This window comes from Medicago sativa, chromosome 4 (genome assembly GCF_051527215.1).
Source record: "Medicago sativa cultivar Bolivia chromosome 4, Bolivia_mono, whole genome shotgun sequence".
In the NCBI taxonomy this organism is placed as follows: Eukaryota; Viridiplantae; Streptophyta; class Magnoliopsida; order Fabales; family Fabaceae; genus Medicago; species Medicago sativa.
This window is the reverse complement of record NC_140752.1, coordinates 83,481,047-83,624,239: the sequence shown is the minus strand read 5'-3', so window position 1 is coordinate 83,624,239 and position 143,193 is coordinate 83,481,047. Positions and strand designations below refer to the sequence as shown.

At 33.4% G+C, this 143,193-nt stretch overlaps 13 protein-coding genes, 2 long non-coding RNA genes, 2 other non-coding genes and 3 pseudogenes across 20 annotated transcripts in view; 10 read left to right on the top strand and 10 right to left on the bottom strand.

The window, feature by feature from the left end:
- The window catches only part of MCM3 (Minichromosome maintenance (MCM2/3/5) family protein), a 6,305-nt gene extending 2,189 nt beyond the window's left edge, over window positions 1-4,116 (bottom strand). Inside the window, exons 1-12 of the mRNA XM_085708019.1 lie at window positions 3,984-4,116; window positions 3,777-3,886; window positions 3,486-3,694; window positions 2,185-2,315; window positions 1,868-2,106; window positions 1,551-1,787; window positions 1,256-1,410; window positions 967-1,175; window positions 683-848; window positions 405-607; window positions 139-198; window positions 1-52 (exon numbers count right to left, since the gene is read on the bottom strand). The exon at window positions 1-52 is cut by the window's left edge and continues 38 nt beyond it. Of these exons, the coding sequence (XP_085564145.1) occupies window positions 1-52; window positions 139-198; window positions 405-607; window positions 683-848; window positions 967-1,175; window positions 1,256-1,410; window positions 1,551-1,787; window positions 1,868-2,106; window positions 2,185-2,315; window positions 3,486-3,694; window positions 3,777-3,886; window positions 3,984-4,049 (1,837 nt within the window). The 5' untranslated portion in view covers window positions 4,050-4,116. The remainder of the gene's footprint in view (window positions 53-138; window positions 199-404; window positions 608-682; window positions 849-966; window positions 1,176-1,255; window positions 1,411-1,550; window positions 1,788-1,867; window positions 2,107-2,184; window positions 2,316-3,485; window positions 3,695-3,776; window positions 3,887-3,983) is intronic.
- Window positions 4,117-5,997: 1,881 nt separating this feature from the next.
- On the top strand, window positions 5,998-8,560 carry LOC146932846 (uncharacterized). The gene is made up of 2 exons (XR_015008069.1): window positions 5,998-6,340; window positions 8,300-8,560. It is a non-coding gene; the product is annotated as an uncharacterized LOC146932846 (long non-coding RNA).
- A 1,574-nt stretch (window positions 8,561-10,134) lies between these two features.
- On the bottom strand, window positions 10,135-14,487 carry LOC146932845 (3-oxoacyl-[acyl-carrier-protein] synthase I, chloroplastic-like). Its single transcript, XM_085708018.1, has 7 exons — window positions 13,957-14,487; window positions 13,431-13,862; window positions 12,924-13,097; window positions 11,688-11,801; window positions 11,464-11,565; window positions 10,742-10,808; window positions 10,135-10,639 (listed from the first exon to the last, which is right to left on the bottom strand). Exons 1-7 carry the CDS (start codon window positions 14,413-14,415, stop codon window positions 10,572-10,574), a joined length of 1,416 nt encoding a protein of 471 aa, XP_085564144.1. The 5' UTR covers window positions 14,416-14,487; the 3' UTR covers window positions 10,135-10,571.
- A 7,518-nt stretch (window positions 14,488-22,005) lies between these two features.
- On the top strand, window positions 22,006-25,133 carry LOC146932844 (basic helix-loop-helix (bHLH) DNA-binding superfamily protein). The gene is made up of 4 exons (XM_085708017.1): window positions 22,006-22,124; window positions 22,650-22,785; window positions 23,093-23,237; window positions 23,703-25,133. The coding sequence occupies exon 4, from the start codon at window positions 24,010-24,012 to the stop codon at window positions 24,796-24,798; it is 789 nt and encodes a 262-aa protein (XP_085564143.1). The 5' UTR covers window positions 22,006-22,124; window positions 22,650-22,785; window positions 23,093-23,237; window positions 23,703-24,009; the 3' UTR covers window positions 24,799-25,133.
- A 1,457-nt stretch (window positions 25,134-26,590) lies between these two features.
- LOC146932843 (tobamovirus multiplication protein 1-like) lies at window positions 26,591-36,358 on the bottom strand. 2 transcript variants are annotated; one of them, XR_015008068.1, is made up of 14 exons: window positions 36,188-36,358; window positions 35,526-35,576; window positions 34,737-34,770; window positions 32,048-32,134; window positions 31,908-31,959; window positions 30,419-30,593; window positions 30,189-30,284; window positions 29,208-29,268; window positions 28,212-28,276; window positions 27,885-27,959; window positions 27,714-27,789; window positions 27,335-27,501; window positions 27,145-27,242; window positions 26,591-26,841 (listed from the first exon to the last, which is right to left on the bottom strand). XR_015008068.1 is itself a non-coding variant. In XM_085708016.1 (13 exons), exons 1-13 carry the CDS (start codon window positions 36,290-36,292, stop codon window positions 26,818-26,820), a joined length of 1,068 nt encoding a protein of 355 aa, XP_085564142.1. In that variant the 5' UTR covers window positions 36,293-36,358; the 3' UTR covers window positions 26,591-26,817. The 2 variants fall into 2 exon arrangements, 1 of the variants encoding a protein (XP_085564142.1); XM_085708016.1 differs by lacking the exon at window positions 27,145-27,242.
- A 5,300-nt stretch (window positions 36,359-41,658) lies between these two features.
- LOC146932842 (uncharacterized) lies at window positions 41,659-43,320 on the top strand. The gene has a single exon (XM_085707787.1). It carries the CDS (start codon window positions 41,659-41,661, stop codon window positions 43,318-43,320), a length of 1,662 nt encoding a protein of 553 aa, XP_085563913.1.
- Window positions 43,321-52,580: 9,260 nt separating this feature from the next.
- LOC146932841 (agamous-like MADS-box protein AGL29 pseudogene) lies at window positions 52,581-53,150 on the bottom strand (annotated as a pseudogene).
- A 10,861-nt stretch (window positions 53,151-64,011) lies between these two features.
- Window positions 64,012-64,464, top strand: LOC146932840 (uncharacterized). Its single transcript, XM_085708015.1, has one exon. It carries the CDS (start codon window positions 64,059-64,061, stop codon window positions 64,338-64,340), a length of 282 nt encoding a protein of 93 aa, XP_085564141.1. The 5' UTR covers window positions 64,012-64,058; the 3' UTR covers window positions 64,341-64,464.
- A 4,727-nt stretch (window positions 64,465-69,191) lies between these two features.
- Window positions 69,192-69,710, bottom strand: LOC146932839 (agamous-like MADS-box protein AGL29 pseudogene; annotated as a pseudogene).
- Window positions 69,711-74,887: 5,177 nt separating this feature from the next.
- Window positions 74,888-74,974, top strand: LOC146932838 (small nucleolar RNA snoR113). The gene has a single exon (XR_015009271.1). It is a non-coding gene; the product is annotated as a small nucleolar RNA snoR113 (small nucleolar RNA).
- Window positions 74,894-76,659, bottom strand: LOC146932837 (uncharacterized). Its single transcript, XM_085708014.1, has 4 exons — window positions 76,528-76,659; window positions 76,328-76,442; window positions 75,885-75,945; window positions 74,894-75,578 (listed from the first exon to the last, which is right to left on the bottom strand). Exons 1-4 carry the CDS (start codon window positions 76,559-76,561, stop codon window positions 75,066-75,068), a joined length of 723 nt encoding a protein of 240 aa, XP_085564140.1. The 5' UTR covers window positions 76,562-76,659; the 3' UTR covers window positions 74,894-75,065.
- Window positions 76,660-79,251: 2,592 nt separating this feature from the next.
- On the bottom strand, window positions 79,252-80,538 carry LOC146932836 (uncharacterized). Its single transcript, XR_015008067.1, has 2 exons — window positions 80,260-80,538; window positions 79,252-79,640 (listed from the first exon to the last, which is right to left on the bottom strand). It is a non-coding gene; the product is annotated as an uncharacterized LOC146932836 (long non-coding RNA).
- A 9,001-nt stretch (window positions 80,539-89,539) lies between these two features.
- LOC146932835 (uncharacterized protein ycf23-like) lies at window positions 89,540-92,753 on the top strand. The gene is made up of 9 exons (XM_085708012.1): window positions 89,540-89,798; window positions 89,909-89,974; window positions 90,435-90,509; window positions 90,739-90,801; window positions 90,934-90,993; window positions 91,338-91,427; window positions 91,528-91,635; window positions 92,145-92,267; window positions 92,392-92,753. Exons 1-9 carry the CDS (start codon window positions 89,592-89,594, stop codon window positions 92,521-92,523), a joined length of 924 nt encoding a protein of 307 aa, XP_085564138.1. The 5' UTR covers window positions 89,540-89,591; the 3' UTR covers window positions 92,524-92,753.
- Window positions 92,754-93,394: 641 nt separating this feature from the next.
- Window positions 93,395-96,843, bottom strand: LOC146932834 (HMG-box (high mobility group) DNA-binding family protein). The gene is made up of 6 exons (XM_085708011.1): window positions 96,601-96,843; window positions 95,897-96,052; window positions 95,196-95,253; window positions 94,885-94,929; window positions 93,821-93,901; window positions 93,395-93,732 (listed from the first exon to the last, which is right to left on the bottom strand). Exons 1-6 carry the CDS (start codon window positions 96,663-96,665, stop codon window positions 93,682-93,684), a joined length of 456 nt encoding a protein of 151 aa, XP_085564137.1. The 5' UTR covers window positions 96,666-96,843; the 3' UTR covers window positions 93,395-93,681.
- A 1,895-nt stretch (window positions 96,844-98,738) lies between these two features.
- LOC146932833 (uncharacterized) lies at window positions 98,739-107,134 on the bottom strand (annotated as a pseudogene).
- Window positions 107,135-108,511: 1,377 nt separating this feature from the next.
- Window positions 108,512-110,267, top strand: LOC146932832 (uncharacterized). The gene is made up of 5 exons (XM_085708010.1): window positions 108,512-109,133; window positions 109,220-109,340; window positions 109,426-109,605; window positions 109,714-109,765; window positions 109,882-110,267. Exons 1-5 carry the CDS (start codon window positions 109,054-109,056, stop codon window positions 109,890-109,892), a joined length of 444 nt encoding a protein of 147 aa, XP_085564136.1. The 5' UTR covers window positions 108,512-109,053; the 3' UTR covers window positions 109,893-110,267.
- A 2,954-nt stretch (window positions 110,268-113,221) lies between these two features.
- Window positions 113,222-113,821, top strand: LOC146932831 (uncharacterized). The gene has a single exon (XM_085707786.1). It carries the CDS (start codon window positions 113,222-113,224, stop codon window positions 113,819-113,821), a length of 600 nt encoding a protein of 199 aa, XP_085563912.1.
- Window positions 113,822-115,406: 1,585 nt separating this feature from the next.
- Window positions 115,407-115,478, top strand: TRNAP-AGG (transfer RNA proline (anticodon AGG)). The gene has a single exon. It is a non-coding gene; the product is annotated as a tRNA-Pro (tRNA).
- A 15,610-nt stretch (window positions 115,479-131,088) lies between these two features.
- On the top strand, window positions 131,089-136,569 carry LOC146932829 (serine/threonine-protein kinase rio2-like). Its single transcript, XM_085708009.1, has 10 exons — window positions 131,089-131,535; window positions 131,668-131,843; window positions 131,926-132,014; window positions 132,649-132,766; window positions 132,893-132,966; window positions 133,392-133,439; window positions 134,589-134,757; window positions 134,843-134,959; window positions 135,752-135,835; window positions 136,116-136,569. The coding sequence occupies exons 1-10, from the start codon at window positions 131,220-131,222 to the stop codon at window positions 136,287-136,289; spliced, it is 1,365 nt and encodes a 454-aa protein (XP_085564135.1). The 5' UTR covers window positions 131,089-131,219; the 3' UTR covers window positions 136,290-136,569.
- A 2,349-nt stretch (window positions 136,570-138,918) lies between these two features.
- LOC146932828 (uncharacterized) lies at window positions 138,919-141,939 on the bottom strand. 3 transcript variants are annotated; one of them, XM_085708006.1, is made up of 6 exons: window positions 141,616-141,939; window positions 141,432-141,491; window positions 140,004-140,078; window positions 139,817-139,915; window positions 139,678-139,737; window positions 138,919-139,223 (listed from the first exon to the last, which is right to left on the bottom strand). In XM_085708006.1, exons 1-6 carry the CDS (start codon window positions 141,646-141,648, stop codon window positions 139,176-139,178), a joined length of 375 nt encoding a protein of 124 aa, XP_085564132.1. In that variant the 5' UTR covers window positions 141,649-141,939; the 3' UTR covers window positions 138,919-139,175. The 3 variants fall into 3 exon arrangements, with proteins under 3 accessions (XP_085564132.1, XP_085564133.1, XP_085564134.1); XM_085708007.1 differs by having other exon boundaries at window positions 140,037-140,078; window positions 141,616-141,782; XM_085708008.1 differs by lacking the exon at window positions 139,678-139,737.
- Between the last annotated feature and the right edge of the window lie 1,254 nt (window positions 141,940-143,193).

The following is a 143,193-nucleotide window of genomic DNA, read 5'->3' as shown; positions in this document are numbered from 1 at the left end:
GACGTATTATAGTTTCTAAAGTTCTGGCAGTTATTGGAAGTGTTCCTCCAGTCTGCACAAAGCCAGCAGGATATCAATACAAAACCAATATGTAGAACTATTGATTTGTTTCGGGCTAATTGCATTCATGATGCTAACCTTCGCATTTGACTTTGCATTCCTGAGCTCAGCGTATGCTGCGGCAATCTGCTCAGATGCCTGTGGAAAAATTTAATTGATATAAGGAATTGGAACAAGAGCATAAAAATCATCGGAAAAAGTCAGACTTCACAATAGCCATTCAGGTGTGGCAATAGCAAAAGGACAGCAGACCCAAAAGTTCCTTACAACAGATAAATTGTAATATATAAGAGGGAATTCACTATTAATCAAGAAAAGAATGATAATGCTATTAGTAATATCACCTCGTCGGTCAGGTCAGGTTGAATCCTATGCTTAGCATAATGGATATACTTTTTCAGGAACTTAATCGTAAGTGTATCGCGTTTGCGACCTCTGTCAGTTTTCTTTCCATGTAGCATTCTGTTATATTTGACAAAGACAGATGATTCAGTATCAGCTTCCTCTTCTCTTCCATATCTTGCACTCCCATCATGTGCCGCCTCACCTATTGATAAGTATGTTAATTTGAATTCTCTAGTGTATGCAGGTTCATAGCATTTTTTCAAAACTGCTTATCTACCTCCATCAATGGCAGAACGAAATCGATGCATACGCAGGACGTGCTCTGATATTTGGCGATCAATATCAGGATCCATTTGGTCCAACACAATAAACAACAGATCAAATCGAGAAAGCAAAGAGTCCGGTAGTCCAATATTTTTAGTTGGAGTCAGTGAACGATCATACTGTAGAATCAAACGACAAAAGCCACAAAGTCAAGTTTGGAAGAGTTAACGGTACAGTAGAGAGTATTAATAACTTTTGTTGTTAATACAGAACTGCAAATAGCAGAATGCCACTTACAGTTCCATATATGGGATTTGCAGCTGCCACCACACTGCAACGAGCATTAAGTGAGGCATGGATCCCAGCTTTAGCAATAGTTACGGTCTGCTGTTCCATAACTTCGTGTATAGCTACACGATCTTGATCATTCATTTTGTCAAATTCATCAATGCAGACAACACCTCTGTCAGCAAGAACCATTGCCCCAGCTTCTAACCTTCTTTCTCCTGACAAAAAGAAATTATAATTTTTCTTTAGATTGCAAAAGTCATAAGAGAATTATGTATTGTCCTTGAAGAATATTTACCTGTTTCTTGATCTGAAGTAACTGCTGCTGTCAAACCAACCCCAGAAGAACCCCGACCAGTAGTTGATATGGCTAAGGGAGCAATATTCATAATTGCTCTCAAGAGTTGAGACTTGGCAACAGATGGATCACCAACCATCATCATATTAATGTCACTAAAAGAAGAAGGCAGACCAGTATTACAACTTTTGTAAACAATATTAAGAGAGATAAATGTCAAGAATGTGTTGGACTGCAATAATACCATCTTCCAAAAAAATTGAGTGATATAATGATATATGGAGAAAGCACTAACCCTCTCAAATGAGTTCCATTCTTTAGGTTCTTCTCCACTCCACCAAGCATCAATAAAATCACTGCTTTCTTTATCCAAGAATGGCCATGTATAGAAGGTGCAAGTGAATTACCGAGCAGATCAAATGTATCATCCCTTTCAGCTATCTTTTTTATGTTTTTAAGGTCTTCAGGGCTGTAGATTGGAGCATTAGCCTCTTTGTTGAGAAGAGATACATTGTTGGCTATGAGCACAGTCCTGCATCCACAGCAATCAATCAAGTTTCTGTTCAATAAAGCAAGGGCAGAGGAATTATTCAGTATATTTTCTGAAGCTACCTGAATACACCATTCACACTGCCTTTGCTTTTTCCTGGAAGAGCCTTATATATCCCAACAATAGCTACACGATCGCCAGGCTTGCAAGAATCAACGAGGTCATCCTCTGCTATGATATCCACCGTTCTTGGGAGCTGACCAGGTGCAGAATTTTCAGGAACTTCCTGCATGGACAAGGTTTGATGATCCTTGTATTTGCACATTCCATACTCGGTCACAAGCAAGTTGCCACTTTCATCCTACAATAAACATTTAGTCAGTAAATTTTATCCTTTCGTAATAAAAATAATGCTAGAAATGAAGGATCTTGTGATTACCCTTGTGGGATAAACAGATCCTGTGGGCAAACCCAAATTAGATGTAATGTCACGATAATCGCGGCTTGTGAAGCTTCCGGTGGTGGGGCAGAAATGAACACTTTTAACAACCTTTGGCCTTACGAGAGAACCTATGAGTGAAATTAACAAGTTAGATTCCAGCATGAATGAACCCATAATCTGTATGAAACAGAAACGAGAGAAAATGTGAAAAGAAACTACCAAAAGATAACACCAATTGCGGCTTGTAAAAAAGATTAGATGCTTTATAACCGGAAAATGACTTTTACATTACCACTATCCTCTAGCATAATGCATAACATGCCACCCAAGGACACATTAAAATATTTATCATTTCCTAAAACTCAATGGATACCCAAAAGAATCAAATAAACGGGTAAGTTTACCAACCAAGTGAGTCTGGATACAAACATAAGCAATAATTACCGACCAAATTTGGTGGAAATGATTAAGATTATAGGCACTTTATCACTCAACCTTACCTCTGCCTGCATAACATGTCTATTACGTTTTTATATTTGATAATTTAAATTTGGGAATTCAAAAAAAAAAAAATGAAAAACTAAAAAAAGATTGAAAGATCTTCTATAAAAAACTTAAGTTAAATACTTTTGTCTGTAATGTTCTGTAATTAGGATTTGGATAAACTAAGATTATTATTCAGTTGTATTATATATTGTAATTAAAATTGAAGCTGTTTCAAAACGTATGAAGCTGAACATTAGTTAAAAATAGAGTTCCACTTCCAGATCATTGACCATCGACCAAAACAAAAGGTAAAGTATAAACCCTTAAACATAAGAACCCGCACATCCCAGCAACTTCACAGCAAACAGAAATTAGCACAGAAAATGAAAATTCCCAAAACTACTGTGATAGCCTGTTTGGATTGGCTTATTCGAGCATATCTACTAGCATAAGCACTAGCTAGCAACACTGTTTGGAAGAACTAATTCATAAGCTGTGTTCAGATTTTTCCTATAAGCTCTCTAGGATAATTATGTAAAGAGCTTATAGATTTAACAAAAGCAGTTTGCCTTTATCTTATCTTGTGTTATAGAAATAGCTTATTCATAAGCGCATGTATGCTACAAAAAAAGTTGTTTATCCAAACAGTGCCTAATCATAATCAAGGAGTAATCATACATAAAAAGAAAAAACATTTGATCATACAGACAAGTTCAAGAGAAACCCTAGGAATCAAAAATCAATTATTATAACGGATTAACGCCGTTTTCTCATGAATCATACTAACTAAAGTGAAAAACAGTTTAACTTACATTTAGTGATAATGCCCTCGACACAAACCATAGAACCTATAAATTCAGAAAGAAGATCCCTCGGCGTAACTCGGCGAGAAACAAAAGGACCTTCAAATCCAACGAGAACTTGTTCCCCTTCCTTCAAATACTTTGGATCACTACCACGAACAACTTCGGTAACCGCATCACAAAATGATTGCATATACTCACTTGGATTTCTCAAAATCCTGAAAAACGTAAAAATCTGTTAGAATTTAAACAAAATCGAATTCTACAGTGGAAAGAGTAAAGGTAAAAGCGGTTACGAACCTGTTTCCTAAGTCGCGGAAGTTGTGGAGATCGGAGATGTTGACGATTAAGCGGCGGCGTTTGTGGTTGATTAGAGCTTTGATTTCATCCATGTAAATGCTTTTTCCGATCTGATTCAACAAAAAAATTGAGAATGTTAGAAATGAAGAAGAAGAAGAAGAAGAAGAAGAAAAGTGAAAATTAAAGAGAAGTGAAGAATTAGGTTACATCTTGATCTAAGAAATCAGCGAATTCTCGCTTGTGAGCTTGTCGAACTTCTTCGCTCAAATCCATTTTCCGAGGATTCTGCGAGAACGATGGGAGAGAGAGAGAGAGAGAGAGAGAGAGAGAGAGTGGCGATGGAGGAAGAAAGAGGAATGTTGCGGTTCGAGTGTTTTTTTAGAGATAGGGCATTGTTTTGGCGGGAAATGAGCTCGCGTTGTGGCGGGAAATGGAGTATGATTTGGTTCAGTTCGACCGGTCCGGCTTATGCTTCACGCTTTTCTTGGTTTATTTTTATACTATACATACTATTGGATTTGATTTTTTTTTTTTTACACTGAATACTACTCCCTCCAGTCCTTATTATAAGAAACAATTGACTTTTTTGGTTCATAGAATAATTAATGTATCTTGTTATAAATATAGACTAGATACATCACTTATACAATGAACCTAAAAAATCAACTTTTTCTTATAATAAGGACCTGAGGGAGTATTTGATTTGATGTATGTTATGTAATTGATAATTGCGTAAAATAAAGGAGCAGTTATTATAAAAGTTTGTGCGTTAATTTTTTACACTAGACCTTCAACGCTTAACTCTTTGTTAAAAGTTAAAACCGATTTATAATTCTATTAAACGAATATTTGATATAAAGATAAATAAAATCCTTCGAAATACTATGTAAACCTTATAGTGTGATCGATATTTATGAATATTGTATTTTAAAGAATTGATTTTATCATCTAAAACAATTAATGGCATAGTTTGTTGCACGTTTGCCTTCGAGTTTTGTATAAAAGATTCTTTAAAATAATTGCATAAAGATGAAATAAATATAGTTTTTTTTTTTGTGGTCGGGGTTTGAATCTCAGACCTTGCATATATTATGCATTGTTTCTACCAACTGAGTTAAGCTCAATAGGACAAATATAATAGTATTTAGTATAATAAACAAGTTGAAGAATGGCTGTACATTGGTCCAACAAGATTTGTGAGCGAAACAAATATCCCTTGAAGATGCATCTATTGTTCTATTTACTTATTAAATAATTATTAAAATTTAAATGTAAAAGAAATTGTTCACCAAAAAAAAAATGTAAAAGAAATTTAATTTGTCATGGTAAATTAATTTTTGGCTTATTTTTTTTTACTTAAGTTAGTAATCAAACTGAAGTACACTAGATGTTGAGAAATGATATGAAAACTTTTTTATTTTAAGGAAAATGATATGAAAACTTATTTCTAATGTATGTTTACCAATGCTCTTGAGACATTTTTTAGCATCTTCCTTAGTCTTTTAAATGACATTTCTTTTTTTGTGTTGGTCGGGGTTTGAACCCCGGACTTTGCATATATTATGCATTGTCCGTACCAACTGAGCTAAAGTCATGAGGACACCCTTTTATCACTTCATACAAAAAAATTCAAAATACAAAACAAAAGATATAAAGCTTTGTTTTCTTTAAAAAAAAAATAAAAAAAAAAGATATAAAGCTTTGTTCAGAAGGATATGAAGTTATTAGTTACTACCGCCTCAAATTATTTTAAGTCTTGAGAGAGAAAAAAAATTGTTTTAGAAGCTAATAACCACCTAGAGAAAATTATTTTAAGTTTTGTTTTATGGAATTTGAACAATTTTGAAGGAATCCTTGTAAAAAAAAACAGTTTTGCAGGATTGAAAATTTCTTGCGCATAAAAAGATATGAAAATTTCTTATTTTATTAGCTACTTTTATCCCCGTCTCTCGTGATTCTCATTCTTCAATTATCAAGGAACATTTGTTCAAAAAAAAAAATAAACTATCAAGTAACATTTCTTCTATATACTTCCGCCATCATTTCACTTAGGGGTGGGCAAAGTTAACCAAAAATCAATCTGAACCGGTTAACCGAACCGAACCATATTAAAATTAACCGAACCATTGCATTGGTTAACCGAATTGAACCGTTATTTGAAGATGGTTTACTAACCGAACCGAGCTTTTATTAGATTCAATTAACTAGTATTATCCGAACCGAACCATTACAATTTACAACTCAATTGATCAGTCATCACACAAAACTTCTTTTCACACAATGACACAAAACGTGAACTGAACCCTTTTCTAAACCCTAATTTCAATTTCAATTTCTATTTCTGAACCCTAATTTCTCCTCTTCAGGGACCAATGATGGTGATATTGAAGCTTTCTTCACCTCACTCAATTCACTCTTCTGCGATTTTCCCACTTCAGCGACCAGCGACCATTGACCAGTGAGCATTTTTCTCTTCTGCGATTTTCCCACTTCTACTTCAGAGACCATTTTTTTCTGCGATCTTCACCTCTTCTTCGAACTCTTATGCGAACTCTTCACCTAAGGTACAAATTAGTTTATGGGTATGATTTGTTTTGAGTTTTGTTTTTGGGTATGATTGATTTTGGTTTTTGGGTATGATTTTGTTTGATTTTTGTTTCTGGGTATGATTGATTTTGGTTTGTGGGCATGTTTTTGTTTCTGGCATGTTTGTGTGATTATATGATGAGTGTTAATTTGTTGGTGATTGTTGCAAAGTGACGTGTGAAATATTTGGACTCTTAGAAGCTTTTTTTTAGCTCATTTCTATAACTTATATTCATTTGTGTTCTCTACTGTGGAGTTTTTTGGTAGGATGGTAAATCTTTTGTAACTTTGTTATTATTATTGTTGTAACTTTAAAGCCTTTGGTAATCAAATTTATTGGAACAAAAAATGTTGTTATTCTGAACAAATAGAGCAGCACCCTTTTAGATTGATTTGAGAGAGAAATAGGTTTGGCTTGTATTGAAAGGTAAGCAAGAAATCCAATGTTGTTATAGGCAGTGGAGAAAACAGACTAGTCTTGTAGTCTTAGGAGTTGTCAAATGAAGGTGAATTGTTCAAGTTGTTGATCACTGTGTAACAAGAAAACTACCAGATTCACTTGTGTGTTTGTAAAGCAAAATCTTATAAACAGTCACTCCCTTCTTATACTCTACAATTCAGCAATAATCATCACACCTTAAGTTGCATTGACCTTAAGTTGCATTGCTTCTTGCAATTGTGAAGAAAAGATTATAAACATCATCATCACATTCATCATTTGATTCATCATTTGTGATCACTATTAGTAATCTTTACTTTTGATATGGAAGTTGTAACTTTTTGATTACATGCTTGATTTTTTTTTATATATTTTTTGCTGTGTTTCTGTTGCGGAATTGGAATATATTCTTAACCAATGTTGAGTTTAGTTAATGATAATAAATGATTGATATTGAAATGTTCGCTCTTTCATTGTATTTCTGCTAATATTTTATTTTGAAGTTGTGTGCAACTTAATGCTCCTGATGCTTATGATTAAGTGAAGATTGATGTGTTTCGATGAATTTGAGATATATGTAGTGTAATTAGTTTCTACCATATGATGATAGGATCCCTTGGTTATATATATTGTATTCTTTCATTAAACAAGCTAAGGGCTAAGAAGATTTGATAGTTCATTGTATATTGCCTCTTCCTTTTTCATCTACTGTGAGCTGCATTTCTCTGTTTCATCGAAGTGGAAGTGTGTGGTATTGATTTGTATGGGGCATCTAGTCCTTTTCATTGTATTTTGTGTCTGCAAAAATAAAAATGATTGTCTGCGTAGAATTTTGTTCATGTACTCTGATCATCCTTTCTCCGATATATGGTTTATGATAGAACATTATTTCGGTGTTTGATTCATGTAGCCGACCCCACTTAGTGGCATTTTTGGAATCTAACAAGGTGGATGATGTGTTACATTTGTGTGATGACTGTGTGTGAATATTTTGTGTGATGGCTTGGCTTCTTAGCTTGTTTACATTACTAAGATAACTTATATGGATTTCTTTGTCAATCTTATCTTAGTATCACTGTGCAAAGTGATGAGTTCTTGTAGTCTTACTCTCAAACTATTATCTTGCTATATTATTCACAAAGAGAAAGTGAATTTGGCATACACAGTTTTCATGTTCACAAAGAGAAAGTGAATCTGGCTTTTTTTTTCTTCATGTTACTGGTTGTGTTGGAGTTCCTTGCTATTGAATTGTTTCAGCAATGGTTACTTTGCCATGACTAACAATGAGATTATCCTAGTTGATGGAAAAGAAACTCATGTAATTTTAAGACCATAGGTTGATTAGTCTGTGTTCAGTTACAATTCAGGATATAGAGACTCATTTATCAGGCACATAATTGTTTAATCTGAATGCAAATGTATAATATTAGTTACTGTCAAATGTCTTGAATCCCTTTCTAAGCCAATTCACTTCAATTCATGTCTTTTTGTTTTGCAGGGCCAATACCATATGAATGATCAAACATAATTCATAAAGTCAGAGATCAATTTGGACTTCAAAGTTGAAGTTATTAGCTCCTTGTTGAGAGAAGATGTCTGCTATTATAAACATTTAGCTTTATTTTGTTTTGCCATTGTAATAGTTTTCTTTGGAAGGATGTTGACCCTATTAACTTATGCAAGTATGATGTATTGAGAGTAACTAAGGAATTATTGTTACTTCAAACTGAAGTTGATTTTATTGTTACTTAAGGATTAAGCTCTTGTGATTTATGTGCTCTTATGTTGATGTCAACTGTACAAAAGATATAATTTTATTGTATTTTTTGAAATTTACCAAAAGATGTGCGCTCTTGTGATTTATGTGCTCTTATGTTGATTTTTTTGACTTGGATCGGATCGGATCGGATCATTTTTTCAAATCCGAAGCAAACTAAACCGAACCGCGAAAGCTATAGAAAGAGGATTTGAACTTTGAAGGTCAAAATGAATGTCATATTTTCCAGGCTGCTGCATGTGAACCAAACAAGCTTTTAAAACAAAACCACAACTACTAACTTAGCAGAATTTTTTAACCTTGGACCTTAGCAGATTTTTCTATCAACTAATGGAACTAATAACAGATACACACTTTGATTCTGTGATTCCAATAAATATTAAAGAATAAATTAAAAACTATATTGCAATTGTAACCAATTATGACGTATTTTTTTACCGTGTTTAATCTTATATATTACATTAATTTAATCTATATTATTATTACTTCATATCTTTCAAAAAATAATCGATAATAATTTTCATACTGTAATTTTTATTTCTTAATATATTTTGCATTAAACTTATTATTTTAATGTGTTTGTGTAATAATAATATTAATAAAAAAAATTATATTCTTAAAAAAAAGTAAATAAAAAAATATTTTGCATTTTGGATAAAAAAAAGGATAAAAAAACAATTAAATTCACAAAAGGATAAAAAAAAATGCATTTCGGTTCAAAATATTGGTTTTGGTTCGGTTCGGTTCGGTTCATAGGTAAGAAAACGGTTAACCGAACCATAACTTTGGTTCAGTTCGGTTAGCTCCATACCTGAAACGGTTCGGTTCGGTTTTCCCGAACCATTTCAAAATTTCGGTTCGGTTCGGTTTGGTTTTTTAGGTTAACCGAACCATGCCCACCCCTAATTTCACTGCATCTTTATAAGTTGTACTTGTACATCACTACTTCGTTCTCAAATTATAAGTAATGTTACTTTATCGTACCAATTAAACATTAATGTTACTTTTTTTATTATATCATTAACTATTTATTAGTTTCCCTTCTTTCATTTATTTAATTTAACTTTTCCATAATATTAACGAAGAATAATTTTGTAAAATAAGTCATAATTTCTCTTTCGCATATAAAATTAATTACATTTTTTAATTTTTATAAAAGAGCCAAAATGACTTATAATTTGAATTCGAGACCGAAGGATACAATTTATAGGCATTTCTTGCTTTGTTAAATAGCAGAAAGACTAACAATATATCACCTATATTTCTCTGAGAATATGTTAAATAGCTGAAAGACTAACAGCATATTACTCTATATTTTTCTGAGAATAATCTAAGCATAAAACAGATAACGTAAAACAGCGTGCAACCAAAACATAAACTAAACTACACATGCTTAACAAGCTAAATGTAAGACTACAACAGGTTTTCAGGAACTACAAAGTTATCTTGAAAATGGCAAAAGACGAAACCATTCTTAACAAGCTAAATGTATCATATGTTTCCAAAAAGCTATGAACTGATTCAAATATAACCAACAAAGATTCAATAACAATAAGTACCATAAATACATGCTTGTTATTAAATATCTTTACTTAATAAGATAAGGAAGAATGCTTAAATAAGCTCTTTTGGCATTTTCTATCCGCAAGTCTAACTACCAAACAATGAAATCTCCGTGCTACTTTTAAAAAGTTCTACAGCAAAACAGTCTTTGGAGCTAACTGTCTTTTCTTAATTAGCATAAAATGAACAATTACAGGACTACAACTTTTAAATATTATGGACTCAATAAATAGCCTCAATGATGTAGAGAGAACAAAATTTTAATTTAGATTCCGTGTTCTACATGAAGAGCCTTGCTATTAATAGCCGGTCCCGAGCCCAAACGGAAGAAGAGGGTTGTGTTAGGCCTCGACAGCCAACGTAAAACTTTGTCGAATCTCTAAGACATGGGTTGTAGTTGTTCAACATGAAGAGCAGATAAACTTGGCAATCAGGGTCTGAAAGCGGAAAAAGCCACGACAGAGTTGTGTCCACCAAATCCAAAAGAATTTGAAATGCCTGGAAGAAAGAAAAAAAGGCCAGTTAGTTACCAGTCCAAATTATGGTCTTTATCACGTGAAATGAAAAATGCACTGGTCGTTGAATTATTTAGAATCTTACCAACATTAATTTCATGCTGCTGCTTGACATTTGCCACGGTATCAAAATCAACTGCAGGTTCTGGATTCTGCACCAAAGAGACCAAGGCAAACAAAATGATTACATATGGTTCTGAAAGGCAAAATAGGAGGCCAGTAAAAGGATATGATATGTTCAAACTAGTATTTTAATAGAAAACCATATGATTAGAAATGAAACCCCAAACACCTCTTTTATCCACCCCACAAAAACAACGCGACTTGACTTCCAATAACATGATAGTTCATATATCAGAACAAACAAACAAAAAACCACGTGAGTAAAAAGAAAAGGTTAAAATACTGACATTGATGAATACTCTCATTGTCTTGTTTTATTTGTCATTCAAGACAATGACCACACAGTAAAGAAATCATTAATTATAATTCTTACGAAGGTAAAATATTTGTTTTGACTAAAATGTACTTATTGTAGCAAGAGTTTAATAAAAGTTAAATAACAGGTTGGGGTACCAATAAATAAGGTTATATTGAACGGAGAAAAGAAAAAAAAAATTAACATGTTACTGATATTCTAAAATGAAAGTTAATTTGAGACCAGGCCATTATTCCAAGAGGTGGCAGATAAAATGTGACAGAGAGAGTAACAATTTATCTACCAATAATGAAAGCCCATTCTCTCAGTTGATTCTAATAAAGACACAACGATCCTAATCATGAAAAACAAGAATTAAGTAAACGTACGAATTGATTGATTGATGGATGCAGCCACCCTGTTGTTATGGCTTTTATTGTGGCAATAGCTTCCAAACCCCCAGCTGCGCCAAGGCAGTGCCCTATCATAGACTGGTATCACAGAACAGCATATGCATCAGTTAATGGCCAGGGAATGAATCAAAAATAACCTGCGATGATCTATAAAACAGAAAGCTTTCGCTGGCAAATAAAAGTCCATGACATGATAATACCTTGGTGGCATTAATTTTGATGCCAGAAGGGTTCTTGAAAACCTTTTTGATAGCATTAATCTCTGCCAAGTCACCAACAAGAGTGGAAGTTGCATGTGCATTTATGTAATTGACCTAAAAAGAAGCAAATGACATGCTTTCACTTTGCTAATTTATGGGACGCGTTAATCACTACTCCCTCCATTTCTTTTTATAAGCAAATTTTACTTTTTAGATTCATTCAATTAATGATGTATGTGGTTCATAATATGGGCCACATACATCATTAATTGAATGAATCTAAAAAGTAAAATTTGCTTATAAAAAGAAACGGAGGGAGTAACAGAATATAAATCAAAATATTAATCAGACATTAAGGCAAACTTCTAGAATTGACAAATCAACATGCAGCAATGGCCTAACAAATTGTCTTTCCACTTATTTATGCTAGCAGCTTAAGCCCTCTATTTGACCTGATGAATGAGCAAGTAACTAGGTATAAACTGATTATTTGCAGAGGAGGCACCAACTTGGCCCCTTACATCCGATTGATGTTTTAAATATATTCTAATCACAAGGCATTTCTAACTTCTGACTTTTTGCTAACATAATGTAGCATCCTGGTACTGATATCGATACCAGTATGCAGAAATACAAGACAAAAAATGAACACAAATTAGTAAAATCAAAAACAGTTGGTCAAGCCAAGATTTCTTAGAGGCCTTAGTTTCTCCCTTCAATAATGCTCTCACTATGCAGATTTTTCTTGCCTTTTCTTCTTTTACGTTTTCTCCAGTTTTATCATACCACTAAATGCTAACGCCATAGTGCTACTCCTTCCCACACACCCCACCGTGTGCAGACAGCTTTACATACATGTTTTTTAAGCATCATTTGAATCCTAATTTATGTAATTGAATATTTATAAAAATGCAACTTTTTCACATCTATTTATCCAGAACTCAATGCTATAAATTTTTGTAGAGCTGCATGAAATTATAACTACTTAGCAACAGCTTTACAAGAGGTTTTTACTATTATTCATACATGCCATGCCATCCCCTATTGTACCGTGTACCAAAAGATGTTGAAAACACACATCTACTATGAATACAAGCAAACAGAAAAATAGAGTAAGCTGGAAAGGAAAAACACACTGAAGGAGAAAAGCAATGAATTAAATGGGAGACAAGACTAACAATTTAATAAACAGATAAAGTTAGCAACAAAAGCGTAGCAAAAAGAGTAAGACAATACCTCCTCGGGTGACACACCGGCGTCTACAAGACTGCTCTGGATGCATGAAGACACGCCAAGCCCATCAGATCTTGGATCAGTCATGTGATAAGCATCACAGTTAACAGCACCTCCCAAGTATTCAGCAATGATAGGTGCACCTCGCTTCATGGCATGTTCAAGGCTTTCCATCACCTTTAAAGTTATAGTACTCTCGTTATGATACAGAAATTAACTTGTGGAGGACCCAAAAAAAAAAAAAAAAACAGGACACACGCGACATGGCCACTTATAGACACTTCGTGAAACAAGATTTAGAATTATTCTTTTTTGGATCATGTACAAAGGAAAAGATAATGTTTTAACAAAGCTCGTAGTAGTCTTACAGATACATCATCTTAAAAATCAAGCATAGTAATTGCAATTGAATTTCACTCAATCATGTAAACTTTTATATTGTTAATTAAGGTAAACAACATCCAAAAGAACAATAACAAATCATTAAGGACAACACAAATGAATCCTTACCAAAACTCCAGCACCTTCACCCATAACAAAACCATCACGGTCTTTATCCCAAGGCCTAGAAGCAGTTTTAGGGTCATCATTTCTCTGAGAAAGTGCTCTGCAAGCAACAAAACCCCCCAAACCAATAGGAATAATGGCAGCTTCAGTCCCACCCGCAATCATCAAATCGGCCTCACCCCTACGAATGTGATTGGCAGCAGCAACAAAACAATAATTTGAAGTAGCACAAGCAGTTGAAATAGAATAATTTGGACCCCTGAAACCTAAATCAATCCCAAGTAAAGCTGAAGCCATATTTGTAATAGCATAAGGAATAAAAAAAGGTGATATCTTTCTATGTCCCTTTTCAATCAGATTCTTAACTCCGTCGGAAAACACCGTTAAACCACCCATTCCTGACCCAACCAAAACACCAGCACGTTCTTTATCAATCTACAGTACATCAAAAAAATCCAAATCCAATTAGGGATCCGTTCAGTTCAATTCAGATATAGCAAATGCAGATCTAAGTGAAAGAGCGTTAAACCTTATCGAGATTTTCGGCACCGAGACCAGCATCTTCAAGTGCTTTCTTCCCGGCGACATTGCAGTACCGGAGACAATCATCCTGTCTCCGGTCATTCTTCCCGTCGATGTAACCCTCAGAGCTAAACCCACGGATCTGACCTGCGAACCGAGTAGGGAATTTGGAAGCATCAAACCTATCAATCAATGTGATCCCACTCTCACCGGCGAGAAGCTTCTCGTAGAAAATGTCGACGTCGTTGCCATGTACAGTGACGCCACCCATGCCAGTGATCACGACACGCTTCTTGGGATCCTTCTCTCTTTGAGGAGCGGCAGTGGTGACGGCGGAAGAGACGACGGAGAGTCTCTTTGGGGTTTTGGCGGTGGTGGTGGCGGCGGCATTGGAGGATTTTTTGCGGAGTGGTTCGAGTGGTGAAGGGCGGAGAGTGAAGGGTAGTTGATGCTGAAGTGATTGCATTGTGTTTGTTGAAATGACTGAGAGAACGAAGCTGAATGGTGTGACGAGGAAGTAACAAAAAAGAGTGTGTTTGATAATTTGTGATGAAACTTTGGTATTTAATGGTTTATTTATTTTGACAACAAGGGAATGAAATGATAATAACAATGTTTTCTTGCATTGGAAATTCCGGGATCCATAAATTGAGCGGCAATTTTGACATGTCGTCCCTCTAATTAGGTGATTCATAGGTGAACTACTCTATAAATTACTGTTTTTCCAAAGAAATGAAAAAATTTGTCAAAAAGTATAAAGAAAAGAAAAACATTAAAATTAACTACGGTTAATTGTTTAAGGATGTTGACGATGAGTGTTTCAAGTGACATTGGTGAACGACCCTATAAACAGAATTTTGTTTTAAAAATAGGGTTAAATATGTTTTTGGTCCCTATAAAATGGCGACCTTCTAAGTTTAGTCCTTACTTAATTTTAATAGCTTTTTTAATCCCTACAAAAAAAATTTACTTATAATTTTAGTCCCTGCTAAAATAAATTTTGTTTAATTATCCTTAAACTCTTAAATTTTTAACGATTCTTTGTATACAAGTTTAGAACACTGTGAAAAGTTCATTTACTAAAATCTATAATTTTTTAACATGAAATAAATTAAATATGAATTTTTTAAAACGACAAAAGTTTAAGATATAAGTAACAAAAATATGGACGTAGAAATCAAATTTTTGCAAGATTTTTTTCGGAGGACCTTTTAATAACGTTCTTAACACGCATGTAAAAAATTGTTGAAAAACTTAAGAGTTTAAACATAAATTAAACAAATTTGGATTGAGTAAGGACTAATATTGAGTACAGAAATTTTTTGTAGGGATTAAAAATGCTATTAAAATTAAGTAAGGACTAAACTTACAAGGTCGCAATTTTGTAGGGACCAAAAACATAATTAACCCTTAAAAATATAAGTTGTTATTTTTTAAGTAATAATTGCACAACTTTTTACTAAAACTTACTCCCTTCGGTCACATTTGTAAGCAAAATACCACTTTTTAGGTTCATTCAACACCTAATATATTTGGTCTATAATATATACCAAATACATTAGGCATTCAATGAACCTAAAAAGTGATTTTTTGCTTATAAATGTGACCGGAGGGAGTACTTGTTTTAGTGGATTAACCAACGTTCAAAAGCACTATTTAACATTCTCCATTGTTTAAATAGCTTTTGTAGCTCAAACGCATAAGAGGCACCGGAGTGGTATGAAATCTTGTCTCGTGACCGTTGTATGTAGGTTTTTTTATGATGTAGAAATTTTAATTTTTTTACCTCAATTTTTTTTTACTAAACTAAAATAATGGAATGAAATAAAGAGAAAAATAATCTCAGACTGAAATCAAAGTTTGATCGAATGCTAGAGTTCAAAATCATAAAAGTTTAAAAAATTCAACATTCATCCATCCTCAACCTAAAAATTCATAAATTTCAATAAAGACTCATCTTCTTCACGATCGTATGTGCCAAGTATCAAACATAAGAACACGGTAGTTTTCTAAAAAAATTGATACAAAGTAAGAATTTGTTTTCTTCTTAGAAAACTTGCATTTTTTTTTAAACTTATCAACATTGTTATCCTTTTTATCGCAACAAAATCAAAAAAACCCGTAGAAAAAACTTTAAAAAATCATAAAATTCATAAACAATCTCAAGTCTTCATCATAAAAACATAGAAACTCAAATTTAATTAAAAAAATTCCATATAAATGATGCAATATTGACATTTTATAACATAAAAGATTAAACCAGAAAAAAAAATAAAGAACAAAAATGTTACCTGATTATAACATAAAAGATTAAACTAAGAAAAATATAAAGGACAAAAGTGTTAGCTTAAATTAATTTAAGGGATGACCTGTGTAATTTTGTCAAAAATATATTAGGTAGTTATAGACGAGGTCGAATGTGACAAAAGTGGTCAGTCTTCCACAACATGGTGAATCACGATTCAAGTTTTAACTAGAAGAGGTGTTAATATTTGATACACACACTTAGATATAATTAGTTTTGGTGGAGAGTACCTGTGAAAAAAAATATATGTTAGTTTGTTCATGCTAATTAACTACTCTATTTAATATTTCTTAAGCGGGTTAACTTGTTACTTTTGTTATTAATACTTAGCTTAGCTGCATTTCTTGAGTGATTTTGATTCATTACATTTCCCTCCAAAATGTGTGTTGAGATTACATCATTTACTTGCATGACACCAAACTCTTGTAACTAATGTGATCTCTCTTTAAGGGAAATGCTATCATGTGTCCTCGTGACACAGGTTAGTATATCAATGATAACATTTATGTATTTGAATTTCCCCCCAAAATGTGTGTTGAGATTACATCATTTACTTGCATGACACCAAACTCTTGTAACTAAGGTTAGTATATCAATGATAAAAATTATGTATTTGAAATTTTGCCTGTTTATTTCTTAATTTTTTTCTAATAAATACTTACAACATTTAAAATGCTTGACCCCTAAGTTTTTTCTAAATTTTGTTGAAAATAAATAAAATTTCTTTAATCATGACCTTATTTTAACTCTGAAAGAAAGTATCATAGATTAATGCTTATTTCACAAAAGAATCGGTATAAATGTCATTTTATAGTCAAGCTTGTGGGTCTTTGAAGAACAAACGAGTGGAACTTGAAATTCTCGTTCTCGTAGTGCAAATGTTCTACACAATGTCCGGGACAATGTGTACGACAATTATAGCACAATATTAACCAGATAAAAATAAAGTAAAGAGCGGTAGAGAAGAATACAAGAGATTTGGTAAGTCAATTCGGTGCAACGTCGCCTACATCTGGGGGGACATCCACCCAAGAAAAGAAATTCACTTTCAATAGTATTAGTTCCTAGTCTCATGTGAACAAACATTGTTCATTGTCTCTTCACCTGACACTACTTGGGTATTTCTACGATTCCCCCTAAATACAAGAGACCCCTCTCACTTTTCATCAATCACTATCCCAAATGATTGACTCAATCACAAATACAATAAAATAGGATAACAACTTCAAAACACAAACCAACTATTGCTAGAAGCACTGGAGTGGTATACAAAGAACAAATTACAACTCAACTAACACAAAACAACTCCCAACCTTTAGATATTCAATGGCGGCACAAAAGTTGTGTACAATAAAACACAAAGACTCAAGCAGAATAAACCCTAAAACTATGATCTTCAATATAAGATTTCACTAACTTGTTATTGGCTTGAGCCTTCTTATATCGTCATTCATCTGCTTGACCCCTTACATAAGATCATGTGTTAGCATGACCCCTTTCAAATGGTCAGAAAAACTTAGGGTTATGTTAACTTGTGCCCTTAGGGCACAAGTTAAGGAGCTTAAAATAGAAATAAACAATAAGTTTTGTATTGAAAACATAACTTTTGAAACTTTTAAGACATTAAATGCACAATTTTCAAGAAAAAACTTTTATATTTGGTTTCTTAACTTATGCCCAAGGGCACAAGTTAGCATTTCCCAAAAACTTAAAAGGTTTGGATCCTCGATAAAATTTGCATTCACTCTCACATTTATGTACTTTTAGCATTTTTTTTAATTTTAAATTAAAAAAATGTGTTGGTCATGAAAGTTGAGCAACATATTAATACATGATGTCAATCCAGTGTAAGTTTGGAGCCAAGTTACAAATGGCGTATGTCCAAGGTACTTTGAGATGTAAAAAATGCAATTAAGCTTATCAGTTAACATGTTTTTATAATATTATACTTTTGCTTGTTGAGAAATTGCTAAAGAGTATAAGGATTGAAGACTAAGATTAACTCTACTTTTACGTGTTTATGGTGGATCGACGGTGAAGCATACATTTAGGACGGTGATTTCTTTGTATATGTAAGTTGTTGTAAAGTATCAATTTTTAAATCTTTAAGAAATTAAATACAAGCTATACGAGCTATGATCGTTATTGATTCTCTCCTAAATTATGTTCTCCATATGTTCTCCATTTCAATGGATAATATTTTGATCCATTATTTATATATTTGATTCCTTAACGTGTTCACTGATGAAATTTATCAGAATTTTCCATACAATAATATGACGATTATGATGAATGTGTTTAGCAACATCAAATATTTACAGTTATTGATCCATGTGGATCTGGTAAATGAACCATTCAACTGTTTTGATTGTTAAAAGCCATGGTTTTGTATAAATAGTTGGTTGTGTACATGTTAAATGGATCGATTCTATGAAATAACAAATTGTGTTGGAATTAAACTTCATTGGTTAGTCCTGTAACGACTTTCCTTTATCTATATACACTAATCATATTCCAAGTATGATTGATCCCCATGTGCCTGTAATTAAAAATGCTCGAATGGACATTTTAATTAAAATTAAGATGGGTTGCTTAGTCAATTTGTTGAAAATAAATAAAATTTCTTTAATCATGACCTTATTTTAACTCTGAAAGAAAGTATCATAGATTAATGCTTATTTCACAAAAGAATCGGTATAAATGTCATTTTATAGTCAAGCTTGTGGGTCTTTGAAGAACAAACGAGTGGAACTTGAAATTCTCGTTCTCGTAGTGCAAATGTTCTACACAATGTCCGGGACAATGTGTACGACAATTATAGCACAATATTAACCAGATAAAAATAAAGTAAAGAGCGGTAGAGAAGAATACAAGAGATTTGGTAAGTCAATTCGGTGCAACGTCGCCTACATCTGGGGGGACATCCACCCAAGAAAAGAAATTCACTTTCAATAGTATTAGTTCCTAGTCTCATGTGAACAAACATTGTTCATTGTCTCTTCACCTGATACTACTTGGGTATTTCTACGATTCCCCCTAAATACAAGAGACCCCTCTCACTTTTCATCAATCACTATCCCAAATGATTGACTCAATCACAAATACAATAAAATAGGATAACAACTTCAAAACACAAACCAACTATTGCTAGAAGCACTTGAGTGGTATACAAAGAACAAATTACAACTCAACTAACACAAAACAACTCCCAACCTTTAGATATTCAATGGCGGCACAAAAGTTGTGTACAATAAAACACAAAGACTCAAGCAGAATAAACCCTAAAACTATGATCTTCAATATTGATTTCACTAACTTGTTATTGGCTTGAGCCTTCTTATATCGTCATTCATCTGCTGGGCTTTTCCTTCAACAGGCCAAAATATATTTGCATCAAATTTTCCTTCTAGAAATATACCTGCATCAAATCTTCCTCTCAGAAATATATTTGCAGCAAGTCTTTTATATTTTCGGCACCAATCTTCTAGAAACACATAATATATTTGAAACAAATCTTTTATATTTTCAACACCAATCTTCTAGAAACACAAAATATATTTATCTTAAATCTAATTTGGAAATAACTTCAAACACACGACAACTTGAACCGACGTCAAGAATACTTCTAGAAACAAACATTTCTTGGAGCACAAGTAACATATCCAAAAGCTTATGGAAAAATACGTGAAAACCATTACTCTAAATTATGCGAAAACCAACAGCAAGATGTCATACCACGTGCTAGAACATCTTGTCAGAACACACTGTTTTAACTTAATGTAGCCAATGAACATTCAAAAGAACAACAAAACCAAATCACCTTCTAACTTGGAACTTAGGTTAGTGATCTCTTTATTTTGGATTTTTTTTTTCCAATGTTTACACACGCATTTAAATTTTGCTCCTATTGTTCTAACAATTGATTGTTTCCAAAACTTCATACGTAAGCAAATGTTTGAGGACATACAATGGTTCAAACACGAGGGAGTTTGATAACATTTTTATTTACATATTTTATAGTTGTTTTATTAAATAAATTTATAGCTTTAGTTATGTTTTTAGAAGTATTTTTCTACTCTCTGTTTTTTTATCTTTTGATGTTTTAGTTGTCTGTACAGTATTAAGGAATAATTAAAGTATATAAATAGTTGTAAGTTTTGGACTAAAATGCCCTTATTATTTATGTTTTTTTGGCTAGTGTACAAAACCAGAAATATGATATTTGAACAACAATTTTTGACAACTTTTGTGACACATTTTTTTTCTCACACCCACATCGTGATTTGATTTTCTTTTTATGTTGCCTTGGTTTGTGTGCCAATATTTATATTTCTTTGTATATTTTGGTTGTTCCGTAAGTTGTCCCAAAAAATGATTGTTCAAATAACATTTCTCATAAAGTTACTCCATGACTCTTGTTTACTTCGATTGCATTAATTATTGAGTTGCTTCAATTTCATATGCGTCTTTTTGAGTTGCTTCCATGTTGGATTTAAAGTGGGAATGTGTTTTTTCTTTTTTTAATAGTTGCATGCATGCATACATGAATAGGTTCAAATATGTCATGGGCAATTGTAGTGAACCTTACCTCGAGAGTTGTATTGTGTTTAAATTCACATGTGATTGTTAAAAGTCACAACTCCTTTAATCATCTTATGGTGTGTTTTTCAACAATGATAAATTTGGTTAGAAGTAATACACTCACATTTACTTCAACCAATTAAAAAGCGAGTGTAGAGCGATGGAAAATTACAACACTTCTTGTATGCACATAGCATCCGTGTTAGCAGTACGAGTTTGTTCGAGATAGCTTATAAACTCGTATGACATTGGAATGCTAGTACGGGCCTGTTTGGTTTGGCTTCTGAGAAGCAATTCTAGCCCAAAATCAATTCTCTACAGTGCCAAAAGCAATTCTAGCCAAAAACAACGTGTTTGGTTCAGCTTTTCAGAATTGCTTTTATCCTCCAAAAACAATTCTCCATGAAGCTACAAATCCTAACTTCTAGCTTTTCTAGAATCAATTCTCCTTGAACAACGTGTATAGGTTTGTATATTTTATTATTACAACATGTTATTTTACTTTATTGCCCTTTATCAATTCTCCTTTAGCTATGTCTATTTTAGTAATTATACATTCAAAAGCAATTCTACATAATTGCATCCAAACATAAATCATTTTGTTTAATCAATTCTACATAATTGTATCCAAACATAAATCAATTCTCTCAGAATCAATTCTGTCAGAATCAATTCTCTCAGAATCAATTACTACCTCCGTTCCTTTTTAAGTGTCACTTTTTAACATTTTACACAAACCAAGACACTCAATAAATGTTACTTTTTCTTATACAATAATCTATACTTTTACTATAATAGCCTTAGTCATTTAATATCTTATTTCATATATTTCTCTCTCCACAATAAATAGGAACAAAAAAGGAACAAAAAATTTCTCCAAAAGTGACACTTAAAAAGGAACGGAGGGAGTATATTCAAAGCTGAACCAAACGGGCACTAAATCGCTAGTAAAAAATAATTGGCTTTTATATTATTTTAATCGAGCATTTGTCAACCTCACGGGTACCCATCCCTCTTCACGCGTGCTCTAATCGAACGGTCACTATCATACCCGCGATAAACGGAAGTGCATTTCCAAGAACAATGTCGATCTAATCCAACGGCTGAGATCATCCATGTTTGACCCATCCCATCACGCCTTCATATCTTGAAAATGCTCCCAATCTCAAAACTCTTCTCCGCAAAAATTTCATCTTCTTAGCATTTTCATCTCAACACACAAAACCCTTCTTCTCTGATCCATCTTCAATTTCCTTTCACACCCTTTTCCTCTTCCTCACAAATCCTAGGTCTTGCTTTTCACTCCAATTTTGATTTTTGAAATTCTTTTTTTTTTTTTTGGGCTTTGTTTTTTTGTTTGATTTTTGTTAAAAAGTTTCTATTTTTGGTTCAACAACATAGATTTATACGTATATTGAGTTTTTATTTGCTGATTACTAGGTATATATTTTTATTTCTATTTTCGAATTGATTCATTGATTTGGTACTGTGTATAGTTTTGATGAAAAGTTTGAAACTTTATGCTGTATTTGACTGTAAAAATTTATTCAAGTTAATGGGTATGAAAATTGAATTGTGGATTCTGTTCTTGAGATTAGATTTAGGATTTTTATATGTTAGGTATGTAAATGCTTTGTTAAATTCTAACTGGTATAATAACTGTTCTTTCATGTTTTTTCACTTTATTTATTTGTTTTGGATTTGGTTATGATTTTAGAGCTAGATTGGAGTGAGGTAGTCTTTTACTTCTATTGGTTTTATGTTATTTATAGTTGATTTTGCATTTAATGGAATCCTAATTTTGACACTTTCAGGTCAGAGTTTTGGGTTTGTCATTAAAGATATTCTGGAATTGAGATCAATCAAGATGCCTTGGTTTTCCCTTTTCAAGAGTAATTGTGTTTGCTTGGTGGTGTTTTTTCGCGTGATTCTGTAATTTAATTAGCTGAGGTAAAATATTTTGTTCTCTTAACCTGCTGCTATAGTTTATAGAATCATATTTATAACTTTTTCTACTGCTTGCCGTGGAAAGTTGAAGTTATGAAGTCAGTATTATTGTTTTGGATTGGTTGGGAATGCCATATAGCTTATACGACATCAGTGCCGTAGATAGAAACAATACACTGACTACAGCTTCCTTAGTTTCATACTTTATTTTGAACATTGTATTATGTATAGAACCTAATGTTTTACTATTTCATGTTGATTCTTATTTCTTCTGATTTGATGATCGTTTTATCCTGTCTTGCTGCTGCAGGTGATTAGGCTGCAGAGGAACTCCTCTAATTAGTGTTTTTTACTTTTCTATTTAGTAATTCTTGAGAATGTTCATTGCCAAAGTTGGGTACATTAAAATGAGTGTTGGAGTTATTGCATACAGTCAGTTGATGTTGGTTTGCCAGGTAAATATTTCTCCCCTTTTCTGGATTGCCATGATTTTGGATACGAGATTTGAAAATTAAATGGAATTTTGCATCATTCCTCCGATTTTGCATGCTAGATATTAGAATCTGTACAATTATTAGCACATATGACATAAAAATATTCTCAAAAGGAGGATCTGTCTATATTTCAGTTTCTAAAAATCTTCTCAAAAAGTGGATCTATCTATATTTTAGTTTCTAAAAATATTGAAGATTGAGCTTCATTATCTTGTTATGGCTAATGGCTTTATAAAGCAACATGCTTTGAAGGTTATCGGTAACTTTTTGAACATACACACTTTGTGAATGGCATGGTATAGAACTGCAGCATTGAACATCAACATCTCTAAATTTACTAATTGTCTCTCTTAGCTGTGAAATATTTTTTGCATTTTTCCTGTTCTATTATTGCTACCTTATATACCACTTCGTTTTCTTATGCAGGCTGAATATTTTCGTCAGTTGCTTAAGCCTGTTACGTAGTCTAGCTTCAAGGAACGTTGATTTGGGTTTGGGGAGAGATTGCCTTGTATTGAAATTCTTCATTAGAAGGCTGTTAAAAGACGAAATTTTAATTTGTAAAAGTTGCCATTATTTGTTTAGATGGAATTGGAATTAGCTTAGTACCTGCTGTTTAGTTGTTACATCCCTGTAGGAACATCCATCCAGCTCTAGTACCGAATAATTTCCAGTTGCACAGGCCAAATCAGCATTGTTTGCGTTTAGTTTAGTGAGAGTGGACGGATATTTAATGCAGACTCACGAGTATTTTCTCCCGGGAAAGGCAGTACGTCCTTTGGCAGATGAAGCCATTGGCACTTATATGAATGCTCCACATGCTTCTGCTTTCGGTACTTACATGAATGCTCCACATGGTTCTGCCTTTGGTACTTATATGAATGCTCCACATGCTTCTGCCTTTGATGCCGTTTTACCTCCAAGTGCGAGTCAGATAACACCATTTGAAAGGTTTAACTTGCAGCCCTCTGAGGTTTGCCCTAAGAATTTCATTGTCTTTGATCAAACAGATCAACAAAACAGGATTTTGTTCCATCCTGCAACGACCTACAAGTTTAACAGTCCCGGCTTCAACACTCATGCTACTTGCACTCAAGATTTTGAGAAGGATAAAATTAATCAAATGGAAACGGAATTGTCATCTTCTTTTGTAGAGGACTCTAAGGACATTGATGCATTGTTGAGCCTAGACTCGGATGAACTAGAAGACTATGACGAAGAAGAAGTCAGCACTGCAAGGACTCATGAAAAAGATGATAGTACGTCTGATACTTGCTCCAGTTACTGCACGAAATCAAGGAAGAAGAGGTTGTTATCATCCGCACATAACTCGTCAGGGACAAAGGGTTACTGCATCAGTGAAAAGAAACAACACTTGGAGATGAAGAGGATGGTGAAAATATTGAGAAATATCGTGCCTGGTGGAGGCAACCAAATGGACACCGTTACCGTTTTGGACGAAGCTGTAAAATACCTCAAGTCTCTCAAGGTTGAAGTCGAGCAATTCGGAGTTGGACCGTGAAAATGTCGGAGATACATATATGTTGCTGCTGCAGTCGGAACTCTGTCGTTGCCGACTACTTTCTGGCCCTGCGCACCTTCCTCGTAACCGTTGGAGGGAAGATGCCTTGCAAATTAATAATGACTGACATTTTACTTATTCTGGTCATGTAAGAAAATTCTGAAATAATTGTCCTTCTAGCTAGTGTTTTACTTATGCTTGTTTATTTACCTTCTGTATGAATTGTGGGGATTGACTGAAGGTTCTTTCCTAAAAATAATGTCTATTATGCATGTTGCTATGCCATGAATGTAATGTACTATCAATTTACTGGACTGATAATTTCCCCCATGTGAGTTCATGCATGTTTTTTCAGTACTTCTTGTACCTTGGATCCGTATTTGCATGATGCTGTCAAGTGCCATGTAAGTGTAATTTTCTAGAAAGAAGACAGATTTATTTTGCATGCTTTATGTACAAAGCTCGCTCAAATCTCTGTTGTGTAGATTTTCTTTACTACTGTTGTGGTCAACCTTCATTGAAATGTACAAAAGTTTCAATTAACACAGATCACTGTCGTGTATGCATTGAATGTGCATTTTCGTACCACTGGCTCCCAATACTGCATTTAGTGGCGCACTATTGAACCTTTTGTTTTTTGTTCAGTGGCTTCTAACTTTATACTGGTTTAGGCCCCACGGTGTTTCAAGTTTCATCTCGTTACATAACCTTCGGTGCACTGGAATATGCATAAAAAAAATCCGTATCTTTTTTCTTTTTTCTTCTTTCATCCGGATCCAATCTCAGTTGAAGTTGAATAATAATCGAAACAAACAAATCAATCCTTGTAACATGATATAATTGACAATGAAACTGATAACCTAGTTATATTCTTGTTTTTTGGGTACCTATTATTGCTATTTGCTGCATATCTATCAGCGTCACCGATTACATATTCTCACGTTTATTCTGCAAGTTCGATGGAATTGATCAAATCCAAAAGTTGAATATAAGGATTTTATTGAATAGACCAGTTATACAACATGATGTAAAATATAAGACGTGGGGGTATATTTCGTACAGTTTCTTTAAACAAAACATCTTTTTATTAGAAAAAGTATAACTTTTTAAGTGTTTTACCCATCTTTTACGACTTCAAAAAATGAAAATCTTAAAAAGTAATAATATTAAAACCGCTCAAAATGAGAATATATTTTAAATACATTTTATTGAAAATCATTATATATAAACTTTAAAAAAAAATTAAATGTTATCATGGTAAACAAACATAAACAGTTCACACTTCTAACCCACTTGGGTTGGCCTGATGATATTAACTTGAGACCTGAGAGTGTTCTCCTCCCCGAGGTCTTAGATTCGATTCTCCCCAGTGTCAATTTAAGTGGGCTAATTTAGCTTATTCAAAAAACAGTTCATACTTCTTAAAATCTCGCTTATTCAAAAAACAGTTCATACTTCTTAAAATCTCTAAAAAAATATCTATATTATTGAATGTATTTTTTTTAAATCTATTACAAAAAGACCCTTGATTTGAGATATTGTATCCAATTTGATTTTTATTTATTTTTTTAAATATAAGGCAAGTCATATCATTACCATAATGGTAGAAGCTAGTAAAAAGATCCTTGTCAAAACTGTGATATTGATTCAGTTTGCAAGCAGGTTGGAATAACATACTCGCTTGGCAACATTTATATTCACATCAGGCAAGTGTTATTTGAAACGAGAGATTCCCAACCACCATTGCATCCCAACTTTTTTTTTTTTTGAAAGAACCATTGCATCCCAAAACTTGTATAGCACGAAAAGAAATTTCATATATCAAATCGCTGCTATATACAGTTAGTTAGATTTAAAACGCAAGTACATTAGGATTGGAAATCATAAGGCCTTTTAGTACTTGCATCGACCATCACCATCGTTTTCTCTCATACTTGCTCTAAGGTTCAACATGTTCCGAAGAAACTCCAATATGCTGTGCCCAAATTCCAGCGGAACAAGAAGATTTACATGGAAAGATTATATAGGACTAGCTCTTGATGTCTGCAAAAATGACAGAGGTTATGTCACTATACAATTAGGTTAATGTGCAACAAAGGCATAAAACATGACAAAACAAAACACACAAGAAAAGAAATGCATGATTAAAAACTATTGAGGTAGGACAAAAGCATAACTATTGTAAGATGAAAAGCTTCCTTGACCGCTAGAAAACTAATACACAATAAAAAATGTACCGTGCTAGTCAGTTCATTAAACAAAGTTATTTTAAGAAAATTATTGACATCATAATATTCTGCATAGATGAATTATTTCTGCATATGCTCGATCGACATTCAACTTCACCTTGTGACTTGTGTGATGACACTCGTCAGAAACAATATGAATTTGAATCTTAAAGCCTCAACCGTCAAGAGCAATCCATGTAAAAAATTATTTTTCTACTGATGAAGGACAAGATAAGGAAAAAGATTTCAGAATCAACTGAATACTGCAAAGATAATTTAACCAAAGAAAAGATGTGTGCTATAGGGACCTGATTCTGTAGGCTTGTAGCTGTAGTCCAGCGCTGAGGATGATGAGCAGCAACTGAACTATTAGCAACAAAAGCGATTGTACTTGATTCCTCTACTACATCAGCAGCTTCTGCTGGCGGTAATTCTCTCATCACCCACAGTACTACTGCTGAAGGTATTGATGAACCTGGAAATAGTGTCAGGTTCAGAATTAAAGGAGAAGAAACCATTTCAAAAAGCAATCAATCTACAATTGAATGGAAAATACAAACAGAGTATTATAGGCAGCAGGCCAGGTACAATGTTTTCAAAGACTGTCATTACTTTCGTAAAAGGAAAGAATAAAAGATTCCATCAACTGAAGTATGAGGCGATAACTATCTTATTAACAGCACATACCCACAAAAAAATACAAAATCAGCAGAAGAGAGGCATATACATCATTCATACGCTGCTGATGCCAGTGAAACATCATCTGCAATAATAAAATAATAGCATGAAGGCTAGTTCAGGAAATTTTAGCATTTATCAAGGATAAAAAACTCTTGCAAACACTTAACTTATACTTACAGGAATGTCCGTTAAAAGTTCTATGCAGGAACTTGATGTGAAGCATAGTACAGAGACTATTGTTAAACCTGCAACCTGATAAAATGGAATGCTTTCAATAATCTATAAAAATATTATGCACACCAGCACAAGCCGGCATCACTGTCTCTATACATGTGCATTTATCTAAAATAAGCATTTAAAGTGTAGAAAAATGTAGATAACGTGCAAGAAGCCATGAGTGGGGCATCCAGCAGCAAGCAGGTCACATGACCTAGAAAACAAACAAGCTCAACCCACGAAAGCTATGTGTTATCTAATGCTCCAGAGGAAACAGAAATTTAGTACCTTTCCCATTTCAGATGAAGGTTTCTCAGCTCTCACTTTGCTCATCTTCAAGCATAATAGGATTCCTATAAAGGAACATAAACAAAAATTACAATGAGAAACTATGTCTATAAAAACAGGCATCTCACGACTCAGTACTCAATAGTCATTAACATTTCAACAATACAACTCTTCAAAAAAAAAACATTTCAACAATACAAATTATTGACTTGGATTTTTTATAAATCCATCCAAAGCTTGTCATGTAATGAATGCTTTCTTACAAATAGAAATTTCCTTCAATAATACTAATGTAGAAAAAGAGATGAAAACCATAAGCATAGTTTAACTATTATTTTATTCTTTTGGCTAGTTATGTTATTGGTGTGAAGTATCTACAAACTTTGCCGATAACCAATCTCCGCACAGAAACATGGCTGGACCACCTTTAGGAGAGTCTTCCTTCCCAACCATGTTCTTTTCCATCACTAAGGCTCAAACCTGAGACCTTGTTTAAGTATCAGAATCCAGTTCCACTCGGACCAAGGTAATGTTGGTATTCTACGATTTTATTTATGATTGACTTTCCAGAAAAATAGGGCGTATATTATGTTTGAATTTGGTATCACCTAGTTGCTCACCCAACATTACCCTAAAATGATTATTATTATCATTATTATAGAGAATAAACATTTCTTCACTACAACTTTGTCTCATATTTTTGTTTTGATAAACAGCAAGATAATCAAATTATAACAGCAGAGTTTGAGTGCTCTTATCACACAAATGGTAGAAGACATGAAGCACATGTGTTATGTAGAATATAAAAAAAAAATCCGAACAATAACCGTTCCTTCTAGATAATCAGCCAAATAAATGCAGGTTCATAAATTGATTGATGCCGATGCATTTTACACAAAGATATACAAATTAGTACATCCCTTCAGCAAGAGAAGATAATCAACTTCAAACCTACTTAACTTAAAATGGAAAACAACTAGAATAGTAGTTGCTTACCATAACATGCCAGTGCTGCGCCTAAGAAAAGCATTCCAATAGCAGAAATATCCAAGTACACCTGCATGAGATCTTTAGTCACCAAAACATGATTGAAAGGATTGTTCAAAGACTGAGAAAACATCCACGGTTCATTATAACTATGGCATCCAAGCTTATCACATGAATCCATCCTCATCCAAACAACATATACCATAGTTCTTCCTACTCTTTTTCGATAAGAAAGTTAGAAGATCCCCCCAACATTTCTATTTAAAGTCAGCTAGACTTTTGAAAGAAACAAGTGTCAGTTACACAGGGTACATAACCATTTTACAAAGGTTTCCCTGGCAGATATTTAGGAGATTGGGTAACTATGTCTCATTGATCCTTTGACATCTCCTGTTTATTTTCTATTTTTCTTATTTTATTTTAAGGAGAATCTTCTATCCTCAAAACACTTTTTAATCATCTCTGATTGTTTTGTTGTGTTGAATTTTTTCCTTATAGAAAATATTCACAAAAATATTTTGGCCCAATCAAATACAAACATGTTGAAGTCCCCCATCGACTAGAGATATGGCCTAAGCAATGCTTATAAGGCTTGGACAGTCTTCACCTTACAAGTTGGTTTTGTGGGACTGAGTTAGACCCTAAGCCAAATTCTAAGATGGTATTAAAGACTATCCTATTTCTGTTATTGGACTAAGTTCTCTGTCACCTTACAAGCTGGTCTTGATGAATTGCTTTAGGCCCCGTTAGGATATAGAATAAGGAGAATTACAACCACTAACAAGAAAGTCATAGTGGTGCATGGCATCATAGATCACAAAAATAACAACCACTACCAGAACTTTTTCCATTAGATGAGTATGACTACATAAGTCAATCAATGCCATTGCATTCTATCATAAACTATAATCCCAGCAAGTCATTAGATCTAAGTCTTTTCTTAATGCATTTTGGATTATACAAAACAAAATGAAGTTACAGTTACCATACCCGAGCTGCCACTTCAGAGTCAATGGGATTCTTTCCTAGCCCAATCCAGATTATTACAGCAAATGCCACAATGGTGATGAAAAGTAGCAACATAACCTGGCGAATCATATCCAAGTCATTATATTTGAAGGAAATACTTGTGAAATTTATATATGACTGTCAAAATTAAGGATAGAGTGAAAGACAAAAATAAGAGCTACATGAGAATAAGCACTTTTTGTTTCTCATACCAAAGTCACAATCTTTTGACGATATCCAAGACGAGAAAAACGAATAGGAAAACACTTTCTATGTCTATCCCTGTTCGCTAAAATCAATTCATTTGAAGTCTTTCCCAGCAAAGGCTCCTCAGAGAAACTTCCTTCATAGTCATCGTCATCGTCTGGCTGATGGCATAGGTCAACCCTAGAAAAGGGACCCAAGTGCAACATAAAAAGTAGTTAGTATTGAGTAATACAATAGCCTAAAATTATATTAGATATACATCATTATAGCTGCTGCTCAATTCTCATTCAATAAAGCACTCTATTATCATGTTAATGCGAGTGGATGACCTGTAGAGTTAGATGGTCAAGTATACATACAACAGTGGGGTGAAATGGGGACCAAGCTTCCAACAGACATACCCCCATCACCAAAACACACCTCCTTGACCGCCTTGAATTTTCACAATTTTCAACTTTTGCATAAAAGATTGCTCTCCTCTAATGTTTCAATCATTGCTACAAAATCCTAAATTTGTTTTCATCAGCCAATCCTTTTCATTTTTGTTTTAAAAAATCACTATCAAGATCACACCTATGCGCCCACCAAAATATATAATAAAGTTTTAGCATCATTAATGTCATTCGATCATTCTCTGGTCGTGATTCATTCTGTAGCTAACGATCATTTTATCCTAACAAGACTTTGTAAAGAGAGGGAAATAATAAAAATTGAAAATTTAATATTGGTGTTTTTATTTTGCAACACCAATCAATGTAATACGTAATTAAAAAAAATTGCATCCACGATATTTATTTGCTAACATACAATCTCCGCTTTAGAGGAAATACATGCCATCTTATACTAGTTAAATCAAGTTTACATTTAAACGATCTGATTCAAGAGTCCAGTTCGACCATTTAACAAAAATAGTGGACACAATATAAATGGTTTAAAACAAGAAATGCCTGCAAATTGAATTAGATCACAATACTACCTCAAAGTCTCAAAACGCCAAAACAAAACAATGTTTGTTTTCTTGACAACTCAGAAAACCAAACCTAACTGTCAGCGTGCATATTTATGCACATTTCATTTTCAAAAAAGTCATGCACATATATATTTTTTTGAATGGCAAATGTTAGTAATTAATTGTTAGATAATATTACTTATTCGTCCGGATTTGAACCCAGAGCCTCCAACTCCTTAACCCTTAGCTCAAACCAGTTGACCTACCCAACCCTCCCGCTTGTTTGTGATATATATACTAATAATGAAGCAGCTTGAATTAAGTTTTGCTGGCATACAGTAAACAACAATTCACCACTATAGTTGTAAGAAGGGAAATGAATCAAAAGTGAAAAACAGACAAATAAATAAGAAAGAGATGGCAGCAGAGATTTCTCAAGGCTGAAGAGCGATTGTTAGTACTTGCTACAGGTAATTTTTTTGTAGCAAACACTGCAAGTCAGTAAAAACTAAATAAACATCTTAACAATAAGTAAAGTTACATACCAGAAGGATAAAAGAAGAAGAAATGCTGCAAAAAAAAGTACTTTGGGGAGTGCTGCAAAACAATTTTCAACAGTTTAAACATTTTAACCAACAATAAAAGCTTATCACCGGTGTCTAGTTAATACTGAACAGAGGCATACCCATAAAGATAAAACCACAAGAGTGTGACCAATATGTCCATCCCTTGCAAGCAGCAAGGAGTATCAATGCCAAATAAATGGAGTAACCTGCAATTTGAAATTGAACAGTTAAGATGAAATAAAGAGAAAACAAGGAGGACGGGCAATGTTAACTATTGCTGATGTAATTTGTGAGTAACTAAAATAGAACCATTTCACAAATTCACACATTGGACAATATTTGTATCAAGTAGTTATTAAAGATCATCGTTTCTACGTAAAAGAATTTGATAAACAGGCAAGCTACACATGATATCTGACATAGAAGCGTGAGATTACCAAAAGAACGCTAGACTTACCAAGTTTAGGACTATGACGAAAAACATGAGAAAGAGATATGCTAGGTGTTTCCTAGTTAGTTGCTTAGTTTGGCTGGGATAAATAGAAGAAACAAAGCCCGTAGCCTATAAATAAGAGAATAAATTGGGACTTGGGAGGGATATCAAACTTGTCATTTGTGAGAGAGAGAATTGGGGCCTATAGGTGTAGGGAAATTCACACTCTTATTGTTATGCAAGTTTGTAGTTGTACTCAAGGGAGACTTTTCTCATATTTCCTAATAAATACCACCAAGTATTTTTCAAATCAGTTTTGTAAGAGTTGAGTTAGGTCCAACTCAAATTCTAAGATGACATCAGAGCCTATCTAAGACATGGTTGGTCACCTGTTATTGGGCCACTCAAGTCATGCCCTAGATGTTCAATCATGGATGTGAAAAATATGTGTTGAGTCCCACATTTGATGAGATCTGACCTGAAAATGAGATTATAAATGAGAGACATCATCACCTTACAAGCCGTTTTTTTAAGGGTTGTGTTAGGCCCAACCCAAATTCTAAGAGCAACACAAAAATATTAATGAATGAGGTGAGGATGATGGGTTTGAAAGCCAACGGTTTAGGTAGTGGTGATGATGGCAAGTGTGAGTGAGGTAATGCAAAATGCGGTGAGTTTTGAATGATCATATTAGCAACCTTTGAAGCATGTATGGAAGAAGGAAATGGCAGCACCGTTCATTGCGTCCATAACACCAAAATGTAAAGTTTACACAAGGAGGAGATGGGTGAGTTCCGCATGATATTTTCCACATCTCAAGTTGGCGGGAGGTAGTCAACTTACATCAATATAGATGGCCATTGCAAGAAGAAGTGCAAAGTGGTGATTAGGGAAGAATGGAGTGGATACCAACTAAACCCTCCCTTGCACAACAAATGGGCCAATCCCCAACCTATTAATAGGAAGAAGTGAGACTTTCAGGAAAGTGAGCCCTGTCAACTCATCCAAACAGAAAACGGGGAACTAGATCTCACTGTGAGGAATTTTCAAGAGATTGAAATGATCATGGGGATTTGCACTTTGTGATGGCTACTCAGTAGTTAGCACAAGTAACTTGCGTAATAAAACTTGTAGGATGTGAATGGTTGACCAAGTATTTGACCCATTTGACAGAGATTTAAGGCTGCTATGGTAGAGAGAAAAAAGAGACTTCTAAGCCACTATCGAATCTTTAGAGCTAGCTACTGTTGTGGGGATTGAAGAAGATCAATGCGACCCTAGTCAACATTATTGTCATTAGCTTAGTTAGGTTGGGATCGTTATTAGCAGCAATAAGGCACATTGCATGTAAATAAGTGGATACTTGAGAGGGAGATCATTAGATCAATCATACGATTTGTGTGTATTAGAGTTGTTGGGCATAGGGAGTTGCAGCGAGTTTTGTAGCTGTTTTAAGGGAAAACTTTTCCTGATAATAAAATACAAGGTTCCCATCAGAATTCTCCTGATAAAATTATAAGCAAAATTGGTGCATCGTTTTTATTGTACAATCTAATTTGTCACAACCCATTAAAGACAGTAAGCATATTTTTCATTGACCAGCAAGACTCAAATTTAACCCTACTTCTGGTTGTGCAACATGAGGGATGGGATTAACTAATACAAGTGCAAGTATACCACTTAAAGAATATATAATTAATATGAAATAACATGATTTCAACTATGTGAGTTATCAACCATATCTGATGTACCTCTCAAAACTTATGCAAGTATAAGACGATATAACCCCAGTGGATATCTGGCAGAGAAATCTGAGATCTCTAGCCATTTCTTACAAGATACTAATGCAAAAGAAAATGGAATAGAATGAAGGTGGAAAATCAGGTCCAACTATCAAAGTACTTTTGTAAAACAAAACTTCAACGTTGATGAGTAGAGATCCTCTCCATTTGTCACGAGAAATGGAGATCTCTATTTGGAGAGAGATAGACACAAAAGTAGATAGTAGGTCCCACCGTTAAGTGGGTCTCACTATCATTAAAAAAAAATCAAACTTTTTTGTGTCTCTCTCTCCAAATGGATCCCCCCCCATATTTTTTTTAAGAAATGAAGAAGATCCTAACCCAATTTTGATGAGTTGGGACTAATGAATGCAAGGGATGATAGGTATAAACTAAAAAGCGTTCTGAAGAAATGGCAAAGTTGCAAACACAGCCATTTCTTCAGGATGGCCTCATATATCGTTGCAAAATATGCAATAAAAAAGGGATTAGTCTAACCATTAAAAATAGGAAATGATAAAAAATCAGTAACCCGGGCCTAAAATACTTGACATTTAAAATAGACTTTGAGCATTAAAGGTAAATACAACTAACCCCAATTAGAAGAGCCAATCAATAGATGAAACACCTGCAATCCATATATTTACATTTCATGAGAAGCTAATATATTTAACAGAAGCTGGTTTAATAGCAAGTAAAAACCTAGAGTGGTGAGTGACAATGAAACTACATTCCAATAGAAAAATTATACACTCATAAAAGCTCAAAGAATAAGTAATAGAAGTACCATATACCTATGTGCAATATACAAATTGCAGCTACATTACGATATTCCATCGCATGTCTATCCTTTCTTTTTTGTAATGCCAGCATTGAAATTAGTTTTTATAGACATGTGGACACTACACTGGGACTAGAATTTGATGCATTCATTGATCATGTAAGATACACACACAAACATGTAACATCCCCACACCACCAGCAAAAATTAGAGAGGATAGGTAGCAAAAGGAGAAAAGATAAGGGTGGCAGATGTTGCCATCTAAAAAGTAACAAATTGCTAGTTACTTAAATAGCAACAAAAGCATACTCTTCCAGCCTTTACTATAAACACACAAGACCATTTATTTATATACTGAATTCAAAATGAATGTTGAGTTGGAAAGGCTCTCAAATTTCGATAATTGGTATAGTGAAGACATAATTCCAACAGCACAACTATATGCAGTGTGAGACTACAGCATCGATCGGCAAATAGTGGCCAGTCACATTTCACTTATCGCTTATTATTATTACATTTAAAAACTATACAAGTTCATCCATTCACAAAAGATCAAGTCATAGCAGCAATCTGAAACAAAGTAGCTCGGAAAATGCACTTACTTTTTGGCGAGTCCAACCAAGCTCTGAACTTCTCAAGTGAATCCTCAGCAACTGGGGTACCCAAAAACAAAAAACAAACATTGAGTACAATAAGAACTCACACTACACTACAACATAAAGAACTCAAATCTCAGCTTCTCGAAGTCAATGATAATGAAATACTATCCCAAACACTTCATTCTTAAACTGAATCATAATCAAGTTTAAGTAGATAAGTGAAATCAAGATTGAGTTAATTAACCCTAAAAACTAAACCTAGCTTCCCAATTTCACCATACCAACACAAACCACTATTAATTCAACATAACACACTCTTCTCAATAGTGTTTATATAAGTCTTGAATCAAATATTTGTTAAAAATTACATTTTACTAAAAAAATAGTTCCAATTGTATAGTTTATCAAACTTTTTAGCTCATTCAATAAACAACAATAATCATCACATAAAAATAGTCTAATTGAATTTCACAACCATCACAAAACAATAAAAAATTCACAAAATGCAGTTCTAATAATCTCAATCCATTCAGTAAAATTCAACACATTTTCCTATCTCAAATTCCTCATCCAACTAGCCACCATTATCCTAACAATCAGACAAAACTCAAAACCTAAATTGATCGAATAATCTAAAAAATAAACGAAAATGCTGAAAAAATAACCTGAATAGAAGCAATGGAAGCAAGAATCGCGTGAACAATAGCAAGGACAATGATAACAGCAAAGAGTGGATACGGGAAACAGTGGCCCCCACCGAATCCCGCCATGGCTGAAGGTTGTTGAAGGAAAGTAGAAGAAAATGGAAGAAGAAAGAGGTTTTGTTGAACTCTCACAGAGAGAAGAGAGAGGAGAGAGATCTTATATATATCGATATATCTATATGTGAGTGCATGTAAGAGAGAGAGAGAGAGAGATTTACCAACACCGCCACATGAAACAGCACAAGAGGATATTGTGAAGAGGGGTAAAATGGGAAAAACAGAAATGAATCTGTTGTGATTTTGTGATAACAATGGGAACGATTGTGCCAGCAAAGAATTATGGTCGTTTTTGTGTGGAGAAAATAAGACGCATTTTCTTTTCTCTTCTCTTTCGTTTTCGTTTTTTAGAATTTAATTTAATTTAATTTCTCATATGATATGATAATGATATACTATGATATTAATATAATGACATGAATTATTGGGTATTGTAATCACATACTGCGTTTACTTTTGTCACGATTATGATTATCATTAGTACACGTTTTTCTTATCTTGCAAAATCGTAACTGTTTCTGTCAAATTGTGTTTGTCTGTTAAATTCAATTGGTTAATTCGATTTTAATCATTTCGGTGAATGAATTTTATGTTTTTTTTGTTGGTATAAAAAAAGATTTTTATGTCTTTTAATTACATGTGATAAAAAAATTGAATGAATTTTGCATGTTGTAAAGACATTTGATATTTGAGGCGATGTAGTTAGAGTTTTAACTTTTTAGTTTTTTTGAAGAAAGCTAGAGTTTTAACTTGATTTGTCGTTTACTGACATTTAAAATGTGTGGTTCTCGTCAATAGATTATTTGATAATAATTTTATGTTAATGTGGTGTACAATAAGATAAAAAAAAAAAGAACTGAGTTTATGTGTTTTTTTTTTTTGAATGCAGAGTTTCTTTGTGTTAAAAAAATACTATAGGGTGAGGGAATTGTAGATTAAACTTGTACTGTAGATGGTCAATCATATATAATATATTTTCATTTTCTATTGTGTTTTTTTATGAAAGGGCAAACTTTAGATAATACAAAATTGAAAATAATATCGTTTGAGAGAATCTGAGTTAGATTTTTGATGGAACAATTCTTTGTTAGACACTCTAAATGGAGTTCGAACATACCTTCATTCATGTATGTATGAATTTATAATGAACATTGCTAGTATTTTGTTTATCTAAAAAAAACTTCTATGAAATATAGTACATGTTTGGTATTGCGGTTAGTTTGAAAAATAAAGTTGTCCAACCCACATGATACCAACCATGTACATAGAGTAGTTGCATCTTTTATCACGACAACAAAAATTAGTGAAAGAATATTTAGAAAAAGAGTAATGATATTTTGACATCCATTTGATGACAACTTTATTGACAATCTTGTTTTTCTCACTTCTTATTGGTCAAAAACAATGGAGAGAGAAAAAGAAAGAGAGAGGATAACAACATCATGTGAGTATGAGAGTGAAAGTTGTCCAAAAGTTGTCAAAAAGTGGTTGTCAAAATATCATTTCTCTTAGAAAAATGGCAACATCGGAAGAAACATTAAAATTGTGACATGGTTGCGAACAAGAAGGCAAAAAGGATTGCTTGAAGAGCAACCATAATGAATAGTGTACACAGCAAGGGAGTTTGACTCGATCCATGTGTTGCGAAAACTTCTTCCAAGAGCTAAGTTGAGTCAAATGAGGATAGAACACATTCAATATGTTGATGTATTGTTTTTTTCCCCCCTAAACTATTCAACGATATTGAGGTTTTTTTTTTTTTGACAGAAACGATATTGAGGTAATAATTTTACAAATATTGCAATTGATTATCTCGGAAACAAGTAAGTGATTATTAGTGCTTAAAGTAACTTATTAATGAGAGAGAATTGGTGTGTATTTCATTTTGAATTTAATTGTGCAATTTTGAGGAGGTTTGAGGTATAGGGTGTTGGTAGCTCGTTATGGTGAGAAGGCATGGAGGTTGGTAGTTGGGGACTGAAGTGGTTCTTTGTGGTGGCGGGAGGTAGCGAAAATTCATGATGGTGTAGGTGTTGAGGGGGGGGAGGGTGGTTTGAGGAGAGTATTGTGTGAAGGGTTGATAATGTTGTAAATACTTTTTTCTGGACAGATTTGTGGTTAGGAGGAGTTCCTTTTTATGCGAAGTTTAGTGCCTATTCGACTTGTCAGAGAATAAGTGGTGCACGGTAGCAGATATGTGTGGTTTAAGGTGGGAGAAAGGAGGGGCAGCTTGGCAGTGGCGCCGTCGGTTGTGGGCATGAGAGGAGGAATTGCTAGGGAAGTGTAGGATTTACTTCAAGATATTTCTTTGCAGCCTAACTCTACATATCAGGGACAGTGGAGGTACGATCATTGCGGCTGTTACTCGGTTAAGGGTGCGTATAAATTGCTCACTAGCCAAGAGTCTTATTGTGTTGCAGCTACCTCAGATCTCATTTGGCAAAAACAGGGTCCCTTGAATGTTTCTATTTTGGCTTAGAGATTTCTTCGGAACAGGTTACCGACTAAAGATAATTTGGTGACGTGTGACATTATTTCTCACGACTCTCAGTTATGCGTGATTGGCTGCAGAGGCTTAGTGACGGCTCACCATTTGTTTCTCTCTTGTCCTTGTTTCGCCCCCCTTTGGAGCTTGGTCAGGTCTTGGACGAGCATCTCATCAGCCGATCCGAACTTCTTCAGGATCATCTTGTTCACTTTGTTGACTCCTCTGGTGGCAGGCAAACACGTCGTTCTTTCATGCAAATTATTTGGTTATGTCGTGTTTGAGTTTTGTGGAATGAGTGAAATAATAGATTTTTCAAGAATAAGGAGAATACAATTAGTCAACTGTTAGATAAAGTGAAGTTACATTCTTTTTGGTAGCTGAAAGCTTATAATGTCAATCTTAGTACAAACTTTCATATGCGGTGGTCGAGCCCTTTTGTTTGTATGAGCATCAACTAACTTATTTTCGTTTCCTTTGGTTACTATTGTTTGGTCGTAAACTTTTGTGGTTCTTCTTAGCACACCTTGTGCTACGTAAGGACTCTCTGTTATTGTTAATATAATATATTTTTGTTTGTAAAAAACATTGTGCAATTTTGAGGTTTATTTTTGTAAACCCCTAGTCCTCCATTGAGGCCTAATTTAATCATAATTCAATTGCTTGAGATTCTTAGTTATTTTCTTTCAGAAAATGAAGACTGACCACTTTATTGAAAATCTCTTTTTTTTTTCCTCTCTTTTTTTAGATGTCATTATCCGTAAGAGCAGTGATATTTGTACAACCATATGTGACAACTTTGATGACAATTTTTATTTGCTCTCTTCCTATTGGTCCAAAACAATAGAGAGAGAAAAAAGAAGAGATAGATTAAGAATATAATGTGAGTATGAGAGAGAAAGTTGTCAAAAAGTTGTCATAAAGTAGATGTACAAATATCATTTCCCTATCCGTAATAACTTGATGTAGATATTGTTCTTAGTATCTAGGTGGATTGCAATCTACTTGCTTTAAATTTCATTTCAATTCCTTAAAGTCTCTTATGATTTTATTCCTTCATTTTGTTGGGGTTTGTTTGAGTTATAGACCATGAAGAATCATCAAATTCATCATAGCACTTTTCGTTGTACAGTTGTGAGAAAGTTTTTATCAAGGCAAGAAGGAGATTATCAACGTGGTGAGTGATTATTACGGTGGTGAAGTGTGCGTGTGAGTGATTGTACCTTGTTACTTGTTAGTGTTGTATACAAAATTTCCCATTGAATATATTTTTTTAAGGAAAATGCTAACAAGAAGACCCTTTTTTTAAAAGACCCATTGAATATTTTATTGTTAATTAAATTGCAATGACTATTGCTTAAAAAAAATTATTATGATTAAGGTTAAATAAGTTTTTGGTCCCTATAAATATAATCAATTTTATTTTCGGTCTTCATAAAAAAAGTGACGTTCGCTGACATGTTTTGATTCCTATAAAAAAAAAAAGGAAAATGCTAACAAGTGCCCTAAGGGCATTGTTTAAGCATCTAAAAGTGGCAATTTTTGCATTGATAATTCCTATAAAAAATTATCACATACTTTTAGTCGTTGTAAATTTAAAATTTGTTTAATTATGCCTCAACTTTTAAATTTTTGAATGATTTTTTACATACTTATTTAAAACATTTTACAAAGTTTTCCCGCAAAAAATTAGTTCAAAATTTGATTTTTATGTCCAAATTTTCATTACTTTCATCTTAAAAAATTAGTTCAAAATTTGATTTTTATGTCCAAATTTTCATTACTTTCATCTTAAAATTTTTTGCGTTTAGACAAATTCATATTTAATTCATTACATGTTAAAAGAATCTAATTTTTTATAAGAAAGTTTCTTATAATGTTTTCAACATGTTTGTAAAAAAACATTAAAAAAGTTATAAGTTTAAGAATAATTTAAACAAATTTTAATTTAACAATGTCTATTCACCATAAACTATTATAGCGTGAACATTTTATCCATAAAATCTATTTTTTGTTTGCTATTCTTTTTATGATTTGTTGTTATGGTAGAAGATGAAATTCACTTATAGCTATCACCTTTTTAGTGTTCTTCCATTTCATATTAATATGCGAAAAATATTTATCTAATCATATTGATTTATAGTTGTATAGGTACATTCATATTACACACATGGATATATTATGCCTATATGAAATAAAAGATAAGTAAAAGACAAGAGTATCCAACTATAAAACAATTGGAAAACATACTCTAAAATTCTTTTACTAAATTTCTTTTTTTTTTGGGTCAAAAAAAAAAAAGAAATTCAATATTATAATAATGATAAAAAAAGAAATCTAATTAAATATTTAATTTCATTAATTTAAAGAAAACCCGATGTCAATGGATTTTAAAAGAAATGTTAGTTAATTAGTATGCAAAAGAGTTGACCTTTCTCATATAATGTACACGAACGATGCTAACATAACACATAATACCTCTTATATGTATCATCAACATTTCATATAAAATAGTGATATGTTACAATTAATAGTTAAAAGTGGGGACAACCATCTCCCCTAACTTAGATTATAAAGTTGAATTATGTTTAAATCAAATACTATAATGGTAACAAATTGAAACCTATATCATTTGTATTGCAATCCTTAAACTCTAAATGTTCTTCAATGATATGTGCGTTGAGCATCATATTAAACATTGATTTGACTTGAAGTCATCAACATCCCACTTTAGAGAGAAATTCTATTATACAAGACCCATTATTACAAAATACGCATACATAAAACAAGACTTTTATGATTGCATTATTTTGTTTCATAATACTTACCAAACCTCAAGACTACCACATTTAACTCGTCATTATACGAAGGAGAGAGAGAAACTAGAGAGATGAGCTCTGAGTTTGTCTTCTCCGCTCAAGGTGAACCAAGCTTGAAACATACCAAAAAACCACCCGACCCACCCCTAGCCAAAACCTCCTTTCGAGATAAGTTGATAGGAACCCCTAATGCCATCCCACCTCGTGAAAAAGAAAACATGATTGAGAAAAAGCTTGTCCGCATCGAGCTGGAAAATGGTAACCGTCTCCTCCCTAAAGTCTTCTTGGAGCCCACGACATTCCAAGAACTTTGCACCCCATGGAAAGATGCTTTGGTGGTCAAATTACTAGGAAAGAACCTCGGCTACAACACCATGAAGGATCGACTACAAAAAATCTGGAAGCTTCAAAGCGGCTTCGAAATCATGGATAATGATAATGGCTTTTACATGGTAAAATTCGATGTAGAGGCAGATAAGGAGAAAGTTGTCACCGGAGGGCCCTGGATGATTTTCGATCACTGTTTGGCGGTCACACACTGGTCACCAGAATTTGCATCACCAGACGCTAGAGTCGAACGCACGGTTGTATGGGTACGTTTCCCTGGCCTGAATTTAGTTTATTATGATGAAAGCTTCCTGTTAGCAATGGCATCTGCAATTGGTCGTCCGATAAAAGTTGACACAAATACTCTTAAAGTGGAAAGAGGAAAGTTTGCACGTGTTTGTGTAGAGGTTGACCTCACAATGCCTGTAGTGGGAAAAATATGGGTCAACGGACACTGGTATAAGATTCAGTATGAAGGGCTACACCTAATTTGTACTAACTGTGGGTGTTACGGACACCTGGGTAGAAGCTGCAACCAAAAAATCACTACTCCCGAACAAGCCAACCCCCACCACCACCAAACCACCACCAACCACCATGAAAACAACCATCATAGCCAGCAAGATCCTGTTGCCGTTCCCAACGTTTCAGACACGCAAAGCAGTAACGACAATGAGTTAAATGCCAATCATAATGGTGAACCAACTAATAATGGAGGATTTATTAGCATTAAAGAGGGGACACAAGAGCTCCATGGGGATTGGCTCCTTGTCACTAGGAGAAAGAAAACAGCCAATAATCAACAGTCAACTCTTTCCAAACACGCCAATCACAATAAAACCAACAGATTCTCTGCTTTATCAAGTCCGGTCCACCAATCCAAGACCAACGCCTACCCCTCTAAGCCTACCCCCCACATGACCCCACAAAAAGATAACCCCCCAAATGAATTAAAGCGCCGCAGACCCAACAATGAAATTGATGACACAATGATTAAAACCCTAACAATTTCCCCAACAGTTTTAGTCAAAGGTCCCACACAGCGTAAAAACAAAAACAACCTTAGAAAAAATGACCCTAGACCCATCCTAGAGAAAGTCACAGGTGACGTGACTTGTTCCACACAAATCATTCCTACAAAAATCAACGTGGCCCCCACCCACACAAGTCAACCTGAGTCAACTACTACCCCCCCCAAAAATAAGAATTTCCAAACTGCCATCCCTCTTTTACAAAACAATGACCATCCTGTAACTTCCAGTAGCCCACTCGAACTCACCTCACAAGAATTGGAAGATGAAGCCATGATTAGCCTTGAAAATGCTGATGATAGGAAAGCTCAAGTTTTAACTTCTGAAGGGCAACACGAGACCTCCAATGATAGCAAGGAGGACATGATCACTTAACTGTTTGTTGTATCAGTGTTCAATCTTTCTTCATTATTTTTATGGAAGCTCTGCTAGATACTTCAATCCTCTCTTGGAATATCAGAGGGGCCCAAAACAATAATGCAAGAAGACACCTGAAAGAACTACTGCGAAAGTATAGTCCCACATATTTAGCCATCTATGAAACTCACACTCCTTACGCAAAACTTGCCTCTTTCTGGAACAATAATAATTACAGCCCTGTACATATTGTTGAAGCAAATGGACACTCCGGCGGAATTTGGCTTATGATACATAATGCTGCCAACACCATTTCTACTGTTCTCCATTTCAACCAGTACTCAATCACTTTCTCCATAAGTCGTGGCAGCGCAACAACCACATGTACCTGCGTGTATGCTAGTCCTAATTCCACCATGCGCACTACTTTCTGGAACTACCTTTCATCCAACAGCCACGCCAATATAGGTCCTTGGATGCTTATTGGTGACTTCAATGAAACTCTTCTCCCAAGTGATCAGAAAGGGGGCATTTTCCACCATAATAGAGCAGCATTATTCTCTAATTTTATGGATAACTGTAATCTCCTTGACATCACTACTTCAGGAGCCCGCTTTACTTGGCATCGCAACAACAATGGTATCAGAATTCTTTCCAAAAAGCTTGATCGTGGATTGGCAAATGTTGATTGGCGCATGTCCTTCCCGGAGGCTTTCGTTGAAGTTCTTTGTAGGCTTCACTCCGATCACAATCCCCTTCTCCTCCGTTTTGGGGGCCTCCCTCTAGCTAGAGGTCCCAGACCTTTTCGTTTTGAAGCTGCTTGGATTGACCACAAAGACTACGAGAACTTGGTAAGAAACTCTTGGAACTTAGCCAACCATAATACCATTACCGCTTTAGATATTGTCAAAAATAACTCTATCACTTTTAACCAAGATGTCTTTGGCAATATTTTTAAGCGAAAAAAGCATGTGGAGAGTAGGCTGAAAGGAGTTCAAAGTTACCTTGAGAGAGTGGATTCTCTTAGACACACCCTCCTAGAAAAAGAACTTCAACAGGAATACAATCACATTCTCTTTCAAGAAGAGATGCTTTGGTATCAAAAATCAAGAGATATGTGGGTGAAATTTGGAGACAAAAACACTTCTTTCTACCACACCCAAACCATTATCCGAAGAAAGAAAAATAAAATCCATAGCCTTCAACTTCCTAATGGGATTTGGACCACTGATTGTGATATCCTCCAAGATGAAGCACACAAATACTTCCAAGATTTTTTCACTAGAAACCAACCTCATCAAAACCGTACCTTCAACCTTGACAATCACCCCACCATTGATGAAATAGGAGCAATCTCCCTCACCAAGCCTGTCACCAAAATCGAAGTCCTAACTGCCCTTAACTCTATGAAACCCTTCAAAGCGCCAGGGCCAGATGGTTTCCATTGTATATTTTTTAAACAATATTGGCACATCATTGGGGACGACATTTTTCATATGGTCCACTCCGCCTTCCAAACTGGTACCTTCGACCCGCATATTTCTGAAACCCTCATTGCTCTCATACCCAAAACCGACCCTCCCACCACCTTCAAAGATTTTCGACCCATTAGCCTTTGCAATATTGTGTACAAGCTCATCACCAAAGTCTTGGTTCACCGGCTCAGGCCTATCCTTAATGAGATTATTGGCCCCTATCAAAGTAGTTTTCTACCTGGTAGGGGCACCACTGACAACTCTATTGTTTTGCAGGAAATTGTTCATTACATGAGGAAAACAAAAAAGAAGAAAGGTTTTGTGGCTTTTAAACTCGATCTTGAAAAAGCTTTTGATAATGTCAATTGGGAATTTCTTCATAACTGTCTTCGTGATTTCGGTTTCCCTGACATTACCATAAAGCTAATTATGCATTGTGTCTCCTCCCCAACCTTCTCCATCTTGTGGAATGGTAATAAGCTTCCCCAGTTTCAGCCTTCTCATGGTCTTCGACAAGGAGATCCTCTATCTCCCTACCTCTTCATCTTGTGTATGGAAAAGCTCTCAATTGCCATCAATAATGCGGTCAACCAAAGAATATGGGATCCTATCCGTATCAACAATAATGGGCCTTTGTTATCTCATCTTTTATTTGCAGATGACGTCCTTCTCTTCACTAAGGCAAAGAGCTCTCAATTTAAAGTGGTTTCTGAATTGTTTGAAGATTTCAGCAAGGCGTCAGGTTTGAGAATTAACCTGTCAAAATCTCGTGCCTTTTACTCAGCAGGTATCCCTCAAGCTAAGATCACTAAGCTCACTTCGATATCCGGCATCAGAAGCACCACTTCCCTAGACAAATACCTCGGCTTCCCCATCTTAAAAGGAAGACCGAAAAGAAGTGATTTTTTATTCATCATTGAGAAAATGCAGAACAGGTTGGCTTCTTGGAAAGGCAAGCTTCTCAACAAAGCAGGTAGATTGACACTAGCCTCATCTGTTTTATCATCCATTCCAACTTATTATATGCAAATTAATTGGCTTCCCCAAAATATTTGCGATAACATCGATCAAACCACTCGCAACTTTATTTGGAAAGGCAATAATAACAAAGGTGTTCATCTTGTCAACTGGAAAAAGATTACTAGGCCAAAGAAAGATGGGGGGCTTGGAATTCGAGCAGCAAGGGATGCAAATACCAGCCTTCTTGGTAAGCTTGTTTGGGATTTGGTGCAAAACAAGGATAAACTTTGGGTGAATCTCCTTTCTAACAATTATACAAGTGGATCAGATTTTCTTTTCAAGGCTACAGCTCGCCATAATTGCTCTCCTATTTGGTCATCTATAATTCGTGCAAAAGAGGGTCTTAAAAATGGTTTTGATTGGAGAGCGGGTTCGGGAAGTTCTTCTTTTTGGTACAGTAATTGGAGTTCTCTTGGCATTCTTGGCTCCCAGGTTCCGTTTGTCGATATCCATGATGTCCAGCTGTCCGTTCATGATGTTTTCTCCACTGAAGGTAATCACACGCAAGCGCTATATACTATTCTCCCTCCAGACATCGCAGATGCCATCAATAATATTCAGCTCACTTTTAATCCATCAATTGAGGATGCTTTCATTTGGCCTCAAAACAAAAATGGGATATACTCAACAAGTAGTGGATATAGTTGGTTAATTTCGCAAAGTACTACGGATGCTCAACATACTTGGTCCTGGAACTGGATATGGCGGTTAAAAGTGCCGGAAAAAATTAAATTTTTGGTATGGTTGGCCTGTCATGAAGCTGTTCCTACCGTAGCTTTACTTAATCACAGAAACATGGTGGCTTCGCCTTTGTGCAATAGATGTGGGGAGCATGAAGAATCCTTGTTCCATTGTTTGCGTGACTGTAAATTCTCTAGAGTGATATGGGAAAAAATCGGATTCTCCTCCCATCATTTTTTCGCGCCCAATTCTGTTCAAGATTGGCTAAAAGAGAATGCTACATCCTCAAATTCTGACCTCTACCTGACTGGCCTTTGGTGGATTTGGAGACACCGTAACCTCATGTGCCTCGGTAACGAAACTTTGTCCTTAACCCAGCTGTGTTGCAAAATTTTTGGCCTGAAGGAAGCAATCAGTTCGTCTTTTCATAATATTGCAGCAGCTCCTCCGCATGACAGGCTTATCCGATGGAATACCAACGACTTTCAATGCACAATCCTGAATGTTGATGGCAGCTGTAGTGGAGACCCTATCCGAACAGGGTATGGAGGCATTCTCAGGGATCCTTCCGGCAATTTCATATCAGCTTTTTCGGGGTTTATCAGTCATTCAAATGATATTCTGTTCGCTGAACTTTCAGCCCTTCATCAAGGTATCATCATCGCCATTAGTCTGAACTTCGACACAGTAGCTTGCTATTCAGATTCCTTGCTGGCTGTCAACTTGATTCAAGAGGATTTAAATCATTTCCATGTCTATGCCGTGCTCATCCAAAACATAAAAGATCTCCTCAGCTCAAGAAACTTCTCTGTCCATCATACCTTAAGAGAAGGTAACCAGTGCGCTGATTATTTGGCCAAGTTTGGTGCTTCGAACGACGTGGGTTTAGCTATTCACTCCACCCCCCAAGAGGGCCTTCTCCCTTTGCTGCAGTCGGATGAGCTAGGAACGCTGTTTATAAGGCGTTGATCTCTGTTGTTTTTTGCTGTTTTCGCTTTTGTTTTTTTTCCTTTTCTGATTTCGCTTTGTAACCAAAAAAAAAACTCGTCATTATACAATTACTTGTAACAATTATGTACAATTTTCAAAATTAACTATCAATTGCAAACACTAATTTTTTGAGCAATATATGTTACATCCTCCCTTATTGAAGAATGTTTCTCTTATATATTTTAGATGTTTTTGTGATGTGAAGTTGTCAAGAAATATGAGTTTTTTTAGGGGAAGAAATATAACTATGTTGTGCTTTTAACATTTAATGAAAACACTTGCATTAATTTGGATATGCACACACATGCGCGTACGCAAACCATCTAACATAAAAGTCATTGTATCTTTCAATATTACAGAAATCTTTTTAGATACTTGGATACATCTTTTACGTGTATTAAACTTAGAGTTGTTTTTTGTTCCAGAAGTGTAACTCAGTTGGTAGCTACTAGTGACATTATATGCAGTTGGTAGCTACTAGTGTAACTCAGTTGTTAGAGTTGTTTCATATTTGGCAACTCATAAATGCACATGTCACAATATTTATGACATTATTCCACACTCGAGTATACATTATTATCTATCATCTGTTCATTTGAAATCAACTTAAAGATCTTCACATGAAAAATTATCTTATTTATGCACTATAAAGATTAAATATGGAACTATACCATCAAATTTCTTTCATGTATATATCTTATATGAAATCTAGATATTTATCAACAATTTTTATGTTTGACCTAAATTTTTGTTTAAATCTTTTGGATAAAAACAATCATTGAAGTAAGATATATACCGTAAACCTAGCATTTTGTTTTACAGTAAGATGAAAATGAAACGTAAAAATTATAACAACCCTATTTGATTATTAGCATTGTAGTGTAATGGTTCAAACACTTCATACGTAAGTTACGAGTTGTTTTCTACTTCACATGAGTTTATGAGCACATTGAAAGCATGACTAGTAAGTTTTTGTTGGGTAGAAAACAAGGAGTGGTAGAATCCATTGGATTATACAAGAGATATTACGTAAGGAAAAGAAAGGTGGCGTGGACCTTAAAACATTTTATCATTTTCACATTGCAATGTTGTCTAAACAAGGGTGACGTGTCATGCATAATGATGATTTATTGATCTTACAATGTTTAGAAGCAATGTATTTTACTATGAGAATTTTTTTGAAATATTCAATTGGATATTTTACTATTGGGTCAAAACAACCATTCTCTACAACGTTGACGCATCTTTTCTATACAACAAGGTGGGTATTGGTACGTGCATCAAGGACCACAGCGAGTTGTTTGTCAAAGCTAAAACTACAAGTTACTCTCCTATGTTGTCAATGAAAGAAGATGAAACATATGATCTTTTGAGAGCCATCAAATGGGTATCACAAATGGAATTAGACAGAGACACTTTCGAGCTTGATGCTAAAGTAGTAGTAGATAATTTCAACAATCCTTCCAAGAATTTATCTTATTTTGGTTTTATTTTCAGTGATTGTATTTGAAGTCTTAAACATTTATGCCCAAACTCAATTATAGAGTTTACTACGAGATAAGCTAATATTGTTGCTTATTCTCAGTTATTTGAGGTAATACTATTTTGTATTGTTGATGTTATTAATAAGGATGTGATATAAGTTACTTCATCTATAAAAAAGACATAAATAACACTTTTAGCTGGAATAAATATCACTCTTGTTCTCAAAGATTTAACGCACTCAAATCGTTAAAAAACACTCTAAAAAATTAGAAGAGCTATGAGTACGAAAGAACTCTGGTAAATTCCTTTAAGGTTCAATCTTTGTCCCATGAGTAATGGGACTTGAACCATATTGTTGAGCTACCTAAATATGTTGTATTGTTTTCACTTATTATATAATATCGGTAAATATTTTTTTTTTGTAAGCTTAAAAGCATTTAGATTTTTATTGGCCAAAGAGCAAGGGTTTTTGTCAGCTTATGCTTTGGTCGAACTTGAACGGAAACAACACAATAATACATACATACATACATACATATATATATATATATACTAGTTTAGAGACCCGGCGTTGCCCGGGTTAGATATTAAATAGTAAGTTTTATAAATTTGTGTGCACGAATACACATGTAAGTATATTAGATTGAATTTATTTAAATTTACAATTATAATAATATCTTAAAAATATATATAAATGATGAGATAAATGTCCAATGCAAGAGTAAAAAGTGTAACAAAATCAGTAATGAATTAGTCCAAGTGGTAAGAGTTTTGGGTCCCTTTAAACATGTGGTCATGGGTTTGTTTCGTGGCCCATGTGTATGAGAGAAAAAAATCGATTAAAAGGGAATAAAATTGGTGTTTGGCAAACCTGAAAAAAGAAAAATGTTAGATGAAAAGAAGGTTTGGGGTTTCTGCTTTTGCTCAAAATATGTAAATATGTGATTAACAAAAATTTATTTATTTATAATTAACATTTGCATTAGAATATGCTGCTAAAAGATAACATAATAACTAATCAAACCTTTTTTTTATCAAAAATAAAAACTAATCGAACATTTTTTTTCCTCAAACATAAAAACTAATTGAATGATACAGTGCTAAAAGATTAGTAATAACTAATTGAAGTTTTTTTTTTTCCTAAAAATAAATAAACAAATTGAAGTCTTTTAATCAAAAAAATAAGATCATACATGTAAACTTTGTTGAAAGTATTATGTGTAGTTTGTTGAGATATTTCTGCTACATAAAATATTAGAAATTCAAAAAAAAATTAAAGAAAATATTGAGTGGATAAGATCAAAATGTTGTTGAGATATTTATGTTAAATAAAATATTGATTTTTAAAAATAGAAAAAATAATAGAAATATTGAGAATGAATGTAGAAGTGACACGTGACATAAAAAACTTTTCTTTATATATATACTATTGATTGATTGATTGATGTGTGGTTTATTGAGATATTTCTGCTACATAAAATATTAGAAATTCAATAAAAATTATAACAAAAATACCGAGTGCATAAGATTAAAAGTTTGTTGAGATATTTATGTTAAATAAAATATTGGTTTTTAGAAATAGAAAAAATAATAAAAATATTGAGAATGAATGTGGAAGTGACACGTGGCATAAAAACCTTACTTTATATATATACTATTGATTGATTGATTGATTGATTGATTGATGTGTAGTTTATTGAGATATTTCTGCTACATAAAATATTAGAAATTCAATAAAAATAAAAATAAATACTGAGTGCATAAGATCAAAAGTTGGTTGAGATATTTATGTTAAATAAAATATTGGTTTTTTTTGACAAAAAATAAAATATTGGTTTTTAAAAATAGAAAAAATAATAAAAATATTGAGAATAAATGTGGAAGTGACACGTGGCATAAAAAACCTTACTTTATATATATATATATATATATATATATATATATATACTATTGATATATATATATATATATATATGTCTGTGTGTGTGGGTGGAGAGAGAGAGAGAGAGAGAGAGAGAGAGAGAAAGAGAGAGAGAGAGAGAGAGGAGTTGAAGTTTCTTGGTCTTCTTGTTCTTGATCATTTATATCCAATTGGAGATAATGTGTTTGAAAAGATTATAGGGGTGGCCAAAAATGTGGTTAACTAAATTGTATTCATAAACTGAACCAAACGGAATCACAAAAAACTGAACCATATTAAATGGTTTATGAACTGAACCACAATTAAATGAAAGATCTAAAATTAATGTGAGGAGAGGGGTGATGTAAATTGCAGTTTTATTCATTAATAAACAAATTTAGTTTAATTTTCAAAACTTAAATATGGACCTCCAAGATAACATTTTTCTGGTGTTCGTCAACTCACCAACTGAGCTGCTCACTGGGACAAATATATTGGGGTTGATAAATTATGAATCTAATTTGAATCCATAATCTAATGTTTGTCCTTGTTTACAACAATTAATTTTGGTTGGAGCTTCGTTGGTGGAATAATTGAGGTCCAAGAATGGTGAGATTTTGATGTAAAGAGATATGAAGGTTTCCACATCGACTATGGTGGAGTTAATGACCATAAAGATATAAGTGAAATGGAAACGGGGGAGATAGTAGAGATGAGGTGTGGTGAAGTGGAGGTTAAGAAGGAGATAGTGAAATCATATATAGGTGATACATCATAAGGTCACTAAAACCTCTCAATTTGATGTTTGATAAAACTTAAGCACATTGCAAAACCTATATCGATCGTGAACCATAAAGTTGGTCTAACATCAAATTATTACACAAGTTGTGAAAAAACATGGATAACAATGTGCATACCAAAAAAACAAATGCATTAATACAAGAGGCGGTGTTATACATGAAAAAGGTTGCCTATCACGAACTAAATGTTCACAAAAACATCACGCTTGAAGATTTGAAATTGTAGTGAAATATTTTATTTTCTTCCATCCACTCATGTATTCCTCAAAACAAAGATATACCAACAACAATGAATCCGTGGTACACTCATGATATTTCTGTTTGTGGCAAATACTAACGAAAATAATAAATATAACACATAAATTACAGTTCAAAATGATTTTTTTTGCCTGTTAGTAAATAATTTGTTTGTTACATATTGTTTTTTTGATATTTTTATGCTTTTAAAATATTTTTTACGACAATTTTATAGGTATGAAACACCTACCATTGTTTAGCAATGACCAAACTTCATAAAAAAATGATGTTGGGAACATAAGACAAGTTTTCCCCGCTCAATGTTTTTTCTCCATACACAAGAGCAAGTAGTAAAACGTCTAACAACTTGTTTAAAGTGCATGAATCTCTCAACCTTCGATCGGATCAACTGCATGTTAGTAGCTTTCAAACTGTTTGTTCCAACTTATTAAAATAATGTACTCCCCCATGTCTTTAACATGTGTAAAAGTCAAATGTATTTAGTCATAATTTAGACCAAATTCAAATAACTTTTTGTTTATGTCTAAGATCATGGGGACTAGATCTGGAAAAGAATAAAAAGAAATAAGATTATAATGGAAATTTGATTTCATTATATTTTTACTAGGATTGATGATGTCAAATTCCAAAATATTAGACAAATATAAACAAATTCAAATTATTCACGATATATTTATAAAATTGAACACCACAAAATCCCCAACTAGTAACTAGTTCTCACAATATTGGATTTCACCTTCTTTTACAAACCAAATCAATGATGCGTATAGGCTTCTTTGAAAGAAGAAGCAAAGAAGATGCTGCCTCGATGTCACCATGGAGCTCTTTCAGCGAAGCCTTCACTTTTAGAAGTTCTTTTAAGTTAAGATCAGCAAGTGCAATATGGGCTTTACCTTTCTTAACTTCCTCCACCTTCTTCAACTCTTTGGTTAAACCACTCAATTCTTTGTTCATCATGTTGATATTTGGATTTTCAGAGGGTGTAACAATTTGCCTTGATGATCCAGCTTCTGATTCTTGTCCTTCATGAAGGTATTGTTCAGCCACAGTTTGAAAATTTGGAGTACCAAAAGCAAATGGATTACCACTTGGGGTAAATCCAACTATACCAACTCTAGCTTTACAAAGAATTGATAATTCACTTGCTTTTTTAACAAGACCACTCTTTCTTTTTGAAAACGTGACATACCTAGCACTCCTGTTCTTCACAAGTTCCATCTCTATCTTTTTACGACCCATGGTTCACAATTTTATTTCTTGGTAGAAATTGAGGAATAGATGATCGTATTTATAGAAGAGGATAATACATTTTTGCCTTGAAAGTTGAAATAATTATATATTTGTATTAAATAAATGAATTTAATGTTTAATGATAACAATTATTTTTTTGTGGTGGCCGAGGTTTGAACCCCGGACCTTGCATATATTATGCATTGTCCATATCAACTGAGTTAAGCTCACGAGGACTAATGAGAACAATTATTCCTAACCCACAACAAATTAATAAAAAATTATAATAATTTCTAATTTGAAAAGGTATAAAATTTTGTTAGATATAAGATGGTAAATAGTATTATGACATTTGATACTGTTCGTGGGATGTCAGTTCGAACACGTACAACCCATCTTCTCTCTATATCCTATCTAGTGTGTGTGAATTTTGCCCATAAAACCTTTTAAAAATAGGTGATATGATATGTTTTAAATGATGTGGTACATGATCTGAAGATGGAAAAAGATCAACATCAATGAAATTGTAAGATTTTTTTTTTGAAAACATCATTTAAAACATGTCATATCACCTTATTGTAGAATAAACATTTGGTGGTGGTACCAAAACTGTCAAATTTTAAAATAAAAAGACCAATTTTACAAAATGGTAGAAATAAGGGGATCAAAACTGTAATTAAGCCTAAACCTATTGAAATAATTAAATGTTTATAAAATTGGCTTTTCCAACCTAAATAACGGAATATAGTATGGAAAATGTAGTAATTGCTTAGTTGTTTTTATGAAAACATACAAAATCCATAATCATAACATCCCTAAAAATTGGCTTTTTTTCTATATCACTAAAGATTTTATAATATGATTTAGAAAGACAGCTAATAATGTGCATTTACAAAAACTGTCAAATTAGGAAGACCAATTCCGCAAAATGGTAAAAATAGGAGAACCAAAACTACCATTAAGCCTAAACCTATTGAAGTAATTAAATGTTATAGAATTGGCTTTTTCAACCTAAACAATGGAATATAATATGGAAAAGTTTGTAATTGCTTAGTTGTTTTTTATGAAAACATACAACATCCACAATCATAACATCCCTAAAGATCGGCTTTTTTATATATCACTTAAGATTTTAGAATATGATTTAGAAAGACAGCTAATATTGTGCATTTACAAAAAAAAATGCTTATATTTTCAGAATTACCATCTATTGAATCAGTTTAGAGTTCGCTTATTATAATTTATTTTCTTAAAAGATTAATATCAATGAAATTGTAAGATTTTTTTTTTGAAAACATCATTTAAAACATGTCATATCACCTTATTGTAGAATAAACATTTGGTGGTGGTACCAAAACTGTCAAATTTTAAAATAAGAAGACCAATTTTACAAAATGGTAGAAATAAGGGGATCAAAACTGTAATTAAGCCTAAACCTATTGAAATAATTAAATGTTTATAAAATTGGCTTTTCCAACCTAAATAACGGAATATAGTATGGAAAATGTAGTAATTGCTTAGTTGTTTTTATGAAAACATACAAAATCCATAATCGAAACATCCCTAAAGATTGGCTTTTTTATATATCATTTAAGATTTTAGAATATGATTTTTTTGGGTGGTGGCTGGGGTTTGAACCCAGGACCTTCTATATATTATGCATTTGTCCCTACCAACTGAGCTAATGAGAACTTAGAATATGATTTCAAAAGACAACTAATATGGTGCATTTATAAAAAAAAAATTGTAGACTTTCTGAATTATCATCTATTGCGTCATTTTAAAGCCCATTTGTTATATTTTTTTTAAAAGATCAAATCAATAGTATATATATAAAGTAAGGTTTTTTATGCCACGTGTCGCTTCCACGTTTATTCTCAATATTTTTATATTTTTATCTATATTTTATTTGACATCTTATTTGACATAAAAATCTCAGCAAACTTTTGATCTTATCCACTAAATATTTTATTTAATTTTATATTTAATTCCTAATGTTTTGTGTAGCCAAAATATTTCAACAAACTGTATATAATACTTTCAATACTATCCATTAAATCTTCCTTTATTTTTTTCTTTCTTTTTTTAGGAAAAGAAGTTTCTATTAGTTTTTTTCATTGAGGAAAAAAAGGCTTTGATTTGTTTTTTTTTAACTATAAATAAAGGAGAATTTTTTAATCACGTAAACACATATTTTGAGGAGAAACTGAAACTGAAACTTTCTTTTGGTCTAAGTGATGAGTCATAGATAGTCTATTTTATTGCTTTATTTAGTTTAGTTTTATTTAAGATTTGATTTTATTTTATTGCATTTTATTTCCTTTTAGAATATTTTACTTTAAATTGTCTTTTATTTTATTTCAGGAAAGAATATATGATGGAAGGTGTCTTGGAGCAAAAGAAAGAGGACTGGAGCAAATACAGTGCAAGAATACGAAGATACGAGACAAAAATATGTCTCTACCAAGTCAGAAGCTTGGCACGGCCCGTGTCAATGTGGCACGGCCGTGCCACCTCCCAGAAGCCTCTTTTGCTGCTTTTCTTCGAGCCCAAGTTACTCTGTTGTAGTTTTACTGCTTTGCCCTTGTAGTTGCTTAGATTTTAAGTCAATTGTAAAGCTATAAATAGAGTAGCACTCCATCATAAACATTCATCTTTTGTTCTTGGAATAAAAGTTCACTTTTATATTATTGTTCTTTTACTTTATTGCTTTCTCTCTTCTTCCCCCATGTCTACAATGAACGTTAGTGAGTAGACTTCTTTGTCTTGGGATTGTTGGATAAGTCTAATGACGTAATCCGGATCAAGCCAAGCCTTAAACCCTAATTCTATGTTACCTTAATTCCTAATCTAAATTCACCGTTTTAACATGAATTAATTATTATCAAACTGTGGAAGCGAACGCGGAGGGTTTGATAATGGTTAATTCATCATCACAGATATCAATTCATAAAGCGAACGCGGAGCTTTGATATCCGAACAAGTGAATTTAGACAAGGTTTGCGAAACATGAGAATAGTCTAGCAAACCTTGGGACACATAAAGTTTCGATCTTCAAGGGTCCCAAAGGCAATCACCCATGAGAATAGGTGTGGTTGTTGGAGGGATACACTCACTGACTTCGAGAGAAGCTGTGATATGCTAAAGAGAAACTTGTCCTTAGAAATTAAGATTAACCCATAATTATAAGTTTAAGGCTTGCTTGTGAAGGATTCGTTGTTATGATGAACCAATGATCCCAAGGCTCTTTTATTATTATTGTTATTTACCTTCAGCAACTAAACCTCCCTTTTATAATCTTTCTTCTTTTCTAATCATTCTCTAAAAGTTAATTGAATTCATAACTCCCTAGCGGAACGATAACTCTACTTACTACTATTACTTCGATAGGCCGTGCACTTGCGGTTTGGCCCTATCACTAAGCTTTTTCTTTCTTCAGGTTTGACAAACACCTATACTATTGTTTCTTTTACTTATGCTTAGATTTTTATTTTTATATATAATATGAGAGGGAACTAACACCTACGAGTGAGTTTACCGATTGTTTTTTTTCTTTCAGGTCCTTGAACTATTGTTGCTTGCATCCATTACAAACACCTACGAGTTTCAGGTCATTGAACTAATACCTATACTATTGTTTCTGTTTCAAGTCCTTGAACTAACACCTATACTATTTTTTTTCCTTTTCGTTTCAACAGTAGTGTTTTAATATTATTAATCACCTATACTATTATCACCTATACTATTTTTTCAGGTCCTTTTCGTTTTAATATTATTAATCAGTAGCGTTTTGATTTTAATAATAATATTTCAGGACGTGAAATATTTTTATTTAATTTTATATTTAATTCCTAATATTTTATGTAGCCAAAATGTCTCAACAAACTATATATAATACTTTCAATACTATCCATTAAATATTATTTGTTTTTAAATTAACTTTTGTATTTCATCTGCGCATCACACGGAAAAAGAGCGTCGCATTGGACCCAGCTGCTGGTGCACTGATCATGACACGTAAACCTTGACGAAACCTACGTGCCACAGCCATAAGCCACCTCCAATCTTAATATGATAGTATGGGCGATATCCAAACTTCAAGGTACAATCCCACAGATTCCCGCAATCATCAATCAACCTAATGACCATAGTCCTCCTGGAGAGCGTATTCTGAAAAAAAAAAACCTGTGTTTGCAAGCATCTGAAAAAAAACGAAACAATAACATAAGCACAACACACACTAATACATGCATATGCCACAAATTTTAAAGTGTTAGATAACCTACCAACCAGCCAGACTCAATTTCATCAGCATAGAGGGTTTTCTCATATGAGTTTTCGAAGTTCAATTCATCATGTTTGAAAGGTGATGGCATAAGATCCACAGATTCTCAGCGTAATGCCAAACTTCCCGTGAAATCCCATAAAAATCAAGCAAAGCACCCCCATCCTTTTGTTAGGTAAATTAAACCATGTGCACGTTCGACCATAATGTCAAACTCGTTGTGGTTTGGATCCACCAACCTTGCATAACGACCTAGTTGATCGCCAAAACCGTACCCAAACATTGTGGGAAGAACAACAGCGGCCTATATAATAAAGAATTAGATGGGTCAGTATAAGATAAAACATATAATAGACAAAAACAAAAATACAGGAAATATGAAAGAGAACTGCTATAGAGCACGACGGCATGCACCCCACGAACGCACGACAGGTTACGTGGCACAAGCTCAATTGTTAAAATAATTTTTAATTAAAATAAATGGGAAAAATGTGAAATAGTGTTTAGTTGAAATACAACCTCGTGCGGGTTCCACGACAAATGCATGTCGTGTTATTTAGCATTTTTCAATATGAAATAACGATAACCCACATGTTTAACTTTAAACTCCACCACGTAAGTCCTATACTTAATATGTAGCTCGTTAACAATCTTGTCAATCTCTGAAACCGGATTGGGATCCAAAGGGGCTGGTAAACAAACGATACAACACCGAGTCAGAAAACGAAAACTGATTGCAAAGGAGTAACACAGATACAGATAGGTTATTACATATAAATACTCACCAATCAAGCAATGGTATGACAACAGCGCCTCGACGTTATTGTTGTCCATTGAAGAATGCCTGAATAGAACTATGTGTGAATGATAAGAGGCCTGAAGGAGAATAAATATATAGACAGAAATTTGGAATACACACGGTCACAAAAGCATGGGAAATATTCATCACGTTAGCCAATGTCTTATTTATGAGAGGTTACACTATGGATACATAACAAAGGAGGGAAAAATGCAATTCAAATTTGAAAGCAGAATTTTCGTTGTGACTTGTGCACAATTGGTTTGGCAATTAAACCTAATTAGGTGGACCCACAATTAAGTAGTGTTTTGGCGCCTTTGTGATTAGGATTAGGGTTTGCAATTAAGCTAACAATGTATGTTAGGATTAGATATAAGTAAGATTCGATGTTTATGGTAAGCAAGTAATAACAAAAATAATAAAAACTTAAAACTAGAAACCAAATCACATAATATAACCAAATACAGATTTATTTAATGGTGCACAAGTGAGATATGTTTTGCATTATGCACAAGTTCATTTTTACTAATGAATTAATAAATCTCACCATTGAATTAAATAAGATTTATTGATTAAATTAAATAGTGAAAAACAAATTTTTCCGTCTCTAGTGCAAAACCAACTTACTTGTGCACACTAGAAAAAAACCAAAATACATGAAACCAACATAAGTAATTGTTTGAATCCCATAAGTGGGACCCACATTATTGACTTAAACAAAAACTACATATAATTCCCTGCCAGAGTTGGGGTCTCCATGAACAAAGTTTTAGCTAGGGCCTGGGGTATCATCCTGGACGGCATCTTTTCCTTCCACGCCTACATGTTTAAAAGAATCAGATGTATAAAAAACAAAGGGATATAACAATATGCAACATAAAGGAAATGAGAACAATAAACACTTATACAATATCTTCCAAATCATGCTCGAATTTTTCTTATCTAATGCATCTGGACCAAAATGTTTTCTTTTCTAAAGGCTCAAATTGGTGAAGCTATGGAGATTATGCATAAGTTTCTTTTCTGGCTGGTTTGATTTTTTTGGTGAATTTTTCGTGTTTGTGTAGCGTTTGTATCAGTGTTATATCTATAGCAGTTGTAGTACGGCAGTGGTATGACGCTGTTGCCTTTTTTTCTTACAATTTTGCACAACTAGTGCTTTAGCATGCTGATGAATAAGATTTTCTCATAAAAGAAAAAAATCAAGATGTATCGTATGGCATTACAATTACATACAAGGTCCCTAGTAAGCAAATTAATTGATCAATGAAAAACTTTTTTGTGGTCCCATGATTTTAGACACGAGATTTATGCATACTTACAAAAATGAAATAAAAAATCTAGAAAGATTTAAAAAAAAATTCGAATAATTTTATGCTATGCATTTTTATGCGTGTGTACAAATTATGTCTAAAATCTTGTTACAACTCAAGTATTATCCTTGATCAATAGTATGTATATCATACTGCCTTACAACTTTCACTTAAAATAAACATCCATTTTGGTCCAACGGAAGTAATCAATTAATACACAATGTACTTGAGTATTGTAAACCTTGAGATACCAATCCAGTTTGATTTCTACTCATAAAAAAATAGAACAACAAACGAGAATTAAATCATTTGACATCCTACTAGTACTATATAAAGGTTATAACATATATAGCTAATAGGAAGTCTCTTACCATGTGAAGCATTCTCTCTTCTGATTGAGATTTTATCATTCAACATCTTAGTTTTTAGAACTAGTGGTCCTATAGTGGTAAAACACTATAGCTGAGAATTCTTGAGGTAATACTCAGGAGGAATTCGCCCTGAGTTGGGATAAACTCAACACAAGCAGAAAAAACTGCTGAAGAAGATCAGATTGCTGAAGCAAAACAACCCATATTTCTGAAGAAAGATCAGGTATGAATTTATCAAGAATTATTATAAAATATGTCTGAAGTTTCATATTTTGAAGGAACATCTAGTTATCATGCTGATAGCATAATAGATAATAAAATTGAAGAAGCAGATTTATCTTTAACTGCTGAAGAAAATTTTAAAAGAAAGTTTAGTAAACTTAAGGAATTTCTGTCAAGAAAAAATATTCTAAAATTCGGAATAATGGTAGGAGAGGAAGCAATTCCAATTGAAACAACTAATGGAAAAATAGTTATATCAACTATAGATAAACAACAAATCGATAAAAGACTTGGAAAATTTTCTGAGAACGAGAGAAAAAAGATTGGTTATATTCATATATCAACCATTCAAATTCTAATCAAAAGTACCTTCATGAAAGGTATTGATTCACCTCTAGAAATAGCTCTAGAAGATTCTAGAATTAGAAATAAGAAACAAGCAGTAATTGCAAAAGGAAAATGCAATCTAAAATATGGAAAGATAAAATTTGATATAAATTTACAGATGGGATTATCTCTAAAAGATATAGATTTGAATAAATCTATAGTTTTTCATTATAAACTAAAAGATTCAACATTTATGAAAGAGGGTAATCATCCTTTTACAATTTACTACAGAATTAATTATGCTTTGAGTAATTCACATCATAGCATAGAATTCATAGGAAAAGAAACAATTCATATTGATGAATTATTCACACCATTAATTACTTTGGAAACACCAATATTTAAAGATATCACAAGAAATAGTTTTTCTTTGATAGAAGCATAAAAAAATATGTTTGAAGAAACAGAAAAACCATTGTTTAGAAGCCAAAGTCTTCGAATAACATCACCAAACAGAGATCAAAAGGATTTTAGTAAATCATTAAGTTCTCGAACTATATTTGAAGATGATGCTTCATCCTCATTCGAACCTCCTAGAAAGGATTTCGAAATCAATAAAGAAAGTGAGCTGAAAAAGCTACAAGATTCTATAAAAACTCTATCGATACAGGTTAATAAGATTAATCAAAGACTATAAAAAGTCAAAATGCCTGGATTAAATCTAAAAACAGAGTTACAACTCTATAAGCAAAAACTAGAAGAAATAATTTCTGAAATAAATTATCAAAATACAAGAATTATGTTAAAACAAATTCTTTTTGCTTCACAAAATTTAATAATATACCATGTAGATTCTATTTCTAAGTTATTAGAAGAAATAAAAGATTCGAATACTCTTACAAGTATTCAGCAAGAAAAAGCAAAAATGCTTTTAGAACCCTTTCAAGGTTTAGCAAAAATCGAAAAAAATGTTAAAACAAATAAAAACTGAACAAATGTTAGAACAAGAAAACCTCCGCTGGAGAATCAACAATTAGATATGCCTGGTTTAACTCTTAGATCAGAATTAATACTTTTTAAAACTAGGTTACAACATCTAGTAAGTGATATAGAATGGTATTATGATCTAATAACATACAAACAAATAATATATAAAGCTCAAACTGTAATGAGATCTCATATAGATTTAATTGAAGATCTGGAAGAAGAAATGCAAGAAAATCTCACAGAGATTCAAAAGAAGAGAGCAAAAATTCTTTTAGAACCTTTTTGGGGTTTAGAAAGAATTGAACAACTTATAAATGAAGCTCGAAATGAAGCTCGAGTTCGAGAAAATTCCGCTGAAAACCCCAACACAAATCTGGTATCAGAGCCGGAAACACAATCCTAAGGGATAAACATGAAAATAAAAATAAAAAAGAAATTTAAAAATATTTTTTATATAAAACAAAAGCTTTTTAAAATCGTTTTTCCAAATAACCGATTTAAAAAGACATCCACGTGGCACTCTCCCATTAAGCCACATAAGCGACTTTTCCAGAAAAGTCATAAAAACAACTGCACCATAGCAGTCCCCAATATGAAAATACACAAACAAAACAAGAGCAGCAAAGAGAAACATATAAGAATGATAAAACTCTGTCACCAAAGAAAGAACCAAAACACGAGACAAAGAACACCGAGCCAAAAATGAAGGAGAATCTACACCCTATCTGCCTAAAACAAGAGGAAGGCTATGCTACTACTCATTCATGCAAGGAACAATATGACTACATGAGAACTCATAACTCATAAGACTTTCTCAAGAACTATTTTCTGGAGAAAATAACATAATTTTGAGAGTTCCACATATTTGACATCACGGGCTAGTAAATTTTTATCCTGAATATTACCTCCAAAATTAAAGAGGTGAACACTGAAAACAAACCAAAAAGATTTGGTGGCATGGCAAGTTTTCACCCTAACCACCCTAAAAACATTATAAGACCCTTGAAGAGAAAACTCACAAGTAACAGACAAGTGTCAAACAGACTCCTACAAGATAACTCAAAAGATTCGTATTACCTGAAGAAATAGATTGTCATTGGTAGGAGAGAGGTGGTTTAAGCTCAACTTTGACATGAACCATCTTTTAAAATCGTTCTTTCCTTTATCTTTTAGTTAAACAAGTGATTTTCATATATATTTGTTTCGTGATTTTGTCACCTTAGTTGCTTTTTTAGGTTTCTTGTTTTGGTGCTGGTTTTTTTTCCCTTCTTTTTCCGTCTTGATGCAATGCTCATTTTATTTAGATTGAAAGATTAATTTCGATACGGTGCAAATCAAATCATTGACTTTGACATTCTCAACGTTATAGATCTGGAGACATGAGTATTCTTGACACTTGAATATAGTCATATTTATAAGCTTATGCATTTTGTCGTTTTATGTTATTAACCTCTATGTTGTGATCTTGTTCACAAATTCATTTTATTTTATTTTTTAGTGGCTTTGAATTTATTTGTTATCAATTTACTCTACCAAATTTAATCAATGAATATTGTTTATTTTTAGTAGATTTTTTTTATTGGTAGTAAAACATGTTAATTTTGGTTTTGGTAGGGAAAAGAATGTTAACATAAAAAAAAACAGAGGAAAGAATGTTAATTTTAATATTGAGTGCTTAGGTAGGTTACAAGTGTCATAAGATATACTAGTTGAGGAAAATAAAAGTAGGAGTTTTGCATTGAAATTTTTTTTCTTGTCAAATAATTAGTAGTCAGAAATTCATCTTTTTTAAAAATGAATTAGCAGGGTGTCTCGGGTTCGAACTCAACCTCTACAAATATTATACAATGTTTCTATCAACCGAACTGAAAACAACGGTATTTAAACATGAGCAATGCTATATCTCTAGAAAAATAACATCAAGAATTCTTCAAGAATAAAGAATAGCCAATCACAATGCACTATTTGCCACAATTCAAGGAGGTGTGGCTGAAAAATAGGAAGTGGACAAATAAATCATCCAATTAAAATTTGCCAACTATTTCTTGAAAAATACTTGAACTATTTTTCTTGAGAAGTAGCATTTTCCTTTAAACATCTAAAAATTGAATTCTGTATTTTTCAACAATACATTTCAATATGAATCAATACAACACACTTTTTAGCATTTTTTTTTTTAAAGTTTTGGAAAAAGTGTATGCATATAGAAAACTAGAAGGAAGATGTAACCAAAAAAGAAAACTAGACGGAAGGGGTCTTACTTACTAGTCACGAGTAGATATTGAAATCCATACAGTTGGCACATACTACTAAATTTCCCATTTCATAAGACGCGCATACGCATAACACAACTCACGTCACGCACGACTTGACTCTATCCCAATCAATCCCACTACTTCAAAGTTAAAACTTCTCAATCAAGTTCAAACCACCAAACATGACCATTTTATGAGAAGGATTATTATTCATAAAACACTTGTTTTTCCAACACTATATTCCTAATTTTTTTTTCTTTTCTCTCTCTCCCATTTAAAAACCGTGAGCACTAAGAAAAGTACTCAACCAAAACGCAACGTGGAACCTTCCTTTTCTCCTTAATATAAACCCCAACCCATGCTCTTTGTTGCTACAAGGAAAATACACAAAGCAAAGTTGATTAAAAACGGCATGTCAATTGTTGGGAAGAAAAGATCGTTGTTGAAGAGGCTGAAGAAGGAAACATTGAGGTTGAAGTTTTTGTGGAAATCATCATCATCAGTATTCAAGTGGAACAGACTTACTTTGCCTGTTTCGTTCATGGAAGATATTGTTTTTAAGGTTGTCTCTGCCTTTGAGGCTGTTGTTCTTGTTCTTACCCTCTGCTTCTTTTATCTATGTTGTGGTTGCAGCTTCTGATAATCACCTTTATCTCTCATGTGAAATGTAATGTAATTAACTATTTACTCATCTGGACAATTTGTACTATTTTTCTAACTTCCTACTCAATGCAATCAAAGCTTTTTAGCTTTTGTAATTTCAATTATATGTTCATTCAAAACCGCTTTAGTATTTCTAGTTTCTTATCCTAAGTTTGGATTAATCACATATATTTAAGGGTGCAAAACTAAAGAAAATTGGTTGATCATGAAAAGTCTTGAATCAAAGCCATATATAATCAAAGAGGATAGGTTTTGGATGAATTATTCCCTTGCCCTAGCCAACATAATTCAAAGTAATTTATATTACTAGATAAGTGGCCTAATGGCCACACGGTGGAAACACGATATAAAACGTCTTCACAGCAAACTGACTGTAACAAGGACAATTCTTGATATATAACAAACTTGAAAATGATACTTTTCCTTGAAAGAGTTTAACATTTGTCATGTGAAGCAACAAAATATCCATTATGTCAAATAAAACACATGACAATTATCATACCCACCAAACAACGTTGGCTACTACAATAAGTGTAATCCACAATCATACCAAACCATTATTAGCAGATCTTACTGAAGACAACATTGTCCCAAGTGAGTTCATTGTAATTAAACATTTCTGTTTGAAAGATTAATGACGCAAGATTAATCATACCAACCATCAACGTGGGCTAATGAGTATGTTAAGTGGGTTGCTGATTAAGAAAATGGTATAGAAATTAATGGGATTGATCGGGATATGTTGTTATCTGTAGAAGGACGAAAGCATGATTATGGCTCGTATGAATGCTACATTGTATATTCACTTCATTGTGATCTGTCATTAATAGATTGAATTTAGCCAAAATAAGAAAAGGAGAAGGAAATATATGTTAATTCCTAGATATGGAATTCATTGCAGATAAATATTTACGATGGAACTCATAACCAACGAACCAAATCAATTACATTTATGTTACAATATTTTCGTTGGTATGGGTCATGTTAACCACTGCCCCTCCCTGGGGCACTGGTTAAGGAAGTCAAAAGTGGAAATTTTAAGTCAAAAAGAACACTTTTTAAGCTTTTAATACAATGACAGCACAACTTTCAATGCAAGATACTACTATATTTAACTCCTTAACCAGTGCCTCGGGGGCATTGGTTAACATTTTCCTTTATTGAACTAGTTATGAGCTTGTTTGGTAAAAAGCTTTTTTCACCAACATGTAGTTTTTTTAAAGATGCTAATTCAAGTAACGTTTATAACTTATAGTTTTTTTTACATTTACTTCTATTTTTAACCTTATTAAATTTATTTTATTATTTCTCACATTTTATTAAGAAAAAATAACCACGCACAATATCTTATTCAATCTCCTATCCATCAGTCTTTATATGTGTGACTTTGTAGGTTCTCGTAACTTTGATAATAATATCGAATCACTTGTGTAAAATTATAAACTGTGAGTGATATCTAACAACACATCACTCTTACCCAAACGATGAGAATGTCATGTGATATGCCAAAAATTATGTTGTGGACACAAGACAAGTTTTCCCCGCTTGATGATTTTTCTCCATACCCAGGAGGGGTAGTATTCAAACCTCTAACTACTTGTTTAAGGTGTCCGAATTCCTCACCATTCTTTCCATCAGCTATACGCTTGATGATTTTTCTCTATACTCAGGAGGGTAGTATTCAAGCCTCTAACTACTTGTTTAAGGTGTCTGAATTCCTCACCATTCTTTCCATTAACTATTTGTCACTAGCTTTCAATTTTTTTTTAAGAAGTTAAACTAACCCACTCAAATTGACACTGGAAAGAATTGAACTTGAGATTTTAAGGAGGAGTACACTCTCATATCTCAAACCAATACCACCAGACTAACTCAAGTGGGTTACAACATATGGTGTTAGACAACTGAAGATTTGTGTAAATAAAATTATTACCTACCATGTCTTAAAAATTTGTAAATAGTCAATAATATTTGAAGAAAATAAAAAAAGAGATAATTTTTCTCCCTAAGAAATTACGTTGGGAACACAAGAAAAGTTTTTTCTGCTCGTTGATTTTTCTCCATACACAAGAGGAAGTAGCCAAACCTCTAACCACTTATTTAAGGCGTATAAATTTCTTTCCATTCGTTCGATCGAAATTACGTTGGGAACACAAGAAAAGTTTTTTCTGCTCGTTGATTTTTCTCCATACACAAGAGGAAGTAGCCAAACCTCTAACCACTTATTTAAGGCATATAAATTTCTTTCCATTCGTTCGATCAACTACATGTAAGTAACTTTCAAATTTTTTGTTGCAACTTTTTAAAATAATAAAAGTTTACTCACCATGTCCTAAATATGTGTAAATGGTCAAATGAATTTGGTCGGAATTCAGACCAAATACATATCACCTTTTTATTTTTATTTAAGACCAGTCTACCAATGGAAATCGTTGTATCAAAAAAATCAATGCTTTCTCTAAGAAAGCATTTATTTTTTGATTTCTGTATTATTTTATATTCTTTATTTCCAAATTAAAGCAAAAAACAAACTTCCGAATTACAAATAAAAAAAGCGAGAATCGATTCTCAATTTATATTAAAAAATTAGAAATTCATACATAGGCTAGGCTCTATTACTTGTATTTACTTGTAATAGATCACAGGGACTAAAACTGGGAAAAGAAAAAGAAGAGAGAGATAAAATTATTATGGACTAAAACTGGGAAAAGAAGAAGAGAGAGATAAAATTATTATCGAAAGATGATTTCATTATATTTTTATTAGAATTGATGATGTCAAATTCCTAAATTTTAGATAGAAGAAAAACAAAATCCAATTATTCACTGTAAATTTATAAAATTGAACAACAAAAATTCTCCAATTATTCAAAATGAAATGAAATATATACCGTATACAACATATGGTGTTAGACAACTGAAGATTTGTCTAAATAAAATTATTACCTACCATGTCTTAAAAATTTGTAAATAGTCAAATATATTTGAAGAAAATAAAAAAAGAGATAATTTTTCTCCCTAAGAAATTACGTTGGGAACACAAGAAAAGTTTCTTCTGCTCGTTGATTTTTCTCCATACACAAGAGGAAGTAGCCAAACCTCTAACCACTTATTTAAGGCGTATACATTTCTTTCCATTCGTTCGATCAACTACATGTAAGTAACTTTCAAATTTTTTGTTACAACTTTTTAAAATAATAAAAGTTTGCTCACCATGTCCTAAATATGTGTAAATGGTCAAATGAATTTGGTCGGAATTCAGACCGAATACATATCACCTTTTTATTTTTATTTAAGATCACAAGGACTAAAACAGGGAAAAGAAAAAGAAGAGAGAGATAAAATTATTATGGACTAAAACTGGGAAAAGAAGAAGAGAGAGATAAAATTATTATCGAAAGATGATTTCATTATATTTTTATTAGAATTGATGATGTCAAATTCCTAAATTTTAGATAGAAGAAAAAAAAATTCCAATTATTCACTGTAAATTTATAAAATTGAACAACAAAAATTCTCCAATTATTCAATGTATTAAAAAATGAAATGAAATATATACTGTATACAACATATGGTGTTAGACAACTGAAGATTTGTTTAAATAAAATTATTACCTACCATGTCTTAAAAATAAAAAAAAAAGATAATTCTTCTCCCTAAGAAATTACGTTGGGAACACAAGAAAAGTTTTTTCTGCTCGTTGATTTTTCTCCATACACAAGAGGAAGTAGCCAAACCTCTAACCACTTATTTAAGGTATATAAATTTCTTTCCGTTCGTTCGAACAACTACATGTAAGTAACTTTCAAATTTTTTGTTGCAACTTTTTAAAATAATAAAAGTTTACTCACCATGTCCTAAATATGTGTAAATGGTCAAATGAATTTGGTCGGAATTCAGACCAAATACATATCACCTTTTTATTTTTATTTAAGATCACATGGACTAAAACTGGGAAAAGAAAAAGAAGAGAGAGATAAAATTATTATGGATAAAACTGGGAAAAGAAGAAGAGAGAGATAAAATAATTATTGAAAGATGATTTCATTATATTTTTATTAGAATTGATAACGTCAAATTCCTAAATTTTAGATAGAAGAAAAACAAAATCCAATTATTCACTGTAAATTTATAAAATTGAACAACAAAAATTCTCCAATTATTCAATGTTTTAAAAAATGAAATGAAATATATACTGTATACAACATATGGTGTTAGACAACTGAAGATTTGTCTAAATAAAATTATTACCTATCATGTCTTAAAAATTTGTAAATAGTCAAATATATTTGAAGAAAATAAAAAAAAAAAGATAATTCTTCTCCCTAAGAAATTACGTTGGGAACACAAGAAAAGTTTTTTCTGCTCGTTGATTTTTCTCCATACACAAGAGGAAGTAGCCAAACCTCTAACCACTTATTTAAGGCATATAAATTTCTTTCCGTTCGTTCGATCAACTATATGTAAGTAACTTTCAAATTTTTTGTTGCAACTTTTTAAAATAATAAAAGTTTACTCACCATGTCCTAAATATGTGTAAATGGTCAAATGAATTTGGTCGGAATTCAGACCAAATACATATCACCTTTTTATTTTTATTTATGAACACAAGGACTAAAACTGGGAAAAGAAAAAGAAGAGAGAGATAAAATTATTATGGACTAAAACTGGGAAAAGAAGAAGAGAGAGATAAAATAATTATCGAAAGATGATTTCATTATATTTTTATTAGAATTGATAACGTCAAATTCCTAAATTTTAGATAGAAGAAAAACAAAATCCAATTATTCACTGTAAATTTATAAAATTGAACAACAAAAATTCTCCAATTAATAATTAGTTTCAATAACATTGGATTTTCCCTTTCTTTTACAATCTAAATCAATGATGTGTATAGGTTTCTTTGCAAGGAGAAGCAAAGATGATGCTGCCTCAATGTTACCATGGAGCTCTTTCAATGATGCCTTCGCTTTTAGAAGTTCTTCTAAGTCAAGATCAGTAGGTACCATAGAGGCTTTACCTTTGTCAACTTCATCCAACTCTTCGGTCAAATCACTCAGTTCTTTGTTGAGCTTGTTGATGTTTTGATTTCGAGAAGACTTAACATTCTGTCTCGATGATTCACCTTGTTCTCCATGAAGGTACTCATTAGTCACAGCTTCGAAAGTTGGAGAACCAAAAGCAAATGGTTTACCACCAGGGGTAAATCCAACTATACCAACTCTAGCATTACAAAGAATTGATAAATCGCTTGCTTTCTTAAAAAGACCTCTTCTTCTCTTTGAAAATGTGACATTCCTAGCCTTCTTGTTATCCACTAATTCTATCTCTATTTTTTTACGACCCATGATTCACAAACTTCGTTCTTGGTATAAACTGAGGAAGAGATAGGATCGTATTTAAAGACGAGGGTTAGGGTTGTCTATGGGCTTATGCTAGCAAACAAACAACATAGGGTCCAATAACAAACAATAGATTTTTTTAGGGCCCAAATTTTTAATTTTTGGTGCTTCATTTTGTAAAATAATAATATTTTGAATTAATTTTTAAGGCCCAACAACCATTCGTTTTATCACGGGCACAATTTTTAAGATTAGAACAAAATATCCAAAGTGTTTAAGAAAATATGAGGAGGGTTAGAGTATTCACAATGAAACTCTCCAGTTTAGATGCTTAAACAGGTCTCACATATCGCTCATTTTATAAATTTTTAACGTTTTTTATTTTATTTTTTGAAAATTCAACATCAATAAATATAACAACCTTGAATACCGACTTTCTTCTACATCGTTTAATATTTTAGAACATGATTTTTTTTTTGTGGTGTCCGGGGAACCTCATACCTTGCATATATTATACATTGTCCTTACCAACTGAATTAAGTTCACAGGGACATGATTTAAAAATACAATTAACATATTTACCGAAAAGATAATAGAGGTAATATCATACAATTATTAAAAGAAAATGTTGTATGCTTTCTGAATTAGCATCTATTGTGCTATTTTAGAGCCTGATGAATTTCATTTTGACCCTCATGCACCTTAATTGTTAGATTTTGATCATCGGATGGTCAAAAGTTCAACTGATCCTTAAAACTAATATACTAATATTTGTCATTTAAAAAAGACAATAAATAATTTAGTACTCCCTCATTTATCATAGTGTGGTTTGAGGTTTTTTTTTACAAAAAAGACAATAAATAATTTAGTACTCCCTCATTTATCATAGTGTGGTTTGAGGGTTTTTTTTTACATTAACTAAGATTACCAATAAATGACTTAAGAATATATATAGAATAATTTTACTGAGTTAGCTTTATTATTTATTGGATTTTTTTTTTTTGGAATAAAAAAGAGTATACGTCTAATTAAGCAACTAAACATCATAAATAATCAAACCATCTCCACTCGTGATCCTCATATTAGCAAACCTATGTGTATAAAAGTTTACTTCACGATACACATGGTTGTTCCTTAAAGAGGTAAGGACTGAATTCTTGATATCAAATGAGACTCGATTCACAGGTTGGAACCCAAAAGACACGTCCTCTAAGTTGTCAAACTTTCCATAATCATCATGCATAGAATGTCTCTCATCTATTCTTTGTCATATGAGAAATCACTATCGTCAAAGAGTAGGATGACAACTACTCTTGCTGCTTCATCATTTTTGTTGGCTAACCATATTTTCGGATGACCCTAGCATTTCTTTCTATTTAAAATTCTTCAAATCTTCTCTCTTTTCTTAGTGGATGGAACATGTTTCTAATCCAATTACTATACAAGACCATACTCAATGGTGAGATCTTAATTATTTAAGATCCGGTACTTAATAGGTAGCTCTATTGAGGAGATTTTTTTTTTTGGAGATCTTATAGAATTCATGGTCTCACTTAAACATTTCATTCTTAAGTGAACCACACAATATTTTTCATTAAATTAATCATTTTACAATGTTTGTTTGACATGCTTTATTTATTGGTGGAACTCTTTTAAAACTCCTGTCAGAGTGCTGCATGAGAGTAATTGAGTGCTTATTAAATAATGTTATTAAAAAATTATAAATAAGTGATGTGAATACGTAAGACCCGTTTAAGTACATAAAATTGAGGGTCTCCACTATACATAATTTTTTTTTTATTAAAACTGTCTCCAACTAAAAAGATTTCAATTACCCCCCTGATTTCAATTACGTAAGACCCTCTCTGAAATTGTAAGTTTCGTCAATTACTCCTCTGAAATTAACAAGATTTCAATTACCCCCCGGAAGTTGCACAACGTTAATCAATTTACCTCATCCGTCAAATTTTTTTGTTAGTCAACATGACGTTTTGCAAATACCCCCTGAAGTTTTGCATTTATGTGCAATATATGCCCCCCGAACTTGAAAATTTATATTTTTTTTTCTTATCGTTGACTCAAAAGATATTAAAGACAAACAATTAACGGTTAACTTTAATTGGATTGTAATATTGTAGAGTTTAAAGTATTATTGGATTGTTAAACTTGGGGTGATGTAGTGTGGAAAGGCACAAGCTATGATACCATGCAACGTAATGATTGAAATCAATGTTGTTATTGACCTATTTATTATGTTTAGTTCATACCTAAAGCTTTGTTTCTATTGTATGTGTGAATAGCTTCCTTTTAGTCTTCCTTTTAGTCATTGGCTACATGATGTTTAGCCACGGATGTTTGTGGTCAATGTAGGTGGTTCAAATCTGAAACTGATGTTGATTCTGAACTAATAGTATTGTTTAAGAAAGAACCAAATACAAATGAAAGAATTGATCCTTGTGAGTTTTTCCTTGGAATAATAGCTTGTGAATTCTTCCTTATAATAGCTTGTAATATTGTAGAGTTTAAAGTATTAAAATTAATCGTTAATTGTTTTCCTTTAATATCTTTTGAGTCAAGGATAAGAAAAAAAAATATAAATTTTCAAGTTCGGAGGGCATTTAAGTGCAAAACTTCAGTGGATATTTGCAAAACGTCATGTTGACTAACAAAAAAATTTGACGGAGGGGGTAAATTGATTAACGTTGTGTAATTTCAGGGGGTAATTGAAGTTTTGTTAATTTCAAAGGGATAATTGACGAAACTTACAATTTCATGGGGTAATTGCCTATTTACTAAAAAAAAAAAAACCTAAAAGGTGTATAGAACTAGAAGTCTAGAGATATTGAAACCCACCCACATTTGGCCCATCATATAAGACGCGCATACGGACTCACGTCACGCACGTAGAACTTGACAATTGACTCTCTCTTAAAACTTGTCAACCAACCATGACCATAATAAGTCCTTAAAGAAAATTCTCAGTTCCGTTCTACCCTGATCTCAATTGTTTTTTTTTTTTTTTTAATTTTTAGAATTCTTACATATGACTAAAAATGACTTATTATTTTTTGTTGTCAAGTATTCTAGTGGCTAGAATTCACACATTCAAATATGGAGAAGTGGGGTGTCCGAAGTTCGAACTCCGACCCTTACATATAATATGCAATATCTCTACCAACTAACATAAACTAACGGATAGAAAATAAGTATTATTATTATTAACACAAAGGAAAGTATTACTATTAATGAGATTGTTAACAAGGGTCTTAAAAACATTCTTTAAACATATGTCATAGTCTTAAATCTTAATCTTAAACGCGCAATTTTTTATACAAAAAAGTTAGAAAAAGAACTTATTAACATTTTCCTTATTAAGGAAACATTTGTTTGTCAACTATATTCCCTACTTTCACTTTTTCTTTCTCCCATCGAAAAAGAGTACTAACGGGGAAGCTTCCTTTTCTCCCCAATACAATATAAAATCCCCTAACTCACCAAGGAAAACCCACAACGCGCAAAATCGATTAAATAATCAAAGGGAAAAACGGAATGTCAATGGTTGGGAAGAGAAGATCGTTGTTGAAGAGGCTGAAGATGGAAGCATTGACCATCAGTATTCAAGTGGAACAGACTTACTTTGCCTGTTTCATTCATGGAGGATATTGTTTTTAAGGTTGTCTCTGCCTTTGAGGCTGTTGTTCTTGTTCTCACCATCTGTTTCTTTTACCTTTGTTGTGGTTGCAGCTTCTAATCACTCTACCTATCTCTCTTATGTATAATGTAATGTAATTACCTATTTACTCATCTGTACCATTTTTCTAACTTCCTACTCAATGCAATCAATGCTTTTAGCGTTTGTAATTTCAATTAATTTCATTCAAAACCGCTTTAGTATTTCTAGTTCCTATGTTTGGATATATTAATCATACATATTTAAGGGTTGCAAAACTAATATCCTACGGAAAGAGTTTTACATTTGTCATGAAAAATTGCATACCGACCAAACAACACCTACAATCATCAGTGAATCAAGCTGAAGACAACACTGTCCCATGTGAGTTCATTGTAAACATTTTTGTTTGAAAGATTAATGCTTCAAGATTAAAAAAAAAAAAACAATATCCATTGAAAGATGTTTTTTTAATGGCAATATCCACCGAAATATTAATTCTGATTTGTGAATCACATTTAATTTTCTCTACTATTATATAGTGGATACTTGTATCAGCTGCTAAAAATATTTTTCTGATGATGTTGTATATTGTCAAGTATTTTTGTGATAATGTTACATTGGGAAGTATAGTTGTGATCGATCATCAAAAGTGATTTCTATTTGTGGATTCAGTTTCTTGTGAAACTAGGGAGACTCGCAGTCGGAACGGCATTAACATCTTGTCTTTCTAAGAAATGGGATTGATCATATTCAAAAATGGTTTATCCTTGTCAATTTAATTTTCAATACTAACAGTACAAGATATATAACAGGAGTACAACAATTCATTTTCATTAAAATTTGTTTGATATTCAATTACTTTATCAAAACATTGATATCCTCCTATAATATAGAAAAGCATTATGAGAAGCCCAACTTTTCTTCCGTTACTTATAGATTGGTCATTTCCCTTAATTTGAATGACAAAAGCTGATGGGGATACGAGGGCGCGACAACGCGATGGCCTGGGTAGGACCAGTGGAGAAACTATGGTAAATGATGCAAAAGAACGGCGATCGTTTGCATTTCTGGTGAAAGGTGAAGAGAGATGACAAGTTTTGGTTTGGAGGGAGAATAGAAAATAACATTTGGTTACATAAAATGACATTTGGTTTCTGCGACTATGATAGCCACATCATACATTCTTGTTGGCTAACAATTGTCAGCTCAGCCAATTTTAACATCATCAACTATTTTGTATTTTATCAGTCATGGAACATTGCAATAGCGAGGTGTTGGTTTAAGTACATTAAACTTTTTTTTTTTTTTTTTTATGGTAAACCAGTTTAAAACCAAATCCGAACCAAACCTGAATCAGTTTTAGAAAAAAATTGGTTTTTATGAAAACGGTTTTTAGAAACCAAACTGAACCATAAATTTTGTTTGGTTTAGTTTGGTTTTAAACCATGCGCACCCCTAACTAGAGGCAATGGTCTATATTTTTCATTTTCATTTCCACACACAACACAACTGGCAATGATGATAAAAAGGCCGGTCTTACGGCTACCATTTACTTCTTTGGTAGTAGATTGATTACTTTCATATCTATTAACGTTTAATTATTTTTCTTTGGGGAATATTTTCTTCTTTTCCATATGAAACATAAAATAGCATATATACACAAACAGGTTCATGTATGTCTCTAACCGTTAGTCATGGACTTTTTTACACAAAGCACAATAATCTCCCTTAGGCGTGAGTTGATGTGCATCTGATGCAGTTTTTCTCATCTCTTGTTGTGCATCTGAATCTGATGCAGTTTTTGGCATGTCTTGTTGTGAATGATCTGATGCAGTTTCAGGTGCAGACGGATGAATGTTATCCACACTTGAGGGCTCCATTACTTGATCAGCAAGTGACCTTGTTGCATCCTTTGATGTGGTGTTTTCTATGAACATTAACCTTAAAATTTTGACAGCAATGAGAGCCAAAACTGTAGCTGAGGGAACAAAGATAACATCAGGAATGGCATTCATAAATTTTAGCTGAGGAAATGTTGTTTGTCCAGTTCTTTTAGCCACTATGGCTGCTGGTGGTGCCACTATTCCAGTGATTATCATAGATTCATCTACTTGGTTGAGATTCACATTCTTATTCATGAAGTTTGCAAACATCTTCTCTTTGGCTTCCTCATTAGCTTCTTTCCATTGTTCGAAAATTTCCTGCATGATGCAAAAATATGTGAGTGATTGGTTATAGCAAAAAGGCTCACATTGTTTGAGAATTTAGGATAAGAGTAGTTTTTAAAGACAAACACTCCTCTACGCACTGAGGTGCCTTTTAACTAAGGACAAAACTGTGAGGGTTTGGTCATAAGACACAAAGGCAAAGCAGACCAACCTCAGAAAAATGTTGCAATGGACTTGAGGGCAGAATAGCTGTCTATGGAAAAGAGGGTCTAAGCTATGTATAAGAAACTTCACAAGATGCGAGCAATTGACTACAAATTGTATGAGAAAATTACAGACCTTTACATCCTTATAGGATGGGGCATAATAATGCTTCCCTGGTACAGCCATGTTGATAGTGCTGCATAAAATTTAATTATATAAGTATAACTCTTCGTTATGGCGATAATGTGAAACCAAATTGTGAGAGTGCAAGCTACGCCACGTTTTATCATGCTTCATTGTGGTTTTTTCTAACTATGTTATAGGTGCCATGTATTCTCCGTCTTTGACGATGGCTAATCTATATCGTAGATCCAGACTGACCACCTTCAGTGGAATCTCTCCTCAATTATAACTATTGGTTATCGATTCAATCAAATTGGCATATTATCATAATTCATAAATCTTAATCATAACCTTCCTATTAAATACAGTATTATTTTCAATTATCTTCTTTTCCTAAACATTCAAAGGCAAGAAATTAACATGTGATTAATTTTTCATTGGAAGCTCATGCTTACATGAAGGTATCAAGAATAGCAACATGGAATGCTTCAAAATCTCTGATATCTTTCTCAACAAATTGCTTGTACAGTTTATCCATTACCAAACTCAACACATGGGAAGTTGACAATCCTGTGATGCAAAATAAAAATGATAAATCATTAACTATAGTATACAAATAAGTGTATTATGAAAGTAAAACAAATTCAATGTTGACCTTTTCCTCTCATTAAACTTGTGTTCATCCCCATAATCCTTTGTATGATTGTACTTTAACACTACAGAAGCAATCTGTTATGATGAATTCAACAAATATTGTGGAACATAAGCATTTGTTGGGTTAACTAATGGTATCTCTTCATTTTCCTTTAAAGGAAGGAATTGCTTTCTAGTTTAAAATTTATATAATATATCAACTTTTTTACTGTTTATTGGTCAGATTCCTGGCATGGAATAACTTGTAATCAAAGCTTTTTAGCTTTTGTCATTTCAATTATGTTCATTCAAAACCGCTTTAGTATTTCTAGTTCCTATGTTTGGATATATTAATCATATATATTTAAGGGTCCCAAGTGAGTTCATTGTAAACATTTTTTTTTGAAAAGATTTAAAAAAAAAAAACAATATCCATTGAAAGATTTTTTTTAATGGCAATATCCACCGAAAGATTAATGCTGATTTGTGAATCACATTTGGTTTGCTCTACTATATAGTTGATACTTGTATCAACTGCTAAAAATACTTTTTGTGATGATGTTATATATTGTGAAGTATTTTTGTGATAATGTTTACATTGGGAAGTATAGTTGTGATCGATCATCAAAGCATCTGTTATGATATTAAGTGATTTCTATTTGTGGATTCAGTTTCTTCTGAAACTAGATAGACTCGCAGTCGAAACGGCATTAACATCTTGTTTTTCTAAGAAATGGGATTGATCATATTCAAAAATCTGACTATATATTCAAAAAAAGGTTTATCCTTATCAATTTCATTTTCAATACTAACAGTACAAGATATATAACAGGAGTTATTTTGTTGTTGTATGCAATATCCTGCGGATAGGAATGTTTCACATAAATGTGGTAGTTGAGGTTGACAGCTTTAGACGTGCTCGAGTCGCGACAAATTCCCTTAAGTTCCTAATTAACAAGTATTCAAACCTGACTTTATTTTTCCATATTGGTTTGCTTGCTTGAGTGAGGATTACTTGAGTGTCTTTCTAATGCTCTCAAAACTTACTAGTCTTAAGGACTGAATTTCATAGCATTATATCATTTTTCTTTCATCGATTTTAATTTTGAGGAACTAATATGTTCTATTGTCACTTCCATATCACTTTTCGTATAGCATTGGTTACGGTTGTGTTATCTATTTTCAGAATGCAGAAATTAGCTCAGGAACAAAATGATAAGTTTGAAAAAGTTAACCGTGAAAGGAAATATCATCAGGTGAATATGACTTTCCTGTCCACCCTTGTCACTGTTACTTGTTAAAATTCTTGTTAAGTTTACTTAAAGTCGCATTTTTTTTATAACTATTGTCAGCAAAACACTGCGTATGAGCTTAATGCTTTGTCCATCCAATTAAATGAGCTTTGTTAGAAAAATATAGACATCAAAGTTGCGTGTGCTTCAGTTGAAACTCACTTAAATGAACTGAGAAGGGAAGCAGCAGAAAGGTAACTCAGCTTTGTAAATTTTGTTTTTCCTGGCTGATTTCATATAGCTTTGATGTGTAATTAGTTTTTTTCTTTCTTTCCAGAGGCTGGAACTTGGATGCTATCACTAAAAATGGCCAACTGGAAAAATCGGAATCATGAGATTTGTATCAGCTTATCTGGTTTTGTATCTGTAATTCTGACTTCAATTGCTATATCATGAAAAAAAAAATTCCCATCTGCGCATCGAAAAAGATAAACATGCCAAAATTTTGATCCATTGGTATAGTTTATTATTTGATCTTGTTATCAACCAGACCTCTTGTTGCCTAAGTCACCCCTCAGACTTCAATGAGGCCAATTGGAGCTCAAGATGCAGAACAACAATTTCAAGCATAGGATGATAACGCAGACTGCACTCGAACGATGCAAAATGGCAAAATTCTGTGTTACCAAGCCTCCACAGCACAAACTATACTCTAGCAGCAAAAATTGACGCGAACTTTGCAACATTAATCACATGTTGAAAATTTTTGCAACAAAGTTTCTACAAGCTGCAGACTAGGTTATGACAACAACAAGACTAATGTATGAAGTCACTGCTGCTAATGGAAATTAATCACAGCATCCATGTCCCCGATGAACTCCACCCCCAAAACAAACAATAACAAAATGCAAAATTCGATGTTACCAAGCCTACACAGCACAAACTATACTCTCTAGCCACAAAAACTATCACAACCGTGCATGCAACGAAATCTCCTGTAAAACATTCTGCATGAATACCGTTTAGTAGATTCTTAATAAATTTCATTTATACGGCCTACCTTTTCTCTTCGGTTCAGACACCATGATTTTGGATATCTCCAACTCATCATAGATCTCCCACTCTCTCCATTTATAAATTAAACGTTCAATTTTAATTTTTCTAGAAGATATAAACTTGTAAAATTGTATATGGAATATGGATTCATTTGAAGCGATTAATATGAATTGACACAATTTTATCATCAATGCCTCAACATATATGATCCAATAAACTTTAACTAACAGAGTTATATGCCTCAAATATGCACTATGTTTATTAGTGGAATGTGGTTTATCAATTGTTATTTAATGGAACTATTTGCTCTTACGATAATGCATATACAATTTATTGCGTGTACTGATAAAATAGTTTCATTGTTTGACGTGGTGTATGCGTTTGATGGAGATACTTAATCATACATAATCTTAATTTGATGTTTATAGCAAGCATGTAATAACAAAAATAGTAAAAACTTAAAAGTAGAAACCAAATCACATAATATAACCAAGTACAACTTTATTTTATGGCGCACAAGTGAGATAAGTTTTGCATTATACACAAGTTCGTCTTTACTATTGAATCAATAAATCTTACCATTGGATTAAATAAGATTTATTAATTTAATTAAATAGTGAAAAACAAACTTTTTCGTCCTTAGGGCAAAACCAACTTACTTACACACTAGACAAAACCAAAATACATGAAACTAACATAAGTAATTGTTTGACTCCCATAAGTGGGACCCATATTATTGACTTAAAAAAACTAAATATCATTTGCCGATGGAGTTGGGGTCTTTGTGAACAAAGTTATTAGTTGGGACCTGGGGTATCCTCCTCGACAGCATCTTTTCCTTCCACACCTACATGTTTAAAAGATCCGGATGTATAAAAAACAAAGGGATATAAGATGCAACATAAAGAAAATAATGACAAAGTAGATTAAGAATAATTATGTAAGAGAACAACAAACACTTATAAAATATCTCCCAAATCACGTTAGAATTTTTCTTATCCAATAGATCAAAATGTTTTATTTTCTCAAGGCCCGGATTGGTGAAGTTGTGGAAATTATGTGGTCACATGATTTTAGACGCGAGATTTATGCATACTTACAAAAATGAAATAAAAAAATATAGAAAGATTAAAAAAAAAGTTTATTTTTCAAATGATTATATCCTATGCATTTTTATGCGTGTGTACAAATTATGTCCAAAATCTTGTTACTACTCAAGTATTATCCTTGATCAATAGTATGTATATCAGTAGCCTTACAACTTTCACCTAAAATAAACATCCATTTTGGTCTAACGGAAGTAATCAATTAATACACAATGTATTTGAGTAATGTAAACATCGAGATACCAATCCAGTTTGATTTCTACTCATAAACAAATAAAACAATAAACGATAATTAAATCATTTGACATCTTACTTGTACTATATAAAGGCTATAACATATATTAATAGGAGATCTCTTACCATGTGAGATTTTATCTTTCAACATCTTTTGGAGTTCCAATAGGGTTCCTCTCACTTTTTTAGCTTCCTCATAGCTGAGTTCTTCAAATTTGAGCTTCCCACCATGACTATCAATCTTCTTCTGCAAAATCTCAAGCTTTTGTTTCTCTTGTTCGAGCTTCCAAAGTATATCATTTAATACAGATATATTATTTTCCAAATCACCCTTTTGATTTTCTCTTGCCATCTTAATTATCCTTCAATCTAGTGAAGATAATACAAAGAAAAGAGACAAGAAGAAGCTATGCAGTGATGTTTGTATGGCTTGTGGAGTTAATATATATACAAAAAATAAATAATAGTTTAATGATACAATTCATAAAGTAAATCAAATTTTATGTTCTTTTTCTTTTTACTTTTTGACAATTTTTAATGAAAATGTATAAAGTTAATTTCAAATTGCTATATAAATCATCGCATTGATTACCGCATATTCCCTTAACATATATATTATTAAAAAAAAATTATTTTTTGAATAAGAACAAAAAAAATTATTTTTTATTAAAATGAGATGTTACTTTTGTTTTGTTTTTTCTTTTCAAAATATCCAATTTTAATTATTGTGGTAAACGAGAGACAACTTTAAACATATAATTTTACTATTATAGAAAAACACAAATCACCTTTTTTTAGGACATAATTCAAATCACATACGAGACAATTCTAAAATTTCCATTGGTACCTCTAAATCTAATAATAATAATAGTAGCAATAGTAGTAGTAACAATAGTAGTAGTACTAATAATAATAATAATAATAATAATAATAATAATAATAATAATAATAATAATAATAATAATAATAATAATAATAATAATAATAATAATAATAATAATAATAAATAATAATAATAATAATAATAATAATAATAAATAATAATAATAATAATAATAATAATAGTTTATGTATTAAATCTAAATAATACATTTTAATTGTTTTATTTCACGGTCATATTTATTTTAATGTATTAAATAGTCGAATCCTTATGTATAAGACTTTTTTTATGAGGTTTATTTGTGCATAATATAAGACTATCTACAAATTTTTAGATGTAATTTTTTTAAAATGCATCTCATATTACCAATATGCATTGATATATAAAAGGTCAACTATATATATTTAAGAAAATAGCGTACAACATAAACTATCGAACTAGCTCTATTCAATTAACCGATACATAAGCAAAATCATGGATACAATAAAACTATTTTGGTTCTCTCACTTTTAAATCACTCGGTTTCGATCATACCCCTCACATTTATGGACATAAAAAATAGTGATGTAGTGTGTTTTAAATGATATAACATACAATATGATGAATTGAAGTGATACAAGATCATCAAATTGAACAAAAACCATCTAGTAGAAGCTTTAGTTTCAACTTAAAAAATTATTCATTTTGTAATTTAATTAATAAATAATTAATTCATTTATATCATTCCACATCATTAGATTATAGTCTTACACGGTATTTGAAACACATCATCTACAATTTTTAGTGCAGGAATTAATTGAGTGAGCGACCATTACTAGGAGATTTTAAAATGGAGGAACCAATTTCGTGAGCAAATGAAAATAAGAAGACCAAAATTGTAAATAAGCTTATTTGACAATCATTTTTATTTTAAAGTTTTAAACAAATGAATCCATGTGTCTAATTTTTGAATGATCTCCATCTTCCTAATTGTAAAACCATTTTAAAAGGTTTGGTTGTCCCAAAATATCATATTCTTTACAATTTTTAAGTTGCATTTATTGATTTTTTTGATATTAAAATATACTATTTATTAATACTATTAATTCGCATTGGAATATGAATACTCAACATAGCTACATTTATCACAGTATAAACTTCGCAGCCAACTACTAAACTATAACAATGAGGACAATTCTTGATCTATAAGAAACTTGAAAATGATACTTTCCATTGGAAGAGTTTAACATATGTCATGTGAAGCAAGAAAATATCCATTATGTCAAATAGAACACATGACAATTATCATACTGACCAAACAACACCTACAATTGTCATTTGCTATTACAATAAGCCTTGAAGCAAAAAGGTGTTGATCCACAATCATACCAACCATTGACCATTAGCAGAGATCTTACTGAAGATAACATTGTCCCAAGTGAGTTCATTGTAAACATTTCTGTTTGAAAGATTAATGTTGCAAGATTAAAAAAAAACAAAATGATTCAATGATTGTTTGTAGTTTTGGTTTTTATGTGGTTCCTACTTCAAACGTTGAACTCAATGATTTACACAAAAGGACTTCTAGAAATGTTTGACACAAAAGGACTTCTAGTTGATTTGCTGATTTGTGAATCACATGTTGGAACTTGTGTTGGGGGTCTGCTGCAATAACTTGACCAAGAAGATGATGAAGATGAATACGATGAAGTGTGCACATAAATTCCAAAGATTTGTTGTATATCTTGATTGTTGGGAAGATGCTGCTGTACTTGAAACCTGAAAAGATTAATGGTTATGCATGCAAACTCAAAGCGTATGGGGTTGCCATACTAACCTTTAGGTTCGATTCGCCCCCACCAATAACTGTATATTGGATGCAATAAGGAATGACCGGCGAATCCCCTTCAGGATACTATGAGTTCCTTGACGTGTATTGCACAACCACACCAAGCGTATCTCCTAACAGTATTTTACAGATTTATGGTTCCAGCAATTCACTCATGCATTAGAGAATTGATGGATGATTTAGAGTAAGAGAATGAGAGAGAATTATGTTGTTAATGCAACAAAATTCTGTCCAAAGTTGTGTGTTGTTGTTCTGTTGTGTGTCCAACTAATGCCCAAATGCCAAGCATTTATAGTGCATTATATGACCCTTCATATGAGAGAACACCCCTTTGATTTGAAACAATGTTATGGTTCATTAAACATCCCTTTGTCAAAGGTTATAATCATATACACTTGAATCAATGCAAAAGTTCATTAAGCACCCTTTTGCCAAAGGTTATAATCATATACATTTGAATCAATGCAAATGTTCATTAAGCATCTCTTTGCGAAATGTTCCAATGTATATGAATGATTCCCATGAAGAGTTACAACTTTTGATTTAAAGTGATTCCATTATTTTGGAAATCACCAACAATCCCCCACCATTTTCAAAATACTAAATCACATAAATCCGGAAATTCCATGCCTTCAGATAATGGTATCTCGCGATTTGAACCATTACTTAGTAAGTTAAGTTTTCGCTCATTCCCAAATAGTATGGTAGGCAAGCTTTGAACCAACTATTCATTAGAACAAGTGTGCATAACTTACACATAGAATCTCGGTACCATTGATAAAGAGACTTGTAAGATGACACATTAAGAAGGCCTTGTGTCATATATCCCTTTTCATGAGAATTTAAGAGTCAAACCCTTGAACTCCGTGAAGCTGCCAAACTTCATTCTCACATAGGTAGACTATATCGGAAATGCCCCATAAGTATGCATTCCAGCAAATATATGCTATATGTCCATTAAGAGGAAAACCTCATCCTACCCTTTTTCTTCTTATGGTCCAAGTACTTTTACCCCTTGGGATGTATCTATTGTCAAGTACTTCAATCACTCTAATAGTGTACTTTCACCATTGAACCCAAGACTTGATGCTACTCAAGTGTGGGTTGAGTTTCCACCATTGGTGATAAATTAGATTTGGGTTTGTACCACATCCCTAATAATGTCTTCAATGTATTCAACATCATTTCCAAAGACATCATTCCTTGTCAATCATTTCGTCAAATAATTGCAAGATTTTCTGTTAACTTTTATAAACTTTGAATATTCAATTCTTCACATAGATTTTTAATTCTCATAGCTATGTCTATGGATCAACTTATATACTCTTGATAGTATTTACCAACTATCATCAAACCATGACACTTTCGTCAATTGAGTATATTGTAATAGTACACAAACTTTTATGTCATTACACCTTTGCTATAACAATATTTAACATGCATTTCAATTCCAACTTCAACTTTTCTTTTATATCTAGCCAAGATATATCATACATTGAATGCATTAAACATACATAGCAAAATAAAACTAGATCATAAAAGAATGTCATTACTAAACTTAATAAGATGGGATTAAACATGTAAGTCATATACTCCACATAAAATTAAATATAACACAAAAATTTTGATTTTAGTTATCATATAACTAATACATATATCATAAATTCATTGTGTTAAATTCAAGTTTATGTTTAAATATGTTCAATGTTAAATATCAATAAACAGTCACATAAGAAAATAAACAATGAACTAAAATCATTAATATTCTCTATGACTTTCTTCCATGAACATATATCAACTTACAATAATTCAAAACATACCCAAATTATTTTAATATCATGATAAACAAGAAATTAACCATTACTTTTCATATTATCATGTAAATATAATATCAGCACAATATTAATGATAATAATTTCTTACACAAAGTAAATAATATCATTAAATCAACCACTTGATATTTTGACAATTTATCTACACTACTTTCATAAATAAAATAGTGTTTAAACATTCTTAACATATTACTATACTCATCAAAATTCATATACTTGAACAATTTCTAAATCATGTATATATATGTCACCACATGTTAAATCTAACATATTCATATTTACTTAGATACTATACACATGCATTTAGAACACCAAATATTTCATAATAGGTAATCACTTATATGCACATTATCTCATGTTTAAATTAACATCAAACAAATTTCAAACGATAAATTTCATACATATCAAAATTTATCATGCATATATTATCTACAACCACATGTAAATTTAACATAAACACATCACATATGAAATATTTATCCATAAATTTCCATAACATATATTCATAAAAGGAATTTGTTTACCGTTCACCGTAGTCATGGAAGAAAATGTAAGCTTTCATCTCTCCTAAAAATTGCAGCCATTAGTCACAAGTAAATCATAAATCGAGCCTAAAGATTGTTGGAACTTGTGTTGGGGGTCTGCTGCAATAACTTGACCAAGAAGATGATGAAGATGAATACGATGAAGTGTGCACATAAATTCCAAAGATTTGTTGTATATCTTGATTGTTGGGAAGATGCTGATGTACTTGAAACCTGAAAAGATTAATGGTTATGCATGCAAACTCAAAGCGTATGGGGTTGCCATACTAACCTTTAGGTTCGATTCGCCCCCACCAATAACTGTATATTGGATGCAATAAGGAATGACCGGCGAATCCCCTTCAGGATACTATGAGTTCCTTGACGTGTATTGCACAACCACACCAAGCGTATCTCCTAACAGTATTTTACAGATTTATGGTTCCAGCAATTCACTCATGCATTAGAGAATCGATGGATGATTTAGAGTAAGAGAATGAGAGAGAATTATGTTGTTAATGCAACAAAATTCTGTCCAAAGTTGTGTGTTGTTGTTCTGTTGTGTGTCCAACTAATGCCCAAATGCCAAGCATTTATAGTGCATTATATGACCCTTCATATGAGAGAACACCCCTTTGATTTGAAACAATGTTATGGTTCATTAAACATCCCTTTGTCAAAGGTTATAATCATATACACTTGAATCAATGCAAAAGTTCATTAAGCACCCTTTTGCCAAAGGTTATAATCATATACATTTGAATCAATGCAAATGTTCATTAAGCATCTCTTTGCGAAATGTTCCAATGTATATGAATGATTCCCATGAAGAGTTACAACTTTTGATTTAAAGTGATTCCATTATTTTGGAAATCACCAACATCACATTTACTTTGCTCTACTATATAGTTGATACTTCTATCAGCTGCTACAAATATGTTTGTGATGATGTTATATTGGAAACTATTTTTGTGGTAATGTTATATTAGGAAAATGGTACAATTAAGTTAGAACTGAGATTGATCAGGGTATGTGGTTATCTGTAGAAGGATGAAAGCATGATTATGGTTCGTATGAATGCTACATTGTACATTCACTTCATTGTAATCTATCATTAATAGATTGAATTTGGCCAAAATAAGAAAAGGAGAAGGAAATATATGCTAAAGTTTTAATGTGCATTTTTTTATCGAATGTTTTTATGTGCATTATTAGCAATTTTTGGAGAAAAAATTGTATAAATATTGTATATCATTCCTAGATATGGAATTCGTTGCAGATAAATATTTATGATGGAACTCATAACTAATTAACAAAATCAATTACTACATTTACGTTACAATACTTTCTCTGTTATGTTTGGTACAAAAATAAGCTAGTTTATAATTTATTGAACTGGTTATGAGCTTGTTTTAATACAATGATACTTGTTTGGTAAAAAGTTTTTTTCACTAACATGTAGTTTTTTTTCAAGATGCTAATTCAAGTAATGTTTAAGCTTATATCTTATGTATGAAGTCACTGCTGCTAATGGAAATTAATCACAGCATCCATGTCCCCGATGAACTCCACCACCAAAACAAACAATTACAAAATGTAGAACATCAATTTCAAGCATCGGCTGATGATGCAAATTGACCACTGAAACAATACAAATGGCAAAATTCAATGTTACCAAGCCTACACAGCACAAACTATACTCTCTAGCCAAAAAAACTAACACAAACTGTGCAATACAGCCGCAACGTAATCACCTGTCAAAAATTCTGCAACAAAGTTTCTACAAGCAGCACACTAGGCTATGAAAACAACAAGACCAATGCATGAATACCGTTTGGTGGCAAAAACGATATCAGTGTTGTGTGGTGAACTAGAATCATCATCCGGAATTTGAAACCATATGTATAATTTAGTTATCATATCTTTAATATCATTCTTATGTCTAAATATATTATTATATAAAATTATATCCAAGTCTGAGATACAAAAAAATTAGAACAAATAAATGTTAAATAGGATTGAAAAACTACATGAATCATAAACTTACTTCGAGAAAAAAAGAGTAGATTTGTGGCAAGCATAGCTCATCTTATAATAGAGATGATTTAGCATTCCAATCATCTTCATTATTTAAGTGGAGCTATATCTTTTATTCTACAAATAATCAAGGAGTAAAATCTTTAGTAACTTAGCAAGAATTTTAACTATGCAGGTAAGTTTTATATTCGGGAAAGAAGTGTTTAAGTTTAAAAGTACTTATCTTGAATTTTATTGGATGATATTATTGTGGCAGGTGTATATCGCATAGTATACAAATGAAATGCTTACCTAGAAGTCAGCAATGAAAATGACAAGTAAAAAACTATATTGTCTGACCTGTCCCTTTTTTGGTGCTAACATCGTAAGTATTACATAGGAGTGGTTAGTTGGTTTGGTGCTGAATTCAATCCATGAAACGGTCTTGATTGATTAGCATAGTGAGGATTGAAAAGAATGAAGATTGGAATTTGTCGTTCTTCAAATGGAAGTTTGCATACAGTTTTTTTTTTGTCCTTATATGTTTTAATTGTCAAATGATGTATATAAATTGTGTATATATAGGGTTTGCTAACTTAGATTAACAAAAAAAAACATGAAGGTCCAAATTAGCAAGTGTGCAACTTTTTATTTGGACAAAAATATCAACATATTACTATTATAAGGATGGTTGCAAGGAGGATCAATGCCCATACGGATGGTTACAAGGAGGATCAATGCCCATCTTATATTATATCAAGTGTGCAACTTTTTATTTGGACAAAAATATCAACATATTACTATTATAAGGATGGTTGCAAGGAGGATCAATGCCCATACGGATGGTTACAAGGAGGATCAATGCCCATCTTATAACATCACATATTGCTTTCAGGATTGCCGACTGACCCCACAAACCAACACGAGTCTTTTCAGCGTATTTTGTCCTCACTCGTACGCTTACCGGAAAACTTCCCGGTAGGTCACCCATCCCAAAATTGCTCCAAGTCAAGCACGCTTAACTGTGGAGTTCTTATACCGAAAAGAAGATGCATCTTGTTGATATTGGTAGTACCAAACAATTCTTATAAGCCTTCCTTCAACCATGTAGTCTCATACCTACACAGCCTTAGGATCCCTCTCATTCCGATGTGATTCGGTTCCTCTAGAAACTGTCGGGAGCCGCCGCCCATTGTCGTGCCTTGTGCACCGGCGACCACTCCCTCTGTCCTCGTCAACCGTGGGTGTTACATGCCCACCAACTTCCGCTTGGTTCGTCCCCGAACCACACCGTACTGGGAGAGGTCTGCTCTGATACCATTTGTAACATCCCAGACTGCTTTCAGGATTGCCGACTGACCCCACAAAATAAATCAGAATTTTAATTAAGGGACCAAAATAAATCAGATTGCCGACTGCTTTAAGGGTCCAAAATAAATCAAATTTTAATTAAGGGATCAAAGCGATACTACCTAAATAGTTAAGGGACCAAAAATGCAATTTAGCCTATACGTAACTAAACAATTGTTTGATCATTCATCTCCCACGCGATTTCGCATTCGATTCTTGACAAGGTTGTGTTGTTGTGGGCCAAGAGAAAAGTGTTGTATGGTTTGTGTGGACCATTTGGTCAACATTTCAACTATTACTATATTTTACTATATTACTAACACCTAAAAAAAAATCTACAAAGCTAGTGCAGGCACAAGCCTACATACCTTTGTACATAGATTCGTTCCTGAGTGAGAGAAACCATGACCGGTTTGTAAAGGTTTAGTTAGACTGAACCCAAATTCTAATAGTTATTAGTTATTACTATAATTTTAAATATTTTATTTTTAAAAAATTGAGATTTTATAATCACTTTTATTTTACTTTTTAGTTTTTTTCAAATAGCTTAGCCGTAAAAAATCATACATACCAAAAAAAAAAAAATCATACATCTTAAGTGTGATGAAGAGGAAAATTGTGAGTTCGAACTCACATTTGAACATATCAAATATCTTTGCAACTATTTACTGAGTTTTTTTTTTTTTTTGACAAAATTTACTGAGTTGTACTTAGGGAACATGATCACTTTTATTTTAATCTAAAACAAATGAGTTTAGACTAATCTAAAACAAATTTTAATCTAAAACAAATGAGTTTAGACTCCTCTAATTCATCAACACTAGGGGTGCTGTAAATATTTTCATCCTTAGTATTAACCCTTCAAAGGCAGACAAAATATCTGTCTCAAGAACAGGACAGTTCAAAGCTGCCACATATCTTATCTGTTATTTTCCTCCTCATGTATATAAACAGACAACAGCACACAGTACCTCTCAATCCAACCTTTCTTCTTGCTTTCTACTCATAACTGCAATTAATACACAAACATGCATTCCTTAACATGCCTAACACTTTCTTCTCCTTCTTCAATCTCATCTCTAAAGCCAAACCATAACTACAACCCTTTATTAGGTGCAACTTCAAAGCCATGTCTACTACCTTTGAAAAGAAAAACCTGTTTTACTACTAGAGCATTACTTTCATCAACCAAAGAATCTGTCCTTAAGGATTTTCGCGAACGAACAGCTCTCAAGGTGAAGTAAACCATGCAAAACCCTTTTCTATCTCATTTTTCATTTATTTTCTTTACTTTACCATAAATGTTGTAATGTGTATGTTGATAAATATTTGGCTTCTTTTGAAGATTATCACAGGCTTGCAGAATTTTGATAAAGACAATGTTGCCTCAGTTGTCACTGCCGCAGAAAAGGTTCTTTACTTCACTCATTCTACATTACTTTTCTCTGTTCTCAGCTCCGATGATTAGTGCTCTAGTATTTGACAACTGAAAAATAAGATTTAGTATCTATGTAATTTATTTATTTTTTGTATCTGAAAGCAGATAACTTGTGACTAAGTGTCAATTCAAAAATCTTGAAGTGCTTTAAATTTGGAAAAATGTAGAAAATATCTAGAAGCATATTTCAATCAGGAATATCCTGAAGTCTCCTTTTATCTTCCTCAGATGTATAGCTGATAAGCATAACTGATAACTGACATGAATTGACATTTAGAATGATCTTCTGTTTGGGACTCCTCTTGAATCTTCAAGATATTTTAATAAGTCTTTGACCAAATTTTAAGTGATTATAAAATATTTCACATTACAAACTAACATACAACTGTGAACTGTAAATGAGTAGTATTTCTTGTCAATGCCGTGCTTGCAGGGAGGAGCAACTCACGTCGATATAGCATGTGACCCGGAGTTGGTGAAGCTAGCTATCAGCCTAACTTCTTGTCCGGTATATTCAAGTTTTTCTAATGAATGTCTTTAACACTCGTTTATATGGTTTCTTGACTTAAGCATAGAGGAACTGGAAAATGCATTGGCATCTACAAAATTTACTATAATCATAGGATATCTTAATCATTTATAAAGTTGGTACTGAACATGCATATTGATTCTAACTTCAATGTACATTTACAGTACTCTTAAAAGAGGCAACAATTTATGATTCATCGCTGTTGCAGATTTGTGTTTCTTCTGTAGATCCTGCAAAATTTCCAGCTGCAGTTGAAGCAGGAGCACTAATGGTTTGACCTTTTGTCTAGTTCCATTTCCAGTATCAGTTCCAAGTTCATACTCTAGTCAAAAGATGGGATAACCATAAACATTTAAAATTCATCCTTATAAGATTTGTTCTTAACATTATATTGCATTGGCAGGTTGAGATTGGAAATTATGATTCATTTTATGAGAAGGGAGTGATTTTTACTCCAGAGCAGGTAAAGAGTGATTTTCAGTATTCAATCATGAATGTTAATTGTAGTCACTAAAATTTACAGAACAAAATGACGATAATATATAGAGAATAATTTTGATGTATTGTACGTGTAACATTTTACACTGTCAACCAACCATCATTAGGTATACTGAAAGTCAAGTTTTTTTAATGATTAAACAATTATGACTGACTGACTGTGTATACTAAAGATGTATATAAATTAACTCTTAATTTATATTTATATTGCATGTTAGCATATTGTTACTGATTTTAAATAACAGACATCAACAGAAACTTACACTTAGTTTTTTTGTATTTTCATGAACTATCTATCCTTCTGTGCAGATTCTGAGTCTAACAAAAGAGACAAGGAGGATACTTCCATCTGTGGTTTTGTCTGTCACTGTTCCTCACACACTAAGCCTCCCCGATCAGGTTACATGCAGCATTTATACTTCCAAAGTGCAAAATTATTCTGATACTATTGGTATTTAAATAGTACTATAAATAAACAAAAAAACTTAAACTTTGACAGGTCAAGCTTGCAGAGTCACTTGAGCTAGAAGGTGTGGATATTATTCAAACTGAGGGAGGAAAATGTTCCAATCCTACAAAGTCTGGTGTTCTTGGTTTGATTGAGAAGGTAAACATTAAAATGTCTTTGATTTGCCTGTGTCTTTTCCTAATTGCCTACATTTTCATTACTGGAAATGCAAAATGCATCACAACAATGATTGTGCCAATTTTCAAAATGGTTTAAAACCTACAAAGTACTAACATAGTGGCATAGACAGAGACACCAGATGCGACACTTGTACGTAGATGCTGATAATAGTTTGAGAAAATAGAAATGATTGAAATGTAAACTCATGTGTTGATGTCGTGTCAGTGTCACATGTCAGACACCTGACCTGACACACTTTCAATCTAAAAACTCAATGTTACATAGTTTAAAACATCCAACTAACATTATATAGTAAATCATGTTAAGTGTTTCAAAAATATTTAATATGATAAACACGTGATTCTGTTGAGTTTAGATAGACACAATTTGACATCATGAAAGAATCCTTTTAATTGCTAGATAATGATTGATTGCATTTGACAAACCCTTCTTTAAATCATCAAAATTCTAATCACTGATTATTGTAGGCAACACCAACTTTAGCAGCTGCATATTCTATATCACGGGCTGTTAAGATACCTGTCATGTGTTCATCCGGGCTAAGTGCTGTCACAGCACCTATGGCTATTACTGCTGGAGCTTCTGGTGTGGTAAGGATTTCTTCCCAATAATTTTTTTACTGTAAATTAGAAATCATAATGATGAACTTACTATACCTTTCTGGCCGCGAGTTATTGATCATTGACTTCTGTTCGGTGTATTTCCAAATCACAGGGTGTGGGCTCTGCAGTTAACAAACTAAATGACGTGGTCGCCATGATTGCTGAAGTTAGAAGCATTGCTGATTCATTGAAGACATCCCTTCCGACACACACTACACATGAAGTGGAAACTCACTTCCAGTAGTTCAATATATGGAAGGAATAGCTTAAGGTGGTTTAGGTAGTGAATAAAACTTGTGAAGAAAATCTGGATCCTTCCTTAAATATAAGAACTGCTAGGATCCATCTTTTTTCCTCCTTTTCTATTTTAGACTTCTGTATTAATTGTAGTTTGTGTTTCTGTATGGGTGTTGAAATCACACTGTCAGAGAAATGAAATGATTAATGAGCTATTTGGGGGGTTTTGCTTCTTAATGAATGGAGTTGGTCAGAGTGATATTGTGCATGTTATTCTTTTGCCAAAGTAGTGCATGTATGAAGCTTTGTTACACTAAGCATTCACCTTCTACCAAAAAAAAAAAAAAATCCACTAAGCGTTCACCAAATTATCTGAAAATCAGACATCAAAGGGTGCTTTATTTGCTGCTTTGAAGTTCATAGAACCTGTTACTTTTTTTTCCCAATGAGAACATCTGACATTCATATTGAAAACTTAGGCCACTGTGGAACTAATAAGCAGTAAGTAACTAAGTATGTCTGTTAAACGGTAATGTCAAGAGGAATACTAGTAACACATTTTCAGTATACTTTTAATTACAGTATCATATAAAATTCATGTGAAATTCACTCTTTTCCGGCACACTTTGAAAAGATAGTAAAACACACTTTTTATTTAGTGAGAATATCTTTTATGTAAATTATAGGGTAAATAATGTTTCTACTCCCCCAACTTGCTATAATATTCATTTTTTGTCTTCGCAGTTTAAAAAAATATCTTTTATGCCCCCAGCGTTAGATTAACAGGTTTAGCTTTTTTTTTTTTTTTTTTTACAGAATTAACAAGTTTGGCTTAATAACTTCGTTATAAAGCAATGAACTATTTTTGCACATATATGTATTGATGAGAGTGAAAGATTTTTACTTTTTGTTGAAGACCCTGATTCCAAGTTTCGTAAAAGGAACACCTTCTATTCAGTTTACTTAATATATATGCCCAAAACTGCAATTTTAAGCATCTAACTAACATAGGTACTTCACTAAAAAAACTAACATAGAAAAATGATAATTATTCACAAGGACAACCAGAGCTGACTACAATTGAATATACAACTTAAGGTCCTCGAGTAGTTTCAATTAACATAGGTGAAGCCTTGTAAACAAGAAAATGAATAAACTGAAGGTTTTACTCGTCATACTCTGACTCCTCATCAGTTTCTTCATATTCGCCGCTTTCCTGCAAAGCATCAGAAAACAAATTGTATATTTAATAACATGCCAAATAAGAGTCAGTTCACTAGCCATGAATATGACAGATAGGTTACCATTTTCTTGTTATACTCTGTCGTTGCTCTATCAAATTCTGCACGTTTCTCGGTTGCTATATCATAGTATTGAACTTTCTCCTGTCAGATACAATTTTTGTTAACATAGAGCTCAACCAAAGCGGTGTTTCCTTCTTGCTCAGATCAAATTGAACATAATATGGATACTTGACACTCCATTGTCAGGAATTTAAACAGGAAACAAACTTGAAAAACTAGTTCTATATTGATTTGGAATAAATAGCAGCACGGTTAGCATAAGCAGAAGCTTCTTCTCGATAGCAGCAGGCTTTCACGTGCCTTAGTCCCAGGTAAGTTTCCACAATGGATGGTATTTTAGAAAACTGGTTTTGAACCCCTTTACTTTAATTTTTTTTATTTTTAAAAATGATTGATTATAAAGACACGTAAACTGGGTGCTCTAAGGTTTGATGAAATGACTGAATCAACATTTTGTGCAGTCAATACAAGTACTACAAACCTACAAATGTACTCGTGTTAATGCTACCAACACCAATAATTAAACATAAAAATCGAAGAAAAAAACACTCTGTCCCTAAATGAGTCAAAAAACTGATGATCATGCCAGCCTGGAATTCCAACCAGAGGAGACAGTTCTGCGACTTTTGCATTACAGTAGCTGAATTGCAAAATTGTACATAACGTAGAAATGCCAAAGTGATCTTCAGTTCTGCTTGCCGCAATGAATTCCAACTTTCCAATTTTTTTCAAATATAACAAAAACTTGTTCATCAAGAATTTTGTTCAAAATTTAATTCATTGATATTCGAAGAAGTCATGATCAAGACATGGCAATCAAGTTCAAACATTCAGCCACATTAAAAACCTAAACAGTTTTGACAAAATTCCCTGAGCCAATTTTTGAAACATAATTTATGATTCACTCAGTTTTTAGCCGTCAAACATCACAACTGACAAAATTCTCTGAGCCAATTTTTGAAACTTAATTTATGATTCACTCAGTTTTCAGCAGTCAAACATCACAACCATAATAACACAATTCAGGTTAAATATGCAAGGGAGAAGAGCAAAGAAAAACTAACCTCAAAAGTCATTGTTTTCCACTTCTCTCCACATGCCTTGCCAATCTGTATGAACACGGAAAGGAGGAAAACAAAACAGAAAAATATTACTTTGCATGATGATGATAAACAATGATGATGATGATGGTGATATTTTCAGTCTCAAAAACATAAAATAACTGGCAATTTTTAAAATGGATGTTAGACATCTGTGTTGTTTATATAATTTTGAAAATTCTAAACGATCAATTGTAAAACAAAGTTGCTTCAGGGGAAATTAAAAGTATAAAATAAATTAGACGAAATATTAATACGACGGATTCTATACATACATCACGCATTGACTTAACATCTGGATTCTGATCTTTAAACTCTTTCCGAAAATCCTCCCTTCAGAATGAAAAAGAACTTCCAGTAAACACAGTAATTTTGAAGCATTGTAAGATTTTCCATATAAAAAAGAAGCAATTGTTTGTTACAAACAGTCACTGTGCTAGATTAATTACCACAATGCCAAATATACTGTAAATAGTAGTATGATTGAGCAGAGGACAATAAGACATAGTAGAAACAAGGAAAGGAAACTATCAGAAGAAAATTGTTTTTAAATGACTAATGATAAAACATGTTTGAAGATGAGTGGTTGTCTCAGCTCTTGAACTTGAGGGGGTAATGCTAATTGCTAATCAACAAATGGTTACCTCCTCTGCACCATTCCTCCAAGTCAAAATCCGTAAAATACAACAGAACCCCATCAACTTACGCGATAGTATAACTCCAAAGGAAACACACAGATCAGTAAGAACATTAACTATACTTGTTCATTCTAGTAATGAACCAGTAATTATGGTGCTACTTTTTCATATATACAGACAAATAAACCTTAATGCAGCTAAACTCTTGTTAAATTAATAATATATTCCATAAAAATTTAGAACAAATGGAAAATGGAAAGAGTAATTTATACTAACACATTAAAAATAAGAATTAAACATCATAAATAAAGAACAAGGAGGAATAAAAGAAGTTTTACAAGAAGTAGAAGAAAGCAGTGGGGGGTTTCTTCGGCTTCTTAGCATCAATCTTTTGCTTGTTCTTTTTTTGCACTGCTTTGGTTAAGTCTCTTGACTTAGTCTGGCGCAACGATCTCTTCATTCCCTCATTCGATTTGATCGCCAACACTAGTTTCCTGAAAAACTCAATGCAGCATTGTGTTTAGTTAAGCAAAACTATTTCTTCACATAGTTAAATGTAATAAATCAAATTCCCCCACTACTAACACCTGAAGCTAGAGGTGTAGACCTAGACACGGTTGAAACTCACAATGCCGCCATCATTTTATTCAATTTTGGGTCTAAGGGCCAAGGCATAATTGCATTGTTGGTCCTTTTTATTATGACCAATGCGCAATTTAGGTCTTCCAATAATTTTTTACTTGAATGAAGTCCCTGAATCTTCTAATTTTTACAATCATATCACTCCATTAATATCCATATAGGTCTAAAAATCAATTTGTCCCGAAGAGCTTCTGAAAATTAAAATAAAATCAATTTGTTTTCATATAAGCTGCAAGCTGTTTTCATAAGTTATCCTGAAGAGCTTGTGAAAATAAGCAGAAAACAATTTATGGACGATGTCATAAATTGTCTCCAGACCGTAACTATAGAAGAAAGTTAGTTTTAAAATATAGCCTTTCCCTTGTGAACGAAAAGGAGAGTAGAGAAAGTGAAAGGGTACCCGGAGGTGGAGGCCGAAGAAGAAGCGTTCTTTTGAGAGTGAGAGGCTTTAGCTCTTTTCGCCATTGGTGCTTCTCAACTATCAACCCTGCAACCACACTGTCTGTGAAATGCGAATGACATGACCTATTTTTTGCTACAACAACGAATATATTAATTTCATATTATTTTTAAATTAAGGAATAAAAGCAGTTTTTTTTAGGGGGGTATAAAAGCAGTTTTAGTTCTATAAATTTTTTGTCAAAAATAAAATGAAAAATTGAGATGAATATATATTTATGTTCTTTTATTTTTTGTTTTTTGTGTGAACCCTTCGATCTCTAGAGTAAAAATTAAGGAATAAAAGCATTCCTAATAATAACCCACTGGGTGTATAAAATAGTTTTGAGATAAATATAAATTTAGGTTAAATATGTTATTGATCCCTACATTTTGTGCCCCTTTGAAGAATAGTCCCTACATTTCAATAAATATTTTTAAAATCCCTAAATTTTTACTCCGTTAGCATAAATAGTCCCTCCCGTTAAATTCTACCCAGTCATCAAACAGAATAATGATGTGGCAATTTTTTTTTTTGTTACAGTTTTTTAATGGATTGGGCTTAATGAAATGGGTAATATGACCCGACCCATGGATCCAACTCAAATTTCTTCTTCTTCTTCATTGTGTCGTTAAGTTATTTCTCTCTGCAGCTTGCTGTTTTCCGCCACCACCATCCTCCGCCCACCATCCCTGCTCACCACCGACCATAAAATTCATTCACAATCTTCCCTCCATTTTCCCCTCTCTCTCTCTCTCTCTCTCTTCCCGCTTCTATTCTCAACGGGTGACGTCGGCGCCGTAATCATGGATTCACCTTCCCACGCCACTGTCGTCGGTGTACGTACACGTACCAAAACCATCGCTCATAAATCTCAGCAACAACAACAACACAAAAACAACTTGAAGAAGAGCAAGAGAAAGAAGACCCAACTGCTGAAACATGTTATTTTAACCCAAAAGCAGATGCTGATAGCATATTAAGCTGGGAGTTGGATTTTTTTGTTCTAGACCGATTCTTGATGTTAGAGGAAAGAAACTTTGGGAGCTTGTTGTTTGTGATAAATCTCTTTCACTTCAATATGCTAAGTATTTTCCTAATAATGTTACGAACAGTATCACTCTCAAGGATTCTATTGTTGCTATTTGTGATGACTTGAATCTACCTGTACCTAGAAAAACATTTGCTTCTTTATATAGCTAGATTGAAGTTATTGTTGTTGTTATTGCTGTTAAATCCTGGTGTTGTTTTTGGATTATTATTTTGTTGGATTTATGATTTTTTTGGTTTTAGAGAGGGAAAGATGAAGATGAATTTAGAACGAAGAGAGAAAAGATGAATCGATGAAGAGGAGAAAGACGAAAATCAAAACTGTTGCTGCACTTGTTTTAGTCTCCAATTTTCTTCTTTACTAATTTTAATTGTCTTTTGTGTTAATTAATCAAATTTACAATAAATTAGCATTAATCATTTTATTAATGTACACTTATTTAATGTGTGGGACCATTGCTGCCACATAAACATCCACATGTCTCTGTTTTTTTGGCCACATCACAAACTAATTGGGGCCCACTTGATGCCACGTCAGCATTCCGTTTGGAAATTAACGGCAGGGACTAAATTTGGTAACGAGAGTAAAATATAAGGATTTTAAAAACATTTACTTAAATGTAGGGACTATTTATTAAAGGAGTGTAAAATGTAGGGACTAAAAACATATTTAACCCTATAAATTTTTGTCTTAAAAATATATCTTAAAATCCACCACCTAAGGCGGGCCCTCCTTAGGTGGAGTTTAGGTCATTTATTGTCTTTGTTTTATCTCTTTGAAATAGAGTAAGTACTTCTTGACTTCTTGTATTTTCTTCTTTGGAGTTTACCACTTATACTTGTTTCCATCTTTTATAGTTAAAATTATCTTCTCGTAAAAAAAAAAAATAATGTTTGATTTTAAGTTTTGATCTTTGCCTCCAACGTTTTTCTACTTTTTTTTTCTTTTTATTAATAAAATTATTTTTCTCAAAAACAATATTGATAATTGATATACTAATATATAGTACGCACCTCCAAAAGGAGGGACTAAATTTTACGATAAGACATGATACACCAAACATTACCAGTTTCATTATTATTTCATATTTAATACATCAAGCATATAGTACACCATATACACACAGAAATTACAACACTTTATTTTATAGTCACTACCCATACATGTGTATGTTGACTGTAGTATGCTTGAGAAGCTCATCAAAGCTCCTAAGGGTTTTAGTTTCAAATATTAGCCCCAGTGTCGAACTTGGCTTTTCCAAATTTCTGAGTTCCTCCTTTTGAGTTGTTGAAAGCATTTTTGGTTCCATTGTTACGATGAGTGGTGTAACCACCCTTGGTAACTTTTGCTCCAGTTTTGAATCATAGTCATGTAAAATCATAAGCAGTACGTAAGGAATAGAAAATAGCCACAAAAGTTCTCATCTTGTTACGTATCAGAGCACCTAAAGACACAGTGAGAGATAGCCACTCACGACAGCAATCAACAGCTACTTATTCTCGATCATCTGCAAGTTACTCATATGAAGAGCAACTTTTCCAAGCAGAAGGGGTGAGATTCACAAACAATAATGTTAAGCATATAATTCAACAATTATATTTAACAACATAAACATCATCAACATATCATAACAATGGTCATGTAGCATCATTATCATCATCATAATCAACTTCATAATCAACATCAATATCAACTTCATAAATCAACTTAACAACTTGACTCGACAATGCAACTTAACTCGACTATGCAACTCTATCATTTTACTCATGCATGTGGTACCATTCTAGGGCATAAGCCCTCGTCGCTTTTGAGCATAAATATACTCCTAGGGCATGAGCCCTCGTCTCTATTGAGCAAAAGCTCCTAGGGCATGAGCCATCGTCTTTATCGAGCAAAAGCTCCTAGGGCATGAGCCCTCGTCTTTAAATGAGTATGCATGGACTCAACATCTTACAACTTAGACAACATGAACGTCTTATATGACTCCAATAATTTGGATCAACATCACATCTTAGACCGACACATGCAGCTTTAATCAATAGTAAACAGCAACATGGTAGCACATCAATAATCTCAAGATATAACAATATCAAAATGTAATCATCGTCTCAAAACATCACTTATAATTCACACAATGCATATACGATTATATATATCATCAGTAACAACATTAAATCATCTTATAACAACTTCACATATCATCGTTAATATTATATTCAAACATCAACAATTCATCATATAACATCGTATTCAAACATCAACAATTCATCATGCAATTTTCTAAAAACATAATAAATTATACATAGCATATTTCCATGTCAAACCAAGGATACTAGAAAGATATCACAATAATCAACAACTTTCATGTTTATACCAAAGACCAATTTAAAACAGAGACATGTGAAAAAGACGCAAAAACATGAAACAGAGAATGTTGTCACCGTACAATTTCGCTAAGACCTCCTCGGAGTATTTTCATCATAACTCAAAAACTAAAAGTCATTTTCACATCAAACCAAAGCCACTGGGAAGCTAACAAAATTATCTAAAACTTTCATGTTTACACCTAAGGCCAATTATGTACCTATCAATACCAGTTTTCGTTTCGAAATCGAAAAAAGTTGTGCAGAAAGTCCATAAAAATTCATTGTGACCTACGTGCAGTAATTTGACTATAACTCAAGTTCTATAAATCATTTTGACATCAGACCAACGGCATTAGAAAACTAACATCCATACCTACAACTTTCGTGTTTACACCTAAAACCAATTCTGTACCGATCAATACCAGTTTCTATTTCAAAAGTCGGGACATAGATAAGAAAAAATCAGGAAAAGCAACTTATATTATTCAAACTTCACATTCATTCAAAATCATCACAATCAACAACAACAATTCAACATAATTCATACCCAATTCATAATATGACATTAACAACAACAATCATCGACAACCACAAATCAACAACAACATAACATAAATCATCAATTATCACTCTTAGCCCTAATTGCTCCAATTCTCAAAAACTAAACCTACAACATGTTAAATGAAATTTCCAGAATCATAGACTCAAGATTATTGAATGATAGTCCCACCCTTACCTTAGATTGATTGATTGCAAGGATTCTACAGACTTCTCTTCTCTGGTTCTTCTCTTCTCTAGGTTTCTCCTCTTTCTCTAGGTTTCTCCTCTTTCTCCCAAAAACAGTTTGCACGTAATCCTTATTTTCTAACTCTGACTCTCCTCTTTATATATAAATCCATAACCTACTTATTTTCCCTTATTTCCAATTCTGCCTCAAAGCCTCATTATTCTAAATAAATATATTCTTCCACTAAATATATTCTCCCACTAAATATATTCTTCCACTAAATATATTCTCCCACTAAATATATTCTAATAAATAATAAAATAAAGTCACTCAATAAAATATCAACATATCACATAATTAAATAAATCATATAATTCGACTCTATCTCAAGAAAAATAATTAAATAACAAGGAGGGCGTTACAACTCTCCCCAACTTAAAAGAATTTCGTCCTCGAAATTCAGAGCACAGGAGAAAATGAATTTAATTATTGCCTAAATATCTTAAACTATATATAACAAAATAGAAACTTCAAACAATACACAAACATGATCACATAATAAAACATAACAATTAATTAGAAAACACAACGACAATATTCAACCGTCACACGACACAACGACTCATCTACTTGGCCGGACGGACCGACCTGCTCTGATACCAATTGTAACACCCCGTTTTCCCAACATAAAAATTAATACATAAAAAATCAGAGTATTCAACTTAAACGGAATGCTACACTTCTTAAAAATCATAAATGGAATAAATAACAATTCATCCTTCATAAATTTGTCAACATAAATATTCAAAAACTTCGCAGCGGATTTTAATTCAACAACATAATTAGTCTTGGCACGAAGACCTCATCAAAACATCTCGTAATAATCCAAAAATTAAATCATAGTCATGTAAAATCATAAGCAGTACGTAAGGAATAGAAAATAGCCACAAAAGTTATCATCCCGTTACGTATCAGAGCACCTAAAGACATAGTGAGATGCCACTCACGACAGCAATCAACAGCTACTTATTCTCGATCACCTGCAAGTTACTCATACGAAAGCAACATTTCCAAGCAGAAGGGGTGATATTCACAAACAATAATGTTAAGCATATGTTTTATCTTGGTTTTTCGGGTGTCAAACATTGATTAAGTTTGAACCTTTTTAACCTTTGATATCTCATTTTTTCTTGGGAAGGGAAAAATAAGAAAAACCCTTGGGAATCGAGGTCCGGGAGTTGTTTTCGTCATGGGAAGGTGTTAGGCACCCATAACGACTATAGTATCCTATAGGAACCGTCTTTACTTTCTACGCACGTGCTTTATTTTTAAATGCTATTTGAAAATGTTATTTACACCTAAAGGTTTGCTAGGTTAAGAATTGGAGGGAGAAGAATGTGTTTGAATTTTTGTTTTATTGGACTTGGAGAAGTTTTGACTTCTTGCCTACATACCCTTTTAAGGGATCAAACTCCATGTAGTTCTCTTCCAAAAAAGATGTTTTTGTTTTTGTTGGTTGATTTTAATTTTGAAAATAGGATTTTGAAGAATAAGAGAGAGAGGCCTCAAGGGCATAGGATTTTGGAAAATGTGAGGTGTGATTAGTTATTTTGCAAAGAGGTCTAAGTATTTAGCAATTGTTTTATCATTTATTAAGAAAATAAAAGGGAAAATTCAATGGGATTTTGATCCCAAGGTTTCTTTGGAAAATTATTTGAGTGAAGTTGTTCACATTTTTTGGAAAAGAGGCTTTTTCTAAGTATCGTGATTCCTAAGCATACATCTAAAGCATACATTCCCTAAACATACATCTAAAGTATCCATGTGATGTGTGTGCATGTGTCGGTGAGTGTCGGTGTACATCATTAGAGTCCATTGTCCGTTACATAGGCCCTAGTTTACATGCTATGATCTTGCAAGAAATTAAAAACATAAAGAAAATTACAAAATCCCTAAGTCTTTACATGCTAAGTCTTGGCAAAATTTAAAGTGCAAGAAATAAAAGCTAAGAATATAAGATGGAGGATGAGATGCTTATGTAATGTATGAAGCATGAAATAAAATGGTTAGTGGCATAAGGAATAATAGGAATTGAAATAGAAGCAAGTAAAATAGCATAGTAAAGTAATGAAACTTGACAAAAAGTAACAAAAACTTAGCACAAAAAGTGGTAAAATATGCCTAAACTTTGTCATGAAATTCACACAAACATAAAGCCTATAATTTCCATGCCATGACATTTTTTCAAAGAGTTTTATCTCAGCTATGACATGAAAATTATAAGCAATATCAAGCCAAAAATTATGACACATTTTAAGCACATTTCACACTTTATTTTCACATAGAAATACTCACATAACTTGTAAAACAAGAAACTAACAAATCAAATCCCAAAACAGTAGAGAATAGCACCAAATCAGGGGCATACACATTGTAAATTCACATATCAAGGATCAATACATCATAGCAAGATTTTAGGATCAACAACATGCAAAAATTTCACAAAAAATTAACAAAAAGTAACACAAAATCACAAGAAAATTCCACATATATTTTTATCAATTTTCAACATGCCAAAATATCATAAGTAACAAGTTTCAAGTGTCAAAAATAATTGCAAGAGAGTTCACAAAATTTTTAGAAGTTTTTAACAAGATTTTTAACAAAAATGAAAAAGAATTGAATTAACAAAGAACAAATTATTTCCTCATATCTTTGATCAATGCTCAACATGTAAACACATCAAGATTCATCAAAAATATCAAGAAAATCATTGAACAATTTTTAGGAATTTTTTTAAAAGGTTTAAGGTATCACAGGGGTGTGAAAAGCAGTAAACAGTGTCAAAATAGCAAAAAAATTAACAAAACGCAAGTAAAGACAGTCCAGGCCCAAAACAAAGAGATCCACATCAAACAGAAAGTTTCAGGGACCGTAGGATTGATCCAATTGGATCAAACCTAGATCCAACGGCCAGGATGCAAGGGGAAATGGACCAAGGTTGAACCGGACCGGTTCAGGTGTCTATATAATGGCTTAGGGACCGGTCCAATTCATTTCTCACTTCACTTTCTCTCTCTAACTCTCACCTTCTCTCACTAGGTTCATCGATTTCTCTCTTCTTCACCGGTTTCTGGAAGAGGACGGCCGGAGAAGATGAAGATTCATCGGAATCTTCATCATCACCGCCGTGAATTCCAGATTCCGGCGAGGTCTTACTTTCACCGATCTAACTCAAACCAAACCCTAAACCACTCGTTTTTTCACACTGATTACGAATATGAACTTTGATTTGGAAAATAAACGGTGAAACGTTGTAGATCTACGTTTGAAACTTCGGTTTCAAATCTTTTCAATCTTTTCCAAAGTTCTTCGAAAGAACAAGTCTTAGAACTTGTTGATCTGCTTCAATTCACCGCTTATTTGTGTTTGTAAACCTTTGATGAGCTTTTGCGATGAAAACGAGAAAGTTTTTTGTGAAGTTACCTGAGTTTAATAGGAGATTCGAACAAAGAACTCTTCGAAGAGCTTCGTAGTAGCTTCGAATCCTTCTGGTGAGTAATCCTTCGGTATTTTCTTCTCTCTTCTTCACTGGTTCGATTCCTCTTCTTCAATCCTTCTCCTTCTCAACTTCGATCCCTTCGTGATCGTGCATGAGTCCGTTGCTTTCAGTGATGGATTCGCACTGGAATTGCGAAGGGATAGGTTCGATGATGAAGATTCAACGGTGAATCTCTGAGAACTCTCACAAATTTGTTGAAATTGTGTTGAATTTGTGGTTCTGGAATTTTAGGGTTTGGAAATGTTCTTCATTGTTCTTGGTGATTTCTGAAAACGGTTAGGATTTTGATCGTTGATTCTGGAGAGAGAATGTGGAATGGTGTTTGTGTGAGTTGGCACTGAATGATTGGAATTGCACTGTTGTAGCTATTTATAAGCTGCCATGTGTTCTCATGCTCCAATGGGATGTTGACACCTGGATTGGACCTTAACAAACTCGGCCTTGGCTTAAAATTGACTTGAGGACCTTTCTGCAATTTGACAAACTTAAAGGACCAAACTGCAATTTTGAAAAAAGGACTGAAAAACAAAAACTGGAAACTTAAAGGACTGAAATGCAAAAAAGGACTAAAATGCAAATTTTAGACACTCCGAGGACTGAAATGAAAAAGGACTAAAATGCAAATTTTAGACACTCAGAGGACTGAAATGAAAAAAGGACTAAAATGCAAATTTTAGAAACTCAGAGAACTGAAATGAAATTTAAAATAAAATTGGTTAAAATTGGTAAATTGAAAGTAACGTAAAGTGAAACTAAAAATAAAATCAACAAAAGGACTAAAATGAACCAACTACCAAATGAGGTACTTTAAAGTAACCTCTCTCTGTCAAAATTTTATGTGAAATGACCAAAATGCCCCTAGGGACGAAACTGACTCAAAATGACTCAGATGCAATTTTTGAAATGGATTTTAACATGGAATTGAAACAAGGATCTATACAAACAAATTAAAAAGCCTCAGAGACCATTTACAGGGATTGAAATGAGTTTGAATGCAGGAAATGACTAAAATGTCCTTTTTCATGAATTTTTGCAATTAACATTGAAATAAAATGCAGAGAAATATGCAATTGATCAGAGACAATTTCAAATGACTTGGCATGCAAGAAAAACCTTTTGGATGGCTTGAAATGCAAGGAAACATAGACAAAATCACAATTGAAAAGATCTTTAAAGCAAAATTGGAAGATAAAGCAGGGTAAATTATCAGTGTAAAACAATAGCAAATTGGCAATCTTTTAAAGGTCAAAGACCATACCAGAGATGAAAAAAAAACATTTTGAACAAGTATTTTTAGGTCCAAAACTAGGGTATGACAGCATATAATTCAACAATTATATTTAACAACATAAACATCATCAACATATCATAACAATGGTCATGTAACATCATTATCATCATCATAATCAACTTCATAACCAACATCAATATCAACTTCATAAATCAACTTAACAACTTGACTCGACAATGCAACTTAACTCGACTATGCAACTCTATCATTTTACTCATGCATGTGGTACCATTCTAGAGCATAAGCCCTCGTCACTTTTGAGCATAAATATACTCCTAGGGCATGAGCCCTCGTCGCTATTGAGCAAAAGCTCCTAGGGCATAACAAAATGGAAGGTTACATGTGATAACAAGTAGCAAGGTGTATGGTGTACATATGATGTAGTGTATGAGTAACACATGTTGTGGTGCATGCATTGCAAGGGACACTTGGTGTTTTTCTTATCTTGATGGTTGATTAATTTTAAATCTAAAGTCTTTGGGTATGACATAAACCAGTGTGATCGTTGCTTTTTTAGGCATATCTTGTACTTAGTTTTTTTTTTTTTTTTAAAGAAGTGCTTAGTTAGCTTATTAATGTATCTCTTAAGCTTCTTACAAAAAAAAAATAAATCTAAAGTCTCTGATGCTACATAGATTAATTATATAAGATAACATAGAGTATAGTTAAACATTACAAGTATTACTAATTTATTACATTATGTTTGCTAGTACTAGTACATCAGGTACACCCCCACACACTTTATTGTTATTTGTTTATACATAGATACAGGAGAAACTCTTTAATTTAATACTCGGTAAATTAATAAACTCTCTAAAATAATAAATTTGTCCGGTCCCGACTTGGACCAATGTAAAAAATTGAAAAACTCGATAAAATAATAAGATAATAATTTTTCGGGAGATCCATTTTTAATTTTCGGTCCCAAGAAAATCATAAATTAATAATTCATAGAAATTGAAAAAAATATATTAAGAATACATTGAACACATTTACTGTACTTCAAAAGTCATTATTGATTTCCAATGCATATGAACACAGTAGTTACTAATTTATGTTGAGTCTCAAGGTTCGCTGCAACGTAATTCTAAGAGGCATAGACTAATTTGCCTTTTTGTTTGATATGTACAGTATAATTACTTAAAAACTCTTTAAATTAATAATTATTAATTTATCAATAAATTAATAACTCTCTAAATTAATAAATTTCTCCGATTCTGACATTATAAATTTATAGAGTTTTAACTGTATGTGTTTGTGAAGCTCCTCAAGGCTCAACCGTGCAAAGGGGTTTAGTTTCTAATCCTTGCGCCAGTGTTAAACTTGGCCTTTCCAAATTTCTGAGTTCCACCACCATTGTTGTTGAATGCATTTTTGGTTCCATTGTTGAGAAGACTAGTGTAACCACCATTAGTAACTTGTGCACCAGTTTTGAAATCAGCCTCGTCGAAATTTTGTGTTCCGCCACCTTGGTTGTTAAAGGCATCAATGGTGCCATTGTTTCCACCATCGTTCCAACGGCAGAGATTGTTTCTCCATAAGCCAGCCATTCTATCAAAGGTTATGTATTAATCTCTGTGTTGTAGTATTGTATACTTTGTGTTGGTGCTTGTTACTAATTGAACTTAGCTAGCATTTTATATATGCAAAAAGTATAATTAAGTAGAATCTTGTTAATAAGGATAAATATATAAATATTGGAATATATACCAATTAGAGTATTAAAGATAAGATAAGAACAATTTTTTAGGGGAATACAATCATTACATTTGATTAGATAACAAGTCACAAATACATAACCGTACATCAATAAATAAGTGGGAGCTATTGTACAATGGGGTCTCTTACGTTAAGTGTGAACGACCTTATTTGTTTATCTACAACTAAACTCAACAATAGAGTTTTGATAAAAGATAAGAACAATTATTGATAGCAAATGCAGCATATGCATCTAATTCTGTATTTGATTGGGAAAATTGCTTTTTTGACATAGAATACTTCCAATTGACTCATAGAAATGACCTTAATGCCCCCAGCGGTTGTTAACTGCCGTTGGAAAAAACGCCGGTAGTTAACTATCGCTGAGTGTCAGCGGTTGTTAACAACCGCTGAGTTCTGTATGTTAAGAACGCAGAAAACTTTCAGCAAGTTAACAACACAGACAGCATATTCAAACCAACACAAACCCAACTTCACGCCACATTCAATTGCACGGATTAGAAGCAAATTTCTTCAAGTAATTACACAAGTAAGTAACTTTCTTCCTATCCTTTATTATAAAAGCTAGAGTTGTTTGGCTACAATGTTTGCCCTAATTCACCATATTTTGCCCTAATGCCTAACATTTTTCCCTCCTAAACAAGTATTAATTGCTACTCTAATCTCACCCGTTCAAACTCTATTTTCACATTTGATCACACCCGTTGATTCAAACTCTAAAAATGTTTCCTCATATAACTTCGTTAATGCAATTAAAGACGTATTAAATGCTAATCAATTCATTCAACAATCCCCTACACTAATTGCTAATCAAAAAAATCATAAACATCCATTAAAACGAACTTATATCAATTGGTCACGAAAAATAAAAGCTAGACTTGCTTGGCTACCATGTTTGCCCTAATTCACCCTATCCTTTATTATAAAAGCTAGAGTTGCCAAGCTATCATGTTTGCCCTAATCACCCCCTCTTTTTCCCTCCTAAGCAATTATATGATCTTAGCTGTTGATGTGAATTCCTTGCTAATCTAATCTCAGCCGTTGATTCAAATGATATGTTTCAAACTACTCATTTCCTATCTCATACAGATGCGTCATAATGTCGATTAAAATCGTAGTTAATGCCAATCAAATCACCCTAACTCCCAATGATTAGTAAACTTTTATATTTAGGGAATCATATCGTATGTATTCATTTAGCGAATAAAATCGTAACTACTCATTTACTATCTCATACAAATGTGTCATAATGTCCATTAAAATCGTAGTTAATGCCAATCAAATCACCATAACTCCCAACGATTAGTAAACTTTTCTATTTAGGGAATCATATCGTATGTATTCATTTAGCAAATAAAATCGTAGTTAATGCCAATTAGTGCCCTAATCACCCCCTTTTTTTCCCTCCTAATCAATTATATGATCGCTGCCATTGATGTATTCATTAATCAATGCAAATAATGCAAATAAAATCGTAACTACTAATTTCCTATCTCATAGAGATGCGTCATAATGTCCATTAAAATCGTAGTTAATTCCAATCAAATCACCATAACTCTCAACGATTAGTAAACTTTTCTATTTAGGGAATCATATCGTATGTATTCATTTAGCGAATAAAATCGTAGTTAATGCCAATTAGTGCCCTAATCACCCCCCTTTTTTCCCTCCTAATCAATTATATGATCGCTGCCTTTGATGTATTCATTGTTGGTTACCGTGGTTGATGGAAAACTATCTTACAAAAGATGCAAGGAATGCAAAAGCGTTGTTTCGAGGTAAATATGCCGCTTTTTATATGAAACATATCAATGAAAATAATTAAATTGGATTATAACTGATATCATTAATCAATCCATTGTAGGTTCAAGCTGCATGTCATTGTCATGGATGATTCTGGCTCGACAACATTTGTTCTCTTTGATTGTATTGTCACCCAGTTCATAGGAAGGAATGTCCAAGACTTGATTACAGAAATTAACAAGGTTGCTTTCTTATTCTTAGTTTTATATTTTATACGCAGATTCAAGTCAACACTAATCACTACAAACTCCCATTTGCTTGGTGCAGCCTGAGAACAAGTCAATTGGTTATCCTATTGATTTCAACTTTTTTGTGGACAAAAAAATGCTCTTTAAGGTGGAGGTTAGTGATGGTAATATCAATAGGAAGTGGAGGAAATATGGTGTCAAAAGGGCTACTGATGATGTTGAAGTCATCAATGAATTCATCAAGAAATACAATCTCAAGGTTTTTTTTTTGTTTATATTTTTTTTTGTACTATCATATCGGTATGGATTCTTGCGCATGTCGTTATATATTAGAATTTTGACACGGAAGAAACTATCTTTTTAACAGGATTCAACTGATGATGATGGTGTTGATAAGGAATTAGAGTTGACTGCGCTGGGTAGTGATGCCAGTAATTTGGTGATAAATTTATAAGCAGACTAATTGATCTTATGCTTTTTTAGCATTCTGATGGCCGAATTATATCATCCTGATATGCCTTTATTCTCCTTTTAGGATTTGGCTGAGTTAGATGATTCTTGCAGCAACTCCAACAAACTGGGAACTCCGTCAACCACATCTGAAAGAAAGAGATCTTCTGATGGTAATACTTCAGCTGGAGGTGGTGTCATAGAAATTGGGGAGGAATCTATAACCAAACCAACTAAAATGGTTCGTGTGAAAGTTGAGCCAAAAGAAAAATAATGAGTTTCTCTTCAGCGGTCTTTTCTGCGTTTCTCTGCGAAATAATGAGTTGAACCTTCAGACAAATATTGAGTTTCTATGAAAGTTGAACAATTTTAATCTGCTTTCTTTTCTGTGTTTTTCTACTTAGATTGAGTATTTATCTTTTTCGTTTATGGTTTTGTAATCCGAACAGCATCTATGGAGTATATTTACAATTCGGCATTTCTAGCAACCAAATTTATCTAGCAACAATTCTGTTTCAAGTTATATTTACCGAATTTATCAAGTAATATATATGATCTGTTAATAGGTCAAAAATGGCATGGATCCAATTTGAAATTTATAGTTAGGCTATAACTATGAAAATATATATTTTTCAAAGCATATTTCGACTCGACGACTAAGGATTTGTAGATGCTCACTTTTTAGTAGTAGTTTCTGAAGTCTAATATTTTTGAAATACATACAATGTCGTATTATTAGCATGTCAAAACTTTTACAGATCCCTGAAACAATCACATCTATATGAAAATCAATCGTTTTTTCATAAAGTAAACTTTTAAACATTTCAGTCATTTTTGCGCAATCACAACTATGTGAAAATTAATCGTTTTGCATATATCCTCTCTCAGGTGGGGTGTAGCATTACTACAGATACCTTTGTCAACATGCTGCAGGTTTCGAAGATGATTTCTGTAGTATTTCCTTCCCACGAACATATAATTGTCTACTACGTTTTAAATGTATATTTTTTTTCATATAATGTCACAAGAAATTTATAGAATCCTCCTAACCGTTTTCTTATGACTTTACAAAGCAATACGCGGTTAAAACTTTTAATTAATAGGAATTACTACCAATTGATTTACAGTGATCATTTACATTAAAAACTTTCTATAAAGCCATACGCGGTACAAGTGAGAATTTCCATGAATTATTTCTTATGACTTTACAAAGCAATACGCGGTTAATGCTTTTAATTGCTGCAATTATTAGGAATTACTACCGTTTGATTTACAAGGGCCATTTACATTAAAAACTTTCTATAAATCAATGCGCGGTGCAAGCAAGAATGTCCATGAATTAACGTTGTGAGTATTTACAAAGCAATACGCGGTTAAGGCTATTAATAGCTGCAATTAATAGGAATTAATACCAATTGATTTACAATTGTCATTTACATTAAAAACTTTCTATAAAGAGTTGTCTTCTCCCTATAACTTTGTGCAGATTTTCGATTCAAAGGGTGCGATATTCGGCGATGTACTCGTAAGTGAGTTTCTATTTATATATTGAGGTCATATTTATACATCTAGCCATTATAAACTAACCTATTGGCGCTATATAATATATATTTTAATTTTTTTGTTGTTTTGCTTTTTTTCAATTCCAGTGATTTATACGATTGAGTTTCAAACCTTTTTGTTATCTACGCTACCATTTCATTTTGTTATGTATGATATAAAACTTCTATCGTCAATGTATGGTTACATTATTTTTATTGTTCCGATCAACTTTTACGTGGTTGGACCCGTGCGGTAGCACGGGTCATTGGTCTAGTTTACATGTAATGTAGGCTGTTTAGGTTGTTAGTTTTCATAATTTTAGCAAAATGTCTAGGGTTTAGGTTAGGTTTAGGTTAGGTATGAAAATTGGAAATTATGATAAAATTAGATGTTGTTTAGGCTTGGTTATGCTGGCATTGTTGTTTAGAGTAGGTTTATGTTCAATGTAGTTGAATTTGATGTTGAATTAACACTAATTGTGCTAGTATTTTAAAATGCACTTAAGGTGTTTGATGAAATGCCTAAGTGAAATAATCTTGCTTTTTTTGTGATTTTTTTTTCCAAATATGTTAAATTTAATAATGTATATATGTATCTGGTATTATGGTTATGAATTGCGATTAGTGTTGGTGTTGGTTATGAGTTGTTTATGAGTTGGCTTTGAATTGAGATTAGCGTAAGTGTTGGTTATTAGTGTTGGTTATTAGTTATTTTTATAAAGAACTTAAAACTACTATGAGTAATGCATGTATATGTACAATGTTCTGTTACGGATTCAATATATTATTAACTATGTGTATGTGTAAATATGAGATGTTTTAAAATATGTGTATGTGTACTTCTAAATTTTCTTTGAAGTACATGCATTCTCTAAATTGATAGAACTAATATTAATATGTTTTTTAAAATTTGTTTTGTACAGATATGGCTAGGGATACGGATGAGCAGCAGCGGGTTATTAGAGAGGATAGGATGCAGAGAGGTAAAGAGGCGAGTACCGCTAGTGCTCGGAGAGAAAGGAGGGCTGATGACCCGTATGTCCCTAAGACTCGGAGGCGCAGGGACCCGATGATACATGGAGAGGGCTCACAGGCACATGTGGATGACTCCTCCTAGGTGGTTGATCCGACACCAGCGCATGATTATGCTGGGTATGCGGATGAGGGTTTTGCTGGATATGATCGGATGGAGGAGGAGAGAATGTTTTATCAGCCGCCGCCGGAGGCCGAGGCACAGGATGAGGAGATGGGAGATGATGAGAGGGTGCCAGAGGATGTTGTGGCAGATTATATGGAGGCACAAAATGTTATTCCCGAGGGTGAGTTTGAGCGTCAGCCTCAGCCACGACGAGGTGGTCGTGTTCGGCGGATACCGCCCTATCCTGCTGGAGAGGCTCCCTTTTCTGGAGGACCTCAGACCTTGGCATTGTTGTCCGACTATGCGAGGCACGTGGCGAACCCTCTTTGGGTGAACCACAATAATGTAAGTGTTTAAAATTCTTTAAATGTTTTAATTAATTATATTAGGTAGCGTAAGTGATTTAATTAATTAAAATTAGGTAGCGTAAGTTGTTTAATTAATTAATATAACGTAGCGTAAGTGATTTAATTAATATAACGTAGCGTAAGTGATTTAATTAATTAAAATTAGGTAGCGTAAGTTGTTTAATTAATTAATATAACGTAGCGTAAGTGATTTAATTAATTAAAATTAGGTAGCGTAAGTTGTTTAATTAATTAATATAACGTAGCGTAAGTGATTTAATTAATATAACGTAGCGTAAGTGATTAATTAATTAAAATTAGGTAGCGTAAGTTGCTGGGAGATGGCTCACTACCAAAGGCCATACGAGTGTGCACCATTACCGCTTACGTCTGGATCGCATGGAGGTGGATGACGTCAGGTTTTCTACCTATGGTGATCGCAGAGACGTCCACCCATTTCAGATGTTGTGCACTTACTCTGGATGGCTCATGTGCGGGAAGGAGAGGGTGTACCGTCATTTGCCTGAGCGGGTGAAGAGGCAGTTCTCCTTTGTCCAGGACATTCCCAGACATCCATCAGCTGTCCCTCAAGTGCCTACACAGATGCTGACTACTGTGTTGATGGACGTTGCTGCATGGTTAGTAGGTGGTTGGGTAGATGGGTGTCAGACACCATGGCATCATGTTCGTGGCTACATGGCTTGGTATGCCAGAGTCTCTCACCCTCGCATTCTCCCACCTGATGAGGGATCCCCTCCCAGGCTAGCGAACGTGGAGCAGCTGATTGAGGAGGAGCATGCCAGGGAGATGCCTGACACACTGACCATCGTCCGGGATGTGGCTCACATAGCCCGAGATATTGCGGCCAGGCATGGCGAGATGACCAAAGAGGAGGTTGTCCAGGAGGTCTTGCGGATAGTTAGTGCTACTGAGCCTATCCTTACTTATCAGATTTTCAGGCGACGCAGGGGGCAGCAGAGGCAGGGTAGGCAGGGCTGATTAGTATTAGGATTTTTTTATGTATTTTTTGAGTATGATGATCATGATGTATTATTATGACATGTTCCGTACATTTTCCTATTTTTATGACATATACGTACGTTCGTTTTATATTATTTCTTGCGTTTTAATTTTACCATGTTCCTGTTAAATATTGGATGAATATGTTTAGGTATTATTAGATGAAAATTTTAGAAGATTTTTCAATTGGTTATTTGATAAAAAATTTAGATGAAAATGAAAGTTAAAATTGGTTAGGAAAGACACAAAATAAGGAAGATGGAAATGAGTTTCTGGAAAATGTTAAGCACGTAGCCGCAGTTAACAACCGCTACATTCAACTTCGGCGGTAGTTAACAACCGCTGGCACTCAACGGTAGTTAACTACCGACGTTTTTTCCAGCGGCAGTTAACAACCGCTGGGAGCATTAAGGTCATTTCCATGTGTCAATTGGAAGTATTCTTTGTCAAAAAAGCAATTTTCTTTGATTGATTGTATTGTTATTCCACAAGCCCAAATGGAGTGTGGATACATAGTAAGCCAGCTTGTGTTTCAGGTGTGGAGACTTGTGCTCAAAAGTTCGAACCAATAAACTCAAAATCTACACAATTTTAAACTCTTTAATTTTTTTTTTGTTCATACTTAAGTTGGACTTCATAATTTTCTATATATCGATGTATATATCTAAGATGTTTAAATTTATGATAGGTCACTTTTAGTTGAGTATGTGAACTCGTCTTTTTTTGTACTTCCTCTACATTTATTTTTTTGCCGAAGTTTATTATGGAATCCTACAAGTTTAACGTTTATATCTGGTTATATTTTAACTGTTATATTATGATCTTATAAGTTTAACATTTATATTTCGAATTGATTTGAATGAGAGCAAGTTGATTTTTTTGTCCAAATAAAATTTTGTACACTTGCTAAGATCTTAATATTTTTAAGTTTGTCTGAGTAATCCCAAATTTATAAGTCATACACAGGAAAACCATTCTATAGATCAAAATTATATTTTAACATAATATTTCCGATCATCTGGTTCAATTTATTCATATGACAGGTGGTGGTAAAGCTATACGTTCGTTCTTACAACTTGTTTGGCTTTTATGTACCTGGGTTGTGTGGAATGAACGAAACAACCGCTTGTTCAATACTATTGTAACCCCTGTTCCCCGTCTACTAGATAAAATCAAATTATCTCTAGGGTGGTTGAAGGCAAAAAATGCCATGTTTGTTTTTGGTACCAGAGGTGGTGGTCGAGCCCTTTAGCTTGTTTGGATATTGGCTAGTTTCTGTGACCGCTATTGTATATTGACTTTGTATCACGGTAGTGGTTTCTTAGGCACACCTTGTGCTTGGGGATCGCTTTTTGGTTTGGTTATATAATTTCATTTTAGTTTCTTAAAAAAAAAAACATAATATTTTTTAGTGGAACATAATGATTTCTAGAATATACTACCAACGATTTTTTTACGGTACTGGTGCTGGTGCTGATGATAGGTTTGACAATTGTGTTTAGAATTAAAATTAAAATAATTGTGTATATTTATATATCATGTATTAACATAACTTAACATCAGTGGGCATTTGGTCTAGTGGTATGATTCTCGCTTAGGGTGCGAGAGGTCCCGAGTTCAATTCTCGGAATGCCCCTTTTCATATTTATATTTTTTCAGTTAAAACTTTTGGAATGCCCCTTTTTCATATTTATATTTTTTCAGTTAAAACTTAATTCATTATGAGTGATTTTACTTCATATTTTTTTTCAATTAAAACTTCTATTATGAGTGATGTTTAGTTTACAGATCCAATTATTATTCTTCTTCCATTTTTCATATTTTTCATCTGTTCTCCTTTTTCTGCACAATTTCATTACTTATTCAAAGTTTGAAATTTCCTATAAAGTAGTGCGTGAAGATGGAATGTTGTTGTTCTGAAGTGGCTTCAAATGCACAGATTGAAGGGAACGAAAGAGGGAATTTGAACAACATCACATTGAAGTGCTTTGAAGGATATGGCTTATTTAAGGTGAAGAAGAGGAACAAACGAAGAGGAGGACCTGAATCTGAATTTTTTTAATTTTTAATAGAGTTAAATAATTTAATTACAAAATAATGACATTGATATTTACCAACTACATGAATTTATTTCTATCCAACTCATCACTATCCCACCATAAAAAAAGTGGAGGTGACAAAAATCCCAAAGATCGTAAAAAGAGGAGCTAAAAAGCTGATTTTATAAAAAAAGTCATGCTAAAATAATTTTTTTACTTTAAAACAACAGACTTTTGACTATTAAAAAGTTGAACTTATCCTTTTTTTTTTAACACTTTTAAATGCAAAATTTACATATTAGCCTCACAACTAGCATTTCTCTTTTATACTAATAGAAAGACCAAAAATTCATTTTAATTAAAATACGAGATCAAGAGTGCATTTAAGTCTAAAATAAATGAAGATTATAAGGAAGTATTGTCATCGATTGTACTTTTGAAATCCCACAAAAACATGATCTTGCCCTGCCATAAGAGCAATCATTAATTCAAAGAGTAATATAACATAACTTCCTTTGAGGCCATGAAATTATGAAACCACAATAATAATTTAGAAGGTCATGTGTACACGAAAATTTGGATCAACATAAGAAAGATGGAGCTAGGCGTAGACATCGTGCGGGTTCAGACACAGAATGCCGATATGGCCCAACCCGCATGTGATATTCAAGGACTCAGTTCCGCCCATTCCTTCTACGAATTTTTTGGGTTACAGGTCACATGAGCGGATTTATGCGAGTATCATCTTAAACAACCAACAAGCAAAGCAAGACTAAGTCTATGGTGAGTGAGTAAGGGAAGTCACTCGCCATGAACAAGTAATGTAAGTCGTTAGATGTGTGATATTCCACACATTTGGCGGGATCAAAATAATAAAATATTTAAGAATGGCGAAGGATGTACAAAGTCTTGGCTTGGAGTCATTTAATTGATGTCTTGGAAGCGGTTAAGGATCAAGGTGAATGGATATTAAATTCAAAGAGTTTTTATGTAATTTTAATCGAAAAAAATTAAAAGTTAAATTAAATATATATATTTTATGTCATTTCACGTTGTTAAGTTAGTTTAATCATTAATTTTATCAAATACTATAAATTGAATCAATTAACTTATATGTCATCAACTACAAATTAGTTTATTAACTATCTATTACTACCTCCGTCCCTAATTATAGGACCCTTTTGAAAAAATAACGGGAATTAAGATAGTGGATATTTGTATTAAATATGTTTGTAATTACTATTGGTTTTACAGTTTTATCCTTTAAGAGAGAGGGTTGGTTTATGTTTTCAACATGTTATTTATTGCTTATTGAAGAAAAAGATGTATAATAAATAGGGGCATGTATGTAAAAAAATAATTAATGTAGTTGGAAATAGCAAATGAGTCTTATAAAAAGGGACAAAAAAATTCTCAAAAGGGTCTTGTAATTAGGGACGAAGGTAGTATAACTTTATCCATTATAACTTCATATTAACGAAACCGGTATAAACTAAATTATCAGTTGTTCACTGTATTTTACCATGTACATAGTAATTTAGGAAGAGTAAAAAGCAAAGTCGAAGTACTTGTGAATTTACCTCGGTTGATATGACAATATATACAGGTCCGAGGTTCAAAACCCGGCCACTATAAAAAAAAAGGCTAAAGTGCACTTTTCCCCCTTAACTTTCAAAAACTTGCAATTTTGACCCTCTAAGTACAAAAACTACAATTTTGCCCCCCTAAGATTTAGCCCCTTTGCATCTTTGGTCCTTTTGGTCAATTTTGACCAAGTCAACGCCTGTGTGGCATGCCACGTGTGTAAATAATGAATTAAAAAAACAAAAAATGCCACATAATTATTTTATAAATTAAATAAATTAAAAAAGATATTAAAAATATAAAAAAATCAAAAAATATTAAAATTAATACCCAAAACAATTCAGACAATTCAGATTCATCATTCTTCATATATATTCCAATCCAAAATCCAAACCCAGAAAAAAAAAACTTTTATTTTCATGTCTTTATTCTCTCCTTGTTCAATTTTTAAAATAAAATTAAAAAAATCCTAAACATCAATACTCTGAAATAACTTGGGTGGGATACTGCAAATCAACAAGAAGCTTCTTCCTTGTGGCTGTCATCTCTCCATTTCCACGTTTTTTCACCTATGGACTCCATCTTTTTGGGTAGTGCAATTCATATCATAAGACAAGTGTTTGTCTGGTAGGGGAAGGATATTTTAGCGGCTGAGCATAACAATCCCAATTCCTGCATATTTCTGCAGTTCATTCACGCACCGACATCGACATCGTTGTCACCGTTGTGGGAGGCGGTTGGATAGAGGTGGATGAAGGAGTTTTGTTTCATCCTTCCTATCTTGTATTCCCTCGTCACCGTTATATTTGTTGGAACAAAATGTGTTTAACAATGAACCTTAAAGGGTTTTGATGATAACAAGGTATTAAAAATTGTAAATTGGACTAGCTAATATTTGTTCAAGTGTACAGGACCATAATTATAAAGTTACATCATCATTGGTTCTGAATGAGCAAATAAAGAGCTATGGAAACAACAAAAATTTGAAGCTTGGACGCTCCTGAAGGCAACTTGCTACTGAAGAGAAAAAGCGCTCCTGAAGTCAAGCTGCTCCTGAAGAAATAGCGCTCCTGAAGTAAGCTGCTCCTGAAGAATAGTGCTTCTGAAGACAAGAGGTCCAGAAGCCACATCATCAGAAGCTGCGTCATCAGAAGCTGCAGAAGTCATATCATCAGAAGCTGCATCATCAGAAGCTGCCTCATCAGAAGCCATTTCACCAGAAGCTGAATATCAACTGGATTTGCAAAGAATCAAGAATTGAAGAATTATCAATGCAAAAGCTGTCTATTGGATTCGAAAACACAAACAAAGGATTAGTGGAGTTTGCAACGGTCATTTCAAAGGTGTTTGAAGGCGTGTGTTTGCAATTTGGACGAAAGCGTTGACATTGTACTTTGTACGAATTGTACAACCACGTTCTCCACTACTCTGTTTTGTGTCCACGCTACAGGACAAGAAAACAGCTCCAGAATACGGTTTCGCCTGCATAGATGTTCCTTTGGATAAGGAATGGATTTCAAATTTGTTCTTCATAGGACAACAACCAAATCAGGCAATATATCATTGGTGAAAGATCAAGCTTCAACAACGACTCTTTGGTGCGCTGGCAATTTCACAACGTCTCTTTCACACCTCTATATAAAGGAGTGAAGACCTAGAGATTTGGTAATGCAAGAACGCTGAACGAAAGACTCACAAGATTTTCACAAGTACCAAACCTCTGCTGAAATTGTTCTGCATTCACTTAGAATTTCTGTGTCTCAAGTCATATCTTAGAAATTCTTAAGTCCATTGAGTCTGTATCTGATTTGTATTGTGAGCACCTCTGATTGTATATCAAGTGTTCAACCTTAAACAATTTTCTGTGTAATTTTGTTTAGTTAGGAAGTCTCTTGCAGTTGTGCTTGAGCAGGAAGTCTCTTGATTGTGTTCTTGAGCAAAGGAAGTCTCTTGCTTGTGTGCTTGAGCATTGGAAGTCTCTTGCTTGTGTGCTTGAGCATTTGTAATCAGATATTACTCATAGTGAAATCTCCTTGGAAGTGCAAGGGGGACTGGACTACTTCCGGATTGTGGAAGGAACCAGTATAATTGCTTTGTGTCGTTCTTCTTCTCTCTCTCTCTCTGTTTTATTCCGCTGCATTTAGATTCTGATTATCACTTCAGAAGCTGTCTCACTTAGCTTCTGATCAGTGTGTTCAGTTTTTAGGAGAAACGAAGAATTTTTCTAAAACACAATTCAACCCCCCTTCTTGTGTTTTTCTCACCTTCAATTGGTATCTAGAGCCTTGGTCTGTTGTGTAACACTTAACCGTGCAACAGTCAAAGATCTGAGAAAAACATGACTACTCCTCCTCCTAATGGTTCTGGTTCTAGTGATACTAGCTATAAAAATGTTTCACATGATTATAGTGATAGTAAGAAAACCAGTATTGGAAAAGTTCCAAAGTTCAATGGAGATGCTGAAGAGTTCTCTTGGTGGAAGACCAACTTTTACAGTTACATCATGAGCCTAGATGAAGAATCATGGGATATTCTGGAAGATGGTGTTGGTGATTCAGTCCTTGATGAAGAAGGAGCTGCTGTGGATAGAAAGAAACATACTCCAGAACTGAGGAAACTTTACAAGAAGCATCATATTATCAGAGGAGCTCTTGTCACTGCCATACCCAAAGCAGAATACATGAAGATGAGTGACAAATCCACTGCTAAAGCTATGTTTGCTTCTCTCTGTTCAAATTATGAAGGGAGCAAGAAGGTCAAAGAAGCAAAGGCTCTCCTGCTTGTACATCAGTATGAGTTATTCAAAATGAAGGATGATGAAACTATTGAGGAGATGTACTCAAGGTTTCAAACCTTAGTTTATGGTCTACAGATTCTAAAGAAGAGCTATGTTGCTTCTGATCATGTAAGCAAGATTCTCAGAAGCTTACCTGCCAGATGGAGACCGAAGGTGACTGCCATTGAGGAAGCTAAAGATTTAAACACTTTAAGTGTCGAAGATCTTGTTAGTTCTCTCAAAGTTCATGAGTTAAGTCTTAATGAACATGAGTCTACTAAGAAGAGTAAATCAATAGCTCTTCCATCCAAAGGCAAGTCATCAAAAGCTCTCAAAGTGGTTGAATCTGAAGAGGAAGAACAGTCAAGTTCAGATTCTGAACCAGATGCTGCAGAAATGGCCATGCTCTCAAACAGACTTCAATATCTGGCCAAGAAGAACAGAAAGTTTCTCTCCAGAAGGGGTAACTCCAGAAGCTCAAGGAAAGAAGATCAGAAGGGATGCTTCAACTGTAAGAAGCCAGGTCACTTCATTGCTGAATGCCCTGATCTTCAAAGAGAAAAGTCAAAGGACAAGTCAAAGAGGTCTACATTCAAACCAAGCAAATTCAAGAAGCAGATTAAGCAGAGTTTAATGGCAACCTGGGATGATTTGGGTAGTGAATCTGGATCTGATAAAGAGGAAGCTGATGAAGATGCAAAGGTAGCTGTTGGGTTGGTAGCAACAGCAACTTCAGAAGCTGGGTCAGATTCAGACTCAGAAGATGAAAACGAGGTATATTCCAAAATTCCCAGAGATGAACTTGTTGAGTCACTTAAAGAACTTCTTACACATTTTGAAGTAAGAACCAATGAGTTGAAGGATTTAAAAGAAAAATATGCTGATTTGGTACGACAGCAAAAATCAACTTTATTGGATCTGAAAGCTTCTGAACAAGGACTTAGGGGCTTTGACTTCATGTGTAAAACATATGAAGATCAGCTCAGGTTCTTATGTCAGAAGCTACAAGAAAAGTGTAATGAAAAACCTTTAAGTAACCATGAAATTGCTCTTGAAGATTTTATTATATCTGGCATTGACAGAAGCAGAGTGGCTTCTATGATTTATAGCATTTACAAGAACAATGGCAGAGGAATTGGCTTTCCAGAAGTGAAACTGGAGAAAACCAATCTAAAGTCTTGTTGTGAATGCATCAAGGAAGGTCTGAAAACATTCTTTGTACCAGAAGGGGCTGAGTTGGAAACTGTTGTTCAATCAGAACCTGAAGCTTCTAGTTCTAAGGCTAAGATTACTTCAAAGCCAAAGAACTCTAAGTCAAAGGCTATGATCAAATCTGATTCCAAAACTTCAAAGGTTAGGATCCTGAAAAGATCAGAACCTATTCCTCAGAGTCTGGTGAAACCAAAATCTGGGGTTCTGAAGTCTAAGTTTCAGAAGAAGACAGTTACTGCTTCTGAAGTACCAAAACCTAAGGTGATGGTTAATCAGAAGCAACCCAACTCACAGCACAAGGTACAAGAAGTGAAGAGTAAAGCCTTAAGTACTAACCTTCCAGGACCCATAGAACAATGGGTACCTAAATCTAAAAATGTCAATGATGCAGGTATGTCTAAGAGCAGTGCCAAAGCAAAGATCATGGTACCTAGACAGTGGTTGCTCAAGACACATGACAGGAGACAAGTCCATGTTCCTCAGCCTAACAATGAAAGAGGGAGGAAATGTGAAATTTGGAGGCAACCAGTCAGGCAAGATCATAGGTACAGGAACTATTGGTAACTCCTCTACCTCAATTAATAATGTATGGTTGGTAGATGGTCTTGAACATAACCTTTTGAGCATTAGTCAATTTTGTGATAATGGTTATGATGTGCGTTTTGAAAAACCCAACTGTACAGTAATCAACAAGGAAGACAAATCCATTGTGTTCAAAGGAAAGAGAGTTGACAATGTCTATAAAATCAATTTTTCTGAACTGGCTGATCAGAAGGTGATGTGCCTACTATCAGTGAATGATAAGAAATGGATGTGGCACAGAAGGTTGGGACATGCTAACTGGAGGTTAATCTCTAAGCTTAGTAAGTTACAACTTGTGAAAGGGCTACCAGACATTGACTATCATTCAGATGCACTCTGTGGTGCATGTCAGAGAGGGAAAATTGTGAAATCATCTTTTAAAACCAAAGACATTGTTTCAACCTCAAGACCTTTAGAATTACTCCATATTGATTTATTTGGACCAGTGAGTACTGCATCCCTATATGGAAGTAGATATGGATTAGTCATTGTTGATGATTACAGCAGATGGACTTGGGTGAAATTCATAAAGAGTAAAGATGTTGCGTGTGATGTATTCAGTAGCTTCTGCACTCAAATTCAATCTGAAAAAGAATCAAAAATTTTGAAAGTCAGAAGTGATCATGGTGGAGAATTTGAAAATGAGCCATTTGAAGCTTTTTGTGAAAAACATGGAATTTTCCATGAGTTCTCTTCTCCTAGAACACCACAACAAAATGGGGTTGTAGAGAGAAAGAATAGAACCTTACAAGAAATGGCCAGAACCATGATTCATGAAAACAATTTACCAAAACATTTTTGGGCAGAAGCAGTGAATACAGCATGCTATGTTCAAAACAGGATCTATATTAAACCTATTTTGGAGAAAACAGCATATGAACTCTTTAAAGGAAGAAAACCCAATATCTCTTACTTTCATCAATTTGGATGTACATGTTACATTCTGAACAACAAGCTCTACCTAAAGAAATTTGATGCCAAGGCCCAAAGAGGAATCTTTTTAGGTTACTCTGAAAGGTCAAAGGCATACAGAGTGTATAATTCAGAAACACTTTGTGTTGAAGAATCTATGCACGTTAAATTTGATGACAAGGAGCTTGAAGATAAAACTTCAAAGCAAGGTGAAAGTTCTGCAGAGATACAGGTTCCTGAAGCTACTCCAGAACCTGATCAGATAGCTGAATCTGAAGATAGTTCAGAAGCTGAACCCACATCAGAAGCACAAGATGAAGCTGCTTCTGATGAAGCACAAGATGGCTCACATCAAGCAGATCCTCCCAGAAACACATTCAAACACAAGTCTTCACATCCTGAAGAGCTAATCATTGGAAACAAAGATAGTCCAAGAAGAACAAGATCACATTTCAGACAAGAAGAGTCAATGATTGGACTAATCTCAATGATTGAACCTACAACAGTTGATGAAGCACTTTCAGATGATGGATGGATCCTAGCTATGCAAGAAGAGTTGAATCAATTTCAAAGAAATGATGTGTGGGATCTGGTACCCAAACCTCAGCACAAGAACATTATTGGAACAAAATGGGTATTCAGAAACAAGCTGAATGAGCAAGGTGAAGTAACAAGAAACAAAGCCAGACTTGTTGCACAAGGGTATAGTCAACAAGAAGGCATTGATTACACTGAAACGTTTGCTCCAGTTGCAAGATTGGAAGCAATCAGGTTACTTCTTTCCTATGCAGTTAATCATGGCATAATATTATATCAAATGGATGTCAAGAGTGCATTTCTAAATGGTGTCATAGAAGAAGAAGTGTATGTCAAGCAACCTCCTGGATTTGAGGATATTAAATATCCTGACCATGTTTTTAAACTGAAGAAATCACTATATGGCTTGAAACAAGCTCCCAGAGCTTGGTATGATAGACTAAGTAATTTCTTAATCAAAAATGATTTTAAAAGAGGACAGGTTGATACTACACTCTTCAGAAGGACCCTTGAGAAAGATATTCTTGTTGTGCAAATATATGTTGATGATATAATATTTGGTTCTACTAATGCATCTCTTTGCAAGGAATTTTCTGAGTTAATGCAGGATGAATTTGAAATGAGCATGATGGGAGAGCTGAAGTTCTTCCTGGGCATTCAAATCAATCAATGCAAAGATGGAGTCTATGTTCATCAATCAAAGTACACAAAGGAGCTTCTGAAGAAGTTCAAACTTGAAGATTGTAAAGTGATGAACACTCCAATGCACCCTACGTGCACCTTAAGCAAAGAAGATGAAGGAGCTAAAGTAGATCAGAAGCTGTATAGAGGTATGATTGGTTCTTTGTTATACCTCACTGCATCTAGGCCAGATATTTTATTCAGTGTATGCTTGTGTGCAAGATTCCAATCAGATCCTAGAGAATCTCATATGACTGCTGTCAAGAGAATCTTCAGGTATTTGAAAGGAACAACCAATCTTGGACTCCTTTATAGGAAATCCTTAGATTATAAGCTAATTGGATTCTGTGATGCTGATTATGCTGGTGATAGGATTGAAAGAAAGTCAACCAGTGGCAATTGTCAATTTCTGGGTGATAATCTTATATCCTGGGCTAGCAAAAGACAAACAACTATTGCTATGTCTACAGCAGAAGCAGAATACATTTCAGCTGCAAGTTGTTGTACACAACTACTTTGGATGAAACGTCAGTTGGAAGATTATCAGATAACTGCTAACAGTATTCCCATTTATTGTGATAATACTGCTGCTATTTGTTTGTCTAAAAATCCAATTTTGCATTCAAGAGCGAAGCACATTGAAATCAAACACCATTTTATCAGAGATTATGTTCAAAAAGGAATTTTAGATATACAATTCATTGATACTGAAAATCAATGGGCTGATATATTTACTAAGCCTTTAACTGTTGAAAGATTTGATTTTATAAAGAAAAATTTGAACATGCACTTTGTATCTGATTAAATGCTTGCTTGCTCCTGAATAGGATTTTAGGTTCTGAAGTTAGTTCAGAAGCGGTAGTCCATCAGAAGCTCTTTATTGAGGTTCTGAGGAAAACTCGCTTCTGATGATGACGTCAGCATCTGAAGTCCAGAAGCTGGATTTGTTGCTTCTGAATAGTTGAATTAGTGGAAACGTTGGAAGTTACCTTTTAAAAAGTAACTTCTGGCCCACTAACTTGGTAGTTACTCTGTGAACTTCTTACGTGGCCTGTATGTGTTGGTGTATAACTAAATGGGCAATGATGATTTAAAAGCTTTGAAAGTACTTTTCACGCGCCCCCAATTTTGTCATTAATGTTATGTTTGTTTGTCTCTTTTGAATTGCAATCGTTTTACTTTTAACACTTTGTCAATTCACACACTACTCACTCACAACAAACACATTTGCTCTCAAACCTCTTGCGAAGTAAGCGCATTCTCTCAACCTTAGAACCCTAAAATCTTCATCTTCTTCAAATCTTCGTCAATCATCAAATGGCATCATCAAGCTCAAAAGTTTCAGAATCTACATCAAACAAGCAAAGCGTATCAGAATCTGGGTCCATCTACAAAGAGAAGACTATGGATATTCCATGGAAATCCTTAATCGTCCAAGTAGAATCACCAGTGGACTTCACTTCACTCAAGAAGTACGAAGTGGACATGGAAGGCTACGTAGAAACTCAGAAACTGTCTGGCTACTTCAACATGCTAAATGGGCCAACATATGTGAACTTGGTCAAAGATTTCTGGTTAAGGGCTGAAATTGTCAATAGAAAGTCTGTGAAGGCAGCAGATAAACCAGCTGGGTCGAAGAAAGGAAAGAAGGAGATTGAGTTGAATCCCACTTCCTTCAGTAGCCTTGAGATAAGGTCTGAAGTGATGGGTATTCCCGTAATCATCACAGAGGAGATTGTTGCTAAAGCTTGTAGAATGGATGCAGAAGGGAGGTTTCAAGAAATTGTTAAGAAGGATGATGTCCTGCTGCAAAACTACTACAACACTCTTCTGGGTGGTAACAAAGATGCTAAGCCTTCTGAAATGGAGATTCACAATAGAATGTTGGTGAAATTCAGCAACGATTGCTTCTTTCAAAGAGCAGGTGGGTCTGATCAACCCAACAACCAACAGAAGCTAGCAATCTACTTCATGACCAATCTGGAAAAGATAAACTTTCCAAGATATGTATTGGATCATCTCTGCTGGGCTATTAATGAAAGCACAGTCAAAGGAAGGAAACAAGTGCCCTATGGAAGATTGCTCTCTGAGATCTTTTATCAAGGGAAGGTGCTGGATTTGTTGAGAAGAACAAGGGATGCTTCTGATAAATGCTTCGAAGTTTCTACTGCAGAGAAGACTATCAGTAGCAAGACTTTGCATTCAATGCACTTTTTCAAGACAGCTCCTAAAGATGAGAAATGGATGGAGTTGACCACAGAAGAATCTGAGATTATCAGGGACTTTCCTTCCATAGTTAAGGAAAGTAATCCTGAACACTTAGCTAGATTAGTAGCTGAGTACGTCTTGGAGGAAGATGCGAGGTCTCAGGAGGAAGCTGCTCTTGCTAAAGGGAAAGGCAAGAAGGCCAAAGCAGTTGCTGTGTCAGAAGCTGCTGTTTCTGATGCACCTAAAGGGAAAAGGGCCAGAACTAGTTCTGAATCTGATGCTGCTCCTACTAAAGGAAAGAAGGCCAGAACTAGTACTGAGTCAGAAGCTGCTAAACCTGTTTCTATCAAGGAAAAAGGAAAGATGCAGAAGGTTGGTGCTGCCTCTATTCCTCAGAAAAGAAGAAAAGGTAAGGCAGATTTGGTAATCACCCAAGAGCAGCTGGAGGAAGCTCTTGAAGAAATGGAGAAAGAAGAGACTGATCCCAAGCTGAAGAAGAAGAAGGCTCCCCTTCAACTTGTGAGTCCTATGGTTGAGATGACTCCAATAAGGAAAAGGATGGCAGATGAACGTGCTTCTGATCTTATATCAGACAGAAAGGAACAAAAAGCACAATACATTCATCAAAGAGATGAAAAGCTCAAGGCCTTGGGATTGGAAGATTGTGATAGGTTCTACAAAGATAAATTGGCTGAAGTAAGAGCCATTGCTGGTAAGCCTACTGAAGACAATGAGGAAGACGATATGATGCTCATTTTTGAAAATGCTCCAGAAGAGGGAACTTCAGAAGTAGTTCCTCAAGCTGCTGATCCACAAAAGATCACTTCTGAAGCTGGCCCTGCAGATCAGGTAATTCAGATTCCAGTCACCTCTCTCCCCATTTCACCCTCTTCACCATCAGCACCTGAACCAATAGAAGACACTTCTGTCTTAGACAATCTTGCTCTCCACTACTCAGGTGAGTTACCCATAGACAAATTTACTTCAGAAAAGGCCTCTGAAGCAACTCCAGAAGCAGCTGCTTCTGAAAATGTTGTTTCAGAAAACCCCCATCAACAAACACCTGAACCACATAAACCCACAACACCCCCACAATCACCAACAGCTACCATTGACCCCCAACTCAACACTCAAACATCATCTTCACCACAACAACCACCAACTGAAACTGAATTTCAACCTTTACCTGAACACTCCCCAGAACCAACTCCCATGGATGTTGACATCTCTCTAGTCAATGTTCAAGCCTCAACCTCTACCACTCACATTGCCTCTGACCAGCCTTCATCTTCAAACACACAAACACACTTTACCATTCCAGTTCCTAACCCTGTTCAAGATTTGGAAATCAGTGATTCTGATCTTGAAATCCTTGAACAACCACCCTCAAACATCCTGGAATCTGGATATATTAATTCTGAGCTTCTCTCAATCCTGAGTCAGTTGCATAATCTTGTGGATCAACGAAGGACAATTGATCTCACAAGTGCATATGATGACTCCTGGGCATCTCTTCAGAACCGGGCAACTGAGCTAATTGAAAGCATAAGGGCTAAGTGCATCAGAAGCAAGGAAGCTTCTGTCAGGAAGTTAATGGAGCATCTGAATCAGAGTCTCAGAGTAAGAAGTTCTACACTGCTCCTGGCAAACCAGCCTTTCTTCTCAGAAACGGACTACTTGACCAGAGAAGCCAGGTTGTGTAAGCTTCTGAAGAAACAGATGGCACAGCAGCAGCAAGAAGCTAAGGAAAGGGAACAGGCTCTTCTCCAGAGGCAACAACAGCTTGAAGAACTGTTGCAGAAGAAGATTGAAGAAATGGAGGAGATGAAGAAACAACATCAAACCAAAAACCCTTAGTTGCACACCCTTGTGTTTTTTCTTTTTGTTTGTTGTTTGTTTTAAATTCCTAGTCCTTGCTTCTGAAACCATTCTGATTTAATTCTCTTTGCTTCTGAATGCTTACTGATTCTGACTGTTTAGCTGCTTCTGATATTTTAGATATTCATGTTCATTTATTTTTGATCTGATTAATTTCTTGTATACTCTCTTTTGTTTGAGTTTTTCTCAAATCTTTTTGTCTTTTATGCTTATTTTAAATTTTTTTTTTTGATAATGACAAAAGGGGGAGTATATGTGACAAGTATTTAAAGGCTCTGAGCCCCATTAATGGCATTTGAAATTTTTGAAAAACTTCTATCATTCTTACCTTATTGGTATAAGCTATGAACGAACGAAGGAGTATCAAAATTCAAGTAAAATTAATTGAACCATTCTTCTTATCTATAAGTTAATTCTTTCAATGATTCAATTTTGTTTTTAAGCTCTGATATTTTTTATTGTGCGAAAAATGAATTTAATTAACCTGGATAGAACTTAGGGGGAGCTTACAAACCTCACCTTAAAGACTATCAAACTCAGGGGGAGTTTGAGCTTACAAACCTCAGATTCTGAGCTTACAAACCTCAGAACCCCAAAGTCAACTTGTTAATTAGATTAACAACAATTGATCAATTTTAAATACTTTTGTTTGTCATCATCAAAAAGGGGGAGATTGTTGGAACAAAATGTGTTTAACAATGAACCTTAAAGGGTTTTGATGATAACAAGGTATTAAAAATTGTAAATTGGACTAGCTAATATTTGTTCAAGTGTACAGGACCATAATTATAAAGTTACATCATCATTGGTTCTGAATGAGCAAATAAAGAGCTATGGAAACAACAAAAATTTGAAGCTTGGACGCTCCTGAAGGCAACTTGCTACTGAAGAGAAAAAGCGCTCCTGAAGTCAAGCTGCTCCTGAAGAAATAGCGCTCCTGAAGTAAGCTGCTCCTGAAGAATAGTGCTTCTGAAGACAAGAGGTCCAGAAGCCACATCATCAGAAGCTGCGTCATCAGAAGCTGCAGAAGTCATATCATCAGAAGCTGCATCATCAGAAGCTGCCTCATCAGAAGCCATTTCACCAGAAGCTGAATATCAACTGGATTTGCAAAGAATCAAGAATTGAAGAATTATCAATGCAAAAGCTGTCTATTGGATTCGAAAACACAAACAAAGGATTAGTGGAGTTTGCAACGGTCATTTCAAAGGTGTTTGAAGGCGTGTGTTTGCAATTTGGCGAAAGCGTTGACATTGTACTTTGTACGAATTGTACAACCACGTTCTCCACTACTCTGTTTTGTGTCCACGCTACAGGACAAGAAAACAGCTCCAGAATACGGTTTCGCCTGCATAGATGTTCCTTTGGATAAGGAATGGATTTCAAATTTGTTCTTCATAGGACAACAACCAAATCAGGCAATATATCATTGGTGAAAGATCAAGCTTCAACAACGACTCTTTGGTGCGCTGGCAATTTCACAACGTCTCTTTCACACCTCTATATAAAGGAGTGAAGACCTAGAGATTTGGTAATGCAAGAACGCTGAACGAAAGACTCACAAGATTTTCACAAGTACCAAACCTCTGCTGAAATTGTTCTGCATTCACTTAGAATTTCTGTGTCTCAAGTCATATCTTAGAAATTCTTAAGTCCATTGAGTCTGTATCTGATTTGTATTGTGAGCACCTCTGATTGTATATCAAGTGTTCAACCTTAAACAATTTTCTGTGTAATTTTGTTTAGTTAGGAAGTCTCTTGCAGTTGTGCTTGAGCAGGAAGTCTCTTGATTGTGTTCTTGAGCAAAGGAAGTCTCTTGCTTGTGTGCTTGAGCATTGGAAGTCTCTTGCTTGTGTGCTTGAGCATTTGTAATCAGATATTACTCATAGTGAAATCTCCTTGGAAGTGCAAGGGGGACTGGACTACTTCCGAATTGTGGAAGGAACCAGTATAATTGCTTTGTGTCGTTCTTCTTCTCTCTCTCTCTCTGTTTTATTCCGCTGCATTTAGATTCTGATTATCACTTCAGAAGCTGTCTCACTTAGCTTCTGATCAGTGTGTTCAGTTTTTAGGAGAAACGAAGAATTTTTCTAAAACACAATTCAACCCCCCTTCTTGTGTTTTTCTCACCTTCAATATTCCCTCACTATCGGCGAATTCCTTTATCGTCGGCGTCGGTTCGTTGAGGATCATGATCGTCGAGGTTGAGTTCTGGTAACGAGATCTTTGGCAGAGAGGTAATAGGTGCACGGAAGCTACGAGATCTTGACGGTGGCAAATTTGTATCGGGAGAGGGGTTGTCGTTAGGAACGGCGGCGGCGTCTTCCATGGGGGAAGACTCTTCCCGGAGAAAAGATCCGGCGAGAATTTGGGAAAGGAGAAGGAGAAGAAGACGCACTCTGGAATTCATCATGTCTCTTCCTTTTTCCTTTCCTTTTAATTTTAAATTTTTTCTTTTTTTTATTATTTAATATTTATTTATTTATTTAATTTATAAAATGATTTTGTGGAATTTTTAATTTTTTTAATTCATTATTTACACACGTGGCATGCCACACAGGCGTTGACTTGGTCAAAATTGGCCAAAAGGACCAAAGATGCAAAGGGGCTAAATTTTAAGGGGCCAAAATTATAGTTTTTGTACTTAAGGAGCCAAAATTGCAAGTTTTTAAAAGTTAAGGGGGGAAAAGTGCACTTTAGCCAAAAAAAAAAGCAAAGTCAAAAAGTGAATTTTTTATTAGGTTAATGATAAACCCTAAACCCAATACCCGCCCGATTCACGAAACTTAACCCGATACACGAAAGATATTACACTCTCACACACAGTACTTGAAAGCAACTTGTGAAAGTCCAGTCCCCGCCGTCCGACGACTTACACCACCGCTTCCTTCTCCGTCATCCGCTGCAATTTTCACATATCGAAAATCAGCAGAGACCGAGAGTTTGATAAGTCGGAAAAAATTTGAAAATGAAGCTCGACGTAGATGTTTTGAGATACCTCTCGAAAGATGATTTTAGGGTTCTCACCGCCGTTGAATTGGGCATGAGAAACCACGAAATTGTCCCTGCTGAACTTATCGACCGAATCGCTCGTCTCAAACATGGTGGCACCTACAAGGTTCTGAAAAACTTGCTTAAACACAAGCTGTTGCATCACGACTCTACTAAATACGATGGATTTCGCCTTACCTACCTTGGTTATGATTTTCTTGCCATCAAAACTATGGTCAATAAAGGTGTCTTCGTCTCCGTTGGTCGCCAAATCGGCGTTGGAAAAGAATCTGGTAAGTATTCTGTAACAGACACTTTTGTTAGAAGACGTGTCCAGTGTATGACCCTCACGTGAGCGTCGTGTCATTTCAAACTTTTTAGCGTATTAGCGTAATTGATTGTGTTGTTTGTGATTGATTTGCTAGATATATTTGAGGTTGCTGATGAAGATGGAAAAATTATGGCTATGAAGTTACATAGGCTTGGTAGAGTTTCTTTTAGAGCTGTTAAATCCAAGCGTGACTACTTAAAACATCGTAGTAGTTATAATTGGCTCTATTTATCTCGCCTTGCTGCGCTTAAAGAATTTGCTTTCATGAAGGTGCTTTTACTCTCCCTAGCTATGTACTTGAATTGTTACTTTTTTACTTTATTTTCTAGTGACATGTTCTTTGCTTGATCAGGCTTTGCAAACACATGGATTTCCTGTTCCAGAGGCTGTGGAACATAATCGACATTGTGTAATCATGTCGCTTGTCCAAGGTTATCCTCTGTAAGTGCCCTTTTTCGTGTTGTTTCAAACATAAAAGTCGTTTAGGGTCACATTTGTGCTAACTGTATGAACAAGATTAGTCAACTCTGATGGTGTTGGATATTGCGGTTGTATAATTGCTAAGTACTCTTAGGGATGGTATTTGTATAACATTTGACGCATGGTCTATGAATTGGTATTACATTAGTACCAGGATATGCTTGAGATCTGACCATTCCGTCCCTTGCTTTTACATCTTGTTCGTTTAGATAAGGAATGAAGATGAGAAATAACATAGATTTCGGATTGTGGTTATAGTTTGATGTGAAAGACTAACCACTAAGCCTTACTCAACTCTTAATCTTAATTAAATACAACTAATCATGTTAATTACTAATCCTAATTAAATTATGAAATATAATCTAAAATCTCATGAAACATGATCAATCCTAAGAGATTTATAGATATTTTGAATTACTCTAAGGATAGAGTTTAAATATTATGGGATGTTTTCATATATTTTAACAGTCTTTTGTTCTTAAGCTTGCTTTTTGGTTTGGACTTTGTAGTTTGTACCACCACTCCCTTCCACATATTTTACACTGGTTTTGGTGAACAATTGCTTGAATTTGTATGCTTGGTTCTGCAAATGCAGCGTTCAGGTGAAGCAGTTACAAAACCCAGAGACAGTTTTTGAGACAATTGTTGGTATAATTATTCGGCTGGCAGAACATGGTCTCATTCATTGTGATTTCAATGAATTTAACATCATGGTATGCTTTAATAACCTGTGTGCACTTGTCAGCATTATCATTAAATACAACACTACATTTTTTTCATTACATGTCATTTTTTATGGCTTTTACCTCTGGCTTACAATCTGACTCCGTTTCCTGTAGATTGACGATGAAGAAAAAATTACTGTGATTGATTTTCCGCAAATGGTGTCTGTGTCGCACCGTAATGCAAAGATGTAAGAGCTTCTTCCTTGTATGGTATTATGTCCCTTCAAATTCTGTTTTTTTTCCTTTGATTTCATGCTTGTATGAACGCTAACTTTTTCTTCTCATGACAATTCTGAAATGAACCTCATTTTCTATCTTTTGTTTGAATTTTAAATATTGTCCACAGAAATTTAAGATATGATGTCGACGAAAATTTTTGAGTTCAAATATGTCAATAAACTTTTTATTGAGTTTAATTGGTACGTAGTATGTACTGGCACTGTCAGTATAAAATAGTTTTACACATGCATTCAATCATATCTAACTAGTATGTCATTTTGTTATATTAAGTTTCTAAAATATTCTCACAAATACCCAACACATAATATCACTATTATATTTTCAACTAATATATTTTCGTTAGGCCTTAACTTATAATCTTTCCTTGTTTCAGGTACTTTGATCGTGATGTTGAATGTATCTTCAAGTTTTTCAGAAAGAGGTTTGTAGTTATTTTGACATTATGTGTTGGTGTTTGTGAATTTCACTGCTTGGTTTGAGAAGAATGGGAGAGGGGTGTTACATTTCAAAATTAAGGAATTTGGAATTGGGGGAGTAAAGTAATGTTAGTTAAGTAGTAATGTTAAGGCCTTACATATCTAGCAGTTGACTTACGACAATTTTCAACTTAATGTTTAATATGCATACATACCTTCTGTGCCGTCTAATGTTTGTTCTGCATTAAGGATAGACACAGGAATATAGGATTATATGTTGACATTTTAAAATTATTTTAATGTTTATTGTTAAATTATTTTCGGACTATACTCTTATTTACATTTGTTAATTCAGTTGATATATTTTAGTTGTATTTTTTTGATGTTATAAATATAAATAAATATTCATAATTCCCTCCTTTCCTCCATCTCCTCTTTCCCAGATAACTCAAACAGTTCTCCCTTTGTTGAGCAATCAATTTTTTGATTTTTGTCCTGTGTCTTGTCCCTTAATTTTTGTCCTGTGATATTTTCTAGAAATAAAAAAAGAAGTGTTTTTTCACTCTTTGATAAATTTAGTCCTGTGTCTTATTCCCTAGGAATTCAAACATTGATACAATTTGATACAAATATTTGTAACACCTGTTTTGCATGTTAAGATCTTTGATAGGAGCATACTCTTGTTTCCTTGCCTTTTTCATGCTACTTGATTTGATCCTAATTTTCTATGGCAAATGCTAACTTGTGCCCTTGAGGGCACATGTTAAGGAACTAATTATAGAAGTATACGTATCAAAAGTCGTGCAGTCAACTTCTTAAAAGTTAAATTATCATGTTTTCCAATGCAAAGTTGCTCATTTTGGATTCCTTAACATGTGCCCTTAGGGCACAAGTTAACATGGCCCATTTTCTATTTGGTATCTCTGATGGTTATAAGTTTTGTTTTTTAACTGATATTTTACTTGAAGTGTTGATTTTTATTTTGTCATTCACTTTTAGTACGTACTACTACCATACACACTATTAGTATATTGCATCTCTTATTTTGATTGAATCTTTAATTTATCTTTTGCTTAACTTATTGAAAGATTTTGGGTTTGTCTTTGGCTGCGCAACCAGTTGTCTTGATAATTTGTCCCTCTTTTCTGTTTTAGGTTCAATATGACTTTTCAAGAAAGCATAGATGATAACGACGATTCTAATGAAGGGAGAGAGGAAGCCGGAAAACTCTGTTTTTCTTCAATAGACAGCAGTGCTGGTTTTCTAGATAAGGAACTTGCTGCTAGTGGCTTTGGTAAAAAAGATGAGGAAGATATTCAAAGGGTATGGTGGTTTTTCTGCCTTTTCTTAGTTATAATGCATTGATTGTGAAAGATTTTACCTCAAATATCTTCAAATTTATCTGCAGTTTATTGAAGGCGAGGTGGAGAGTGATACAAATTCTGATAGTGAAGATGGTGACTTGGTGAGAAATCTGAATGAAGCAGACGATTTAAATGTTGATTCTTTACATTTGTCAGAGCAGGTAGTATATCCATTAGCTTTTTATTGTCATACAAGATATACTGGCTATGGGAAATGGTGTGTGCTAGTTCATTTGTTTTATTTTGATGAATTTAGTTAGGAGGAGTGAAGTACAAGTAAAGAAATATAAAACAATAGTGGCTCAACTAGATAAAACAAATAGACTCATCTGTTAGGGGATTGCCTTTCTGCAAACTGCTGATGCCCTTGATTCTTCTAATATAACACTGCATAACTTTTTTTGAACGGGAAAATTAATTAACTACAAAAGGTAGTTCAAAGTTCAAACCCATTTACAGGACAACAAACATAAAACAACGGTACCACCTAAAGCCTAGATATACAATCCAGCGAGTTAGTACAAGGCCTCGATGGTACTCTTCCACCTCCAAGACGAAACTAGGATGAAGTCAAAAAGCTCATCCCTATTGGTATCCTTATTAGAGAATAATAGACCCAATCCGGTGACCCGAATATGACACGGCATAATTAAAGAAGGTTTTGGGTATTTGCTTAGGACATTAGTGTTGGAGAACTTACGAAGGACATCCAACTTGCTTTCTAGGCTTTATGAGGATGAATTTAAAGTTTTCATTGCACTGGATGTGAGATTAAGTGTGGGAACTTCTGTGATATTCTAAGTGAACTGTGGGAAGTAAATTTGAACGTCCTGTAGTTTATCTAAGATCTGTTTTGTTCACTAATTGACTATTTTTTTCAGCTTATTTCACTAGTTATGCAATTCCGTATATTACAATTCTAATTGAAAGATTGTTAATGAAACCATGTTTAGGATGAGGGACATGAAAGTCATGGAAAAGAGGAGAGATTTGAAGGTGAAAACAGCGGATCTGAAAAGGAAGATGCAAGCGACACGGTAAGCTAATTTCTATTATTTTTATTAGGTGATTATCTCAGTTTTTTTGCTTTTCTTTTTCTTCATGATGAATTTTTTGGGTATTACCGTATCCCCGTTAACAAGGAATGCTGTAAAAATCCCAAGATGAAAATGCAATTGGATTTGATTTTATTTTCTGTCAAGATTGAATGAATGAATTTTTCTTGAAAGTAAACTAATATATTTCTATTCTAGTTTATAGAATCCTTGTTATCTAGCCTTTACATGAAAACCATAATGGTATTAATTTGATTTGCAGGAGGAAGTGGGAATTGAAGCTGAACTCACAAAGAGCTTGAGTAAGCAAAGACAAAGTGCTATAGCATCAGCTCGTAGGGGACGGAAGAAACTTGGATCCAGGAATTCTCACAAAGACAAGGGTGGTAGGTCATCTCAAAATGCTAAGGTTCAAATGCAAATGAGCAGCTGGTGAGTTATATTGGAAGCAAAACCCATGCGATTGACCTCATGTCATTCGAATATGTTGAAGTGGACTAGAAAGTACTAAATATATAGATTCAATGGCGTGCCATCTAATAGAACAACTAAATTATCTGCATCCATCTGTTAGAACGACTAAATTATCTGCTTAAAACTCAAACATATGTATGGAATGTCCTTCGGAGGTATGAAAGCTGCATTGATTTGGTTGAGTTGTTTTTATATCTCCAGGGAGAATAATTATGTCTCTGAATGAAAATTTTGCCTTCCTATGTATTCTGTCGTTCTTGCATGCATATGAATTGTTTAGACTTTGGAAGCAACTACTATCAATTATCTATACTGGCAGGCACATAATAAGCAGTGTTTTCTTCTAGTTCAATACTTGAGGATACTTATGCTTTCAAAATACAGTTATAAGACGTTTATCAAACGTTGAACTGTTCCTCCGAAACTTCTGCTGGTTTTTGCCTAAGGCCCTAAACAAAGCTTAAACTTAGGCAATTGGCTTGCTGAGCTTTGTACATGAGCTGATATGCCTTTTGTGAACCCAGCTGAACAAGTGAAACTTGACTAATGATGTAAGCATAAACACTTTATTTGAAACTAAATTTTACAAACAATCTTATGTAATATTATGTTTGTCAAATGTTAATCGAAACACAAAAGCCCCCTTGAGGAATCGTGTACTTGTTTGGATTAAGGCTTGACAAATGTAATTTGAGATGAACTTGGAACTTGGCTTCATAAAAATGATTTAGTAAAACTCCTTGCTGTTTTTATTTCAAAAGTCGTACCAATAAAAAAAAAATACTTTGAGAAGTGGGAACAAAAAAAAATCCTTGAAAATGCTGAGATCCTTTTCTCATCAGAAAAGGTATATGATTTAATGTAAAGTTTAGTAAGAATAAAAAAATCAGCCCAACACAAGTTTTTTTTTTGTCTTAATCCCCTAATTTTGAAAGGTGTCCTGGTAATCTAGATCTTTGACCATGATGTTAGTAAAAAATTGTTTCGCTTAGAATTCAATTTCGGGTTTTTTCTGAAGGAGTTGTCTTTACCTAAAGCTTATTAATGGTTAGAGTTTTTTTCTTTCATAATTTGTAAACTTTTTAGATAAAATCAAATTTAGATTAATTTTTTTAAGGAAGTTTTAAGATTAATTTTGATGCATTACACTGTAAAACTTTATTTATACATCCAATCAAATCATACTATTCTGCAAGTTTGTTAGATTAATTTTCAAAATATCTTTGTAACCATTTTTTTTTAATATCTTTACAAATATCTAAATAATACGATGTGATTGATTTTTTTTTAATATCTTTACAAATATCTAAATAATACGATGTGATTGAATGCAGATGTAAAATAGTTGTATACTTACAATACATACTAACTAAATCCTTTATTTATTTATTTTTATATATACTTCCATTTGCTTTTGGTTTTATGCTTGAAAAATTTTCAAAAATCTCATGGAGGGCTCGAGCTTTGGGTTTCGAGGCTTGACATAGAATCAGTCATACCTTGAATGTCAATTGATTGATCTTTGAGTTTAATCCAACCGTTATTGCAAATGTGTCCAACCTTTTTATTAGTGAGATCATTCTTTTTCATCAGCAACAATATGAAGGATGAACATGGTTCGGTTCGGGATGAAAATTGAACTAAATTGAACTTAACTGTTTGCTAAATTCAAAATAACTGAACCGAACTATTTTCATTTCGAACTGAATTCCAAACCGAACTGAATTGTTTCGAACTAAACCAAACTGTTATTATTGGTACCATTGAAAAAAATATATAAAAAAAACAAACGAAATCGAATTTTAGTTACCGAACTGTTTCGAACTGGACGGAACTGTTTCAGATCAGTTTTAGAATTGTGAGTGATAATTCAGTTCTTTTTTGTTTGATTTGGTTCAGTTCAATTTTTTGATTTTTTTTTTCCTACCCCTAACAATATGATCGGACAACGTTTGTCTCTCACACACATTCACAATTTTAGAGTAGCTAACTATTGCATGAACCTACGAACTAATCAAAATCATATCTCCCCCTCCCTCTTTTGATTGGATTTTAGTTCATTTTTTTCCCCTTCCTTCTTTGATTATTTTGTCGGCTCATGATATATATACAAGACGTAGTACAAGACACTTTTTTTTTAATGGCAAGAAGGTAGTACTAGTAGTAGCTTAGCCTTTCTAATTTCTTCATCCATTCCACAATAATTGATCTATTTATAAAATAAAAAAAATTCTAAACAATTTGACATTTTCATTTTTTAAAGTGGTATTATTTATATTTATTTCAATTGTACAATCTAATCAAAAAAATAATACTATATGTACCACTTCCAATTCAATATCCTTTTCCTTCAAAAAAAAATTCAATATCCTTTTTTTTTATAAGTAATTTAGTGACTAGATTCACCCATTTATGTGTGAAGAAATGGGGAATTCAAGATTTGAATCTCGATTCCTACAAATAATACCTATGATAGCTACTAACTAAGCTACACTTACGAGATAATATCTTCTTTTTTTTTGGTAGTAATAATATCTTCTTTTTTATATTGATGTTAATCGTAAATACATAAATATTTAACAAGAGTAATGTAATAAAAATATCATTTAATATCTTTTTTTTGTAAGAATATCATTTAATATCTTTCATTTATACATTTTTTTTATTTTGTGTAAAATAGTTAAATATATTATGATTTTGTCTAATATGCACAAATAAATTATTATTACACCATGGATAAATTTATTTTTCCACCATTGAATTAAATTACTTGGAGTTGTTGAGAGTTTAATGACCACATTGGTCAATGTTGTAGAATCCATTGCCAAAAGCACAGCTCCAACACTTGCTACTCATCATGTGGATGCATGATTCTCTTGGAACTGTTCTCCTTGATCTGTATGTAACTCAAGTGAGATCTTCTTAAAGTTAATCACAATATTTCAATAATATAATGTGAGGTTATTCTATGTGGGTTGGCATGGTGGTATTGGCTTAGGTCTTAGGAGTGTGCTCCTCCTCAAGGTCTCGAATTTGATTCTCTCCGATGCCAATTTAGGGGGCTAATTTAGCTTCTTCAGAAGAAAAAAAATCTAAAATTTAATTTAAATCCTAATCTCAATTAAAACTGTCTTCAACATTTTACCTTTGTGGGGAGAATGACTTATCAAAATAAGGCATTAATTGAGCTCTTGGAACCATTTCCTTCCCTAGCAAACGTATCTCTTCCATATTTAATTAATTAGCTTCTCTAAAATATTACTCTCGTTTTCATAATTAGTAGTATCATATATATCTTCACTATTATTCTTTCAAAAAAAAAATATCTTCACTATTATGTGCCTAAATACCTTCATCAACTTCTCCTCTTGTCTCTTTTGCAACTCCATGAGATATAATTTTGTTGTCACCTAAGGAAAACCACATTCACCAAACAAAGAAACTTATATTGCTAACTTCAACATTAATCATTCATTATGTATATCTTACTTCATAGTTGAACATTGCACGTTTGACAGCTCTTTCTTGAGTGTGGAGTTTGAATTCTTGTGGTCTAGTATTTTCTCTGGTAGGAGATTTTCTTGAAGCCTGAACATAGAGAAAAATGGCACACCAAAATTTAAAGAAGAAAATGACATACTAAGTAGTACATTTAAGTTATCATGTAACTCCTTACCTTCGTCCTCTTTTTTTGAGGGGAACTCCTTACCTTAGTCTTGTCATAAAAGTTGTCTTTGAGTACATCTTTTAACTGAAAAAACATTCAATTATGTTATGTCTATTTAATTGGAAATTATTGGTTCCATAGTGTTGTTGGTGATGCACTTGATCTAAAGAACAGCGGTCCAATATATCATGTCAACTTAAAGTAATATTTGAGTGCAAAATTAAGCGTGGATGCCTATAACGACTATTTAAAGTACTACTAAGACATACTCAGACATAGCAAAACGATATTTTTTCTAAAATTATATGAAAATAGAAATTTGTCTTTCTATTTAAAGAAGCATATCAACACTTAAGGGTGTTCGCGATGCGGTTTGAATCGGTTTTGAGGCAAAAACTCATCCGAACGGTTTTGAATGACGAATGACTAATTTAAAAAAATCAATATGATCTGATCCAATTGAACGTAGTTTAATTAGGATCAAATTTTGGATATCCAAACTACAAATTAAACTTTTTATTAATAATAATAATAATAATAATAATATTATAAAAGTATGGTAACATGATAGGTTTGATACAAAATATAATATATAATTTATTAAAAATCAATAGTAAAAAATAACAATGATTGATTATCGTTGAAACATATGAAACAGTAACAAAATATATTAAATTAAACTAATAAGTAGTATTAAAAGAATTATAAAAAAAAGTTTAATGGTGGTGGGTTGAAAGTTCAAAACAATTCTGCACACACAACCAATTAAAATATTTATAATTGCCACATTAATTAATGTTTCTAATTTATGTGACAATTGAGAATGTTTTGATTGATTGTGTGTGGAAAATTGTTTTGAACTGTCAATCCACCACCATTAAACTCAAAAAATAATAGCTTAATATATCATATCATACTAATAACAAATGGAAATATGTCTTAAAGTATATGTAGGTGGTTCGATCGGTGTGGTTTTGAAAAATCAATACAAAATCCGATCTAATCCAAACGGTTTACACAAAATGATATCAAAACACATCTAATAATATTCAATTTTGATCGCTTTTTCAATATTTTGAGAACAATTTCCGATTTTAATTTATACCGGTTTGAATTTGAACACTCCCTATCAACACACTTGCTAAATAGTGGTTCAATATATTGACCGTAGCATAATACTTTTCACAAGTTTTAAAGAGATATATCTGTAGCTTAGTCAATTATGATGACAAGGAGAAAGTTGCATGGATAAACTTGTTAGATGGAATCAAGACGACTTTTGAAAAGGTAAAATGGGTTAGTCATGATTTTTACATATCAGTTATGACATATGCCTGCATTTCTAAAATAGGTTTTATATATGTAAATTATGATTTCATCACACATGTGTGTGCTTGTGCTAAATTTTTATATATGTAAAAAAGCTAGGTATCTCACCGTTCCTTTAGAATCAATACTACGCCATTGAGATGAAGACTGTGAGGTGTTCTTGACAAACTTTTCACCGCAGAAAATTAAGGAAAATGCAAAGTAGAATGGAAACAATTAGGAAATGGTACTAATTAACTAAGAGGAAACTAAACAAAACAACATTAGAAAAACAATAATTAAGCACTTCAACCTTCAAAGCAGATTCAGTGTTTGGTCTCTCCATGTTTAAGTGGACTTGATGTGTAACTATGTAGCTAGCCGTTACTATATATAGAGTGAGAAAAGATGAAGTTTGGAGGTTGGTAACTGTCTGAAAGATCCAATATTTAATTTCTGTTGCTATATCAACATGCTCTAGGATTTACATGCTCTCTTGCACCAAACTTTCTGATTAAATTTCCTTCTCAATCATATACTCCTATTTATTAATCCTTATTATGTTCCTTTATCCAAAGTATAAAGGAACATTTTAATTAATCCAAAGTATACAATTGCACGTTGTATTGGAAATTAGTATAACACTAATGGTTGTCGGTGCCACTTTAAGTAATGTGTAAAACTAAAATTGGATTATTAATATTATACTGAAAAGTAAGTCTATACTATATAAAGAAATTTGCATGTTTATTTAATGTAAGTTGGCAGAACGTCGTGCATACCACATATAACAAAAGAACAAATTTCATACAGAATTTGTTTATATTTGTCACTAGAATTAAATTAAGTACATCTCACTCTTTAAGCTACTAAACAAGATAAAAGTAAGGGCTCCCTCCGGTGCATGATCTGCATAGATATATCATGCAATGAAATCTCTTTTACTAGTTACATGTAAAAAATAATCCTTGCTCTTAAGCTATAAAATCTCATGAGAAGATCAATGTCCTCATTGGAAGTGCATTTTTATGTTTTTTTTTTTAATTCCAATATTCTAACTTGTTAATTACAGTTTCACCTCAATACATGTTAGACTTAGGGCTGTTTGGATTTGTTTATTTGAGCTTATTTCCTGACATTGACATAAACACTTGTGAGATTGTTTGAGAGAGCTTATAAAAACAACTTATGACGTATCCATAAACTCTCGAGAATAACTTACAAACAGATCTTATTATGCAAAAAGTTGTTAATAGCACGCTTTCAAAGGTTTCTTGTTGCTTTTGACAAACTAGTATATATGTTGCTTGTAAAATGCTCACACCAAGTAAATGGTTTTATTATCTCACTTATACATAGGATTTCTTGTATTGTATTGTATTGTATTTTTTCTAAATCGGGGAAGAGAAATATAATTGTTAATTATGTGTACTAGTCCATAAAAGTTGCATCATTTAACATGTAGTCATTCTTATAACAACCCTTTAACATGCACTCATGATGAAGACTCAGAAAAAAATGGCCACAAGGTTGTCAACAGCAAGCTTTCAAATGTTTCTTCTTGAATTTTGATTTGGGTTTGTTTTAAGAGTAAACGGAATGTCATTCAATTCGTTTGGTTATGAATGGAAAATCAAACCTACTACAAGTCACAATGTAAGGCTTCTAGTTGAATCCATGACCATGATAAAGCCTTCAACAAGACTTTAACAAATTAGTAAACTTATCTCGTTTCAATTCGACAATGGAAGAGACACCATTTTAACTCAACATGATCACCAAGTCTCAACTATAATAAGTGTTCACACTCTTGCTTCTTGTATTCAAAGATTAATCCAATAAGACCAATACAAAGAATGAAAATTAGTCTCTACATGTGCATATGTGGTAT

Excerpts from the sequence above, each read along its gene's own strand:
- LOC146932829 (XM_085708009.1), top strand. The coding sequence starts at position 131,220 with ATGAAGCTCGACGTAGATGTTTTGAGATACCTCTCGAAAGATGATTTT. Across the intron at positions 131,844-131,925 it reads AAGAATTTGCTTTCATGAAG|GCTTTGCAAACACATGGATT; the intron begins GTGCTTTTACTC and ends TTGCTTGATCAG. Across the intron at positions 132,967-133,391 it reads TCGCACCGTAATGCAAAGAT|GTACTTTGATCGTGATGTTG; the intron begins GTAAGAGCTTCT and ends TCCTTGTTTCAG.
- LOC146932834 (XM_085708011.1), bottom strand. The coding sequence starts at position 96,665 with ATGGCGAAAAGAGCTAAAGCCTCTCACTCTCAAAAGAACGCTTCTTCT. Across the intron at positions 94,930-95,195 it reads ATGTTAAGTCAATGCGTGAT|ATTGGCAAGGCATGTGGAGA; the intron begins GTATGTATAGAA and ends GTGTTCATACAG. Across the intron at positions 93,902-94,884 it reads GGAAAACAATGACTTTTGAG|GAGAAAGTTCAATACTATGA; the intron begins GTTAGTTTTTCT and ends TGTATCTGACAG.
- LOC146932835 (XM_085708012.1), top strand. The coding sequence starts at position 89,592 with ATGCATTCCTTAACATGCCTAACACTTTCTTCTCCTTCTTCAATCTCA. Across the intron at positions 89,799-89,908 it reads GCGAACGAACAGCTCTCAAG|ATTATCACAGGCTTGCAGAA; the intron begins GTGAAGTAAACC and ends CTTCTTTTGAAG. Across the intron at positions 90,510-90,738 it reads TCAGCCTAACTTCTTGTCCG|ATTTGTGTTTCTTCTGTAGA; the intron begins GTATATTCAAGT and ends TCGCTGTTGCAG.
- LOC146932832 (XM_085708010.1), top strand. The coding sequence starts at position 109,054 with ATGTATTCATTGTTGGTTACCGTGGTTGATGGAAAACTATCTTACAAA. Across the intron at positions 109,134-109,219 it reads TGCAAAAGCGTTGTTTCGAG|GTTCAAGCTGCATGTCATTG; the intron begins GTAAATATGCCG and ends AATCCATTGTAG. Across the intron at positions 109,606-109,713 it reads TCAAGAAATACAATCTCAAG|GATTCAACTGATGATGATGG; the intron begins GTTTTTTTTTTG and ends TCTTTTTAACAG.
- LOC146932843 (XM_085708016.1), bottom strand. The coding sequence starts at position 36,292 with ATGGCGGGATTCGGTGGGGGCCACTGTTTCCCGTATCCACTCTTTGCT. Across the intron at positions 27,960-28,211 it reads CTTCATCTGAAATGGGAAAG|GTTGCAGGTTTAACAATAGT; the intron begins GTACTAAATTTC and ends CCATTTTATCAG. Across the intron at positions 27,790-27,884 it reads AACTTTTAACGGACATTCCT|ATGATGTTTCACTGGCATCA; the intron begins GTAAGTATAAGT and ends TTATTATTGCAG.
- LOC146932840 (XM_085708015.1), top strand. The coding sequence starts at position 64,059 with ATGCTCTTTGTTGCTACAAGGAAAATACACAAAGCAAAGTTGATTAAA.
- LOC146932837 (XM_085708014.1), bottom strand. The coding sequence starts at position 76,561 with ATGGGGATGAACACAAGTTTAATGAGAGGAAAAG. Across the intron at positions 76,443-76,527 it reads AAGTTTAATGAGAGGAAAAG|GATTGTCAACTTCCCATGTG; the intron begins GTCAACATTGAA and ends TTTGCATCACAG. Across the intron at positions 75,946-76,327 it reads GCTATTCTTGATACCTTCAT|CACTATCAACATGGCTGTAC; the intron begins GTAAGCATGAGC and ends AATTTTATGCAG.
- LOC146932844 (XM_085708017.1), top strand. The coding sequence starts at position 24,010 with ATGCAGACTCACGAGTATTTTCTCCCGGGAAAGGCAGTACGTCCTTTG.
- LOC146932831 (XM_085707786.1), top strand. The coding sequence starts at position 113,222 with ATGGAGGTGGATGACGTCAGGTTTTCTACCTATGGTGATCGCAGAGAC.
- LOC146932828 (XM_085708006.1), bottom strand. The coding sequence starts at position 141,648 with ATGGAGAGACCAAACACTGAATCTGCTTTGAAG. Across the intron at positions 139,916-140,003 it reads CTCAAAAAAAGAGGACGAAG|GCTTCAAGAAAATCTCCTAC; the intron begins GTAAGGAGTTAC and ends CTCTATGTTCAG. Across the intron at positions 139,738-139,816 it reads GTGCAATGTTCAACTATGAA|GTGACAACAAAATTATATCT; the intron begins GTAAGATATACA and ends GGTTTTCCTTAG.
- LOC146932845 (XM_085708018.1), bottom strand. The coding sequence starts at position 14,415 with ATGCAATCACTTCAGCATCAACTACCCTTCACTCTCCGCCCTTCACCA. Across the intron at positions 10,809-11,463 it reads ATCCATCAATCAATCAATTC|AATCCAGAACCTGCAGTTGA; the intron begins GTACGTTTACTT and ends TCTTTGGTGCAG. Across the intron at positions 10,640-10,741 it reads GCAGCATGAAATTAATGTTG|GCATTTCAAATTCTTTTGGA; the intron begins GTAAGATTCTAA and ends TCTTTCTTCCAG.
- LOC146932842 (XM_085707787.1), top strand. The coding sequence starts at position 41,659 with ATGAGCTCTGAGTTTGTCTTCTCCGCTCAAGGTGAACCAAGCTTGAAA.